The sequence below is a fragment of the Neovison vison genome, chromosome 2 (assembly GCF_020171115.1).
Source record: "Neovison vison isolate M4711 chromosome 2, ASM_NN_V1, whole genome shotgun sequence".
NCBI lineage: Eukaryota > Metazoa > Chordata > Mammalia > Carnivora > Mustelidae > Neogale > Neogale vison.
In genome coordinates, this window is record NC_058092.1 from 94,975,245 (window position 1) to 95,109,884 (window position 134,640).

At 44.8% G+C, this 134,640-nt stretch overlaps 4 protein-coding genes across 9 annotated transcripts; 2 read left to right on the top strand and 2 right to left on the bottom strand.

The window, feature by feature from the left end:
* Positions 1-13,466: 13,466 nt before the first annotated feature.
* Positions 13,467-20,840, top strand: RBM15 (RNA binding motif protein 15). Its single transcript, XM_044238877.1, has 2 exons — positions 13,467-16,391; positions 20,485-20,840. The coding sequence occupies exons 1-2, from the start codon at positions 13,526-13,528 to the stop codon at positions 20,529-20,531; spliced, it is 2,913 nt and encodes a 970-aa protein (XP_044094812.1). The 5' UTR covers positions 13,467-13,525; the 3' UTR covers positions 20,532-20,840.
* A 702-nt stretch (positions 20,841-21,542) lies between these two features.
* Positions 21,543-60,873, bottom strand: SLC16A4 (solute carrier family 16 member 4). Of its 6 annotated transcripts, none has more exons than XM_044238883.1 (9): positions 60,177-60,873; positions 58,884-58,982; positions 51,484-51,616; positions 50,496-50,639; positions 50,166-50,327; positions 48,166-48,651; positions 45,948-46,159; positions 44,862-44,955; positions 21,543-21,632 (listed from the first exon to the last, which is right to left on the bottom strand). In XM_044238883.1, exons 2-9 carry the CDS (start codon positions 58,968-58,970, stop codon positions 21,586-21,588), a joined length of 1,365 nt encoding a protein of 454 aa, XP_044094818.1. In that variant the 5' UTR covers positions 58,971-58,982; positions 60,177-60,873; the 3' UTR covers positions 21,543-21,585. The 6 variants fall into 6 exon arrangements, with proteins under 6 accessions (XP_044094818.1, XP_044094816.1, XP_044094814.1 ...); XM_044238881.1 differs by lacking the exon at positions 21,543-21,632 and adding an exon at positions 23,219-25,032; XM_044238879.1 differs by lacking the exon at positions 21,543-21,632 and adding an exon at positions 32,652-33,452.
* Positions 60,874-69,053: 8,180 nt separating this feature from the next.
* Positions 69,054-73,718, bottom strand: LAMTOR5 (late endosomal/lysosomal adaptor, MAPK and MTOR activator 5). The gene is made up of 4 exons (XM_044238885.1): positions 73,622-73,718; positions 72,720-72,781; positions 70,026-70,143; positions 69,054-69,385 (listed from the first exon to the last, which is right to left on the bottom strand). Exons 1-4 carry the CDS (start codon positions 73,654-73,656, stop codon positions 69,325-69,327), a joined length of 276 nt encoding a protein of 91 aa, XP_044094820.1. The 5' UTR covers positions 73,657-73,718; the 3' UTR covers positions 69,054-69,324.
* Positions 73,719-112,002: 38,284 nt separating this feature from the next.
* On the top strand, positions 112,003-115,951 carry PROK1 (prokineticin 1). The gene is made up of 3 exons (XM_044236468.1): positions 112,003-112,074; positions 114,256-114,381; positions 115,832-115,951. Exons 1-3 carry the CDS (start codon positions 112,003-112,005, stop codon positions 115,949-115,951), a joined length of 318 nt encoding a protein of 105 aa, XP_044092403.1.
* The last annotated feature ends 18,689 nt before the right edge of the window (positions 115,952-134,640 follow it).

The following is a 134,640-nucleotide window of genomic DNA, read 5'->3' on the forward strand; positions in this document are numbered from 1 at the left end:
GAAGATTTTTTTGAGAAAAATCTCAATAGTACCCTCAAGAAGACAGTGACTTTGTTGAGAACCTCTGTATCTTCTGTATTTCTCTACCAGCTTTGCTAGTTTGAGCTTCACCTTTTGTAATTTGTATTATGAAAACAATAATTTTATTCTTGTTGTTGAGCTATAAATGTATAAAATTGAACATGTAAATTAATAATTTACATAATGTGGTTTTAAATATGCATGTGCCTAAAATTTATCAGATAAATAATAACAGTAGGAAAAAAGATCTCTTTCAGATAAGCATTATCCCCTTCCCCACCCGTTCCGTACCCCCAGAGAATCTGATATTCTGCCCCACTGAGTTGAAAATTACTGCTGTAGCCAGTAGGGCTCCCTGAAGACCCCCCCATTCATACTAAGCGCTCCATCTGGAAGGTTTTGTGTTTCTGTGACAATATCTATTAAAGATTTAGCATGTGCCAGACACTGTGTAATGTACCATATTCCCCTTCCACAGTTGATTGTTTCTCTGGGGCCACAGACCCTGAGTTTGTACGTCTGTTGTAGCCTTGTCATTCCCTTATCCTCTAGGCTCTCCATCAGTGCTCTCTGACCGTCCTCAGATCGAGACTTTTTTTTTTCATCTTTGTATCTTAGTCACTGGCATGGTGCCCAGTATCCAGTAGGAACTCAATTAATGTTGATGAATGAGTTAATAAATGAATGATGATAGCCCGATGTCTGGCACATCACAGATGATCAATAAATATTGGTTAAAATGCAATTGAATTGAAAGTGCAGGCCACAGAAACAAGGGCAGAGAGGCTCTCTAGAAGGAGGCTTGGGGAGCACTGTCCGAGAGATACCGAAAGATCAAGGAGGGTGAACACTGGTGAGAAAAATGAAAACACTGGATTTGACAAAAATGAGGTTAATGTTAAATCCTAGAATAAATAGCAGTTGACAAAATGTTTATCACAAAACCAACAAGGGAAGATCAGTATTTATTTACCTTTGGTGTGTTAGTGGTATCTCTTTAAATCTAGTTACTGGGTAATATCCATTGACCCCTGTGGTTTATGATGCCATCGTCCTCGCTAATTAGCTAGTTAAAATGCCCATACATTTTGAATCACTATGCCCCTACACCCAAAACTAATGTAACATTGTGTATCAAATAGACTTCAATAAGCAAATGTAGACTTCCAGTAGCTATCAAAGCTCACAAAGCTTCCGTTCACACCCCAGTTTTAAGTTTCATTTTATGATTATCCTTTCTAATAAAAGATGGGACCACTAGCTGACCTGTGATCACTCCAGAGACTTCCTCTCTCCATTCTTTCTTCGAACAAGTACTTATTGTGGTACAAGTTCTGCTGAGTAGAGTCCATTCTTCCACTAATGATACAGCTTCTATTCATAGAGATTGTTTGTGCTTGTGGCTTTATTTTTAAAATCTTAAATCCTAGACTTGCCAGAGCAGCTTCACTCCTGGGAAATTCCTCTTAGGAACCATTTAGAACTCTTCTTGCCATTTGCTGGCTGCAGAAACAGCAGTTGCGTGGCTATCCAGGAGCTCTCCCTTGAGTAGAAATGCTGCCCAGAGTGTGTTGTAGAGGACCCTGGTTTACATTCTGTGGTCCGAGTTGAACGTTCAAGTTGAGGGCTTGTCTATAGGACCTGCCAGAGTCCTTTATATGCAAAGGCATACGGGGGAGAGGTAGAGCCTTGGGTAATATGGTTTGAAGTGCTTACTAAACTCATTTCACTTTTTTTCCTTAGGACCACTTCATGGGATATTAGGCAATACTTCCGAAGATTATGTTCACTTATTCATTCCACAAAAAACTGTGCGTGTGTGTACTAGTTATGTGCCTTGCGACGTGCTGAGAACTGGACATAAAACGGTAAGTAGCCGGACACACAGGCCTGTCCTTATGAAGCCTTGGAGGAGACAGACATGAATCAAAGACACTAAATTGCAAATCAAATAATCACAACAGATGTAAAATTGTAACTGTGACAGGTGCGATGAAGGAAATGCACATCACATGGCCAGATTGGGAGAGGAAACCAAAGGGACCCTATGAAAGAAAAAGCTGGGAATTTTTGTTTTCCTTTGCTTCTTTCCCTGCTTCTGTTGTTGCTAGAAACTGCACCCCTATCTTACACACTTTAATGAATGTCCACCTTGCAAAGGTCAAGGAGCTAATGATGTCTTTGGAAACTTCCAGCGGGATAGATAGATAGCATCTAAGGAGTGACCAGGTGAGGTCTTCATGAACGTTCTCCAAGACCACTGACTCCAAACACCTTGTTGCTAAGACCCTTGACTCCAAGGCATAAATGACTTATGGAGGACACCTGAGCACTTGTTCTTGTTTGATCGGTTCTTGGATGCCTGAGAGACACATCCACCAGACTATCATCCTCAATAAAAATGTCAGACCCCTGAACAAATACAAGACTCGGGCTTTTCCTTTCAACTCTCCCAAACACTGTCTGTATCTGCTTTCTCTATGTCTTCAATCAATTCTTCTCTCATTTCCTCTTGGCTCTTGTTTGATTTCCACCCCGTATTAAGCCAAAGACCCTCTTGGTTCTCAGACCCATCCTACCTGCATCACCATGACATCCTAGAATAGGGAACAGGTCAAGGAAGGCTTCCCTGAGGAGGTGACCTGGAGCTGGTACTGAAGTATGAGTAGGAGTTCACATAGTGATGAGAATGGAGAGGAGCACATACCCTGGGATGGTAAGCATTCAGTAAGTGTGTGGGACAGAAGAAGGCCAGTAGGAGATGAGTCTAAAATGGTAGAAAAGGCCAAATCAAACAGGGTCTTCTAGGCCATATTAGGAATTTTTGTCTTTATCTGAGGAGCAATGGAAGCTATCAGATTTGTGTTTCAAGGGATGCCTGGGTGGCTCAGCAGGTTAAGCTTCGGCTCAGGTCATGATCCTAGGGTCCTGGGATGAGTCCCACTTCGGGCTCCTTACTCAGCGGAGAGCCTGCTTCTCCCTCTGCCTGCTGCTCCCCCTGCTTGTGTGCACATGCTCTCTCTCTCTCTGACAAATAAATAAATAAATAAAATCTTCAGGGGAAAAAAAAAAAATATTTGTATTTCAAGCTGCTGAGTGGAGAGATGATTGGCCATGGGCCAGAGTAGATCTAGGTGGACAGTTTAGAAGGCCACCTAAGTGGTCTCAGGTGATGGTGGTGGAAGAGATGCTGAAAAGAATTCACTCTCCGGCCTGGATCAAGTCCCCCTTCTCCTACAAAAGCAGCTGAACCCACAGAGCTGGCTTTCCAAAAACACACAGAGAGCCATCACTTCACCAGAAATCTCCTCTCTGAACCTGAGGGACTGGGCTGGTGAAAGGGTGTTCTGCCCTCACCTCCGTTCATTCCCTCAAAGCACTGTATGGAAACATTTGTCTTAGGAATAGAGATGCGCTCTGCAGCCTCTTCCCTGGGATCCAGAGAGAGTCCCAGGGCCCTTTTTCCAGTCTAGAACCCATGTTCTTTGGGGACTGTCCTTTACCCTATGGGACTACAGGTTTGAGTCTAGGTATCTGGGAACTTCAACGCTGGGAGGGATCTTGGAGATCATTTCACCCTGACCTGTTTCAAAGATTCCTCCTACATATCTGAAGATGATTCAAACAAAAGCCAATTCATTCTACCCCCAATTACACTAATGGTTAAGATCCCAGATAGAGCTTTCTCACCCTGCGCCCCCCCCACCCTCTGGGGTCTTTAGAACTTTAAATACCATCTTATGGGGCGCCTGGGTGGCTCAATGGGTTAGCCCAGAATAATTCCTCACATACTCATAATACACATACCACCTCATTTGCTCACAATAGTTTCAACTGACAGAGAGGTTAAGTAAGCGTCCAAAGTTACACAGTAGGGAAATTGAGGGTTGACGCCCTTTAAAAAACAGCGCTTGGAACCTAATCAGAATTTTACACTGTGCTTTCTGTATTCCCTGGAATTTTACAATGAACACATATGACTCTCCCGAGTCCGCACTGAGCACTCCCATCATGAAACTTTTATACTTAACTCTTTAAATTTTATATTTTAACAATTCACAGATTAAGTGTTCCTGATTTTTGTCCCCATCCAAGCAAATTCCGTTGTGTCATCCAATTCTCCCCATATTTTCACTGTGCTAGGCACAAAGAACATGCTTTTATTTTTTATAAAGAATTTATTTATTTATTTGACAGAGAAAGATCACAAGTAGGCAAAGAGGCAGGCAGAGAGAGAGGGGGAAGCAGGCTCCCTGCTGAGCAGAGAGCCCAATGTGGGGCTCGGTCCCAGGACCCTGAGATCATAACCTGAGCCGAAGGCAGCGGCTTAACCCACTGAGCCATCCCGGCGCCCCAAGGAACATGCTTTTAAAACAAAATGGACTGAGTGATAGTTAAAAGACCTCATAATTTTCAAAAAGTCATGGAAAGACTGTTTATGCTCATGCTATGTACACACAAACATTTGCAGAAGCCCATTATTTCCACTAGATGATTTACAGCTGTGTTGAGGGACTGGGTTTCTCCGCAAACTCAATCTCTTCTTGCTAACAGTGGGCTCACAGAGATGGCCTGTGAGGTCTCAGGAGTTAACTGCATTTGTGTGAGAAACATTATGTACTAAACACACCAGGACACATATGCATCTTTTTGTCCAACTGAAACACCATTGGTGACAGAACCATTCATGTTCTATTGGATTTGTAACCACACTTGTCTTTATAGGTAAGTTGAATTCAAGAGATAGAAGACCGTAGGGAACAGACTATCAAGAGTGGAATCTTCACCCAACACCGGCAGGACCAGAGGATTTTGCCCAACATCCAGTAAGGTACAGCAAATCAAGCTTTAACTGCCTCTGACTTTGGAAGCTTTGTACAACAGTCATTGAGAGTAATTGAGAGTCCCCGAATCCCATATTCCTTGCAAGACACATAATTTTGTCTCTATACTGCCTACAATCAAATGAAATGCTCTCTTCCGGTTGCTGTGTACTACAGAGTTTAAAGCACCATTCTTAATGCTGGCAGATAATAAGTTACCATATATTTTCCCATTACAGTACTGACCTATGGAATTGTTTATGCCACTTGTTACAAAATTTTCCCCTTCAAAGTGTTTTTCCTGTTCCTAGCAAAGGAGGGGAGAATGGCTATCAGTCAGGCAACCAGGTGTGTTACTCATAATATGAAGCACGACTTCAGATCAAATGTTTTTCAGAGACTGGGAAAAACACAAACTCTTCCAGTGTACACATGTTATTCTTCTTAAATATTTAAAATATATATTGGGCCTTTAAAACTCAGTTTCCTTACCTGCGAAAGAAGAGCATGAGCCTGTCCATCTCCTGGGGTTATCTTGAGGGTGACAGGAGTTAACATGAGGGAGGTTTTAGCAGAGTGCCTGCTAATGTAGTATGCACTCAACAAACGCTGGCTTTGGTTTTTGTTATCTGTTTGTGAATGGGTTATGTAATAGGACTTATTTGTTCGGATTTCTACTTTTGGGAAGGAGAGGCAGCTGCCGGAGGTCCGTGTCATTTCCAGCAACTTAGTGCCTAAGGGATACAGTGGAAAGCGCCCCACAGTGGCCATCAGTGGACCTGCTTCTGTCCCAATCCCAGCCGTTTATGGGCCAGACTACTAAGAAGGTCACAGAGCAAAGAACTGCAGGATTTTGTGGGATGTAGGTACTGTCTAGAGGAGCTAGAACTCCAGAATGGTGGCCCTGCTCCTTTTGCTTTGATTCTACTGCCTCCTTCTTTAAAACAAATCAGACCCAAACTATCACCAGCAGCAACAACTATAATTAGCCTGAGTCTTAAGTTTCCTAATCTGCAATTACAATCATATTTGTCCTAACTCATATGATTACTATGAGGACCAAATTGGATAATGCAAATGAAATCGTGAAATGACATGTTTTAACTGAATCCTACTCAGCACCACAAGCTGGGCATGCGTCACATCATGTAACTCACCCACAAGGTAGTAGAAGAGACTGCTGGTTGACCCTAATGTCTACTCTCCCCCTTTTCCTTAGCAATAAGAGCCCCGATTTTTAGCCTGGCTAAACTAAATAGAGAATACACTTCCCAGCCTTCTGTGCTGCTAAGTGTGGCTATATGTCTACGTTCTGGCCACTGAGAGAGAAGTGGAGTTTTAGTGAATTATTTCTAAGTAGCGTCTTACAAGAAGGACATGCTGTTGTTCCTCCCTCCTTCTTCCATGCTGCTTGACTGGAATGCTTATGTGGTGGCTGGAACTTGAAAAGCCGTATCAGATCATGAGGCAGCATAAGGGCAATAAAATGGAAGGAAATGATACATTTCTTGAAAGTTTTCTGAAGTACTTATTATGAGCTAGTGTTATTAGCATGCCCTTTCCAACCTTAACTATTTCAGCATGTGCTGCTGAGATCAAAGGGATTATCTTGATAACCATAGCGTAATGATCAAACTCAGGAAATATAACATCGAAACATTATTAGTAGCTAATTCACAATACATATTCAGATTTCATTACTTGTCCTTGTATTCTCCATTATGGCTTCTGCCATTTAAGATATAATGTGGCGTCATGCATTGACTTTATTGTCACCGTTCCTGAACTTCCTTTACTTTGGAAGAAATTTAACATCTACTCATGATTAAAAACTTCTGGCAAACTAGGATAACAAAAAGCAAACAGAAAAAACATGTAATAAACATCATCCTAAATGGACAAACATTGGAAGCATTCCCTTTAAAATCAGGAATAAAATAGGAGTGCTCACTATCATTCTACTTAACATTGTGTCCAAGATTCTAGTTAGCAAAATAAGACCAGAAAAATTTTAAATTATAAGGATTAGAAAGGAGGAAATACTCTTATTATCTGCAAACATGACTGTGTGCCTAGAAAACTCAGTGTTCTATATGCTAAATTAATAAAAACAGGACAGCTTAGCAAGTGGCTGCAATTCAAGTCACTGATGACAAACTGAAAGTGTAACTTTAAAAAAAGACACTATCAACAACAACAACAACCCATAATAAAAAACATGCAAAGGTACTGATAAAACTACAAAAACGTTGTCAATGGAAATTAAATAAGATCTAATTAAATGAGAAGATATCCCTGTTCACCGAAAGGAAGACTTAATTATGTGACAATGTTACCTTTCCCTAAATTAATCCATAGATTTAATGAAACCCCAATCATAGACAGATGTTCATGGAGCTTGATGAATTGGCTCTAAAATGTATAAGACAAACAGAATTTTAATATAGGTGAAAATATTGGCAGCAGGATTAGAGGAAGTGAAGAGGATTTCTTAGGCAAGATACAAAAAGTGCTAACAACAAATTAATGAAAAATAAGCTGTGAACTAGAAAAAGATGTTTGTCATATATCTATTCTACAGAATATTAGATTCACGAATATATGAAAATCCCCTACACATAATAAGAAAGATCTAATTCAGTAGAGGAGCAGAAGACATGAACAGATATTTCATAGATGAAGAAACATATGGCCAGGAAACTTAAAAAGACATTCACAACATCATTGTAATTGGAGAAATAAAACATCAAAACCACAGAGGGATGCTATTTGACACCCATTTGTTTGGGAAAAAAAAAGTTATAGAATGCCAATGACATGGATTAACAAGACCTCTTATACATTGCTGGCAAGGAATTTCTTGTTTTTTCTTTTTCTTATAAAATTAGCCATTAAATATTCCCTTTATTCTCGTAGTTCTCTTCCTACGTATCCTCTACCCACCACCTCCCTATCTTATCCCGAAGAAATTTTTGCATGTGTGCCTCAAGACACATGAATAAGAACCTTCATAGTAGCACTGCTCAAAATAGCAGAAGAACAGAAAATGGTCCACAGGTTCATCAGAGAAGGAATGGACATATAAGTGGTGGTATATTCAATAAAATAGAATATTTTACAGTAATGGAAATAAACATAGCTACATATGATAACATGAAAGAATCATAGTAACATTAGGAATGAAAAATGCAAGTCTCAGAAGATTACAAATATTATATTGTTCAAATATAAATTTGTATAAAGTTAAAAAACAAGCAAAAATACTATAAACACGCATGCCCATGCACGCATGCACACACACGCTTTTAAAAATTCCTTCAAGGGGCGCCTGGGTGGCTCAGTGGTTTAAGCCTCTGCCTTCAGCTCGGGTCATGATCTCAGGTTCCTGGGATCGAGCCCCACATCGGGCTCTCTGCTCAGCCGGGAGCCTACTTCCCCCTCTCTCTCTGCCTGCCTCTCTGCCTACTTGTGATCTCTCTCTGTCTATCAAATAAATAAATAAAAATCTTTAAAAAAAATAATAAAAAAAAATAAAAATAAAAAAATAAAAATTCCTTCAAAAAATTCTTTCAAGTTCTTGGGGCATCTAGGTGGCGCAGTTGGTTAAGCGTCCAACTCTTGGTTTTTGGATCAGGTCTGATCTCAGGGTTGTGAGATTGAGCCCCACACTGGGCTCCACGCTCAGTGGGAAGTCTGCTTGAGATTCTTTCTCTCTGCTCCTCCTGCCTGTGTTCTTTTTCTGTTTCTAGAATAAATAAATAAATCTTAAAATAAAAGAATAAAACATCTTTTAAAGTTCTTAAAACTAATCAAAACAAGAAATTATTAAACACCAGATTCAGGATAGTAGTTACCTATGAGAGTAGGCAGTGGATAAGGAATAAGGATAAGGTATTTAGGTAGATGTAAATTACCAGTAACATTCTATTTCTTGGATTGAGTGGTAGTTTCATGGGTATTCACAGGTTGTTGATAAAGAGATGAAAAGCTCTTTCATCTCTTTGGATGGGCCATTGATGATTATGTATCATAAACTGAGGATTATGATTACTCCAATTTTATGTACCCAAATTCAAAAAGAAAATATATTAGTAACAGCAAACATATTTGTAGTGCTTAGCATGTACCTGGCACTGTTCTAAGATCTTTATGGGTTTTAACCCATTTAGTCCTCCCAGTGAAGATCCTAGGATTTATTCCCATTTTATCGATGAGAAAATGAAGGCCTAGAGAGATTAACAGTAACTCTTCTGCCCACGGCAGAGCTGGGATTTAGTCCACACTGGTTGGTTCCAGCGTCCATGCTCTTGGCCACTGCCCTATAAGACGTCTAAATATATGAAAGAGAAAATCATATAAGGGCATAGTCATGCAGGAGAAGCTATAGTAGAGTGCTTTCTGTAACAGTGTTAAAAGGGTGAACCACATACAGAGCTCTGTGAGTATAATTAAAAACCATGGAGTTCTGGGGCACCTGGGTGGCTCAGTGGGTTAAGCCGCTGCCTTCGGCTCAGGTCATGATCTCAGAGTCCTGGGATCGAGCCCCGCATCGGGCTCTCTGCTCAGCAGGGAGCCTGCTTCTCTCTCTCTCTCTGCCTGCCTCTCTGCCTACTTGTGATTTCTCTCTGTCAAATAAATAAATAAAATCTTTAAAAAAAAAAACAAACAAAAAAAAAACCATGGAGTTCTATACTTAAAATGGGTGAAATTTATGGTATGCAAATTATATCTTAATAAAGCCGTTAAAAATAAAGGCTACAGACCAAAATAAGCAAGTGATTTAATAATGCAAGCTAGAGGGGCACCTGGGTGGCTCAGTGGGTTAAAGCCTCTGCTTTTGGCACAGGTCATGGTCTCAGGGTCCTGGGATGGAGCCCTGCATCGGGCACTCCGTTCGGTGGGGAACCTGCTTCCTCCTCTCTCTCTGCCTGCCTCCCTACTTGTGATCTCTATCAAATAAATAAAATCTTTAAAAAAAATAATGCAAGCTAGGTCCTAAATGTTTATTTGCTATTTTAGGATTTAATATATGCCTATGGGTAAAATGCATGCTTTTTCTGCAGACGAACAAAATGAACCTGTCAAGAGACCACTCACTTTTATGAAAGAAGATGAAATTGAAAATTTTAATCCACTATTGTGGGTGGGAAAGTAATTCCAATTCCCAGCTTCAGGCCTTTTTGCATCTGCCAGGAAATCAACCAGCTTTCAGCTCCCAAGATAAATTTCATATTGCAATCATAATTGTCTGCATACTGAGGATACAGAAACAATAAAATGTAGGAGGGTTGAAAGAAGACATTTGATCGAAAGCATACTGATAACTTTTAATTACGCAGTTTCTTCCATAACTTTCATTTTGCTTTTTCCTTTTAAAACTGATTTTAAAGGATATGGAAAAAAGCACTTCATATAGAAAGCTAGTTGTGGCTGCTTTCCTGCTGGGCTGTGACCTCCAGGGCCTTTGAATTATAGTTTCAGGGAACCAAGTTTGACGCCAGAATGGGCTATGTCAGCTTTTCCTCAACTCTATGTCTTGGTTTTTGACAAGGCATTTTCAAGCCCAGATGAAACCTTGAACTGGACCTCAACAATTCCATCACCAACACCAGAAAAAAAGTTTAAAGTCCCGGTCTTCTAAATCCTAGTTCACTTTTATCCTCTTTCAGCTCTCTCTAAAGCACGTATGTGAACATAAGCTGATACAACCTCACTAAGCACCTTCATGCTTTAAAGAACACTAAGGAAATAAAAACACTCACTGTGATTACAGCATGGGCATATTTTGTCATTATCCAATTCTGTTGTGGACATACACACATACACATACATCAAGGTTCTATTTTGGCTGTTACTAAGAACAGAAGCCAGGGCTTTTCTATCCATTCTACTTACCAATCCTTTCAACAGCAGACAGGCCACCAGTCCCCTTAGGCAAGCTCTCCTGCCATCTTCCTCTCTGCAGTAGCTTCCATCAGGTTCTCTGGTATTTCAAATGCTAAGTCATACTGCTAAGCTTTGCAGAGCCTTGGGCACTGCCCAGTACCTGCTCCTTGAATTCTTTCCCACCATTCTCAATTCCTGTCATGTTTGAGAAACTACACTGATTTGGTCATTACTTTTTCTCTGGTCATTCATTTACCTACGCAGGTCAGTTTAGGCCAAAAATAGTCACTCTGGTTTGTTTGGATTGGCTGTTGCATTAAATAACCAGATAATGGCTTAACTTCAATTTTGTGTTGTGTTTAATATAACCTTGAAACAGATTAAAATTCCCAAACAACTAAAACCTTTTGTTTTGTGCTTTTACAAATACTGTGTTGGTTGTAGTCTTATCTCCTAACATCCATATTTTATCTTTAAATATCTTTTCTCCCTAAAAGGAACCAGATCTCCTTGGAGAAATGGTTGCTTTCACGTCTGGGGCAGGAAATGTACCAGATAAGCCTGGAATAAAATAACAAAGAGTGGGAAGAGAGTGTATAGGAAACAAGACTGACAGGAGTTGGTAATTGTTGAAACTGGGTGTTGGGTACATGGGAGTTCTTTATAGTATTCTAGTTCTGTAATTTTTTTTCTATAAATTTAAGGAAGCTAAAAATAATTGCTATTTTAAAAAAATGGAACAGTAATAGTATGCACATGGTAAAACAAGTTTCCTTTTAATAATGCAGAAAGATATACAGTGGAAGTTGAGTCTCTCTCCCACCCAGATCCTCTACCGGCCTCTCAGGGTGATCTTAGTAACCATTACTGAAGCACTCTCAATGAAGTTTCTATGAATATATGAACAGAAACACTTGCACCTACGCATATATATTGTTTTTTAAAACCACAAACGGTACCAAGTTTTAAAATATCTAAATACAGCAAGTAAGTCAGTCTACATACTACAATCACGCAGATTTTTATGCTTTTACCTATTAGGCTTCTTTCAAGCTTCTTTGTCAAATCAAGAGATAAAATTCATATTCATCTTCCTCAAGATTTCTAGAAAAAAGGATGGCTACGGCAGGACTAAACATGTTGCTGTCCCAATCGTAACACAGCTTTGAAGTTTAGGTTTGTTTTGGCGACATTCATATTACCTTGAAAAACGTGTGTTTAAATATATAATTTTCTCCTACGTATTGGACTTGTAAGACGTGGCAGAAGAGAGGATCGACACAAGAACGCTCATAACCTCATAACCTTCAACACAAGAATCCTCATAACCTCTGGGAGGACGGCAACAAGCCTAACTAACCGCTGTGATGAACTCAGCACTCCCTCCCTTCACCTGACAAGGGCACCTGGCACACGTGCTTTCTGTATCTCAACGCAAGATGGGTTTTCGAGCGGATGATGCCTGAAGAAGGCAAAGAGGTTCCTCCGGAGAGTCGGCAAGGTGGCTGTGCTACTGGCTTCTTACACTAACCGGATGCCGGGAGGTACGAGAAGTGCAGAAAAAACGAGCGACACGTCTGCCCCTGGAGCGTCCATGTGACTATCATTTAACCGGGAGGGGCATTACAGGTACGAAGCGAAGGGACCTAGTTCACCGGATCTTGTACAAAATCCAAAACGCACGCGACTTCGCAATAGAAAACTGGGAACGCAGAGACACGCGCGCCGACCGCGGGGCCCGGGCGCCGGGCACTGCCCCGCCGCCCCCTCCGGTTACTCGGGGTGCTTGGGCTGGAGCGGGGAACGCCAAAGGGCCGGGCCCCGGGCGAAGGCGGCAGCTCCGCAGCGCTGCCTCCCAGCTGCTGGTCCCCGAGAGCCCCAGGCGTTAGTGGGACCGGCACTTGGCGAACTGGGAACCCGCGGCCAGCCCGCCCCCGGGGACCCCAGCTTTTTCAGGCCGTTCTGAGGCCGGAGGGACTAAGATGGTGTCCGCTGAGGTTCCTTCCTGAGGAATTCGCCCCGACAGCCCCTTGTCCCAGACAAGAACTAAGCAGGCGTGGCCAGAAGTTTCGAGTTCCAGGAGCCAAGGTACACCCAAGACCGCGCGGGGTCAGATTAATGCTTGAGAAGAGAACGCAGAAAGCACGAGGAGGCGGGGCTGGCGCTGGGTCACCGTCTCGCGACGTCTTAGTGACGTCGCACAGCAAGCGCGTGTTCTACTCTTTCACCTTCAGTCAGCCTCCCCAGTATACGAGCCTACCCCTTTAAGCGAATGACGGACAGTTATTTCAGCCTATCAACTTCCTGGTCAACATCCAATCAGATTTAAACTTCTTTCAGCCGCCCGAGGAGTTGGAAGAAGGGGTCGAGAAAGGGAGCGCTTTCTCTCTCGCGAGAACGCTGTAAGCGGGCCTCTCAGAAAAAAACGCCAGAACAGATGGCCCGACTTCCCAAATAGTGAGTTAAAGGACGGAGTCCCAAACCAATGAAAGGAATGAGGAGGTGGGATCACTGCTTTTACCGCGCTAGAAGTACCGTTACAGGGCAGACTTTTTGTCCAATCAACGCCTCCAGAGTTTGGGTCAGGTGACCCTAGAGTGCGAGGGGCGGAGCCACGGCCTGGCGCGAGGAACCGTTAAGATGGACAACAAATATAACCAATGAAGTACTCAGACTAAAGCGTTGGGAACCCAATAACAGTGGTTGGGCGGGCGCCTTTCCGGAGCGCGGGGAGATGTAAAGACAGACAAATCGTTTTCCCAATGAGACTGTAGAAGAGAGGAGCTAATTGACCAATGAGGACTGCGGGGCGGGATCCTTTGCCGCGGCGGAGTCCAAGATGGCGGCGTGCGGTTCCGCTGTGTGAAACGAGCGCGGGCCGGCGGATTAATCATCTCCGCGGAGACGACCTCCGACGACCCGCAACAATGAAGGGAAAAGAGCGCTCTCCAGTCAAGACCAAACGCTCCCGTGGAGGTGAGGACTCGACTTCCCGCGGGGAGCGGAGCAAGAAGTTAGGGGGCTCTGGTGGCAGCAATGGGAGTAGCAGCGGAAAGACCGACAGCGGCGGCGGGTCGCGGCGCAGCCTTCATCTGGACAAGTCCAGCAGCCGAGGTGGCAGCCGCGAGTATGACACTGGCGGGGGCAGCTCCAGTAGCCGCTTGCATAGTTACAGCTCTCCAAGCACCAAAAATTCCTCGGGCGGGGGCGAGTCGCGCAGCAGCTCCCGGGGTGGAGGCGGGGAGTCACGTTCCTCTGGGGCCGCCTCCTCAGCTCCTGGCGGCGGGGACGGCGGGGAATACAAGACACTGAAGATCAGTGAGTTGGGGTCCCAGCTGAGTGACGAAGCGGTGGAGGACGGACTGTTTCACGAGTTCAAACGCTTCGGTGATGTAAGTGTCAAAATCAGTCATCTCTCGGGTTCTGGCAGCGGGGATGAGCGAGTAGCTTTTGTGAACTTCCGGCGGCCAGAGGACGCGCGGGCGGCCAAGCATGCCCGAGGCCGCCTAGTGCTCTATGACCGGCCCCTGAAGATAGAAGCTGTGTATGTGAGCCGGCGCCGCAGCCGCTCGCCTTTAGACAAAGATACTTATCCTCCGTCAGCCGGCGTGGTCGGGGCCTCGGTAGGTGGACACCGGCATCCCCCTGGAGGAGGTGGAGGCCAGAGATCACTTTCCCCTGGTGGCGCAGCCTTGGGGTACAGAGACTACCGGTTGCAGCAGTTGGCTCTTGGCCGCCTGCCCCCACCACCCCCGCCACCATTGCCCCGTGAGCTGGAGAGAGAGCGAGACTACCCATTCTATGAGAGAGTGCGCCCAGCATACAGTCTTGAGCCAAGGGTGGGAGCTGGAGCAGGTGCTGCTCCTTTCCGAGAAGTAGATGAGATCTCTCCTGAGGATGATCAGCGAGCTAACCGGACGCTTTTCTTGGGCAACCTAGACATCACTGTGACAGAGAGTGATCTAAGAAGGGCTTTTGACCGCTTTGGAGTCATCACTGAGGTAGACATCAAGAGGCCTTCTCGGGGCCAGACCAGTACCTATGGCTTTCTCAAATTTGAGAACCTAGACATGTCTCACCGGGCCAAACTGGCAATGTCTGGCAAAATTATTATTCGGAATCCTATCAAAATTGGTTATGGTAAAGCTACACCCACCACCCGCCTCTGGGTAGGTGGTCTGGGACCTTGGGTGCCTCTCGCTGCCCTGGCACGAGAGTTTGACCGGTTTGGCACCATTCGCACTATAGACTACCGCAAAGGTGATAGTTGGGCATATATCCAATATGAAAGCCTCGATGCAGCTCATGCTGCCTGGACCCATATGCGTGGCTTCCCACTTGGTGGCCCAGATCGTCGCCTTAGAGTAGACTTTGCAGATACAGAACATCGTTACCAGCAGCAATATCTGCAGCCTCTGCCCTTAACTCATTATGAATTGGTGACAGATGCTTTTGGACATCGAGCACCTGACCCTTTGAGGGGTGCTCGGGATAGGACACCACCCTTACTATACAGAGATCGTGACAGAGATCTTTATCCTGACTCTGACTGGGTGCCACCCCCACCCCCAGTCCGTGAACGCAGCACTCGGACTGCAGCCACTGCTGTGCCTGCTTATGAGCCACTGGATAGCCTGGATCGCAGGCGAGATGGCTGGTCTTTGGACCGGGACAGAGGCGAGCGAGATCTTCCCAGCAGCAGAGACCAGCCTAGGAAGCGAAGGCCGCCTGAGGAGAGTGGGGGCCGGCACCTGGATAGGTCTCCTGAGAGTGACCGTCCCCGAAAACGTCACTGTGCTCTTTCTCCCGACCGCAGCCCAGAAGTGAGCAGTAGCCGGGATCGCTACAACAGTGACAATGATCGATCTTCCCGTCTTCTTATCTTGGAAAGGCCCTCTCCAGTCAGAGACAGACGAGGTAGTTTGGAGAAGAGCCAGGGTGACAAGCGAGACCGTAAAAACTCTGCATCAGCTGAACGGGATAGGAAGCACCGGACAGCGGCTCCCACTGAGGGAAAAAGCCCTCTGAAAAAAGAAGACCGGTCTGATGGGAGTGCACCCAGCACCAGCACTGCTTCCTCAAAGCTAAAGTCCCCCTCCCAGAAACAGGATGGTGGGACAGCCCCAACAGCTGCAGCCTCTCCCAAACTCTGTTTGGCCTGGCAGGGCATGCTTCTGTTGAAGAACAGCAACTTTCCTTCCAACATGCATCTGTTGCAGGGTGACCTCCAAGTGGCTAGTAGTCTTCTTGTGGAGGGTGCAACGGGAGGCAAAGTAGCCCAGCTCAAGATCACACAGCGTCTTCGTTTGGACCAGCCCAAGTTGGATGAAGTAACTCGACGCATCAAAGTGGCAGGGCCCAATGGTTATGCCATTCTTCTGGCTGTGCCTGGAAGTTCTGACAGCAGGTCCTCCTCTTCCTCAGCCACATCAGACACTGCCACCTCTACTCAGAGGCCACTTAGGAACCTTGTGTCCTATTTAAAGCAAAAGCAGGCCGCTGGGGTGATAAGCCTCCCTGTGGGGGGCAACAAAGACAAGGAAAACACCGGGGTCCTACATGCTTTCCCACCCTGTGAGTTCTCCCAGCAGTTCCTGGATTCCCCTGCCAAGGCACTGGCCAAATCTGAAGAAGATTACCTGGTCATGATCATTGTCCGTGGTGCGTCCTAAAGTCCATGTGTAACTTGTATTTACTACTTTGACATGGTTCCTGTTTTGTGATGTGTAATGGGATACAGCATCAGACGAAATTTCCTTTTGAATTAGTTTTAGTTGTAGCTTTTTCTTTTTTATATTTTTATAAACCTTTAAAATAGAAGTCAGGACAGTTTAGCTATTATTTTAAGTGAAAGGGATGCCCTGAAGGTAGCAGGCAGATGAATTTATTTTAATTAGGAGTTCCTACTCTTTTATGAGTAACTTTTTTCCTCTTTTTTTCTTCAGGTTTTTTTTTTTTCCCTTTTGTAACCTTGAGCTTAAAAAAAAAAATCCTCAGAGTTACAAACCCCAAATTTTCTTGAAAAGTCAGGATTTGGAGAAGAGCCCACTGACTTTTAAAGATAATATTACACCTAAAAGTGGGTTGATTGGTATGTAGGTAAATAATTCCTGTACCAGAAATGTTATTTGTGTGGCTGAAATTTGATCAGGAATCTTAAAAGTACAAGCTGGTAAACCGTATAGCAATGTAATTATTTTAATCAGGTATTTGAGTATTTCTCTTAAAGTACATGGTTTATTCCCGGAGTTTGCTTTAACATACACATTTTTATCATTAGTTCTTAAGTTCCGTATCCCGTATATGCACTTTTGGTTTGTAGCTGTAACTGTTCAGAAAAAAATTGAGGAGTAGGTTACAAACCATCTATGTCTTATGCTAGTATGCAAGAAGTGAGTAGGTGTTTTTAAAATCAGAATTCTTTGGTTAGTTATTGGTGTGTGGTGGTGTTTTTACTGACTTTCAGAGAGGTATAGCAGGTACAGGTCTAATTTAATTGTGCATATTTCAAAACTTACGTGTTTTTCATCAAAGATGAGTTTTTTTGTATCCATGCAAATTTCTGATTTCAATAATAGAAAGAAGAGTTGTCTGCAGGCTCATAAGTCAGCTTTTGTTTTAGTGGGCATTAATCAGCCATATCTGGATTGCAGAAATTTTTAAAGTCATCGTGAAATGCCTTTGACATGCTCTTTTTAAATTTTGCCTGTATTTTTATTTTCATATATAAACAGTAGCGATGACATTACATTATTGAAAATGTTGAATATCTTTGAAATTTTGTGTTTAATATTTTCACGGGTGTCCAGCCACAGAGAACTGAAATGTCAGTGTAGGAAAACCACTTTGTATTGTTTTATTTCCCAAACACCTGAAATTAATACAGAATAATTTAACCTACCCTCACAGTTTTTTTCAAAGCTGAAGGTTATATCAATTTCTGGTTCTTAACAAGGGCTTTTGCTGCATAACAGTAATGGATGATTTTCTTTTTTGTCTTGTTTCTTTGATCTGTCCCTTTGTCCTCACCCCTAGTTTCTCAGGTCATTAGTAAGTATATTTCCCCCGCCTTGATACATATATGCTGAGGACTTTAGCTAAGGCCCTTGATATTTAATTATGATTAGAAACTCTAGGACCTTTTGGATCATGGTCATGTTTCTATTCTGTGAAAATGACTTATAGAAAGCCTGGCAGAACTCAACTGTTTTCTTTCTGTTATCAAAGCTGGTAGTTTTGAAATAGCACCAATAATAACCCAGGGAAATGTCATGTAATTGTTTTATTTTCCGTTATGACAGGTGTCTTATGCGTGTCAGCATGAAATCCTCATCACTGCTGTGTCATCCTTTTGGTTTTCACTATGCATTTATAAATTTCTTTTTAAGTTTGGAGGTCTTTGTGGGGTTTTTTTTTGTTTGTTTGTTTGTTTTGTTTTTAAACTGGAAAAACTAGCTATTTTGACAGAAGGAAGGTACTAGGCAATGAGCACAAAGGTCCTTGGTGTCCCTGTAGGAAAAATATCTGAAATCCTACAAGTAAGACTTGCTGCTTTTTGTTTTTAAAAAGCTGTGCTTAGCACACTAATACGGAGGAGACACTTCAAAAACTAACGCAAGTTTGCAGTCTGTGCATACATGGGGTCAAAGTACAGTTTGGCTAGATACATTTTTCCAGTTTAAATAATCTCACTAACCATTAACTTTTGAATATCTTTTGATAAGAAGGCTGGACAGATGATTTTGCTCTTTTAGAGAGTGAAGTTCATAACATTTAATTTTACTCTAATCCAAAATGTGGTTTTTCCCATTTTCCTTTTTATCTCTCTCTCTCTTTTTTTTTTTCTTTTTTAAGTTGATGTGACAACTTACCGAAGAGTACTGTGGTTTTTGCTCCATGTTTGTTTATTTGAATCTTTATCTGACATGGCGGCTTTTGTTAGATCTGGGCAATTTGTGCTTCTATGTTTTTGAAACAATGGCTTGATATCATTTCTAAATGTATGTATGAGAAATAACTAATTATGTTTAGTTTGGTGCTTACCTACAGAGTGCCATCATTCAGATGAATTTCTTATTTGTGTTGCCCATTCTGTTGTGCCGGTTCATAATACTGTTAAACTATTTAAGCCTTCAGGATGGAATGAAAGCAAGAGTCTAAAGCTATCTGGTTCTAATTCTCATTAGCCAGAATTTCATAATCTCAATATTGGATGTTCTTTGCAACAACCACTTGTTTCTTTTACTTAAAAAAACCAAAAAACAAAACTCGTTTAGCTCAATTGATTTTTCTGGAACTCTGTTGAAATGAATGCAAAGAAAATTGCAGTATATCATTTAATGACTTATTAAGTATTACTGGTGAAGAACATCATACTAATTAAGACTTAGATCACAACTTCAAAGTTTATGGAAAATTAAACAATCATTCAGCTCCTAGCCAGTTTTTTAAAGATTATTTTGTTGGTTGTAACTGGGATTCCTGTAAAGCGTTTTCTACACAAAAATTTAAATTTAACATGTATACTTTAACATGTATACTTGGACTCTGTAGATTGAGTTTTCCCTTTAAGAATTACATCTTAAAATGTTCATCCTCTGGCTGGCATAAGCTTTTGTCACATTTTGAAGGTAACATACTCTGGCCCTTAATTCAGTTAGATCATTTGAGATACAGTAGGAAAAGTGAGGTGTGTAAGTGTTGCTTTCAGAGTCAAACACTGTTTCGGTTTATTTAAAAATTTAATGAGCAGGTTTTCACTGACAGTATTTGTCTTGTTTTTTTACAATTTGAAATCCACGTTCTTTAGACCATGAAATTGCTCGTTATGCAGGAATAGCTTGAACTGCAGTTTGGGTCCATATAGGAACCATTCACCAAAAACTCTGGTAACAGAATCAGGAAATCCTCTTGAGAAGAGGGCCTTAATGACCTTTTATGTGAAAAGTTTTGGAGAGAATTTTGGGACTTCTTTTTTTCGGTCTCTGCTATGGTGTTTGGTTTTGAGATGGCGGTTAGGTATGAGAACAAGAGTAGTGGAGCTGACCCTGTTAACATGCTGGTTATAATGATGTCCCTAAAGGGAGAAAATGATTTCAGGTAACCACAGTGAACTGTCTAGCTAAATAAAAAAGGTTTCTTTGTTTGATTTAAATAGTTGAAAAGTAAAAGTCCTAAAATGTTCTTTGGCTGTTTAGCAATTGTTCGTATGAGTTTTCTTAAAAGAACAGCTGCTGTCTTTGGTAACACAGATGAAGGTGGATTTTTAAGTGGCTTCATATCTTGACCCCTTTTTACAACAGAGTAGTTCTGGATTGTTCCATGTAAATTATGGAATGAAAACAGAGGGGTAAAAGTTTGACTAAATTCCACCTTTTTTTAGTTTAAATTTTTAAGTTATATTTAGGATATATTGATCATAAATTGATTATAAATGTCCTTTCTTCTGAATTTTTTTGACATGTTTTACTCAGTTACATGAGTATAAAGGGTATTTTCAATCCCATGATCTTTGCTTAATTGCAGTCCTTAAAAAAGTCCACCCTGTTGTTCTACTTGTTACTTGTCTATTCATACAGTAAATTCATTCAAGGTATGTGCCAGTGGGTATTATTGGTGCTTTTTGAAGTCAAGCTGGACTATCCAGGAAGGTCTTGTTAATGTTACGTTCATCTATAATGGCATAGGGGAAATATATATATTTTTAATATTGTAAACATTTGTACTGAATAACCTTTTTTTCCCCCCCCACAAGCAAAACTGGTGAACTGCGGATCGAAGATATGGAATTCAAAGCTCTAATGGACCTTTTTGAAGAGAAGTTGTGGCTTATGTGGAGTTTACATGGGCCTCTTGATGGAAGAAAGCTAATCTGTTTAGTATTTGTGCATTTTACTAAAATGGCAGCTTAAAGTTGTGTATCTGCTATTGTGATGCCAATGCCGGTGTTTTAAGTGGAAAAAAAATGACCTCTTGCTTTGTGCTGTGTACACAAGATTTCTGGAAAAGTAAAGAAAAACCCTTTTTATGGCTCACACAGCTTAAAAGTAGCTGTCACTCAAACGTGCGCTCACAGTTGAGCTGCTTTTGTTTTATTCTAAATAAATTGTTTCTTTTGAGGAAAATGTTTTTCTGCCTGGAAGTGAATTGACGGCAAACCTTTGACCCCTTTGTTTGCAGCCGAGGGGGTACTTGCTGCTGCTCAGATCTTGTATGTCTTGAGCAAGAAGCAGGGAGACCATCATGTTGACTATCACGGTGTGTCAATTCTGAAGGATCACTAGTGTTACTGTGACCCCCTTTGTTTGCAGCGAAGGGGATCTTTGGCCTCTCAGTCCTCAACTTGATGAGGAAATGGTGCTGTTTGCTGGCACACAAGAAGCCGGGGCAAGCACCGTAAGCCTCAACACAGTGCACGAGTCGGGGGCTTTGCTGGTTTGAAGAGCCGGAGTTGCTGAAATTTAAGTTTTGATTTATTTTGTTCACCCGTCACGTTTGGCCTTAGTTTCATTTTTAATTTGAAGAGAAGTTTGAAATTGCTTTATCTTGCACTTAACATTTGCACCAAATTGCCAAAAGAAGGAGAAATGCTCCGTTTGCTTTTTAAATGTTAATGATGATGTTAATAAAGCCTTTCCTGACACATTTGAGGAGCTCCTCCGTCTCCAGGGGCTTCTTACCAGAGTTATGCAGTGATGGGTTTAGTTCTGAATGGATGAAGAGTTCCTGAGAGCTAGCGTGTGTAATTAGAACCGTTACTGTGGTATCTGTGCCTTATTTGACCTGTGGTTCCACATGCCTCGGATGTGCATGCACCGTGACGGTTTCGTAGGTACGAACGCACACTCAGGCCCGGTCACTTCGGTTGGTAGTACAGAGTGTGAGGAAAAAATGGAGGCGTCCCTAAGGAGGAGAAAGTGTTTGCCTTTAGTTCCTGCGTTATCCTGTACAGGGGCTCCTGAGCTTTGGAAGCTGTTCCCAGTACAGGAGAACAACTCCCCTGTTTGCAGCAGGAGACTTCGGTGCACAGTGACAACGCTGGAGTTCAAGAGGAAGCCAGCAGTGCTGCACCATTGGCTTCAGACACCACTGTTGTTTGCCAGTTTTAAACTTACCTAGTTGCAGACGAAGACCACCTTGAAATGCAGGCTTGTTGGGCTTGTTTTGAATTTTAACCTCGGATGGAAGAGCCCTAGTGCTGTCTGTCTCCATGCGGGATGATGCTTACTTAGGCAACAGGTGATTATCAACAAAGGATGGCACGGTTATACTCTGCAAGGTGGTGTTCCAGTGGCAAACAGCTGTATAAACTCTTGTAAACAGGTAAGAGGGTTTTTAGAGGTCAAAATGCATTTGGTTAACAGGGTGAGGGCTTTTACTGGTGGGAATATTGTTTCTCTGATTGGAAGTCTTGAGGCGCTCTGCTGCTATCACTAGCTTCCTCTCCTTACCAAAGTGTTGTGTTTGTAAAATTCTGGGCCAGAACTTCTGTTGTACTTGGTGTTTATATGTATGTAATTTTTTTTCAGTTTATCGTGTGAGAAAGATTTTGTATCGTGGGAGCCAAAAGTGTTAAAATCCTGGTCATGGATTTGGGACTTAACAGCCTGGTGTCCTGTAAAGTTTGGACATTTTCCATTAACCCTAGCTTTCACCCTCTGTGGTGATTTAATGGTACTGGAAGAACTTACTACTGTAAAATGTTGCCATTACAAACACTGATTCTAAACCTCTGGGTTAGTATATAGCACCAGAAAAAAAAAAAAAAAAGTACCATCATGCTGGGAATGATAGTTTAGCCAAAATGGTTAGTTTTCTTTTTGGCTTGCAAAGAGATTGAATTATGGAAATAGGCAACTACAGTTTTGGGAAGTGAATCGGCAGTGTTAACGAGAAATCTAGCTTTTGTCTGCTCTTACCATTTTTGTTGTGCCTTTAGTCCTACCAGCCTTCTGAGCCCTTCCAATCCACTGCCCACCCCCATCCCGCCCCACCAATTAATACTGGTATGAGGCTTTGGCAACTTGATTTAAGCATGGCTTTTTTAGTGTATGATAAAACTAGGTTTCCTTTATTTTAAGTAGAGTTGAAATGTTGAATGTTTCTTTTTCACAAAACTCTGGTTTTTCATCTCTTTCGAAAGGGGAAAGGTGAAGTGCAGTTGCGTGTTTTTGCCTTTCAGTTTGTCATTGTGTGATTTACAAGTTTTTAAAACCTCTGCGTATGAGTTGGCTGTCATCTAAAACTGCTAGATGATCTCACCTACATTTTCTTCAGATGTTTTATACCTGTTGGAAATGTCAGTTTCCAATGTATTTTCTTTCTCTGGCTAGTCCGCACTGAAAGCCCATTAAGTAGTTTTTCCAGCTAGTAAGCAAGTATTTTAAATCACTATAATGATTTAAGGAAGATTATGTGACACTGCGTGTTTCTACATGTTTGGTATCTTTCTAAGATCTCGGGTTTCATCTCAAGAACAAGAAGAAAAGTTTGTGAATAGAACATTTATTTGTATACGAAAGCATATCATGCAAAATGGTAGGGTACACAGCATGACAATCTTTTGAAACTATTCATGAAATCATTTTATTTATAGCTATACCATGACGGAAAAATTATTAATTGGGCTGAGTGTTAGATCTAGAGTTCTGGTTTTATAAGTTGGGACCTGCCTTTTTGAATTCCTTGTGTGGTTTCTCAGTATCTTTCATATGGTCTAAATATAGGATTCTACTATAAAGGAAATTATTTCAAGAAAATCTCTGAATTGACTTGGGCTTATTTTGAAAAGCCTGGCTGTGGTATTAAAATGAGAATAGGGAGTACCTGGATTTTAGTAATACAACTTAGAGTCTGTGAATTGCCACTTCTGTAGCTTAAGTCACATTCTGGTTTACAAGCTGTTTATCTGAGGCAGTAAATTTAGTGCTTATGGCTGGTTGCAGCATCTGTTTTTCTTTTTACAACAGGTTATCTGATTATGGCTTATCTGACCACCACTTATATCTCCCTCTGGTTCCCTAAGCAATTTATTGAATGACAGAATTCCTTCAAACCTCAGACAAGATTGTTCTTAGCAGCCAAGAAGAGATTTTGACCTTCAGGTCAGATTACTTAACATGCTTCTACTCAAATGCCGTAACATTAAGCTCTCAGGTAGAGTTGCTGTATAATCATTTGTATGCTGACTGTATCTTAAGAAGTAAGGTGCTGAGCATATAGATGGAAAGTATCAAATAGGCCCTACCCATGTCAGCAACTTATACTGTCATTGGGGACACTAGATATAAACAAGTAAATGGTTAAATATCAGGGGGAAAATTCACAGTTTAAGACTGTTGTAAGAGATGTCACAGGCTGGTTTTTGATTAATTGCTAACGAATTTTTACAGGTGATATGGGTCTATGAGTATATGAACTTAAAAGTTTCCTTTAAGCTGGGATAGTCAAGAAAGACTTTACAAATAATTTGTTAGTTGGAGGAGGGTGTGGAATGATGAGGGAGATTGGGATTGAGATGTTGGGCAGATAAGCATGAATAACAAAACAGCTTGTTGATCAATGGAAAAGTTGAGCAGGCTGAAGCCTGGAAAACTTGTGAAATGGTCAGTTCAACAGAACACGGGAGGGAATCCTGAAAGGCAAGGCAGTTTGAGGAAGGTGGAAAGTGAGGATGCATAATGAGTTTGAGGCAGGTTGATGGAAAAGGACAGTACTAATAATAGCAATTGTTTATTAAATACCCACTTGGGCCAAGCATTCTGCCAAGGCTTGTACACACATTGTTTCAGTTAAGTTTCACTACAGACCATAATCTGACAGCTAGAACTGATAGAGCCAGGGTTGTAACCAGGCCTTTGTTTCACCTAGTGTTCTTGGTTGCTGTGCTGTCAGACCTCAGTTTTTTCTGGAGGCTGGGATGGGATAAAGCTGCAAACTTAAGAAAATGTCTGTGCAGTGGGTTTCCAGCTACAGAATGTATCAGCGCTGGTGGTTTTTGGGAAACATTCAGGCCTTTGACTGCTATTCCATGCATTCTGGGATTTGTTAGGGCTGGCATGGCCCAGGAGTCATTGTTGGTCTATGAACGTCCCCGGTAATTCTGATGTAGTTTGTGGTGCTTGGCCACATGTTGAGCATCACTGGCCCAGAGAGAGTAGAGTGCTGAACTATAAACTTTGGGGTAATGTCTATAAGGCATGGGAAGGGGAAATGGTATGGAAAAGATTCCCAAGGAGAAGAGCCAGAGTAGTGTTCTGTCTCTGAGGCGGAGAGGAGGTATTTCCAGAGGATAAATTCAGAGCTGTTAAAGAAACAAACAGAATGAAACTGCAAATGCCAGGGAACTTACCACTTAAATTTGTCACTTAAGTAACCTTTATAGTTGTGTAATTATTTTTCCAAGGAATTCAGTCTAGCTTAGTATGTGATTTTTGCCTTAATAACAGTCTGTAAGAAGGGCCACTCTTTAAAAAGTTTATAAAATGCTAAAGGAGTACCAGGAAAGTTTTGTGAGTTTGGGTAGGGGATGCACAACCAGAAACTGATTGGGGTATCCTTGAGGTTTCAGGTGTTAATCTAAAAATACTATGAATTCAGTGTATTTTAAATTAAAATGAAAGTGATTCTAGGATTATGAGTTTGTGTATGTACACGAGCAACTTGTTTTCCATGAATGCCCCGCACCTATATCTACTACCTCTGAAGCAGGTTACTGATAGGGTTGAGACAGAATGGAATTAGGAAGTTGAGTCTATCTTTGGCTTCTAGATGGTTGAAGGATTTCCTATTTTGGGTTATGTAACCTGGATTTGTCTTCAATTAGTATAGAATTAATTCATTCTTTAAATATTTAGATATCTGTTATGTACCACTAATTATTCTAGATTTTGGGAGAATATTAGTGAAGAAAACAGACAAGTTTCTCTTTTTCTCATGGAGCTGACATTTTGGTAGAAGAAGGAAGATAGTGAAGTGTAAGGGCCAAAGGACAAATGCTGAATGCAATAGAAAGCCAGTGAAAGTTTCCAGGAGGCAGAGTGATGTGATTTGATCAAGATTTGACTACCTGTCTCAGGAAAGTAACACAAATTTCTTCAACTTTTCCCAAGATCTAGAATAATGCCTGGCAGATAATAGCTACCCAAATATTTAAAGAATTAAGTAGCTACATTAATTGAAGACAGATGCAATATAAGTAATTCAAAATAGGAAATCTTTCAGCTGCTGACAAGTCAAAGATATTTCCTCCAAAGATATATTAGCATTTCCTATTCACTGTAAGACTGAAAATGTTCTTGTTCAGAGATCAGTGGTGTTCTTTTATTTAAATAAGCATAGTAGAGATTGTATTTCCTCTTCAGACTCAGAGTTGCCGGCCGCTGTGAGATTTCACATCAAAGCAATCTTCCTCCGAGTACATCTTATTTCCTCAACATGTCGTTTCTTATTCTTTCTGCTTTCAGGCCATTGTCAGAAGAGCTTCTGCTATAGTCATACACGGTTCCAGCTACGTTAGCTTCTACATTAGCATCACCTGAGGAACTTTTTAGTGCCAGTGCCTGCAAATCACTCAGATTCATTTAAATTGATCTAGGTGGAGCGGGACTTTGCCAAGGCCCTGGTATTATTTTTTGCTTGAGGGGCCCCAGATGATTCTAATGTGTAGTCGGGGTTGACAACCATTGCTCCAGAAACAGGTCTTAAACAGCCTCACGAACACACACAATGAGCCTCTTAAGCACTGTTTGAAAATCAAAACTAAAAACTTTCAGAGTACAGTAAAAATATATATATATTTATATATATATATATAAAATATATATATGTTGCTTAGTCTTTCAGTAGCCTTAACCCTTTAACGTGTGGGCCTCAGACCGGTAGCATAACCATCACTTGGAAACTTGTTAAAAGTATAGAATTACAGGCTCTTCCCCGGACCCATTGTGTGAAATGAGATCCCCAGGTAATTTGTATGTACTTGAAAGTTTAAGAAGCATTGCTTAAGCTATAGATACATAAATATTTTCTATGCTAAAAATGGATGATTAGAATCTTACTCCTCATGGGTAAGATTTTCTGATTTGTTCATTAGGATGTGACATTTACTTGAAAGCATTCAGAAAATATCTTCATCAAGAAAAGTAGGAATAGAGTTCTTAGAAGGTAGTGAGCTTCTGGTGACCAGGAAGTTACTAGAGGTCTCTGTCCCCAAGACAGGGGGAGGGGTTGTTGTTGCCTGTCATGGTTAGTTCTTGCTTATTGGTTCTTGCTTCTTTTGTTATGCTTCTTTTTTCTCTCCTTCCTATTCTGCTCTAGTTTACTCTTTTCATTGTGAGATAGAACATGTTATTTTTGAGGATAGTTGAGTGCTATAGTTGCTGATAGCTGCCTCGTACTTTAGAAAATTTGGTAGAGGCAGGTTTAGATCTCTCTATGGGGATGGATATAGACAGGATGGAGGAGTGGGTTTGAATTGCTTTGGTTTTTAATTGTAATATGATAGTAACTTCATAAATGAACTGATTTTCCTCACATAGCAGTAAGAATCAAGAATCTAATTCATATTAATCAGTGATAAAAACATAATAAATATTGAGATCTATATATTAAGGAGAGTGGTCTGGTATGAATGATCAGGGACTACTCTAAATTGCACTGTATCAATTTAGATACAGGAATGATTTTTGCTTTGTAAATTTTCATGATAAATGACTCTAAAAAACCAAGCAATCCTGTTGATATCAAATGAAGAAATGGAGCAAGATTATTCACATTCCACAATGTTTTAGTTTTTAAATTGGCATATTTGCTTTGGAGGCAGTCAGCTTCTCCAGAAAACCTTTCTAGGTTCATTTCTGATTTATAGATTTCTCCTGAGACCTGAGATGTTTGTTTTTAGTGGAGACTTAACCTATATCATCATTTATCGCTCCTGACAAACTTCATTTGTCTGTAGTGTATAATCTTACTGAAAATACATTTCACAGAAAAGAATGAATTCATCCAACTTTTAAGGTTTGGTGGTTGACAGTACTTTATTTCTGTGATACATGAGTGGTTTTTTCCTTCAGTGTGTGGGTGTAAAGGTATTTTGAACCTTCAAAGACACCTTTTCTTAAATTTGCTGAATGCAATAGAAAGCCAGTGAAAGTTTTGCTGCTCCTTAAGTTTAGAGATAATCTGAAGCTCTAATAAAATGTTTTTAACATGTATGGTATTGGATCAACCTCCTCCACCTTTTTTAATAGCCAAGTTTAAAAGAGGGAGAATATTTAAGTACAATAATCGGTTAAACATCTTTTTTTTCCTCCTGGGTTTCTTTTTAGGAACTACTGACAATCAAAAACCTATAGCCGACTTTGGGATATGACTTTATTATTCAGCAACTAAAAGATGAGTTCTAATTGGCAGACTTCTGGCACTGGCACTTGTCCTCCTGTTTCTATAGAAACTGGGTTGGAAGTCAGAGCTGCACAAAGGGAAAGGGTAAGTTTCTTTTAAACTCCATATTTATAAACCCGTATCTTATTAACTGGCATGGTGTCAGTTTTCAGTAAGGAAATACGTCGGTGAACTAGAACTCAAACATCAACTACTAATTTTCACTTGAGTGGAAACTGACATCAAGTCATTAACTATAATAGGAGGGTTTAAATATGGATTTATTTTTCTTGTGACTCTGACTTCACATTTCTTGAAACAATTGAACTCAGTGTGACAATTCTCACTTTCAGTTATTTCTAATTTGGGGGTTATAAAATTGATTTTTATCCTCTTAGATCTTATTCTATTGAACCTTTCTGGTAAGTAAAAATTGGAATATAAAATATGTACAGAGGACATTTTAAAAGTCTGCATGAATTACAAGTCTCTTCTTTTGAGCTAAGTCCTATTCTTTCCATTATAGAACAAGTACTGTACTACTGACCAGTTTTTTAGTTTTTCTCCTCTCTTTGGCAAGCAGGATGAGGTCGTCTGTTGGGCACATACATTTGTTTTCATCCAGGTAGGCATCCATTATTTGTAGACCTTAAGACACCTGCCAGTTGGTGAGTCCTCTTACTGCTATGGCTTCAGAGGGCTATGCTACACAGCTGGGGCATTTAGTCTTGAAATTGTTTAATCAAGTGTGATAGAACTCCAGTCTATAGATTGATGTATGCAAATTATGCTAAACTCTGACTAGCTTTGAGATACTGGAAGAAAAACAATTTGGCCCTTGCTCTTTAACACTTAATTTTCTCATTTCCTTGGTCCTGACAAACTTCTCTTCCCTGCTAAAACATTCCTGTTGGTTGACATGAACCAAAGAGTTGGGACATCTTGGCTTTACTTCAGCTCAAATTGTCACTTCTGTAAAAATAGTAGAAGTGAAAACTGGAAGTTTTCCATTACTTCCAAGTCCCTGGGCAGATAATGCCTGAAAGTGGATTCTCATTAAAAATGTATGCCTCCCTTTCTTAACTACTAATGTGTAGCCTGTTTCTGTTTGCTCGCTGGGGCTTGAATGAGGTAAAAACAGAATTGAATTTGTGATTTTCTTCTTTTTTGGGGGGGGCAGTTGCTAAAAGAAAACTTCAGGTTTTAGCTTTGCACTGTCAAATATCTAGACATTCAGAGTATAAGGGTGGCCAACTCATTTTGGTTTTGAAACTGGAAGTCCTGTGTCCCAGGAACTCTTGTTTCCAGCCAAGCCAGATAGTTGGTTACCCTATCTAAGTTTATTCTCTGTATCCCTAAAGAAAAGCTTCACTAGCCTACCATTGATCATTATTTTGTGTAGAAGGAGATTTCACAATATCCTAGCTTCTGTTGGAATGTTACCAGGGATTAGGTTCTTTTTCTTTTCCCTTTTCTTTCTTTTCTTTTCTAATTTAAATTTTTTTTTAAGATTTTATTTATTTGAGAGAGAGAGGGAGAGGGGGCATGAGCAGAGGCAGGGCAGAGAGAGAAGCCGACTCCCCAATGAGCAAGGAGCCCATTGCTTCTAGGCTATGCTGTGAGGCTCTAATCCCAGACCCCTGGGATCCTGACCTGAGCCAAAGGCAGACACTTAACTGAGCCACCCAGGTGCTCCTCTTTCCTTTTTTTTAAAGAAATGATTGTCATTTGTCTCAGCGACTATAGGTAATACCAGCTTACCTCTCAGAAATAAAACAGGAATTTTAACTGATTTATTTACAAAGTTGATTCCAGTCACTTCTGTTATTTTTTGTTTGTTATATGTTAAGACCTGAGGTATAAATCTGAGACAATTGGGTGATATTTGTGGGAAATGAGTAGGCAAATGAGGTAAATATGTGTACATAAAGCCTCCTACAAGTTGGTTTTGTGTTAAGAGAAACACTTAAGGTTTTTAAAAAGTATTGGGCTTTTTTTGTATTCAAGTCTTCAGAGAAACCACTGTCCATGTTTTGTATTGTCTTGCATAAAAATAACTAAAATCAAATACTAATACATGGTGTGTTTTTTCTCATGGAAAAAGCTGATTTTACAGTAGGACAAGTTTATTATCTAAGCTAACTTTTTGCAAACAAGCATAGCATCACATATATTAATATGCCTAGATTATTTAGAAAATATCACAAAATTACCACCTCAGTCCATTTAAGTGTAGTTGTTGCTTTTATTAAATTTTAATCTTCTAGACAATCATTAAAGAAGGGAAAGCCAGGGGCCGTGATCTAATCAGCACTGGTAATTGGGTTTCAGAATTGGCTCTGTTAAAGACTAGCTTTGTAACTTTCCGCAAATAACTTGGTTTTCATTTGCTTTTGTTCCTTAAGTATAAAATAGGAATAATAATACCTATTCAGCTTCCTTACAGCCTTGACATGATGATGAGATAATGGGTAGGAAGGAACTTTCAAAAGTTAAAGGTACCATAAAGGTAGAGTTTTAGTATCAGAAATAGTACTTCATGATCAACATATGTAGAAAATTCCTTCTGTTTTGGTAATATATATGGCACGTCTTAGAGTAATAGCAAGAAATGGTATCTTTGATAGTTTTATTTTTTAAAATTTTTAAAAAGATTTTATTTATTTGACAGAGCACAAGCAGGGGGAGTGGCAAGCAGAGGGAGGGGAGAAGCCGGGGAACCTAATGTAGGACTTGATCCCTGGACCCCGGGATCATGACCTTAGCCAAAGGTAGTCGCTCAACTAACTAAGCCCCCCAGGCACCCAAGAGTTTCAAATATAAGCCAGTAAGTAGCTGACAAGAAAGTATGCTGAACTTTTATGTTCAAATTATCATAGCTCTACTAAATACAAAAATACATTTATGTATATTTTAAGGCTTAAAATTTACAAACATTACAACTAATATTTTAGTACTGAGGAGCTAATTACAAGTGGCCTATACTCAAGCATTACCTTCTTTGGTAAGATTAGGTGAATACTGGCAGACCTAAAATGTTAATTATCGTTATAGTTACATTGTTACTGCACTGTAGCAGATGTGTTTTGTTGCTTTAGTTTGTTCTGGTTCTTCGGTACTTTGCATTCTCCTTTTCATTTCAATCTAGATATTATAAAATTTTATGCCAGTTTGAGTTAGAACAAATTTATAACGCTTCCAGTTAAATCAGCTTCATAATCTTGTGGTGCTGGTGAGAAGTCAGGGTGATCTAGGGGTGACAGTGTAGGGTTTCTTGTCAGTCTGTATGAATTGTGACTTCACAAATTACTGGATGTTTAATTTCTTTGACTTTATTCATTGTAAGACGGGCATCATGCTATCTGTTTCTAAAGTTGTAAAGATTAAATAATACATAAAATGTGCCTCCCTCAGTGATGGGTATATATTGGATGTTGAAATAAAGTTGTTGGGGTGCCTGGGTGGCTCAGTGGGTTAAGCCTCTGCCTTCAGCTCAGGTCATGATCTCAGGGTCCAATTTTTTAACTTAATTTTAAATGATTTATTTTAATTATTTAATTTTTACAACAGTAGTTTGAAGGAGTCTTGTGAAAGAGATTATAAGGGAGCTTGGTGTTACAGAGAACTCTAGGTATTTTCTTCCTCTTAAAATCACCCAAATAATGAAATGAAGGGCTCTCTAATCACATGTAATTGCTTAGTCTGAGTGACATTATTAACTACTTAACATAATTATTCTATATTTAAAAAACATAGTTTAGGGGTACCTGGGTGGCTTATTCTCTTAGTATCTACCTTCTGCTCAGGTCATGAGCCTGGGGTCCTGGGATCTAGCCCCAGGTTGGGCTCCCTGCTTGGTGGGGAGCCTTCTTCTCCCTCTCCCTCTGTCTGCCTTTCTGCCTGCTTGTGCTCTCTCTGTGCCAAATAAATAAGTAAAATCTTTAAAAAACAGAACAAAACATAGTTTATCTTTCATTAAAAGCAACTTATTCAACCTTCATGTAAAACTTGTAGTGCCTTTTTTCTTTTTTTTAAGTTTTATTATCCATTTGAGAGAGAGCGAGAGCAAGAGCATGAGTGCATAGCTGAGGGGCAGAGGGAGAGGAAGAGAACCCCAAGCAGATTCCCTGCCAAGCGTGGAGCCCAATATGGGGCTTGATCCCACAAGATCCCTTGTGGGGCTCGATCCCACAAGATCATGACCTGAGCCAAAACCATGAGTCAGACACCCAACCACCTGAGCCACCTAGGTGCCCCTGAAACTTTTAAGTCTAAAGACATATCTAGATCATTAAGCTTGAATATTTTAGATTATTAGATATAATTTAGATGTATTTAGATTATTAGATATAATGAAAAGTAATATTGTTTGGATGGGAAGGAATACTATTCAAATGATTCGAAATAAAGGATTTTTTTTTAAAGATCTTATTTATTTGTAAGAGAGAGAGAATGAGAGTACACAAGTAGGAGGAGCCACAGGCAGAGGAAGAAGCAGGCTCCCCACTGAGCAGGGAGCACGTGCAGTCTCACAACCCTGAGATCATGACCTGAGCTGAAACCAAGAGTCAGGCACTTAACCAACCGCACCACCCAGTTGCCCCCCCTTCTCTTTTGGCAATTCTTACTTTTTATTACATAACAATATACATTTTTCATAGAAAATTTAGTAAACAAAATAATGAAAACAGAGGTTACTTCTAATTACTTCTAATAAGGAAGGATAACTTTCTGGAGGATGTTTATCACCATACTAGTCACTCAAAAAGGCTTTGACACTCATTCATATTTCAGAGTTCTAGTCAGCCAGTGGCTACATTTAATACTTCTTTAAGCTAATGAGAATGGTTTTTCATCTTCACATATTTTAGTGGCTGAATTATCAAGGCACCATTGAGAGTTTGGTCATTTTTTAATTAAGTACATTCAGATTTTTGCTTAATACCTAAGGTAGTTGTTTTGACTGATAAATATTTTAGTCTTTTTGATTAAATACTAACAAAGGCTTAGTTTAAGTGGCTATTATTCTTTTCTCACTGTTAATTAGACATTCCTCAGAATGTGAAAGCAAAAAAGAACCTTAAAAATGGTCTTGTTTGCCTTCTCATTTTACAAATGAGGAAACTGGCTTCTTCCAAGCTTTTGTTTCCAGTGACTTCTTAGTTTAGATTGTGTTTTGTTAAGCACTTGCTTGATTGCAGTCCTTTTCCTTTCTGGTCAGGCTGTTTTTCCATCTCTCAGCCAGAGGTACAAAGAACAGGGAAACTGAAGAGAGGAGAAAGCATGTGCCAGAGAAGTAGAAGGACCCGCTGTATGTCTGGGTGTGATCATATAACCAGCCTGGAAGGAAGGAGTGGTCTCTGTTAGTGAAGCAGACATTTCAGGTAGTAGTTCTCAGCCCTCTACTGTGTCGAGGGAAGGAGCCTTTTCTCTTTGCTAGTATGTATTGTGACCCATTAGGAAGTTAGTCTAGCCGCTTGCCTTATTTTCTGTTGATGAAGGTAAATCTGTTCCACCTTGTTAAGGACTTAACCCTGTGGAGGAGAAAGTCATCGTGGACTCAGAACTCATCTGCCGTCTTACAGTGGAAACTGGGGAAAATTAGGGATATATACCATCTGATTTTATGACATATATATATATATATATATATATATATATTTATTTATATTTCTTAAATCTTATTTATTTGACAGAGAGAGACATAACAAGAGAGGGAACACAGGCAGAGGGTGTAGGAGAGGGAGAAGCAAGCTTCCCACCAAGCAGGGAACCCAATGCAGGGCTCGATTCCAGGACCCTGGGATCATGACCTGAGCCAAAGGCAGATGCTTAATGACTGAGCCACGCAAGCACCCCTGTGATGCTTTTTGTTTTGTTTTGTTTTAAGATTTTGTTTATTTGAGAGAGAGCACAGAGAGAGAAGGAGAAGCAGACTCCCTGCTGAGCAGAGAACCTGACGTGGGTCTCAATCCCAGGACCCCAAGATTATGACCTGGGCCGAAGTTAGACACTTACCAAACTGAGCCACCCAGGCGCCCCTGATTTTACGATGAATCTTATTAGAAGGTCACTGTTCTTACAAAGAAAATAATAGCAAATTACTACTACTTTCCAAAGAAAAAAGTGATAGTAGTATCTTTTTTCCCTCACTGAAGCTACATTTTCAACAGTGTGCTAGTTGTTGGAGGAGAGAATGGTAATGAGCCAAAACAGACGTGCTCTCTGCCCTCACAGACTGTACAGTTTCATGTGAGTTGGGTATTAACTACAAGACTTAACGTATGTCATAAGGGCTATGAAGGGAAGGTTCAGGAGGCTTTGAGAACATGTGAAAAGGAAGTGACTGCTTGAGACGCCTGGGTGGCTCATTTGGTTAAGTGTCTGCCTTCGGCTCAGGTCATGATCCTGGGGTCCCAGGATCGATCCCCGTGTTGGGCTTTTTGCTTAGCAGGAAACTTGCTTCTCCCTCTGCCTGTCACTCCCCCTGCTTGCATTCTCTCCCTCTCTCTCTCTGACAAATGAATAAATGAAATCTTTAAAAAAAAAAAAAGGAAATGATTACTTAGGTGGGTTAAATGATGACTATAAGTCCCTCTGAAATCAAATGTTCTTTTAAAGGAAGAATGAGTGGGTACCATTGGCTAATGGCACATACCAGAACTTTTTAAATGAAACCCTTTTCTTAAAGAACTGAGTGTATGGTGGCAAAGAATATTTGTACAAGGAACTGGCTTTTAAACATTGTTGTACAAGTCAGCCCTGTGAAATGGCAAATAACGTCCTAGTATCATTATTGTGATAGTTTGACCTCCAAGGCTTTGTAAAAAGGTCTTAGAACTTCTAGATGTCCACTGACCACACTCAGAACCTCTTTTCTAAAGTAGTATATGCATATTATGTTTGTAGATAAAAATTGGCTTTTAATCCAAAATACCTTAAAAAGTTAAAGCTGTTATTTGATTATTTATTCAAAGAAGTTTTGGTGCTATGTGCCAAACAGTTCTAGGTACTGGGGGTATATCTGTGAATGAAACAGATGGAAATATCTGGCCTCATAGAGTTTTATGTTGTATCTTTTCATTTATATTTGGAACCTGATTTCTCACTGAATGTGTAGCAAGTGAGTGTGTATACCCTCTTCTCTTTTTGGTCTGATTGTGTATGTCTTTATCTCCTTTACTTTTTTTTTTTTTTTTAATTTGGTTCTTATATAAACATTTAGTTTTTTGTTGGTTTCATTAGCTTTATGTTTCCTGTTCTTTTTTTTTTTTTTTTTTTTTTTTTAAGATTTTATCTATTTGTCAGAGAGAGAGAGAGAGGGAGGGAGGGAGCGCAAGCCAGGGGAGTGGGAGAGGGAGAAGCAGGCTTCCTGCAGAGCAGGCAGCCCAACAAGGGGTTTGATCCCAGGACCTTGGAATCATGACCTGAACTGAAGGCAGACGCTTAACAACTGAACCATCCAGGTGCCCCTAAGTTTCCTGTTCTTGACATAGTGAATAAATGGAATGCTTTATAGCCTCTTAAATTTAGCTACCTTTAACCTGCTTTTTACCTGTTAACTTCTTGTTGGATCAGTGACCTCTAACTAGTTAAATGTTTCTCAGTGTTAAGCAAAAAAGTGGAGAGAAACTAACTAGGACAAGTTTTTGTATTAATGTTGATTGTGATTAGCCTTGAGATATCAAAGAGATGGGTAAGTTATAGTCTCAAATTTCTAGAAAGGAGGAAGTACAGAAAGCACCAGCATCCCTTCCTATATCCCTTGTCATTCTTGCTTTACTCCCACCAGTATAGCAGATTTATTGAATTGTAAGGTAAGCATTAGAAGTAATGCTCTGGAAAAGAGTAGTAATTCTTAGTTAAGGAAGTAGATTGTGCTGCTAAAAAGTCAGGAAGGTGTAGGTAAAAATAGTGGAAAATGGGGGGTGGTGATGGTGGTTGTCTTTATAAATCCTAGAAAACTGGTAATATGCTTTTCATAAACGCATTTAAAGTCAAAATGTTTCTGAAAGATGAAAATATATTTAATATATTTTCTTACCAGGGCAGGGAATTATTTAGCATAATTTAGAACTTTCCCTGTATTTCCATGTGAAATTTAATGAAATAATTAGTTTTAATCTGTTTCTCTTCGGGTACCTAGGTGGCTCAGTTGCTTGGGCATCTGCCTTTGGCTTATGATCTCCACATCCTGGGATTGAGCCCTGTGTTAGGCTCCCTGCTCATGATCTCTTTCTCTTAAGTAAATAAAAATTAAAATAATAATAATAATAATTTGTTTCCTCTTACTCTTACTTGATAGCTGAGATAGTAGTAAACTTTAAAAATTCTATTTCTGGGGCGCCTGAGTGGCTCAGTGGGTTAAAGCCTCTGCCTTCAGCCCAGGTCATGATCCCAGGGTCTTGGGATCGAGCCCCACATCGGGCTCTCTGCTCGGCAGGGAGCCTGCTTCCCTTCCTCTCTCTCTGCCTGCCTCTCTTCCTACTTGTGATCTCTGTCTGTCAGATAAATGAATAAAATCTTAAAAAAAAAAAAAATTCTATTTCTAAGATCCAGTTGCCATTCGGTAGGTTAATCCTGTGCTGCTGAGTATTTAGTTTTATATTTATATTTATAAAATTTGCAAAATACGAATGAAATGTAGATTGTAGGGTTATTTCATATTATTGACTGTTTTGTGAATGTATTAGCTGTTATAAGCTAAGATTTACATGGCTACTAAGTAAGTTAAATTCAGAGCTTCGTTGGTATTGAAATATCTATTTGGTTAGAAAAAATCAGCCTTTTCCCACCACCAAAAGTACAAGAAGACTGTATATTTGGTCTGATTTTATTAGATCTCTGTGCTTTTTTGGAAGCAGTATGGAAAAGCTGTGTACAAATGCACTTTTAACCCTAAACAGTTCAAGGTTTCTGTGGGTATATATTTTTTTAATTAACATATAATGTATTATTAGCCCCAGGGGTACAGGTCTGTGAATTGTCAGGCTTACACACTTCACAGCACTCACCATAGCACATAACCCTCCCCAGTGTTCATAACCCCTCCACCTTCTCCCTCCCCCCAACAACCCTCAGTTTGTTTTGTGAGATTAAGAGTCTCCTGTGGTTTGTCTCCCTTCTGATCCCGTCTTCATTTTTCCTTCCCTACCCCCCAAGTCCCCCACTCTGCCTCTCAAATTCCTCATATCAGGGAGATCCTATGATAATTGTCTTTCTCTTATTGACTTATTTTGCTCAGCATAATACCTAGTTCTATCCACATCGTTGCAAATGGCAAGCTTTCTTTTTTTGATGGCTGCATAGTATTCCATTGTATATATACACACCACATCTTCTTTATCCATTCATCTGTTGATGGACATTTAGGTTCTTTTCATAGTTTGGCTCTTGTGGGCATTGCTGCTATAAACATGCGGGTATGTTTTTAAAAGAAAGGATTGTTGGTAGTTAAGAACCTATCATAGTCTAACTACTTTAAATGTAAACACCTAAGTTGACATTTAAAAGACAGGGTTCCTTTGTGGTCCTAGCAAAAGCATTTTGAATGACGGAGAAAGACAAGATAATATACTAGCCATGATCCAAAGGAGTGTTGCATCCATCTAAGTGTCTACTGCATGGAGCCAGCAGTCTGAGGAGTAGTGCACTAGCAGCTGGTACAGACTGCCTAAGCTACAGTGCCGTATAAGCACTTCCTCAGTGTTTACAGACTACCTGCCTCAGACTCATCTGAGATGTGAGTTCATCGTGCAGAGTCCTTGGCTTCCCTTAAGCATAATTCATCATGGGGTGACCCAGTCGATTCTTACGCACAAGAAAATTGTAGTCCAAATTATTTTCCTATGCCTCTGGCTCTAACCCTTATTTTAAGCAGGGATGTCTAATAATGTTTTCTTTTGATAATTGAAAACGATTAAGGATGTAGGGCTCAGCTTCCATAAACAGTTCCGCAAATGAGTTTTTTTAATAGTCTGTCAAACTTGATATTAAAATAGGATTCTAAATTTTTTTAGACGTCAACACTTTTAAACTATTCTGCATCATTTTATGGGCAAAGCTATACATATTTAAAAATAAGGGTAACGTCCTGTCTAAAAGTACCTCTGGGGCACCTGGGTGGTGTGGTTGGTTAAGTATTTGCCATCGGCTCAGGTCATGATGCCAGGGTCCTGGGATCGAGCCCCACATCAAGCTGTCTTCTTAGCAGGGAGCCTGCCCCTCCCTCTCCATGCACCTGCAGCTCCCCCTGCTTGTGCTCTCTGTCTCTCTCTCTCTCTGTGTCAAAATAAATAAAAATCCTTAATAAAAAAATAGTATCCCTGATATCTCAGAACTAGATTGTTGAGCTGAGTTATTAATCCTTTTATTTAATTAATTAATTAATTTTAAGAGAGAGAGGGCACTGGAGCAGGGGGAGAGCCAGAGTGAGAGAAACTCAAGCAGACACAGTGCTGAGCATGAAGCCTGACACAGGGTTTGATCCCATGACCCTGAGATAATGACGGGAGCCAAAATTAAGAGTCGGATGCTTAACAGACTGAGCCACCCAGGTCCCCCATGAATCCTTTTTATTAGGATTACTACTGTAGGTATATTATTGGTTATCTTGTTAAAACTTGAAAAATACCCATAAGGCCCTTAATTCCCAAGTTCCTGGATGCTAGTTCAAATTAGTGGTTGAGAATTCCGTAAGTGACTAGTGGGTGTTGAACCAGAACTTCCAGCTTTGGGCAGACTTCCAAGGTGTAGAGGGACAATGATCTTGTCGTCACTGGAGCCACCAGCTGGCTTACTACGACCTGAGCCAAAACCAGGAGTCAGCTGCTCAACCAACTGAGCCACCCAGACCCCCCAAACCTCACTGCCTTTTAAGACAGGAGCTCTCTAAAGTCCCTATGTAAGGAAGATTTATCAGGAGTACTTTATGCAAGGAATTTCATTAAAAGGATTGTGCCCCTGTGTTAGGATTTTGAAGCTTGATTTTTTTGGCTTTGTGAAGAAAAGACTACTCCACCCTGGCCCTCTTTTTAACCATAGTAGAGAACTATTTGTAGTTTATTTTTGAGATTTTTGTAGGGATTCATTAATCTTAGGCAAATTACAATTCTTTGGGGCCTTATTGTTTATGGGGAAAATAATCACAGAGAATTAATGATCTACATTATTTTCTTTTGGTTCTTCAGGGTATAATATATTCCTCAGGATTTAGAGTATAGAGAACACTGCTCTGCCTTCTTAGTTATCTCTACCTACCCCAGCCTCCAAAGTGGATTTATAGCAAATCAGAAGGTTGAGTTGTTTTATTTGTTTTCCAAATAAAATTTTAGGTCATAGAGAAGTTTTCAGCTGATTGGCCAAGGTGATAAAACTGTAGAGGGCAGAGTTGATAAAAGGTGGAGTGAGGAGCCGGAGGGAGTTAATTGTTTCACATTACATCTGAAATGAGGCTCCAGTAGAGAGAGGGAGTGACCATTTCATGAGGAGATGACCTTATCTGGATTAATGGGACAGAGACAAACTTAGATGGGTGAATTTCCATTTTAGCCATTGTCTGCTCTTACAAAACACAGATGAAAAATTAGTGTAAAATTACCAGTTTGCCCCATGGTATTTCTGATGAGGTGTGAGGTTGACAAATAATAGCAAGATTCTCTTTCCTTTTTAGGAACCGTGTAACTTACTCTGGAGTAGAACTAGCTTATAGTTGTTCAGCTTTAGAAATAGCTCTCCTTGAATTTGTAAAAAAAAATAATTTTTGTGAAATACCTATGACTTGATAGAAGCTTCAATATTTTTTAAGGTCATTTTTATTATACCACAGCTCGGGATACCTTTATTTAAAGGTAAAACTGTGTGTGTGTGTGCGTGTAAAACATGGAATGTTACTCAGCCTTCAAAAAGATGACCCTTTTGCCATGATGTAGATGGAACTAGTGGGTATTAATGCTAAGCGAAATAAGTCAGTCAGAGAAAGACAATCATCGTAGGATTTCACTCATATGTGGGATTTAAGAAACAAAACAGAGGAGCCTAGGGGAAGGGAGGGAAAAATAAAATAAGATGAAATCAGAGAAAGAGACAAACCATAAGAGACTCTTAACCATAGGGAAAAAACTGAGGGTTGCTAGAGGGGACGTGGGGTTTGGGAAGGGATAAATGGGTGATGGGCATTAAGGAGGCCACGTGATGTAATGAGCATTGGGTGTTACATACAACTGATGAATCACTGAACTCTACCTCTGAAACTAATAATATACTATATGTTAATTAATTGAATTCAAATTAAATTTAAAAAAAAGGTAAAACAGAGTCAACCAGTTTTCACAATAACCAGGTTACAGTGACTTAACCAAATTTTCAATTAATGAAGTAGAGAAAAAATGTACATTCTAATAATTCTAAATGTAAAGGTTCAAGACTATTGTCCTCCGTATTAATTTCTGGTAGTGTATGTGACAGTGCTATGCCATGACCCAAGGTGCTGTGGAAGAATTACAAGAATAACTTTTATCTTTTCTATGTTCCCCATAGCAGCTAGGAGAGTGCTGTGCTAGTAAGTTGTTTGATAAATATTGAATGAATTCCAAGTTATAATCAAATAATTATTGATGAAGGTTTAAGGGAGTTTTCAGATTGTATTTGTGATTGGCTTAAATATATTAAAAATATATATTAGCATAATAAAAGGATTTATAAGTTGGCAGTGGGTGGGGTATGTGGAAGAGAGGGGAACTGCATTTAGTTTTATTTTATAAGCAGCTAATATGGGCCCTTGGTAGTTTTATTTTTAAGTGAAACTGAGCCTTTAGCATTTTTGAGTTTACATGTCAGATGCCTTAGAAACACGATTAGAAATTTCACATTCCTGTATATATGTTGGGGAATATGATTATATGCTTTGTTTACTTAAGGCATGACTTTTGTTTTTATATTGCTTTTTGCAGGTTTGTTTTTGTTAACAGGGATTAACTAGAAATATAATAAGGTTTTAAAATATTAATTTTCTACAACCTTCCAAGGCCTCCACCTGGGCCAATTTGTAGCTCTGGACGCCATCCACCTATAAAAAATAGTACTTGGGTTTGAATGAGCAGTGACATTTGGCTTACACTTCGGTCTGTTGACCACCTTTGATCAGGAAACGTAGAACAATCCTAAAAAACTCTCCTAATCTAAATCAGATTCTGATATTAACTAACACTGAATTTGCCATGGAGTGTTAGGAATGGCAGGGACTGTGGGATGGAAGAAGTAGTGTGTGTATGAGGAGTCATTTTTCACTTTTTTCCATTTCAGTCCCTGTCTGTTGTTTTCATTCAAGATCTGATACATGTGTTGCTACTGTGTTTCTTATCATATTCAGAGTTAATGAAGGTCTATAAATAATTTTCTTGCCCATATACTTTGTTTACATTTTTTAAAAGATAAGTGTTTTTTATTTTATTTATTTATTTATTTATTTGACAGAGAAAGAGAGATCACAAGTAGGCAGAGAGGCAGGCAGAGAAAGAGGGGGAAGCAGGCTCCCTGCTGAGAAGAGAGCCCGATGCGGGGCTCAATCCCAGGACCCTGAGATCATGACCTGAGCCAAAGGCAGAGGCTTAACCCACTTAGCCACCCAGGTGCCCTGATAAGTGTTTTTTAAAAACTCAGATGATTCCAATGGGTTTATTACACTTTTTTCTTCTTTCCTCAAATTATTAAAATATGCTGTGTAGGACTAACTTGGCTTTTCTTTTTCATGTTCATAGAAGAAGGAGAAGAATACTATTAATGTAATTGCTAATACAGTTTTAAACTAGTGTTTTAACTGAGGGTTATTGTGAAAAATTTTACTGTTTGCTAGATTCCTAATTTAAAAGTGCCTGTAATCTTTTATAGGAATTTCAGCTTTTGCAATTTGATAATAACAGAACTAGGTAAGTACAAAGTGAGCATCTCCTACATTGGGAAAATCTCAGTTTGGTGAGAATGTAATATTTTATAGCCAATAAGCCTTTTGATTTAGTTAAAGCTGAAGATGATAAAGTGACTGCCCATAACTGTCCAGAGCCAAGTGAATCTGGAAATCAACATCTTTGATTTTTCTTTGGCCCTTGCTGCTGGAGTCAAAAGTTAGGAGCAAGTCTAATGGCCTTTGTAAAATTCTCTTTGTTGTTTTTGATTCACAGAGGAATGGTTTCCTTGAGTAAGGACTTTACTGAAGTTTCTCCCTTTAACAAGGTGCTTAGCATAATGTTGCAGTCCGTGAGAGATCCTGGTATAGAGAAGGAAATGTAACTGAATTTTATATTATTATAATCCTGTTTAAAATACTGTGAGGAACTCCCAGACTAAAAATCTATATATAAGCTATCAGCAATAGCCTATCACTTCCTTTGACTATTTTGTAGAATTTATAAAGTTTATGATCACCTGGATAATATCCTCAGAATTAGTGGGTAAAAATTCTTCCATTAGCTCTCCTTATCCTCACATATAGTGCTAGGATACTGTGGACATCGGGTAATAAAAGGCTTGTAAATTTTTTTTGACTCACTGACCATAAGAAATGTTTTACGTCACATATATTTTATATGACATAGGTCTGGGTGTGATTTTTTAATATGAACTAAGTGTTTAAAATAAAGTGATGCACAGTGTTTTTTAATCTGTTCTGTTGTAGCCTGTTTTTCTTTTCCTAATAAGATTTATTTATTTATTTATTTTTGAGAGAGAGAGAAAGTGAGAGTGCATGCACGTGCGTGCCAGTGGGAGGGACAGAGGTAAAGAAAAACTCAAGCAGACCCCATGCTGAGCATTGAGCCTGACACGTGGCTCAATCCCAGGCTTGAGATCACTACCTAAGCTGAAACCAAGAGCGAATGAGCCGCCTAGGTACCCTTGTCTATTCTTTTTCATTAAAAAAATTAAAAGGATCATGACCCAACAAATTTGATTCAAGACCCACACACACATCTGTTGTTCTTTCCTTTAGAGTAATAGTCCTCACAAAACCTGCCTTGTCTTCTCATGTATTGAACTCTTTCAATATTTTAAGATGTAGGAGGTGCCTGGGTGGCTCCATCGGTTTCAACGTCTGCCTTCTGCTCAGGTCGTGATCCCAGGGTCCTGGTTCAGCCCTGCTTAGTGCCCCACACACATGGGGGAGCCTGTTTCTCCCTCTCGCTCTGCCCTTCCTGCCCGCACTTGTGCATGCTTTCTCTCTCTCTCTCTCTGAAATAAATAAAAATTTTAAAAAATAAATAAGCATTTTAAGATGTATATAAAACATACAAAACTTGAAATCTCTAAACATGTTACATGTTTTTATCATTTGGATAAGATACTCTGTGCCCTGGTATTTGTTACCCCCCTATATTTGGGGCCTAATAGGCTTAGAACATTTCAAGGCATCCCTGGGATGGCTGTAGAAGAAGGATCAAGATTGAGAAGATGCGTCGACAAGCTGTATTTGAGTTCTGTTTTTTCTAGCTCGCTGACCTGGGCCCCAGCTCTAGAATGCTCTGCTAAGCGTGTCTAGTGTTTAGTCTCCTATCACCAGCCCCTACATCACAGTTGTGAGCCTGACTTTAAAATTCGACACTGCTTTCCAGGTGTGAGGTGTAGGCTGAACTAGACCAAATGGGCAGAGGTAGGCTCATAAACAGAAGTAGGAGTTGGCTGTATATTTGCATAAACTTTTTCCTTTAGAAGAGGTACACCTAAATTGAACCTCAGGTAATGGTATGTTTTTTGCCATCCAATAATAATTTTTGTTACTAATTTTATACTTTCCCTTTTGCTGGTTGCCTTTTCTAGGTCTTAAATTTAGGTGCAAACCTAAATAGTATTTAGTTTTTAAACAATGATAGTGAGGCAAGATTGTATCTTTTTTCTGTCTCACTTCAGGACTGAAGGAAGTAAAAGAAAGTTTTAGGCTGAATGCCTTTTTGTGGATGATTGGAAATGCCGTAGTAATTTGGACATTTAAACACTGAGAACCTGTAGTGTGTGAAATACTGAAGTTTAAGTCTGTTCCCTAGAAATATTTCTGTGTAAGTAGTATTTTCAGAGTCTTAGATTAAGTTTAGCAAGCACAAAATGTCCTTTAAGTTAAAAGTGCATACAAAACAATGCTTTAGTCTAAAGCTAGCTTAAATATCAGAACTCCCTCAATTTTTCCTGTACTCATATTTACTAGTCACCAGTTGTTGGCCTCACACATCCTCTCCACAGAGATCCTGGCCTGTAGGTCAGGTATCCTCCCACTTTCGGTCCAGATAGGATATGGAGGGCCTCCATCATCCCTCTTGGGAAATCAGAGAGGTTGGGAAGCCCTGGACAAGCTGTGCGAGTAGCACATCTGAACAGCAGAGGGGTCAGAGAGCCTTCATGGTCTGTAAGGACTCCTGCTCAGATGAAAGATGATAGTGGTTGGTTGGTTGGTTTAAGGCATCATCAGTTTTCGAGAATCTTCTAAAACTCTCAAATGTCTCCCCAGGCAAGGAGATATACATACAATCCCTGCTCTAAGACTCTTCAAGATATTGTAAGAAGCTGCTTAATTAACCCCCTACTATATGTTGAGTGAATCCTCAGATTCTCCTGGATTAGTGATTGAATGTGAGAGTGAGTGTAGGAACAGTAGAGATGTCTTCAGGTTTCTAACCTGATACTGTTATTACATGTCACCATACATAATGGATCAGCATTTTCTTTCATAGCTGTTGAAGTTTGCTCAGAATGTGGTTAAGCTGTTACCTGCTATAGGTGGTCCAGAAAAGACAGCCACCCCAGCAAAGAAACCGGCAATTCCCAAGAACCTGTGTATTCTAGAATTCCCAGACAGATCAACCTGTAGGGATTAGAATCCAGTGTTAGCCATATTGAAGGCAAAACTCTTGTTGAGACCTATGCCTGCAAAGGGATAAATATTATGAACAATTGACTTCTGAGGTGATTTTGGATGGCCTTTTGCCTTGGTATCTTCTAAGAGCTGAGGCAAACAGGGAAGAGTTACTGTGCCAGGCAGGCAGTGTTTTCATTGTATTAATAAGGAACAAAGGGTTTCTTATTTTAAATTTTTAAGGCAACACAGGGGTACCTTTCTTCCTTGATCCTCACGGCTCTTCTCTATTGGGAAATGGTATTTACATTCTGATCTGACAGTGGTATTCTCAAATCCACGTATGGCTAAATGCCAGCCATTGGTTTGTAAGAAGTCAGTTTTCCCAGGTTGATTTCAGCTTTAGAAAGTTTTGATTTTTACATAAGCTTCGTATAATATCCTACAGCCCTTATGAATATTGACTTCAGGTCAGAAGAATCCATGAAATATTTGTATAAGTATTTCCGTTCCTTTTGTGCCCAGGACTTGAAGTCAGTTTGGGGTAAAAGTAGAGGAATTGATCAACATCTCTATTAAAGTACATAGGACTAGTCTCAACAAGAGAGAAGCCACACCGGTCAGGAAGCCCCTTTTTTTCTCATGGAATTCCTCAAGATGGTATCTTAGAAGGAGCCAAAGAAATTTCTGGAGCTGAAGGAAACAAGTAAACACAACTCTACCTAACCTTTTGGGAGACAGAAGCAGAGTGGAATCCTACTGATCCCTTTTTTGCTTTCATTTCTTCTTTTTTGTCTCATGTAGATAGTTCTCTCACCATTCCTCCCCCAAAGGTAAGATGAAAAGTGGGTAGGATACAGCACCAGGGTTTCTTAGGCCTTGCATGTGATTTTTTTTTAATTATAAAATTAATACCAAATATGTAATCTCTTTGGGGAGGTTATTATTAATACTTGCTTTTACTAAATGGTTTAACAGTGTTAATGAGTATGTCTACTCACCAGTACAGGAAGTAGCACTGCCAGGTAACCACCAGTGAAAATGGCAAAGAAGACGGTATAGGTCATCAGTAATGGAAATGTGGTGGCCAGAGGAGCAAGCAGGTTAGTGATGCCGCAGAGGATGAGGTAAGACTTGTGGTAATGATACCTCTTGATCCAGTTTTGATCAGCAACCCATCCAGAGATTATCTGACTGACTGTCTCAGTAATACCTGGAACAAGATTGAGAAGACCTTGTGATATCCGAATTCCATTTCCCTAGCCCCTTTGGAAAGTGTAACTGCCCAAGACCTCTTTTCCTGAGTAATACAACTTCTTCCTGAGGTGAGGCCATCTGAACAAAAAATGGTCTCATTATGTCTGTCAGTAGATTCAGTCATTTATTTACCCACTCCAAATACATCTAATACAGTGGCAGAAAGACTCCTCCAGAGCTGGGTAGGAGACCCCTCGGGTGTTTTGTTTGTTTGTTTGTTTCTATCCTCATCAGGTTTGGAAAGCTTGTACCACCTAACTGGGAATCCCTGGTTACAGAGGCCTGGGCACTTAGGCGGCCTTCCTCAAAGAGGTTGTGCAGGTGAGGGAGTGAGAGTTCTAAAAGACTGGTAGGCCCTCAGGGCGGTGTGCTGGGGAAGCCAGATGGTGGAAGACTCGACATTATAAATAATAAAGTCTTATGTTGAAAAAAAAAATAGATGTTGGGACTTTTTCTTATGGTTGTATATGATGTTTTGGTAATTAAAGTGCCCCTGTCAAGGTTATTATGCTTGGAAATAGGAAATCTGTTTTGTTTGTTGTTTTGTTTTACTTTTTTGGGAAATAAGTAGGAAATCTGGAAACCTGGGATCATTTTGAACATTGGAGCTATGGTGTAAACTTGAATAAAATTTAAGTACCATGTTTTTCATTCAGTTTCACGGTAACAGAATATTCTTATTTTTTTATCAATTATAAACTAGTGTAGCAGTTAAATAATAGAACATGTTCACCAAGAGTGCATGAGCTACAGTTGCTTTATAGTGTAAATTCTTACTAAATTGCTTCACAAAAAAGGGAGGGGGCAGAAAATGCATACTACTATTTCTATTTTTACAGTTACTTCCTAGGATACATATGGAAACTTTTTGTTATGTTCTTTGGTCCCATTGATAGCCTAATCTGATCTCAATTGATGACTATCAGACATTCTACTAAAAAAATTTAACTATGTATATTTTCCTTGTGTACACAGGCTTTAGTTGACCGAAGTGGGGTATCTTTGCAGTTGGAATGGCATATAGTCAGTTTTGTAAGGATTGTGTAAGCAGTCTTTTCAAGAAATTAGGGAGAGAAAAGTTAACATCAAGCTACATAGAATTTCCAGATATTTAGAACAGTCCATGTCATCCCTTTAATTTTTTTAGGCTCCCTATTTTGTCCGTTGAGAGAATCCAGATCTTCTGAATTAAGCATTTTTGTCTCCTTACATTTTTATAAATACTCAACTAAAATGATTGTTTTCATTTTTAACTTAACCTTGTAATTTTTTTTAAGTATCAGCCTGGTCCATTAGTGAGTGGCCTGTAAATAGGCATATTTATCTGTCTTAGTGCGAATGCAAGAGCAAAAATTCTTAGCTACCCATACTATAGAACATTATTGAATGCTTATGATGGGCCAGGCACTATTCTAAACTCTACATGCATTGATCATTCAGTCCTGATAACCTTATTATCCCTATATTACAGATGAAGAAATTGAGGCACAGAAAACATGCGTAACTTGTCCAAGGTCCTACAGCTAGGAAATACAGAGCAAAACCTGAACCCAGGAAGTCTTAAGTTCTAGAACCAACCTTTGAACCTCCTCCCTGTGCTGTCTGCCTATGATTTTTCTGCTTCCTGGAGGTGGCTTTTGCCAGCTTTTTAAAGTCACGTATTTATGCCACAAATACTAAATGTGTACTGTGTCAGACAGACACTGACATGAAAATGAACGAGGCTTGCTTAGGGGCCACTTTCTGATAAAGAGCACCTGTGTGCAAGGTGTGGTGACAGATCTGTGGAGGGACAGGCCTGGTTCTCCCACCAGCCTCAAAAGATTTCCTTTTTTCTGGCCCTCCCATAACTCCTTTTTAAAAAAAATTGTTTTTCTTTAGTTTTTTATAAAATTGAATAAATTTTTGTAAAATAAAGTTCAGTTTTCCTTTTGAGTTTGAGGTCAAAGTATGCTTTCTTACCAGCTACAGAAACAAGGAAGGAGGCATCCATCATGTCAATCCCTAGTGTTCTGGCTCTGGCCACCAGGTGGAAAGTAGGGATGAAGTATGCCAGCTGACTGAAGAGAAAAGACCAGGTAAATATGTAGAAGAAAGGATTTTTTAAAAGGGAGATGTCACAGAGTTTTTGTTTATAGCTGCATGAAGTAGCCTCTTTCTCATAACTGTCCCCATTAGGCTCATTGTTGAACTCTTCGTACTGTGAGACTATTAAATTTGTCCCATGTTGTCTGGCCTTTTGCGTTGCACTCTCCGTGATGGTGGCCTCTTGTGTCTTATCGCAGGATGACATTTCTGTCGTGCCCACTGCCTCTGGATTACTTACAGACAAGCTGCTGCCTTTATTTTTAATATCAGAATTGTTCTCGCTTTTGATATGGATGGATCTTAAGAGCATACTTGAAGGCACCAAATTTAATGTCATCCCTCCAAGTAGTATAAGGGCACCTAAATAGGGGAGAGACAGTGAGAAGTTAGGTTAAAAATTACCCATCTCATTTCATAATACTTTGTTCTTGGGCTTAGAAGGGGCCCCACTATGAATATATTCAGTCATAGTGCAATAATTCCTGAAAACACTACTTTGTCCCCTAAATTTAATTGAAGTATCTAAATCTGTTGACTTTATTTTTAGCCCTACACACCACTGTATTCTTGTGAAAACAGGGCATACTTTGAACATAGAAAACCAGAAAGCTGCACCAGGAGATGACCTGGAGGGAGAAAGTGTTATTTGTGTGAGAGAAAAAAAGAATAGTTTTTTTGGGGGGGGGGTACGGGGGGTGGGTATTTGAAATGTTAGAAAATTACTGTGTGTTTTATTTATTTATTTATTTATTTTTTTTTTAAGATTTTATTTATTTATTTGAGAGAGAGAGAGACAGTGAGAGAGAGCATGAGAGGGGAGAAGGTCAGAGAGCGAAGCAGACTCCCCATGGAGCTGGGAGCCTGATGTGGGACTCGATCCCGGGACTCCAGGATCACGCCCTGAGCCGAAGGCAGTCGTCCAACCAACTGCGCCACCCAGGCGTCCCTACTGTGTGTTTTAAATAGGGATTTAAAGTATCCTGAAGTGGGGATATAGATTTCAGGACAGAAAATACAGAATTCTAGAGTTAGATGATGAGAGTCATTCAGAAACTGCCTTAGAAGAGGGGCCTGCCTTTCATCTCATTCCATTTTTAATTTCCTTGAAAGAAGACGGATGTCAGTCTTGGTTTCAGCATGGTCTGACCAAAGCTGTGGGTTGTGTGCGATGTTTCCAGAGATGGAATTGGCTGTAGGTTCTGCTATCCTATCTTATGGATTTGCCCCCTAGTTCAGTTTGCCATGAGACCACTGGTAGTTTTTCACTTGGGAAAGGAAAGAGGCAGCAAAAAGGCTCTGTAGGTAGAAACAGGCTTATATATATCCCTATAAGTGTACTTGTACAGATACTTTTCCAGTGATTTAAGATTATTAAAATCTGAATATTTTAGGTCAGGCACAAAGAAAATTGTGGAGTGAATGGTTTCATTTGTTTGTGAAAAATTTATATATAGATGATGGTGTAGAAGAGATTAAGGTCTATTTTAGTGAGTCAGGTGGAGGAGGCATTTTTTAAAGAGAATATTTGAAAAGAGAGTGCTTCAGTGGTACAAGAGGAGAAAGGAATCTGTGTGTCCCCAGGAGTATCACTTTCCCTGCAAGGTGTTTCTCCAGCTGCACAGAGTGGCCTCCATCCCCGCAGACGTGAATCCTGTGAACTCTGAGTTGCTTGTGTGGTCTGTGGTGAAGCCTGCAAATAGTTCAGCATGTCTTCTGCTGTGTGTTCTCCGAGGAAGAGGAGGCACATGTTTACTTTACTGTAGAAGTCCTGCTTATTTCTTCCCTGGCTCAAAAAGTCTGCACTTCCCGCTCATTCGAGGGAGAGAGCTGAACGTACCTTGTGGAGTTGATAGTTCAGACACAGAGTGACTTACCTGTCCAGTCATACAGATCTATCAGGATTTTTGTAAAAGGCGCTATCAGAAACGTCAGGCCCATCCCAGAACGGGCAATAGCTGTGGAAAGAGCTAATCGTTTCTTGAAGTATTTGATAGTTACCACGGCAGCTGTTTGGTACAGGAGGGCAGAACCCAAACCTAAAAAGAACAGTAGCTTGGAATCACATGAAGTGGCTTTGTACCAGATGAGCTATTCTCCTGGACCTGAGATAATATAAGTAGGCCTGTTGGGTCCATGGACAAGACAGTAAAAAGGAAGGTTCCTAGTTTCATCTTTCTACAGTCTTATTTTTACAGTGGACTCACCAGGTAAAAGTCCCATAGTCACACAAAGAAAGGGGATGTTAGTAGCCAAGCTGCTGATTAGATATCCACCAGAAACAAGGAAAACCCCGAGAATGGAGGCAGTCTTCTCTCCAGTTATTTCACTAATAATGGCAACCAGGGGACCTCGGAAAAACGAAGAAAGGCAAGTACTAGGTAAATACGCTCTGGCATTTCTTATTTTCTGATGTGCAATTTAAATGAGCAACTGAAGGAAAACAAGAGGACTTGACTTTGGAATATTGTGTATCCTTCAGAAAGGTGTCTGTATTGGGCTTCATAATATTCCCAGTCCCACACTATTGTACTTTTTGGAAAAAGTTGTTTGTTTTAAAGAGGTTTGCAAATAGGTTTGAAAAATGCATTATAAAACCACAAAACGAGGGGTGCCTGGCCAGCTCAGTCAGAAGAACATGTGACTCGATCTCAGCGTCATGCGTTCAAGCCCCACATTGGGTGTACAAGATTACTTAAATAAGTAAAACCTTAAAAAAAAAACAAACCCACAAAATGAGATTGCACCTAGTTACCTATGACTAGAATAAGATTCGATCATTATTCTACTTTGTCATGTTTGAGCCCCAAATAGAAGTAAGGGAAGAGGAATTGGTTTGCTGTGTTTTGAATATGCTTAGATGTTGGGCTTTAAGAACTTCGTGGTCTGATTTCCCAGAGAGACTGGCTCACTGAACCTGTGTTCAGGCACTGTGAAAAGAAACAAGGCATGAAAAATTGAATCATGGACTTTAATAGTTGGATTCTTAAGCTTTTTTTGAACCCCATTTCTTCTGATTTTGTCAAGCCAAGAAGAGGCCAAACACTTCGAGTCTATAACTGTACTCAGCTTTACCTATTAATGAATCTGGGTTTTAGCAGTGCTTCAGCCTTAAATGACTGACAGACAAATCTTCTCAGGATTGCCCTTTGTGGTGCTTTTCCTTGGACAGCGAGCTTATTGCCAGCTTTATACCTGCAGAAAAACGAAGTGATGACATGATGGATCCGATCCAGCCAGTTTGTTCTGAGGAGCTTTCAAATTCTTCTTGGAAGACCACAAAGAAAATGGCGAATGTCTTGGTCATCCCCATCAGAAACACGTTTACCTAAAGCAAAGCAGACCAAAGAGTCCAAGTCAGGTGGTGAGTGAGCCGTCACAGAGAAGGTTACAACTGCTTGTGCTTCTGACCCCATCCCCCTGGCCCCAGGTCACCAGTATTTACCAGTGTGTTTGTTGGTTCGACATTACACATTTTGTATTTTGTGGGGCGGTCCTACTCTTGGAGTATCTAAGTGCTTGACACAAGAGCATCTCCTTCAATCCTCATTACAAGGCTCTGGCAATCAATGTTTTCTTTGGAAAGTGAGGTTTAGAGAGATTAAAAGTCATTTGAACTTGATATGGGGGTGCCAGAGGTGAGATTTGAACCCAGATAGACTGACTGACTCCAGACCAGACACTGTACTGTTCTGTCAGAATCGTATCTGTTAAAGACAGCTAGTTGCATTTAACTCTTGTGAGAGAAGCACATTGGTCCAAAAGATGAATTGTTCCCATCGGTTCTTAAATGAGCTTTGCTAACTTTGCTCTTAAACTGAGTACACTTCCTCACTTGGTATATAAATAGGGTGGCCCTATACGGTCCCAGCGGAAACACTGGAGGGCAGAAGGGAGCACTACTAACTGATGCTAAACTAGCGAGCGAGCGTAAACAGGTTGGAGAGTCAGCTTCTGGTTGGTCACGTGCCCCATCCTTCCTTTTGTCCCAACTAACCCTCCTTGCCAGCACTACCCTTCTCCCTCCCACTAGGAGGAATATCCCTTTTGAGGTCAAGTTTTCTTTCTGTGGCATATTAACATTTGTTGCTTAGAATTCCCATTACCCTGGGGGCAGTACCCTGGGATCAGCAGGAGGAACTGGAAGGGAAGCCACCAGGCCAGAGTCTTGGGGCACGCAGCACAGGAGCCATGGGCACTCACTGTCTCCAGGGGCTTCCAGGCTTCCAGGCTTCCAGGCTTCCCCTTTCTTTTTCAGCGGCTTTAGCTTTTCTCTGCTTTCAGCCTGGCCACGCATCACTTATGAACCACAGACCCTGGGCTTCCTTTCACTAATTCCACTTTCTCTATCTGCCTGGTGAGTATTACCCGCTGTCATTGACTCATCCCATTCTGTACCTAGCCATAGACAGTCATTCACTTGAACCTTAAGATGCCCACATATTCATAGTGTCATGGTGACGAGTACTGTTCTGAGATCAGCGTCCCTTGGCCTGAATCCTGGCAGCACTTCCTCGGAGGGTTGTGACCTTGGGCAAACTACTTCACAGCAGTTAAGCTTTCTCTTTTGTAAAGTGAAGAGAAAGGAGATACTATGCTCACAGAACTGAAGATTGAGAAAATTCAGATAAAGAATAGCACTTAATACTGAAACTGTTAACTGTGGTTTTGTTACCTCCTATAACCGTTTTGCTTTCTTAAGAACTTCAGACTCATTTGTATAACCACCGTATCTAACTCAGGTCAACCCATCCAAAATTAGACTTTTTTCCCCTTTATCCCACACCTGGTTTTCCTTTTCATTTCTCCTTTCATTGGGATCAACCCAGTCTTGCTTACCCGAGTCAGAGATCTGCATCCTCTTGGGCCTCTGTTTCCCTCAGCCCCCATGTGCTACCCAACCAGCAGCTTCCCCCTCCAGCCTCTTCACTTGACTCTTGTTTCAAACTAGTATTTTTTTCTTGTCTGGAGTAAGGGACTAAGAACCAGTGGTGCCCCGAGGTTGCACAAGTCAGGCGTGGTGAGGAGGGGGTCCCTTCATGCATTTTTCCTGTTTTGATTTGATAGTAGCACAAAATTGTCCTTATTCAGAGTGAACAATGCCACGGAAACCCAGGCTATCCATTCACAAGTGAAGAAGACATTTTATCAGGCCCTTATTCGGGCAATTTATAATCCTCCTCCTCCTCAGAGTTGCTTCTATCAGGAACTGAGGCTACAGAGCAGAGCAGACCTCAGGTGGACCCCACTTGTCTTGCCCAGTTCGGAATGCAGAGTGGCGATTGCAGCCTCATGAGCAGGAGACACCATAATGAGGCATCATTCTGTAAAGTACCCTTCCTCTTTCTGTGGACTTGGGTTCTGTGCTGGTATCTAGATGGTGCTGACCTCTCCTTTCTTAGCCACCTGAAATGGGCTAACTCCTTGACCCCACTCCCCCATTCCCAGTTCAGGACCTTTTCTCTCTGGTCTGTCCTTGATGTCTGGGCGGAGCAGCAGTGAGTGGCTGGGGCTTGCTTGTCTCTGACAAGTGGGTCTGTGCTTTCCACAGTGTGTCAAGAAAGCCAAGGACACAGCCTTTGCATCACTCTCTCTCCCTCAACTTATAACCTTCCAACTTTGTTTCTGTTTTGACTCAGATATCAAAACTCTTTCCCAAGATCTGGATTTTCCTTTGGTTATCCAAGCAGACTAGGTACGTCTATACTCTGCTACTGCTATTCTCCACCCTGACTTTTATCTAAGGTAGGTGGGTTTCAGCCCTGTTCCAGAGTCTATCTCACATTGTAAATGGGCTCACCCCAAAATACAAGCCCCTAGAAGTTCTCCCGTGGCTGACCCAACCCCCTCATTTTCTTTGCACCTTTAAGAGAACACCTCCCCCCCCCCCCCGCCGCCAAAACACACTCCTACACAGAGCTCCCTCACCAGATCACTCTCATTAGAAAATTGTCTTGGGAAAGAGGGCTGGATCAGCCAGAGGGGCCCCTTTTGAATAGAGAGCATCAGGCTTTGTCAGAAACGATTGGGTGATTGTTTAACAACAACTTCCTTCTACTCTGGTGCTCTCTCTCTCTTACCCCCCAGCTCTTCCTTCCTGGACTACACAAACTAGAGAACAGTCTGTTAGGTTATCCCTGCTTCCTCACATCCCACCATTGACTGTAGGGATGCTCAGCAAGGCTACCAGAGGCTTCCTTTTTGTGAACTGACAAACCCCGCCATCTGTTCTGTGACATCCCGCCTCGGGCAGCATCTGTTCATCATTCTTTGCTCCTGGACATTTCTGCCTTTGCTTCTGGGATGCTGCCTCCCCACTTCTCCCATTGGTTTCCTCCATGGGACACTCTTCGCCCAACCCCTAACATCAGTTTTCCCCAGGATTCTGCTTAGTTGCCCTTTCCCCCTCCCTGGTGATTTTACCCATCCTGCCTGTTGGTTCAAGCCAACCCATGTATGCCGATGACTCGCAGATTTCGGTACGCAGATCCTGCACTCTTCCTGCCCGTGGGCTGCTGGCATTACTGGTAACGTTGCAGGTCCCACTGTTTCTCCCCAGGATTAAGCCATCCAAGTACCTTCAGATGCTCTGTCCTCCAACTCAGTGAATGACGCACTCTACTCCAAGTGGCCGAAGCCAACATCCCAGGACTTCTGAGTCCCTTTTTCCCTAATACTCTGTTCCTGTCCAAATCTTACAGGCCCGTTTCCTCCATATTGCACTGACCTGTATTTGCTACTGCTTTCATTTAGGGCCTTTTTTGCTCACGTGGATTATCACAACACCCTTCCAGTGGTCTCCCTGCTTCCAGGCCTATCCCCTGCCAGTCTTCATCCACCCTGCAGGCGGAGCTGTTTTCCCGAAATGCAGATCTGATCCCACCATTCCCCTGCTTACTTTTTCTCATTAGCTCCTCAGCCTCGAGATAAAAACCAGTGTCTTAAAAATGTCCCTACAAGGGCCCTGCCCATTTCCAACTTCCTCATTGTCACTTGCTTTATTCATACATGTGTCCAACAGTCAGTTCATCCATCCCTCCATCCAGCGTACCCACCCACCAGCAGGTGTTTACTGAGTGCCTGGCATGTCCCAGGCTGTTTACTATGAGGGGCCAGGCTTACAGTGGTGAGCAGGGTACCTGCTGCCATGGGAGTCAGTGAGTGAGACAGAAAGTCAGTCTAGTGAGACAGAAAGCAGAAAAACAAAACAAAAAACTCATGCAAATATATAGTTACAGAGAAGTTAGAATGATCCTTTTTTAAAACCTTTTACTCTTTTGGGGCACCTGGATAGCTCAGTCAGTTAAGTGTCTTCCTTTGGCTCAGGCCATTATCCCAGGGTTCTGGGATTGAGTCCCACATCAGGCTTCCTGCTCACTGGGGAGCCTGCTTCTCCCTTTCCCTGTGCATGCCACTCCCCCAGCTTGTGTTCTCACTTTCTGTCAAATACAATCTTTTTTTTTTTTTAATAAACTTTTACTCTTTGTAAAGATTTTATTTTTAACTCATCTCTATACCCAACATGGAACGTAAACCCATAACCCCAAATTAAAGAATCACATGCTCCACCAACTGAGCCAGCCAGGATCCCAAGAAATGAGCCCTTTTAAAGTGCAGCACTCCCAAAGAACATTTTGTTACTGGATTTTTCTTTTTCTTTATTTTTTTTCTTCTTTTTAAAATTTAAATATTTAAAATAAATATATTTTATTTATTTATTTGACAGAGATCACAAGTAGGCAGAGAGAAAGAGAGAGGGAAGCAGGCTCCCTGCTGAGCAGAGAGCCCGATGTGGGGACTCGATCCCAGGACCCTGAGATCATGGCTCGAGCTGAAAGCAGAGGCCTAACCCACTGAGCCACCCAGGGGTCCCTTTTTTTTTTTTTTTAAATTCTTAATTGTTGAACGAGGGGCCGTACATTTTTATTTTGCACCGGACCCTGCAAATGATGTAGTCACCCCTGCCTCGAGGTGAGGGCTGTTAGCACCCCTCTTTTCGGAGGGTGAAGCTGCCCTTGAGACGTTAAATCACTTGCCAGGGGCCCACAGCTACATGTCAAAACCAAGATGAGCCCTGGAGTATCTTAAACTCCATCCCTGTTTCCTCAGGTTCTGGCTTCTTGCTCATTCATTTTCCTCTCTCATGCACTTGACTTTTTAATACTAAAGGGACTCCAGGCACCTGGGTGGCTCAGTGGGTTAAGGCCTCTGCCTTTGGCTTAGGTCATGATCCCAGGGTCCTGGGATCGAGCCCTGCATCCCGCTCTCTGCTCAGCGGGGAGCCTGCTTCCCTTCCTCTCTTTCTGCCTGCTTGTGGTCTCTGTCAAATAAATAAAATCTTTAAAAAAAAAAACAACAACAAAACTAAACTCTACTGAAGGGTCTTTCCGTACCTCTCATTTATTAACTGGTTAAAATATAATTATTAGGCTAGTAATCTGAAAATAACATTTTGTAATAGGCCACAGGATAGACTATAGAACTGTTCTGTCCAGTACAGTAACCTGTACATGTGGCTGTACATGTTTGAATTTTAATATTAAATGTACACCTGTACATGTTTGAATTTTAATATTAAATGAATTTCAGTATCATTTTAATTAAGTTGGAGGCTAATTCTCATTTTGTGTAATTTTAATTAAGTTGGATGCTGCATCAAAATATACTGGGGCTCCCTTTTTCAAATAAAGTGTGCATGGTTGTATATGGAGGGATCCTGGGGTCCCAGAGTATGAGGTCAGGACTAGGGAAGGGGGTGTGGAGTTCACACTGGACTTGAACGTCCCCCTGAGGGTGTCTGTATGAATATATTGCACACTCCAGCTCCTTGTTTTATTTAGTTATTTAACCAAATTACAGTGTTTGAGCCCCCTACCCCTATAATGTAGGTTCTCAGTTGCACTAGCCACATGCTCCAGGATTTTTCACTCACCTCTTTCTATTGTAGAAAAATATACTTGTAACTCATGCAGACAGAAAGCCATAGTCCTGTAAGTATCCATGTACCACTGCAGTCACTTAGCCAGAGCCCATTGTTAACGCTTGAGGACTCAGTATATTCCTTGTGCTTCTGTCACCAGCATCGCATCCAGAAAAGTGGAACACTGAACACTGTTTAATAATCTGGTTATTAGGCAGTGTTTCTTACCAGCAACTACATTCATCAAATAACCTCTCCCCAGAGGACCATGTCGGGAAAGTAAGACTCGTTACTGGGGAGAAAGGTGGGAGATCTGGAGACCCTCACCAGCAATGCTAGTTCTGCAAAGTCTGTGATCTGGGGATGTGGCCCAGCTCCTGGGAGGGCTCTTGGGCTTAGGCCATCCTTAGCTTCCTTATTAACTGGGTGGCTCAGTTGGTTGAGCAGCTGCCTTCAGCTCAGGTCGTGATCCCAGCGTCCTGGGATCAAGTCCCGCATCGGGCTCCTTGCTCTGCAGGGAGCCTGCTTCTCCCTCAGCCTCTGCCTGCCATTCTGTCTGCCTGTGCTCGCTCTTTCTCCCTCTCTCTCTGATAAATAAATAAAATCTTTAAAAAAAAAAATAACATGTCTGGGAGAGCCTAAGAAAAAGTGAGTACACATTCTCGTAATGAAGCTAATGTTTAACTAATAGTCCTCTGGTAAGATTTGTATTACATAAATCCTGCCTGAAGACCTGTGCCGCTACTTTCCCCTCTGTCATTAGGGAGGAGGAGGTATGATGTTTTCCCATCGTCCTGTTCATGGGTCACATTGCAGGCTGCAGGATTATTAACTAAGACCCGCAGTCATGTGTTTGTGAGCCTCTTACTGTAGGGCGGAGCAGGGGAGGAGGACAGGAGGGAAAGGATACCTTCGTGAGTCCATCTCAAAGTGAACTGATTTGGGAACATTGATGTGGAATATGGAGCTGGTGCCACTGTTAGAGGCTTGCTTGGGGCACAGTTGGGATGGGACTCTCCAATATTCTAGAATGGCCATGCTGACATTTCAGATCACCATGTCTCACAACCACCTTAAGAGCCTCTGGGAGGATGAGAGAAGTTAATTAGGAAATGGGAGTGCCCAGTCTAGTTGCTTACAGAATGAAGGAGAAAAATCAGGTTCTGGTTTCAGAATCCACACACTTCTCTCCCTTTCCAGACATGTCAGAAAGACACGCTGGGCCGAGTTATAGCACAAGTTAGGGTTGCAAGGATGGGTTGGGAAGTGGACAGCAGGCAGAACAGAGAGACAATGGTCCCATCCCCTGGGGGAGGGGGAGGTTGCTGCCCTGTGTATGCTGGGCTGAGCTGGGAACCCACCCAACAGCACTTTCCAGCACCTCCCACTGCTACTTCTGGGGTGCTTCAATGTATGATTAACTACACATCTTAATTGCTGTGCAGCCAGGGTAGAGCTGCAGGTGGTGGCTGGAACATTCTCTAGGTTTGGTGGTGTTAGCGAAGAGGGGACTGGAGGGGAACAAATTGTCTTTCACTCAGGGAGGACATTTTTCTCCTGAGTTCAGTATGGGCCACTGACTTGGGCAGCTATTGGCAGTTCCTGGCTTTGCTCTGAGCCTTCTTCCAGAGGAGCCTTCTTGGGGGCAGTAGAAAAGGGGAAAGTAAATTCTTACCAGAAAGAAATGAAATACAATCATCCATCCCCAGCCTCCATCCAGGGCTTCAGTGTATGGTTGGGCCTTCCCTGCCCTCTGCGTCATGATGCTCGGTCTCTGTGACAATACCAAAACAGTTGACTCAGTTGACAAGAAACTGATCTAAACTTCTAAACTTTATTTTTCTCTGTGGTGTAAAGCCACTTGTAATTTTTGTGTAGCCCACCCCTTTAAAAATAGATGATTTCCTCATTTCTAAATTGTTGACAGGCTCTGATCTCAACCTCAAAAATGCAAGCAGGGCTTTGTATTGTCTTTGGGGACTTTTCTGGAGGCCTGCTGCCTGACTTCACCTGGCAAGTCCGGAGGCCTTTGACAGTTATCTTGGGTATGGCCTTAGTTACATATAAGTCTGCCTATTTCTCCTATCCCTGTTTTTTCCATAATCACAATCCAGGCAGAACCATGGGAGAGGTAAGAAAAAGCTAATGAAAGGCCATAATTTGAGAGACATCAAAGCCATCGCAGAGATATGAATGGCATCTGAAAGATGACCACTCGGTTTACTATTTCAGGCAGGAATTACGAAGGAGTTAACTACAAGCCCACCTCGCTGTAGGGTGGTCTGTATTAGCACTGGCCTCCCTGGCCTAGGTCTACAAGCCACATCCTAGGGGAAGTCATGCATCACCCTCTGGTCTTCTGGGTGAGCTCTTGACCTTAGAGAAATAAGGAAAGGAGGAAGAGCTTCGGGTTTAGGAATTTCCTTTACAAAGCAATTGCCAAAATGAAAATATTCTAAGGGACTAACTAAATAGATGTGACAACAAAAATGCCGTGACCGTTCCTTGAATGAATCCTGGACCAGAAAACAATTTGTAAAGGACTTCAGGAGGTCACTTGGGGGAAATTCTGGAAGTCCACTTCTGGACTTTCTAGTAGACCTGTGAAATCTCTTAAGAGTGGTGGTGGTCTTGTGGTTCTGCTAGGAGCATGTTCTTGGTCTCAGGAGTGAAGTATCCTAGAACCTGTATTTTCTCCCAAGTGGTTCAGTAAAAATAGATATATAAAGAGAAGTAACAGAAAGAAATGTAAATGTTCTGAGGATGGCATGCGGTATTCTTTATTTCCCACCATCAGACTGGCAGGCAGGCTGCTGCTTCCAGAATGGCCAGGCTGCGGCCAGCGTGTGTGGAATGGTCGGCTGTCTGGTGAGCAGGCCGGGGAAGGAGGACTGGGGGGTGGGCAATGCCTCTCATTCAAAACATTACAGAAAAGTAACCCCAGCACACAGTCCCATTTTTTTCTTACCTTTGATGTGGTCTTCAGCAAAGGAATCCTTCAGCAATGAGGCAGTGAGGCAATCTGGGAAGAAAAGTATAGGATTTTTGACAAAGTGACTCCTGTTTCTAAGGCATTTCATTCGGCTGCACTGTGAACACAAGCAAGCATTCTAAGTCTGTGAGGCCGAGCCAGTGTGGTCACTCCTGCCAGTGGACTTTACTTCCTGAGGGGAGGAGGAAACACTGATCTGACATCATCCCAGGCCCTCCCTCCACCCATCCAGACTCAGAAAGTAGAATTTGTCACCATAGGCTCAGAAGCAAGCATCAGAGTAAACCAAGTAGAAAATCCTTTCGGTAACTATGGTTAAGTTAATTAAACAAGGAGGTCCTTACACAGAGGTGAGTCTAACGCCAGGGGGGTTTCTGGAAACAACCCAAAATCTGAGCCGGTCAGTGCCACAGAGGTATCAAATTAAAATGGTAAAGACAACTCATCACAGTGAACTAGGCTTTCAATCATAGACTATCAACAAGTTCCTTGCTGGAGTGCCTGACTGGTTCCTGTCGGTAGAGCGTGTGACTCTTGATATCAGAGTCCCGAGTTCCAGCCCCATGGCAGGCATATGGCCTGCCTAAAATCAATAAACTATCTTAAAAAAACAAAACAAAAATAAACTACCCAAAACTTCCTTGCTTTGCTTCCACCTTTTCTCTGTAAAAGCCTCCCCCTGAATTGATTTTTCCTCAAATAAACTTTTAAAATATTTATTTAACATGCCTCAGTTTATCTTTTAACAATTCTGGTATCAGAAGAGAGAACCAAGGAAGGAGACCCGGCCACCCACCCTGCTACCGCCCCCCACCCCCCGCCCTAACTCCACGAGCAAGGGGCACGGGCACCTGCCTAGCGCATGGAGCTTAAGGCTTTCTCGCTTCCTCTGCAGGTCATAGACAAGTCCCTTTGGGTCCTAGCTCCACTGCTTTGGTATTCCAAACTGTCAGACTTCATCGAAGCATTTCTTTTTAGGGACTGGGTCCAGAAACTGACTGCTTTCAACTTAAACACCGGCCTGGGCCTGGGGAAGGATTAGGTCCAGTTTAAACTGGGCTGGGTCCAGTGTGAGGCCTCAGCTGAATAAAAAAATGTGTTCAAGCTGAACAAGTATATTAGCCTTACCAAAGGTAATTGTGAATGCCAGTGGCCACAGAGGAGAATTTGTAATTTAGGTGAATGTAAATTACATAAATTACATTTATGCCGTTCTCTTGAGAAAAAAGGGTCTTAGCCAAACACTCACTATAAAAGGTGGGGAAAATAATTTTTCCTCCACTGCAATTTCTGATGACCAGCAGGAGACCTCCTGGGACACCCCACTCACTCCAGAGCCTACTGACAGGATCCTGGGAAAACGCAGAAGCCAGCAAAGGGTGAGAATTCCTACCAGAGTTAGCTCTCCTAGATCTCTGTGGTGCCCGTTTGAGAGAGGATGGTGGACTTCATGCTGTCCTTTCCTGTCCGAATTCAGGTTGATAGGAGGAAAACATTTGTGAGAATTAGATCTTTGAATTGTGGCTCGTGAATGGAGACAGATAATGCTTTTCCCTTTGTCTCATTCTGTATCCTGAGAACTCGGCTTGGCTTTTCTGCCTGTTGTTGGGACACACAGGTTATTAGTTCTTGCAAGTGCAGGTTGGAGAGCCTAAAACTATGGCTGCTAGAAATATGGGTTGCACCCCATATGCGGCTCGTCTCCTGCCAGCCATGCCCAGTTGTCGGGGTTTATCCTTAGTCTTCCTTTGGGTTCTCTTTGGGAGTAACTCAGGGTGTCGGGAGATAACATCTCTTGTCCCCTCCTTGGGAGCACCTCTTCTGTCCATGGTTAAGTCATAAAGGGTTTGTTAGTTTGGGTTTTGAGTCATCTGACAGTGATACCTCTGGCTTAAAAGAAAAAGAAAAATATTTACTGTTCGCCCAGCTAAAAAGTATTAATAAGATACTTGAAAGGATTTTTAGAGAGCTCTGCGGTCAGAAGTTGGCCAGATTGGAAGCTAATATTCAGAGCCTGATAGGAACTTAAGAAGAAAAAAAAAAGCTTTTTCCCTAAAATGAAACTATGTAACCAAAAGGGAAAGAAAAACATTCCCAAGCCACTATGAAAGGATTTGCTAAATCATAAAGGCACACAGCTCTAAATCTAAAGCGTAAGAATCTTTTAATTTCCATTTTAGTTGAAATCCCCCTAATGGGGGTGCTTGGGTGGCTCAGTCAATTAAGTGTCTCCCTTTGGCTTGGTCCTGATCCCGGGGTCCTGGGACTGAGCCCATGTATTGCATAGGGCTCCCCGCTGAGCACCTCCTGTGTCCCCTGCGTCTCCCTCTCCCTCTGCTGCTCCTGCTTGTGTGTGCTCTCTCTCTCTCTCTCTCTCTGTCAAATAAATAAATAATAATATCTTTTTAAAAAATCCTCCTAATAATAAACGAAGCAGCAAATTGAAGATCATGTAGGTGGATGGGAGGGTCAGTCAGCCTCTTGCTCATTCAGGTTGCAACCCAGTTCTTTGAGAAATTAAAAACAACTGTACTGTCCTGAAAAATCTCGTTTTTCAAGACCAGAAATGTGGCTCTACAAACAGTTCAAATTCATTACACCATCACCAAACCTCTTCTGCTCATCTCAAAAAGCTGCTATAAAACATCTGGATTTAGGGAATAAAAGTCCTTTTTGACAGAATTTATATCTTCTCCCTGTGCCTTTGAGATGTAAATGTTCTACTTTTGTTCTCTAGGTATCCAGAGCCATTTCTTTGAAATGGGGACTTCAGGGAAGTAATTCTTATCTGAAGGGACAGAAAAACTGCGGCTAGGGGTGGGGATGCTGCTTGGAAACTAGGAGAAAGTTATTGTAAGTTAAGTTAAATGATGGATATTCATAGAATATTTACATCATTTCCAAATAAGATAAAATACTAGAATATCAGTTATTGAACACAAGTTTAATTACTTTTGGCTTTTTTTTTTTTAAAGATTTTATTTATTTACTTGACAGAGATCACAGTAGGCAGAGAGGCAGGCAGAGAGAGAGGGGAAAGCAGGCTCCCTGCTGAGCAGAGAGCCCAATGCAGGCCTCCATCCCAGGACCCTGGGATCATGACCCCAGCTGAAGGCAGAGGCTTTATCCCACTGAGCCACCTAGGCTCCCCATACTTTCCGCTTTTTATACAGAGGAACTAAGGATGTTTGAGTCTATTGGTAAGTATGTTTTGTGCCACACTGAAAATTTTGCTGTGAGGAGAGATACACTACTAGAAATGATGAAATGTATTTATAAATCTGCCAGTCCCCAGAATGCTAGTCCACTATTACACTATACAGAATAACAGTCTACTATTGCTTACTTCCCTGTTCTCATAAGAAAGTAAGGATTCTATGCAAGCTGGTGCAACCACTCTGGAAACAGTATGGCATTTCCTCAAAAAGTTGAAAATAGAGCTCCCCTATGACCCAGGAATCGTACTGCTGGGTATTTACCCGAAAGATACAAATGTAGTGATCTGAAGGGGAAGGTGCACCTGAATGTTTATAACAGCAATGTCCACAATAGCGAAACCATGGAAAGAACCTAGATGTCCATCAACAGATAAATGGGTAAAGAAGATGTGGTGTGGGACGCCTGGGTGGCTCAGTTGGTTAAGCAGCTGCCTTCGGCTCAGGTCATGATCCCAGCGTCCTGGGATCGAGTCCCACATCGGGCTCCTTCCTTGGCAGGGAGCCTGCTTCTCCCTCTCCCTTTGCCTGCCATTCTGTCTGCCTGTGCTTGCTCTCTCTCCCTCTCTCTCTAATAAATAAAATCTTTTTAAAAAAAAAAAAGAAGATGTGGTGTATATATACAATGTAATACTATGCAGCCATCAAAAGAAATGACATCTTGCGATGACGTGGATGGAACTAGAGGGTATTATGCTGAGTGAAATAAGTCAATCAGAGAAAGACAATTACCATACGATCTCCCTGATACGAGGACTCTGTGAGAAACAAGGCAGAAGATCATAGGGGAAGGGAGAGAAAAATGAAACGAAACCAGAGAGGGAAACAAATCATAAGAGACTCTCAGTCTCAGGAAACAAACTGAGGGCTGCTGGAGGGGAGCGGATGTGAGGGATAGGGTAGGTGGGTGATGGACATTGGGGAAGGTATATGCTATGGTGAGTGCTGTGAATTGTGAATGACTTATGATTCACAGACCTGTACCCAAGAAACAATTCATTATATGTTAAGAAAAAGAAAAAAATAAGGATTCTAAGGGTTAAGAATTCTAATTAATATATGTAATCAGAACTACTTAGAAATAGTAAGGGTGAAAGAAAACAATTGTGTATGAAAAGTAAGTAAGGAAAGTAGAATGTGGTTTTTATTTTTATTTATGTTTAAATTTTTTGTAATTACTTGAATAATCTCTACACCCAACATGGGGGCTCGAACTCACACCCTTAAGATCAAGGGTTGCATGCTCCACTGAGCCAGCCAGCTTCCCCGTATAAATTTTAATATACCTTAGTTTATTGTTTAACAGTATGCTGGAGGCAGGGGGTAGGGCCCCAGAACTTTGATCCTGGTGCTGTTCCTCTGTGGGCTCTTCAGGATATACTTATTTTACAACTCTCCCAGAGTGGGGAGATGTGTTTCCTTGCTACAAGTGGCATTCTGTAGTAGGTTCTGCCTATCTGTGTGACCTTTTGTGTATTGACTAATTTTACTTAGTAATCTGGAGTTGAAGCCCCATTTCAATTCCTTTTTTTAAATTCTCAGTTACCTTAATTCCAAACCCCTCCCGTGGAACATATGTACTTGCAGTTTTAATGAAGCCTTGGAAACAGTTACGTTTCCTCAAAAATGATGGGGATAATTCGCTTTCTTATCCCATTTCCTTCCTCTGTCCCACCCTCCACATCAAAAAATAAAATATAATGAAAAAGGCAACAGGAAATCACCTTTCATCTCCCCAGCACCAGCTTTCTAGGTTTTGAACCAGAGTGTGTTTTTCTTGTTTTATCCGGAAAACCTGCACGTATTTATGCTTCCTCTCTTATAAAAAAAAAAAAACAAAAAAAAACAAAAAAAAAACCAAGGGGTTTCTCAGGCTCTTAAAACCAAACTCTGTAATACTTTCTGATGAAAGTGCTGGCAGGAGCAGAGCTTCGTGGTTTGGGAAGATGCCTTGCGTTTGGGGTGGAAAAGCTTATGTATTTGCGAGGTGCTGGTGCCAAGGATCCAGCTGACCGACTTTCAGGACAGGGAAAAAGCCTAAAGAGGGAAGGTGAAAGCTTTTCAGACAGTTATTTGCGGTTACTAACAATGTTCCTAATTGTTAGTGTGTTGTACTTACATACTAACAAGCATTTTCAAGGAAACATCTGTGGGACTAATTTTGCGGGGAGTGGTCTGGGGAGCACTTGTTGCTCTTTTAAAGCAGGGCACTCTATAGTCCTGATAGTGGGATGAGCTGAGTGTAGGCTTTATATAGATAGAGAGTTCTGACGCTGAGGGCGGGAGGGAGGTCAGGTTCAAATTGTGTGAGAACAGGCAGTCACTCACGGAGGCTGGGAGGGATGCAGGGTCCTCCAATGAACTGCTCAGAGAACCTGGGGCATACAGGGAGTTTTCAAGTGTGGTGGGAAACGCAGACTTGGTTAGAATCTCAGCTTTGCTGATTTTTTAAGCCTGCGGACTCCAGACGGGTTACCCTGAGTCTGTTTTCAGATCTGTGAGATGTAGCTAAAACTACTTTGCAAGTTTTTTGGCGAGGACTAACAATATAGAGAGATGGAACAGAACTGGTAGGAGATCTCTGTATATGCACACACAATCCTACTTTGGTGGCATCAGATCACATACAATCCCACTTTAGTCGCAGCTCTGTACAGACCCGAAAATACGCGGTCTCCAACCCTGAGCTCTTTGCAGCACTCTTTTCATCAATAAATATGGGGGCACTCTGCCCCACCTTGAAGGTTGTTATGAAGAATAAAGGAGGAACTATGTTCGTTTATTAGTTTCATTCAATAAAGTTGCCTTCTGTGTGTCAGGCACTGTGCTGGACAGAGGGGCTATGTGCGGGCAGAGGGTGGTCTGAGATGTGGCATAAGGGCTGCCCAGGGGCCGGATCTTGCAGCGCGTGGGAGACCATGTAAGTTTCAGGTTTTGTTCTACAGGCAATGGGAGGTGTAGCACTGTGTCTGCTACAAAGTGAGCACCTGATACATGCTTCTTTCTGAGCATTCCCACCAGCATGTGCGGTTAGAAATTCAAGTTCAGCATATCTAAAATCAAACCCAGCCCTTTTTGCTCTCTGACCTGTCCCTCAGAGTTGACTGCTTCTTTCCAAGGCACCTAGTTCTTCCTATCTCTAGATTAGACAATGCAGTTATCTTCCTCTGTTCTCTTTTCCTTTCTGCTGATTTTTTTTTTTAAAGATTTTATTTATTTATTTGACAGACAGGGATCACAAGTAGGCAGAGAGGCAGGCAGAGAGAGAGAGGGGAGGAAGCAGGCTCCCTGTGGAGAAGAGAGCCCAATGCGGGGCTCGATCCCAGGACCCTGGGATCATGACCTGAGCCGAAGGCAGAGGCTTTAACCCACTGAGTCACCCAGGCACCCCCCTTTCTGCTGATTTTTAAAAATTTATTTGACAGAGAGATCACAAGTAGACAGGGAGGCAGGCTGAATGAGAGGGGGAAGCAGGCTCCCCGCTGAGCCCGATGCAGGGCTCGATCCCAGGACCTTGAGATCATGACCTGAGCTGAAGGCAGAGACTTAATCCACTGAGCCACCCAGGCACCCCATCTGCCAATTTTTTAAAAATTGTCTCTCATGTTTGATCCGGAGCTAAGGACTTTATCTTGCTGAGCCTATTTCTTCCTCTGAAATGGGGTCCATAGTTTGTAAGAGGATTAAATGAGCTAATTGCATGTAAATTGTTTAGCATGTGTCTAGCGTGTAGCGAATCTAAAGATTGGTTCCTATCACTCAAGGTTATAAACTGGAAATAAATACTAAGAGCAAGTTTTTCTGCTTGCAAAGAAGTGAGTTTGGTCTACCTCATCAGATTCATCTTTAAACTCAGATTAGAAGCTTATTTATTCTGAACTCCATTCGGTTAACAGAGTAAGGCCCAGGATTCTTAAAAAGTAGATATTTAAGTTCCTTCCCTACCTCCCAGCTTTTTCACCTCCTACCTTAGGACCAAACTAAAACATGTAGTATTACATAAATAGTCCTCCTGGTCTATCACTGGTGTTTGCTATTGCCACTCCCTCTGCCTGGGAAGGCCTAGGTCTTTCCATAAATCTCTCTCCTATTAGTTATATATTCTTCTATTTGGCAAGTATTCAGTGCCTACTGTGTCCTGGTACTAAGTACTTGGAATACACTGACTAAGACAATGCCCCTGCCCTCAAAACCTATGCAGAGGCAGGCTAGACAAATAAAATGTAACATATAAACAATTTTTAATATATAAAACAAACATGTTATTTATATATATATATTTAATATATAAAACAAACATGTACTACAAGTCAAGTATTGGTGAAGACAACCTATGTGCACATCCCTTCTATCAAAGTACGAACTCAAAGGCTAGAACCAGGTCTTTTTTTTTTAAAGATTTTTTATTTATTTATTTGACAGAGAGAGATCACAAGTAGGCAGAGAGGCAGGCAGAGAGAGAGGAGGAAGCAGGCTCCCTGCGGAGCAGAGAGCCCAATGTGGGACTCGATCCCAGGACTCTGAGATCACGACCTGAGCCGAAGGCAGCGGCTTAACCCACTGAGCCACCCAGGCGCCCCTAGAACCAGGTCTTAATGCAAAATCTTTGTATCCTCTTATAATATCTTGTATTTGGAGGTGCTTGATATTTTGGAATAAATAATATTCTGGAGATTTTTTTATACTGTCAAATACTACATTGCTAAAGAGTAACAGGACTGCATTTAAATTCAACAAAATGAGGTCATCTGTGCCTACCTGTGCTCCATTCTGCTGTTGAGAACTGTAAAGGTTAAAGAAAAGATAATGTTGGGTGCCTGGGTGGCTCAGTGGGTTGGGCCGCTGCCTTCGGTTCAGGTCATGATCTCAGGGTCCTGGGATCGAGTCCCGCATCGGGCTCTCTGCTCAGCAGGGAGCCTGCTTCCTCCTCTCTCTCTCTGCCTACTTGTGATCTCTCTCTGTCAAATAAATAAATAAAATCTTTTATAAAAATAAAAAAAAATTAAAAAAAAAAAGAAAAGATAATGTTGTCTTCTACGTTCAGGCGTTAAGTTTTTTCTCGCCAAACATGCCTATTTTTATAATGGTCTAGTGTTCAAAGTACAAGCTCAGAGTTGGGAGTCTTTTTTTTTTTAAGATTTTATTTACTTATTTGAGAATGCAAGAGAGAGGGAGAACATGAGCAGGGTGGGGGGTAGAGGAGAGAGGGAGCAGCAGACTCCCCAGTGAGCAGAAAGCCCGATGTGTGATCAGGATCATGGTATGAGCCCAAGGCGGACACTTAACTGTCTGAGCTGCCCAGGCGTCCCCGAGTTACTCAGCAAATCCCTTAGCCTTAGTTAGACAAAGGCAAAATAGGGCAGCTAAGAGTTCATATAGGGTTATCAGTGAGAATTACATGAGTTTGTGGTATCTAATAGGTACTTAATGATAACAGCTGTTATGTTGTTATGGGGTGGGAATTGGCTTAATTAGTTTTCAGTATCCATGGACACTTGTGTGAGACTGTCTGTAGTTCAGGAAGCTTCTGAGAGAGAAGAGATTGACTTGGAGCAAAGATTTTAAAAAAATTATAATTTGGTAATCCAAAAAAATGAACATTTGCTAAGAATTTAAACAATCCAGAAAAGAGCCAAGCTTTCCTCTGACCAGATTTATTGAATGTAAGAAAATTCTATGTACAAAGTGACTGGGACCTGCTGCTTCAAAACATGATCCTTTCTTACTAATATTTGGATAAGTCAGTCCATTGAGTGTCCAAAAGTAGCTTACTCTAAAATTAAGAGAAAAGTGCCCAATGCACACGAAATAAATGGCCTGACTATTGGGACTGGTGTAGTTGTCTAAGATAATTCACACAGGCGGGATCGAGCCCCGACGACAGGCTGCTGGAGAACCGCCATGAGCCATCAGGAGGCCATCTTGTGCACCGCCACCGTGATGCCGTCATGTTTCTGGATCATGATGTTCCTGAAAGGAAAAGATATTCCATAAAATGTTACAAGTGGGAGTCTGCTGAAGATTAAAGACACTGTTTGGTTTAGGATACAACTAAAAAAATATTATTTATCATTTCTTTAAGGTACGAAAGCAATATATGAATATAAGAAAACATTTGGGAAATACAGAAAAGTATAAAATATACAAATGAATCTATAATCCTACAGCTCAGAGACAGGCACTACTGTGTTTTGTTAGCTGCGTGTATACCATCCGTGCATTTGTCTGCTCTTTACAAAACTGATCACACTGTGTAGTTCCATACTCTGCTTTCATCACTTACTATTACTCTGAGGATGCTCACCTGGAACAGCTTTAGTATTTCTATTACTACGGAAGTGGTTTCTGATCCTTGATTGGTCTTTGCCTATGCTATTTATTACTTCCTTTTTCTTGACAGTCAGGACAATTCTTACTCTTCATTTAAATGTCACTGTGGTCTAAAAGCACGTTAAGCTTTGGAGATCAGTCTATTTTGTGGTCCAAAGAGTGAAGAGCCTCCCTCCAAGTTCTTTGAATGCAAATTGCTAATAACACAGGGCAGGCCCTACTCAACCTTCCCAGTGACTTTTCTGATTAAAAAGGAAAGAATCTGTCAAGATGTACTCACCCATTATCTGATTCTAGACACACCACAGGGATATCAGTGGGGTCTGAGGTCAGCTTAGCTGCTTGCTGGGCTAGAACGGATATCACCCCGGCATGCTCATCTGACAGGGTCCCACGGCCTGGAAGACAGAGATGTAATCATGTCAATGAGTACACAGTTATAGTAGAATCTCTCACTGATTTATTCACAAAAAGAAGGCTCAGTTCATGGTCTTTTAGGTTAGGTACTGACAGGAAATGATTTTGTCCTGATATTCAGCTGGTTACATCAACAAGAAAGCCAGACAACACTTCTTAAAATCAATAAAGCACCAGAGACACTCGATTTCCAATCACTCTCATCACCATCTCTGGACACCTTCTCGCACCTATAAGGAAGCTATAATTCAAGTCAGTCTGAAAGCCATAAATGCCTTTTACAGGAAGCTTCGTGAAACCAACAAGACACTCAAAGGTGAAGTTGACAAAAAGCAGTAAGGGCAAGAGACTTGTTGAAACGAATAATTTCTTCATGGGGAATCTGATTTTCTTTTAGCGAGCTCAACCTCAAAGGATACAAAAGTCTTTACTCAGGAGTTCAGTTGCAAGATCACCTTGGTTGACAGTACATGTGAATATTCTGTGCGCAGTTATTTCGACCTGAATAAGCTGGCTGTTTTCAAATACAAACTTAACTGCCTTTTTGTTAAAATTTGTTTTTGCTTGTAGATAATCTTGGGTGCCCGATACAAAAGGTAATTACTAAGTTTACACTTCCACATACAAAGGCAGCACAAGCTCGCCTGCCTGGAACTATAGTGGATAACAGACATACCAGTGTGGCAGAGCTGGCGGATTTTCTATGGTTACAGAAAACGCTAACTAGACAGACAGTGCAGTCTTTTGGATCCTGAAGGTTTCTTGGAGGAACTAATTTCATTTTAGATTTCCACACCTGAATTTCAGGCTTTCCATCAACCAGCACCTCAAGTAAATCTGCCTTTTGTCTCCCAACTAGATTTGTGTAAAATCTGAGTGACACAGATTACCTCTTTCAGTTATCCTCCCAGCAGAAATTCAGAGCTTTAAAAATTCCTGCAGTAAAGTAAGGAATTTAACTGAGTAAGGAGGGAGGAGTCCTTGGTTTACGAGTTGGGACATGAATTAGCTGAACACTTTAGTTACTTACCTTTCAGGATTTATCTCATCTGTAACTCTTACCATTTATTAAGCATCACGTCTGGGTTCTGTGTTGAGTGTTTCACACACATTATATAATCTTACAACACCGTGACTAAGAGATTTTTCAGCGAGACTGAAATCCTAGCTCAAACCTAGCTCTGTGACCTAGGGCGAGTTACTCAACCTCAATTTCTTCATCTGCCTCACAGGGCTGCTACAAGGATTAAATGACTTAGTTTGGAGAAAGCACTTAGAATGGTGCCTGGCACATAGCAGGTGCTCAATAAATGCAATTCTATAATTACTGCCATTATTAAACCACAACCCAGTACAGAGATCCTGGGTTGGCAAAGCCTTGGCAGCTCATGTCCTTTCCACCCATCTCAGCCAACTGCCCTAGACCTTTGCTGCCCAATGCCCCCTCACTGGCCAAGGCCTGCCTGCTCAGCACCATCCTGTGCCCCACAGAGGCCCAGATGAGGGCTGCACCTGTGCAGGCGGCCTCGCTGCGCATGTAGGGTCTGGGCAGTTCTGCAGACCAGCTGCCAATATCCTGATGTGCCTCCTCTGATGTGAGAGGGAATCAAAGACCATGTTCTTTATAAAAACAAACAAACCAAAGTCTTTAAACTCAATGAAAAAATCGACCCAGAAAAGCTCTAGGTAAATTCCCATTTGATGAAAAGAACAAATGATTTAGACCATGTAGACCAAGTGGAGATTATCGTGGCCATGGAGGAGGACTTTGGGTTTCACATTCTTGAGACAGATGTGGAGAAGTTATTGTGCCCACAAGAAATTGTATATTACACTGCAGATAAGAAGTATGTACATGAATAAAATATCAGACCCCTTTCTCCAATTAGAGAAGACAAGGAAGATACTGGTGAGTGTCTGGAAGTGACATTATCACTGACTTTGACAGAGTAATTCTGTTTAGACTTGTATTTAAACGAAGAGTTTTTACCTTTAAAAAGAAATCTATACAGCCAACCAACAAAAACAACCCAGCAGAGAAACTGAGGCTCAGAATTTTTGGTCCAAGGTCACACTATTAGCAATGGAAGAGCAGGGGGCTGAACCCATGCGTTCAATTCTGAAGCTCTCATTTTTACTGCCTACTCTCTTACTCAGGTGTATTTGGACTACAGAACAGCACTGTCCATCTTCCCGGGTTATTGTGAAAATCAGAGATAAAGCACACAAAACCCTAGCAGTCTGCACCCATTCTCAACCAATGGTACCTGATGTCATTATCTGAGGTCCTTGGTAGACCCAATTTAAAATAATTCAAATACTATTTTAGTAGAAATAATTTCTAGTGCAAGAACTGCAAGGACCACTTCTACCTTCATAAATACCAACTGAAAAGTTTCAATTTTCTAATCCCATTTGGAGATAAACTCTACTCTCACCAAAGAACCCAGAAAGTGGCAGGATAACAGGAGGTATAAAAACTAGAGAACAGCACACTAGGCTCCTAGTCAATATCAAATGATATGCAGCCCACCAGAGTAGGTGGTGACATACTTACAGCCCAGATTAAGTCCTTGTGAATCTGTGCACAGGACTCCAACAATGGATGGATTCTTCATTCTAATTCCAGGAGCACCAGAGGAATGAAGCAGATGATGTCAGGAAATGAATTTAAATAATTATAACACACACGTACAGGTTTTTCTATGTACCAGGCACTGTTGCGCTTTAAACCACTGCTTATTTATTACGCTGAGAAAAATTAAACTACAATGAACTAATTTAAATTTAATAGTTAAACCAATGTACGGGTGATGGGAGAAAAGATTATGTCAGGTACTGCTGAGCTTCCGAGAGCCGCAAACACGACAATTTATCAGTATTTTGTCGCCGTTGTTCAAAATGACGAAAAAACACTGGTTGCCTCCAGGAGGGGAAGTGGAGAAACTGAGGGGCGCTGGTGGGAGGGAGCTGTTTCGCGGTGCGCCTTCTTGTACTTTCAATTTTACACCTTACGTGGATATTACTTGTTCGAAAAATTGAGAGGTCTTTCGTTTCCTCAAGCACCAAAGTCACTGGTTACACACGCGAGGAGAGACTTGTGTTTATGTTCACGTTGGGTTCGCTTTGCACACCCGGTACAATCTTCCCCCAAATGAACCCATTTCCTAAAACTACTGAGGAATGACCGTGCCATACAGACAACTGCAACACGACGGGCGGTTTTGGCCTTCGGCTGCGGAGACTAGCTCCCGGAGGGAGGGTGCGGAGCCCCGGCGGGACTGCGGGATTTTAATTCCGGGTCACCCCCTCCACCCCGCGGCCGCGGGACAGGGCTCGCCGCGTCACCCTCTCCCCTACCCCCAGGCCCGAGGGTCGCGCGGCGTCCCCGACACGCCCGCCCAGCTATCTCAGCGCGCGCCTCGTGTCCCGCTCAAGTCCCCCCGCTGTGTTACTCACGTATCCTCCAAGTGCTGCTCCAAGGTGGCCTCCATCCCGCCAGCCCGGCCCGGGATCCCGCAGCTCAACACCTCTTGCTCCGCCCCAGGCCCGGGGCGCGCCTTGCTCACGTGACCCGCGCCGGGCGCAGCGGGGGACGGCGCCTCCGAAGGGACAAACTTCTCCGAGAGACCTCCGCGCTGTCTTTGGGAGAGTTGGTTCCGCCTCCGCCGCCCAGATCCGCAACCGGGTGGCGCGAGTAATTCCTGCACGGGAAGAGGTGTGCGGCCGGGCTGCAGAACCTTGGTTCCGGCCTGGCACTGTGTCTCGGCGATGTCGACCTTTGCATTCCCGTTCAACCGACTCCGAAACCTTCAGGCCAGATCTTGTTTGCGTTTTGCAATAACCGGGCGGGTCAGACAGGGTGAGATCCAGGCGGTGCGGCAGGGGCAGAGAGAGACGCAAGACCCTGGTGCGGGGCTGCACAGGCGTGTTGGGGAGGTGACGTGCGCGTGGGGGCTAGAAGACCACCTGCAGCTCGGTGAAAACCCCAAGCTAGGTATTGGGAAGACATTGGTTCTTCCTTTGGCGAGGGCGCAGGAAAAGTCCAGGAAAGAAGGTGTCACTTGTAAAGAAGACTGGGTAGGACTACTTAAAAATAACTTTTAAAGAGCACTTGTGAAATAAGGAAAGCCACCCATAGTCTGTGCAGAGAGGACTTAAAACCCCGCGGAGAGGGGCGCCTGGGTGGCTCAGTGGGTTGTCAGACTTCTTCTTGGGTCTTACTTGGGGTCCTGGGATGGAGCCTGATCCTAGTGCTGTGCTCCCGCTCACTGGGGAGTCGGCTTGTCTCTGTCTCTGTTCCGCTTCCTCTGCCCGTACCTTGCTTATGCTTTCTCTCAAATAAATAAAATCTTTTTTTAAAAAATCCCTTGGAGAATTTTCAGTGTTTTTATTCACTTTTTTCTTTTTTAGGCAAAATCGACACTAATGGACATGCAGGTCTGTAGCTGGCCTTTTCCACAGAATTTAGCATAAATGTCTTTTCAGGTCATTAAATATTCATTTGCATCCATTGTCGTAGTTACAAAATATTCCATAATACAGTTGTACCATAAATGATTTAACTAATCCCTTATTAATACTTAGTTGGTTGTTGGTTTTAGGGGGGCAGGTATTACAAATGCGGGGTAAATATCTTTGTAGGTAAATATTTGTCCATGATAATTATTTTATTAAATAATGATTTATGATAAGTTCTTAGAATGGAATACTGGGTCCAAAGTTAATAACTTATGATAAGTTATTAGAATGGAATTAATGGGTGTCTGGCTGTGATAGTGAAACTTGCACCTTCCTTAAAATTCTAGTCTTGAATGTCATAATTCAGGAGTTTCGGACTTCTGCCTAGAAAAACTATTCATGTTAACATAGTATCGGCCATTTAAATCTTAGAGGAAGCAGCTTAAAACTACCTTTAAAAGATAGCATTAAGAAAAAAAAAAGATAGCATTAAGAACTAAATAAAATCTTAAAAAAAAAAAAAGAGAGAGAGAGAGAAATAGCATTAAAAAAGGCTAAGAAGCCAGTTGGCTTCCCTCCGAAGTTCAGCACGCGGAGACTTGGCTCTGCGGAGCGCCCCCTATGGCCACATGCGTTTGTAACCTCGGGGCAGTGCCATCCCGTAGAGCCGTAACTTGAGCCACATTTGTGATTGTGAATGGCCTGGCCACACTAAAAGTAAAATAGGTGAATTTAATTTTAATAGTATATTTTATTTATCCAAATACTATGTCCAAAATATTGTCATTTCAACATGTAATGAAGTTGAAAATACTGAGATATATTACATTTTCTCCCTCTGTACAATGTCTTCAAAATCCAGTGTATATTTTTCACAGCACATTTCAGTTCACACTGGCCACGTTTTAAGTGTTCAATAGCCACGTATGGCTACAGGTTACCATATAGGCTAATGCTGCTCCCAGGTATCTCTGATTATCTCAAAGCCAGATTGATGATTACAGTGTTCTCAGAAAAGCTGGTAATTCCTTCTCAGGCTATAGGAAAGGCCTCTCAAGGGCAAATGAGCAAGCAGGAAGAGGGTAGCCCCTGGCGCATGCGTCCTTGCCACACCCCGGGCGGGAGGGCAGACTATACCACACTATCCCTCGTTCTCTGCCCTGTTGGTGTTGGCCCCTGCAAGGTGGGCAGAAGGAGTGGGTAGCTCTTACAGGCTGGAGAGATGCAGGGGGTTGGTGAGAGGGTTGGAGGTGTGCCTGACCCCACACTGTTTTCTACTTTCACCAGTTGGTGGGGATATTTGACGATTCTTTTTTTCAGTTTTGAGTGCTGGTATCCATTCCTGGGGTGACAGACCAAGTCCCATATTCAAGTACTTGCCTTGTTGCATTGTAATTCTTTATATGTTTGCTTTTCAAATACAGGAAAAGTATCTCCTCCATTTCTGGATGCTGAGCATTGTGGAGTACAGTAAGGATTCAATATTTATCAAAGAATTTTGATGGGTCTTTGGGAAAGGAACTCTGTCATGTTAAGTACCTTTAAGCCATGGGGCACTTGGGTGAATCATTTGGAGAAGTGTGTGACTCTTGATCTTGGGATTGTGAGTTTGAGCCCCTCGTTGCATGTAGAGATTACTTAAAAAAAAAAAAGAAAAGAAAAGAAAAAAGAAAAACCTTTAAGTTCTGAACTTCTGCCATATTTATCCTCTTCTTTCTCCTCTCCTCCATAAACAAGCTCTTGGAAAATGGAAGTCCCAGGAGGGTCCAGCAGAGAATGGCCATGACAGCATGTCCTAACTGGGAAGTTGGAGGTGAGAAGCACAGTTGGGGGAACCAGACCTTCTAGGTCCTCTCGTTGCTGTTGGCCACAAAGACCCAAGTCCCTCTTCCTTGACCTCTCAGGAGCAGAGTCTTCCTGGTGGGGGCATTGAAGAAGCACAGCTCGGGTACACAGTCTGGTTATCCCTTGTGTGCACAGGGTCTGGTACCCAGGGCCAGCCCTGTTGGTCACTCTGTGAAGTGTTCAATGTCCCAGGCCTGTCGTAGAATGAGCCTGAAACCTGGCTGGGGAAATGGCTCCGAATCTGCCACTAGGGGGCACCACCTCCATGGAAAACCCTGCTCAGGCTGGAGGAAAGGGATCCACTGAACCGGCACACTTGGTTAGGATGGCATTAGGAATCACACAGAGATAGAATTGAATCCTGCCTTGACCACCACCTACCCGTGTGACCTCTGAGCTTCAGGGGCTCCTCTGTGGTCTGACAGTACCTTTACCTGCCCCATAAGATTACGGGGATGATTATATGAGATGCTTTACATCAGAGGGGCTGGTGCACTGTGGGAGTCAGTAAATCAGCTCTCCTAAATCTGAGAAAGAAGCCCTGTTTGTTTCCTCACACCGTTTCCAGTCTAGGTGAGGACACCCATGAGAAAATTGGAAACAGTTCAGTGAAGGTCAGAGCCAAACGCTGAGGCATACCTCCAGCAGCCTAGTTCCCCGGGGAGGGAGGTCACAGGGCTGGATTTACACAGCTGCTCTACGGAGCCCTGTTAAATACCCTAATCGAATATGGTTTATCACACTTCTGTTTGGTATAAAAATTATAAAACACAGTAAAAGAAAAAAATCACCTGAAATTCTAGTGCTAATCCTAATGATACGAGTGTGAATGAACTAAATAGAATGGGACAGGATTTAGGTAAGGTGGAGCTGGGGAAAAGCATGTCCCTTCAGGTTGCCAGACTGTTGCCGCCAAAGTGTTTCACTCCATGGGAGCCACTGGGTAAGACACTGGGTCCCTGCCTTCCGACAGTGGACGCCACCGGAGAGCAGAGAGCAGAGTCCCAGATCCAAAGCCTAACTGACTGCCTGTACGAAGAGTGGTAATACCATTTAAAGTTCATGTATGTGAGTGACAACCATGTTCTGGGCAATTCGCAGGCCTTATTAGTCCTCATAGCCTTTTTTGGTTTTTGGTTTTGGTTTATTTTTTTTTTGAAGAATATTTATGTTCTGTATTTTTTAAAGTTTTTTTTTTTTTTTAATTCCAGTATAGTTCACATACAGTGTAATATCAGTTTCAGGGGTACAATACAGTGATTCCACACTTCCGTACGGCACCCTGTGCTCATCTCAGATAGTGCCCTCCTCAGTCCCCATCACCTGTTTCACCCACCCACCTCCCCTCTGGGAACCATCAGTTTGTTCTCTAAGTTAAGTCTGTTTCTTGGTTTCTCTCCCTCTCTCATTTTTTTCTCCCTTTGATTGTTATGTTTCTTAAATTCCACATATGAAAGAAATCATATGGTACTTGTCTTTCTCTGACTTACCTTGTTTAGCATAATCCTCTCTGGGTCCATCCACACCCTTGCAAATGGCAAGATTTCTTTCTTTTCTTTGCTGAGCTATATTCCATTGTACAGTCCATGAAGTAGCTCCCATCACTGTCTCCATTTTACAGTTAAAAACCCCCTGAGGCTCAGAAGGTCAGGATCTCCCTAGTTGTAGGTAGTAGAACCTTACCGTGGACTTCCCTACTACGTGGCCTCAACTTCTCTCACTTTCTCAGCAGCACAATCCTGGAGAGGTGAGAGGGATTTAGAGGCCCATCCAGATCTCCTGCTCTCTGGAGAAGAAATCTGAGGCTCAGAGAGGACAAGTGGCTAATTTAGAACTTGAACCTTCCACCAGGGCTCTAACTATATTGTGGCGCTGGAGGCTGTTTTAGACCTTTCCTTGAACCAACTTCAGAGACATTCATTGTTACAGGTTGAATTGTGTCTCCCTAAAATTCATGTATTAAAGTCTTCACTCTGAATGTGACCTTATTGGAAATAATCCTTCGAATCAGGTCATTACAGGGGGCCCAAATCCCATATGACAGGTGTCCTTAGAAAGAGGGGATTTGGACACAAAGACATTCCCAGAGGAGACAGGGATACAGGGCAATACAGGGAGAAGACCACCATCTGTAAGCCAAAGAGAGCGGCCCGGAACAGATCCCTTCCTCACAGCCATCAAAAGGAACCAACGCCACTGACGCTTTGACTTTGGACAGCTGGCCACTAGCACTGTGAGACAGTAACATTCTGTTGTTTAAGCCAGTCCATTGGTGGTACTTTGAGACAGCAGCCCTGGGAAACCACTGTACCCGTTTGTAAGTCAAAGTCAATGTCTGTGATATCAGACATTTGGCAGGACTTAATAGAAAAACTGGTTGAGAAGATCACCTCACCAGAGGCAAAAGGATAGAGCAGATAATCTTTCCAGCTTGCTCCCAGCATTAGTACTTGACTATTTTCCTTATATTGGACACTGGCCAATTGTGGTGGCATGACCCATTTGTCTGTGACCTTCTTGAGTCTGTTTTATATCCCTGAGCTTGGCCTATCGAAGAGCTCAATAAGTGTGTGTAGAGAGAATGAGCGCAAGAACAGGCTCTTGGCCTTTTTGACCCAAGCCTCTCCAAACAACAAGTTGGGTGGGGTGGTTGGGGAGGGGAGGGTATGGACTGTCAGTGGACAGAAGTTGAAATTGGGTACTGTCTCCCAAAGTGTCCAGCCGAGTCCCAATCCTGGAAGACTCAAGCAAAATATATTTTAGATAACTCAGGGTGGCCTAGAGAAGTTCCAGCTTAGGATGCTATCTTCCCAATGCTTTATTAATTTTGCTGTTGAGGATAAATGAGATGCAGACTTCCATATCCAAGCCTTCATTAGATGCCCAGTTAATACAGCCATGACAAATGGGAATGAAGCCTTTATGAATAAAAAAAAGATCAACGCAGTATAAAAAAAATCATCCATCAGAGAAAAGAAAATGTAGAGGAACTGATGAAATATTGTATCCTTAATCCGACCATCTGTACCAGACATCAAATCAGGCTTAATGTCAAGATTTATCGGCCTTGGGATTGTGTAAATGAAATAAGAACTTGAAAATGAAAGGAAAAGAAATTACCTGTATTAAAATGTATTTGCAGTGCAGACCTGTGCTCTGAGGCTTTTAGTCCAACGCCGGCATCTAGCTTCTTCTGCTACATATCACTGTCTACCTGACGTGCATCCCCTTCACCCCAGGTGGGTTTCAGAGAACTTGCTTGTGGGCGAACATGACATCACATGGTCAGTAATCTTGTGAAAAACGCCACCATTGTGGACAAATCCCTTCTTGTACAGTGTCTTTGTGTCTTTACTTCGTCATCTGTGAACCTGGTGAGATGATGCTGGCCCTTACTTCAGAGAAGAGACAGTTGTGAAGAGATGACCCACCTCGTCCTGCCTGCTTGCCCAGCAGAGGGAAAAGCTTTCTCCTGGACCGCTGCCACCAGCTGTGGCATCCACATGTGGCTTCTAGCGCTTAGCTACTGTCACAGCATTTCATTACCCTGAGAAGACCTTGCACAAGTCTTCTCATGCCCTCATGTTCCCACTCTTCCCCACAATCCCTGAAGATAAGAAGAGCACCTGCATCAGCGTGGCGACAGTGTGAGGATGCTGGCGGACGAGAAACGTGGATCCGGGAGCACAGTCCCAGGCACCAGTGAGAGCACTGAACAAAGGGAAGCCGTCGTCGTTGCTGGGACTTCAAGGAATGATAGCTGGGGTGCAGTGGGACTTGACTGTCACTCAGGGTTCATAGTTACCAGCAGTAGGAGCTGACTTATGGAGTAGGAAAGGAAGTTTTATTTTTATTTATTTTTTAAAGATTCATTTATTTATTTGAGAGAGAGAGAGAGAGAGAGAGAGAGAGACTGCACATGGGGGTGTGGGGAGAAGCAGGTGGAAAGGGGGAGGGAAAGAATTTTTTTTAAGGTTTTTTTGGGAAGAACTTATTTATTTATTAGAGACAGAGTGCAGAGTGAAGAGAGGGAGCGAATGAGCGGGAGCAGGGGTGGTAGAGGGAGAGGGAGAAGCAGGCTCCTGAATGAGCAGAGGAGCCTGATGCAGGCTGGATCCCAGGACCCCAAGACCATGACCGGAGCTGCAGGCAGATGCTTAACTGACTGAGCCACCCAGGCAGCCCAGGGGAAAGAATCTTGAGCAGACTCTGCACTGAGCTCGGAACCCATGTGGGGCTTGATCTCACAACATCATGACCTGAGCCAAAACCTAGAGTTGGCCATTAAACTGACTGAGTCACCCAGGCACCTCAGGAAAGGACATTTTAAAATGGCATTGGGAAACTGGTGGGACTGAGAGGGACGGAAAGGTCACTCTCAGCATCCAGCGACAAATCTCCGAACCCCTCGGGAGAAAAACGTCCCCGACAATCCTGCTCCTGGCCTGTCGCAGCACCCCGTGCCTCCTCTGTATCAGAAAACTAACCTTACAACCATGACCCCCCAACCCCAGCCACCTCCCTGCTGCCGCCCTTGCCAGCAGAGTACAGTTTTCCTGGAGCCTCTGAGGTCTCCTGTAGGTGAGCGTAAGCAATGAGGCGAAGATCACATGCCTGGCTTAGAGCAAAGGAGGCTGAGGAGGAAATGTTCCTCTCTCTTCCCCATCTGATATGAAAGTGCCCTGAACATAGTAACGGCACCCACAGGGGGCTGGGCAGCAAGACAGGGTTTCAAGTGTGTCCTTCCTGCTTTGCAGCAGGGGGAACTCACAGGAAAGCCCCCACCCCCTTCTGCAGCTGGGCAACCTTCCACTCCCTGGCAAAGGGGAAGGGAGCACTCTCTGATCTTTCTTCTGCATGAGCCCTGTGTATATAGAATTTGAGAGCATTGGTCATTTTGCTTTGTGCTCCCAGAAATAAGGGCTGCCCGAGCCATCTCAGAGGCTGCGTGACCATCAGCTTCACGCTGGGGCTTCACTTTCAGTCTACGGTTGCATTTCCTTATGGATTTCACAGTCCTGGTTCACTGAATTCTATGTGGGGAGCACTAATACAGAGCTTCCCTATGAAAGGAGCTTGTATTCTATACAGCAAATAAGGTAGATGGTGAAAAAAGCCTTATGTTTTATTTTGAGTAATAGAAACATTTCAGACCAATGATCACCACCACCCCCCCATGACAACCTGCATGTAGGTCCTGCCTGGAGCCTGGGGCCAACACTACCATTTCCAGGCACCAGGTTCTCAGGGGAGGACTCCGCAGTGGTGGGGAAGGGGTGGGGGCATTTATCCCTACCCAAGCCTGTCAGGGACAGAGTTGCTTCTGGGATGGAGAAGATGACAGAGAGGTGGCAGGAAGACCAAGAGAGAAACACCAAACCCTCACAGCCAAGGCCTTTTCAGAACTTGAGTGTGTGGTCCTCACTCTCCATGGTCCCTAGAAAAGCATCTGGGCTATAGCAGGTGTTCAGTGAATGCCTGTTCTGTTAGAGAAGGAATCCCCTCTGCAGATCCCAGGAAACTGACCCTCTCCACCCCTTAGTACATTATCCCAGTTCCCAAGGAACAGTAGAAACGGTGGTGATCTCAGGTGTTAATAACGGTGAAGATGGTGGATGGTCTTCCTAGCTTACTGACTGTTACGGATTTCCTCTTTCTAGGCCTCCGTAATTGGCCATCTGTAAACCTGGTCAGTTTCTCATTCAAAGGCACTGCCTTGACTCTTGCACCTCAAGATGAAAAGCTGAAATCTACAAAGCACATCTGTTCACGCACGTTTCCTCACGTTGATCGCACGGTCATACTGCGATGGGGGATCTGTATCCCCACTCTGTGGATGAAGGAGAGGAGAGGTCAATAATTTTTCAAGGACATAGAACTTGAAAGTGTCCATGGCTTTGGGGACTCCAAGGCTAGGGCCAGCCAGTTGCCAGGATGTAGATCCCAGATATGTCGGTTGCAAATTATTTTCTCTCCCAGTTTGGATAACACAGGTCCCTGAGCCAGTCCCATAAAGTGGCCAACGGCTGCCTTCCCCCGCCTCCCCTCCCTCTGGTGGGAGAGCTTGTCTGCCTGCCTTTAGACAGCACACAGTAAATCAATTGCCGCATTAATTCTGGACCATCAGCATTTTCCCCCAGGAGAAACTCAGGAGTGAGGAGACTAATGTCTCATTGATCTTTTCTATTGCTAAAGGGGAAGCAAGATGAATATAATCCCATCTGTCAAGGCTGAGAAGGGCCGATCTGAAAGCAGTGTGGATTACTTTAAGGGAATAACAGTTTATCACTCTCTGGACAAGCGAATATGAAATTAGGACTAACCTCCTTTACTAGTTGGTGGAAACATCGATCAGCAAGGAGACTGTCTAAGGAAACGAGCAGCAAGTTCTCGGCTCTTTTTCCTTGTCCTTTTCTTAAGACTTTCTATTTCTTATATCCACACAACCACACAAACTGGAGAAAATCCACCCTTGACCCTAAGAAATAGTTAACATTTGCAGGGGACTGATTATTGCCTGGTGCTCTACCAAGTGCTTTATTCTCACTCTCCAGCGGCTTTATGAGATGTTATCATCAGCACCATCTTACAGATTTGGAAACTGATGCTTAGACAGGTGGAGTGACTTGCCCAACGTTACTTAGCTATCGAAGGGGAATCAGGAGCAGCATGGCTGCCGCTGTGCCTGCCCTTAGTCCCCACTCATGCCTGCAGGTTACTGAGCCTGAAAGGAGTCCAGACAACCCTGAACTGCTTCCAGACTGCTGTGCTTCTGTCCACTCCATTCATGCCTTTCTCAGTCAGCCCCTTAGGTAGCCCTGCTGACCCCAAGGGGGAGATGGCCTTTGCTGGTTGTAGTGGCCTAGCCAAGGTCGAGGGGCTGGGACCATCCTGAGGCCTCAGTCAGGGCATCCGGGCAGCTGAGGCTCGGGGATAGGTTGGGGGGGGCAAGCTGGGGCCAAGGGGCTCAGCAGCACACGGGGCTCAGGCTCTGCTGAGGTTCCTCATGGTTCCTGCCGTGCATGGATTTCCATGGAGAAAGAGGTGAGGTCAGTGACAGTGACAGTCTCCTGGCTTGTCAGAAGCTGAGACATCCAGAGGGTCCGCCCAGTGCAGGCCGCCATGACCACTGAGAGTCCAAGAAAACACGATGACCAGGGGTTAGGAGGTTTGCATTAGGAAGGCCTGGGGACCACAGCAATGTGATCTCAGAAACCCAAGAAGAAACATGCATACCTGACATCTTCAGGAAACACAGGTCTCAGCGTTAAATTTGGACCCTTCACTTCAACCAGGAGCAGAAGCCCCTTCCAGAGCAAAGAGCCCCAAGAGAGGTGTTTTGCCAGCAGCCTTCCCTCGAGATGTGTGCTGCCAAAGCAAAGGTCATTTGAGGGCTGCAGGGCTCATGCTCTGTGGCCAGAAGTAAGTTTTCTAATTAATACCACTTTGGCCCCAACAGAGATGGCTGCTCTGTCTCTGGGCTTGTTTGCTGTTTATCCCCGTGATTGATGCTGGTAACATTTAGAGTCCGTCAGGGAGATATTTCACAGATGCGCCATGCGGGAGGACTGAGACAGCCAGGAAATGTAATTCCCCAGGTAAGGCAGCATGGAAGATGAATCTGAATTGTTGAAAGAAAGGCCCAGGACTTTTCTAGCTTCTTGGGGGATAGGGGAAAGGGAAGAGAGGTGGAGGCAGGGGCTTGGGAAGGGCTGTGCGATCCCAGAGCTGGAATAGAGACCCCTTGGGAAGGGCTGTGAGGAGAAACAAGACAGGAGAAAGGCAAGGGGCTTTTTTTTTTCTGGACTTGCTTGTGTGAAAATATCACATCTACATTGGCCCTTAGATTTTGCTGGCTAAGACACACAAGAAAGGAAGTCAACAGGAAGGAAGGCACTCTTCCTGCTGCTCTTGGGGTCTTTGATACCCTCCACAGATCTCCATTTCCATTGGCCAGAAGTCCTCCTATTAATCAGAAGGCTGATCTCAGAAGTGAAAAGGTTTTTGAATCCCCCAACCAGAGGTGATCTTCACCCAGACATGTGTAGCCCTTTGTATGTTACCATCTAAGCCTAATGTTCAAACATTTAAGAACATTGTTCTCATAAAACACGGAATGGGCATATCTCAACATGAGAAACTCGTGAATGAGGGAGCCTGGAAGGTGGGAAAGCTGGTTTGGAGAGCATTTTGAAGAGCTGTGTATTTATAAGCACTTAAAAAGAAATGTTTGAGGGGGACCTGGGTAGCTCAGTGGGTTAAGCCTCTGCCTTCGGCTTGGGTCATGATCTCAGGGTCCTAGGATCGAGTCCCACATCAGGCTCTCTGTTCAGTGGGGAGCCTGCTTCCTCCTCTCTCTCTCTCTGCCTGCCTCTCTGCCTACTTTGATCTCTCTGTCAAATAAATAAATAAAATCTTAAAAAAAAAAAGGAAATGTTTGAGTAAAGTTCCTAGGTTAAAAACAAAACTTACATATGTGGCCAAATTTTATATATATATATATATATATATATATTTATATTTATATATTTTTTCTTTGCCAAATGATTTTTGACAAGAGGACCAAAACCATTCCACAGTCTTTTCTACAAATGGAATTGAGGAAACTGAATATCCACATGCAAAAGAATGAAGTTGGATTCTCATCTGACACAGTATACAAAAAATGAACTCAGGGGCGCCTGGGTGGCTCAGTGGGTTGGGCCGCTGCCTTCGGCTCGGGTCATGATCTCAGGGTCCTGGGATCGAGTCCCGCATCGGGCTCTCTGCTCAGCATGGAGCCTGCTTCCCTCTCTCTCTCTCTCTCTGTCTGCCTCTCCATCTACTTGTGATTTCTCTCTGTCGAATGAATGAATAAAAATCTTTAAAAAAAAAAAAAAATGAACTCAAATGGGTCGAAGACCTGAACATAAAAACTAAAACTGAAGACTCTTAGAAGAAAACATAAAGGAAAAGCTTCATGACATTTCATTTGGCTATGATTTTTTGGATATGACACCAAAAGCACAGGAAACAAAAGAAAAAAAAACAGATAAATTGCATTTTATAAAAGTTGAAAATTTGTGGGGCGCCTGGATGGCTAAATAGGTTGGGCATCCAACTCTTGATTTTGGCTCAGGTCATGATCTCAGGGTCCTGGGATTGAGCCCCGAGTTGGGCTCTATGATCAGCAGGGAGTCTGCTTGAGGATTCTCTCTCTCCTTCTCCCTCCGACCCTCCCCTGGCTTGTACTCTCTAAAATAAATTGATCCATCTAAAAAAAAAAAAAAAAAAAACGAAAACACTTTTGTGCTTTAAAGGACATGATCAACCGAGTGAAAGACAGTCTGTGGGGTGGGAGAAAACATTTGCAAATTGTGTCTGATAAAGGGTTAATGTCCAGAATATACAAAGAATTCCTACAAGTCAACAATAACAACCCAAATAACCTGATTTTTTATAAAAATGGGCTAAGAACTTAAATAGACATTTCTCCAAAAGAGCATGTTCCAATGGCCAACAAGCATATGAAAAGATGCTTAACATGACTAATCATTAGGGAAATGCAGATTAAAACCACAGTGAGATACTACCTCACACCCATTAGGACCAAAAAACCCCCCAAAACAAAACGAAGAAATGACAAGTATGGGCAAGGATCTGGAGAAATTGGAACCTGTGTGCACTGTTGGAGGGATTGTAAAATGGTACAGCCACTGTGGAAAACCATACAGTGGCTCCTCAAAGATTAAACATAGAATTATTACATGATCCAGCAATTCCACTTCTAGGTATATGTTCACAAGCACTGGAAGCAGGATCTTGAAGAGGTATTTGCTCACACGTATTCAGCATTAGTCATGCTAAGCGAAAATGTGGAAGCAACCCCAGCATCCAGGAACAGGTGGGTAGATAAGCAAATTGTGGGTTGTACATACAATGGAATATTATCCAGCTTTAAAAAAGAAAGACATTTTAATACAGCTACAACATGGAGGAAACTTGAAGACAAATCCATATGATTCCACTTATAGGAAGGCCTAGAGTAGTCAAATTCAGGGAGACAGAAAGTGGGATGTGGTTGCCAGGTCCCGGGGTGGGGTGGGAAGGAATGGGGAGGTATTGTTTAATGGGCACTGAGTTTTGCAGGATGAAGAGTTCTGGAGACAGATGGTAGCAACGGTTGTACTACAACATGAATGTATTTCATAGAGCTGCATACTTTAGCGTGGTTAAGATGGTAACGTATTGGGGCGCCTGGGTGGCTCAGTGGGTTAAGCCTCTGCCTTCGGCTCAGGTCATGATCTCAGGGTCTCTGCTCAGCAGTGAGCCTGCTTCCCCTTCTCTCTGCCTGCCTCTCTGCCTACTTGTGATCTCTCTCTCTCTCTCTCTCTCAAAAAAAAAAAAAAAAAAGATGGTAACGTATTATGTTAGGTGTAGTTTACCACAGTTAAAAAATAAAACCAGCTGATGTTCTATAAGGCAATTATAATAGCAATCTTTAAAATAGAAAATTATCTTTTCCATTTGCTAGAAATTATTTATATATCTATTTTGAAGTTTACTTATTTTTTTAAAGATTTTTATTTGTTTATTTGAGAGAGAGGGAGATTGAGAGGAGGAGTGGGAAGGGAGACAGAGGGAGAAGCAGGCTTCCCCCTGAGCAGGGAGCCCGATGTGGGACTCGATCCCAGGACCCTGGGATCATGACCTGAGTCGAAGGCAGATGCTTAATGGCTGAGCCACGCACATGCCCCAATTTATTTATTTATTTATTTAGTAATTTCTACACCCAACATGGGGCTTGAACTTATAACCCCAAGATCAAGCCTTTTTTGATTTCCTGACTCAGTCAGCCAGGCGCCCTGAAATTATTTACATCTTTGCTGGACACGATCTACAAGTTAATATGTAACCTGACAGAGTCTGAGCCCTTAATGGTAAATAGCCAAGTCAAACAGAAAACCATCCCCTCGGTAATTAAGTAATCCTTGGGTGGGCTGGTGTAACAATGACCAAATGATGTTCTGAGGGCATAGTGTCCTCTCGTGGCCTTATTTATAGATAGGCTTTATTATTATTTTTTTTAACATCACAGTCATTTATATCCTTGTCTTTCTCACCAATCCCTTGAGGGCAGGGGCTCTGTCTTACTCCTTGTTGCCTTCTCACTTAGCTCTGGTTTGTTGAGCAGAACTGTGGAAAGCAACGTGGTAGAACGAGATGGGAGCAGTGGATCTGAGTTTTCATTGTGCCGTGACTGTGACTGGTCCTGTGATTTTCGCCGGGGCCTTGATGTTCTCACCCACCATATGACTGCACGAAGTGCTGGGTGTTGTGCGGGGCACTGGGGATGCTGTCTCCTCTCTGGCTTTCCTCCCAGCCCTAAGACGGTTGGATTCTAGTTTGGTCTGTCATCCACCCAAGAAAGGAGTTACTGATGCAAACATGCAAACGAAATATATAACCAATACGTGAGCGATGTATCTGGGTGCCGGCGACACACAGAGGCACTTTCTTCTTGTTTCTCTTGGAAGAGCCACCCACGATGCACGTGAGGTCTCTGGCCCAGGTTCCGCACTGGAAGCCGACGAGGATGTGCTCTTTCATAGTTTCGCTAGAGAGAGAACAGCTGTTGTTTGCTGGTGGCAGGAACGCCTCCTCCCCGAAGCCGGGGCCCCTGGGTGAGCAGGCCCCAAAGGGAAAGTACCCAGTCTCCAAGTCTGCCTTTGAGAAAGGAGCAAATTACTGTCTTATTATGTATTCATGAAACTCTTAATGCTATTTTCTTTTTTTTTTTTTAAGGTTTGATTTATTCATTTAACAGAGAGGGAGAGTACAAGCAGGGGAGAGCAGTAGGCAGAGTGGGAGGCAGAAGCAGGCTCTCTGCTGAGCCAGGATCCGGATGTGGGACTCCATGCCAGGACTCTGGGATCACGACCTGAGCCGAGGGCAGCCGCTTCATGAACTGAGACACCCAGGCGTCCCCTTAATGATGTTTTCAATTAATCTCTTGAGAAACTCTGGCAGTTCCTCTTCTTGTTTTTCTTAGGACAGGAGGAAGATGCCGGGTGATTCATTAAGAAGGTGAAATTATGTGCCAGGTTGGGAGCTCTGGGGACCCCTTGCTGAAACTGACTTGAGGGCTTTGGCATAAGATTTACGTGTCAGAAGGGAACCAGGATCGCTCCTTTTGGCAAACGCTGCTGGGTCATGCTGCTGGGTGTTGCTGCTATCATTCCCATGGTGGGCAATGTCCCCAAAGGCCTTTGGAGCCATGCTCAGCCCTGTCCTGGGATCCCCATGTCCTATGTGACCCTGCCGTGGTGGCTCAGCCAATTTCTTGGCTGTGGGTCTCACCAACTTGCAGGCACATTCACCCATCTGCCCCTCTCAGTCCAGCTTGGCCCCCTGTTTGCAAACACACACACACACACACACACACACACGCAGACACACACACACAGACACTGTTTCAGAAAGAATGTTCTGTCTGGAGACTGTGTCCTGGACTCTTCATTGTCAGTCACATGGCCATAGTCAGAGCTGGAGTGTCACTCATGGGAATACTGAAGGTTTCTGCTGTTCTGCACCCCTGTGTCTGGGCTGGAGGAGCTGCTGGGCACTTGATGGCAGGTGGGGGCACATCCCTGCAGACCTCTTCTAGGGTTTCCCCAGGCTGCCTTCAGTCTGCCATCTCTGGATCTCAGTCTCAGTAGAGGAGACTCAAAATCCCTTCCTAGCACCATGACCGTCTTCCACTGGCTGCTAAGCCCCCTTGCTCTGCGAATAACGACCGAGCACCATGGAAACAACAGCTGTGCCTTCTTGAAGCTTGTACTGGACAGGCGAGTTAGGGAGAGGAAATGGGGGCCCAGGGAAGAGAAATCATTTCTCTGAGGACATCGGCTAAACAGGGGCTGAATGAAGATCTGAGCAAAGTTCCAAATTATCCCAATACTCCTCTTCTTTTATATTTCCCCCTTTCCACCCTTTATAATTATTTTAAAGAAACATTTACTTCATTTTCTATTACAAAAGGAACACATGCTCTGAGAACTTAGAAAGCATGGAAATGTATTAAGACAGAACCACCAAGACCCACAAATGAATAAAACCGAACTCAATGTCCTTAGCAATTCTTCTTTGCTGGGATGAAATGCTCGCATTTTAATTCCTTTCTTTCCGAACTTCTTTTTCTTTGTGTCTATGTGCATGCACACACAGCACCCCCTTCCAACATGCACAAAATGGAATGACATCAAACATTCTTGTTTCCAGCTTTTTTCGCTCAGCGCTATAATATTAACATTTCCCATGATCTTTGCTCATTAACTTCTATCCAAGGCACAATCCTCCCAACTTTATTTTCTGTGTCCAGTCACACTTCTCCTTTCTGGGCTGTACCCTAGGGGGACTCTGAACCTTTTTTCAGAGTGAGCTGGTTTGTACCCAAGGGACTTGCTTTGCAAATGATCCATACCTGCTTTGTGAACCTACCAAACAGGGTGGGCCTGTTAACTTACTCAAAGTTCACCTGAGAAAGAAAGAGAGAAAAAGAGAGATAAAGAGAAAGAGTGAGAGAGATGCCACCCATCTGTGCTATAGTGCCCTTCCGAAGGACATTCTCAGAGGCAGGGTGGTCTCTTCCTCCTCTGCAGTTGACTTAGAATCAGAGGGCTGTATGGGGAAGATGAGGCGCAACCCTATTAGGATGACTGACCCTTTGCAGCCACTCTAGTCCCTGCTTCCGAAAGGGGATTACTGACCATTGGAAAACAATTCTCAAAGTGAACTTGCATACCCTTGGCAGGAACCACTGACCTTGAGACCTGAACCCCTGACCTTAAGACTTTAAGGCCTGAAAGTACTAGGTCTTCTTTTGCTTGGAGCTGAAAAGAACCATTTTGAGAGGCTAAACATTAACTGAGGAAAAGTGAAGAGCATCTCATCGTTTGGGGGAGATCTGAGCCCATAGGAATCATCTTGACCCCTGTGTATGCATCATATAGCCTCTGGCCAGGATGGCCAGGGCGGTGGCCTCCCTAGAAAGGACTCGCCTCCCAGAAGGTAGAGTTTCTAGGGCTTAGCCCAGGTCTCTTTACCAAAAGGGTAAGAAAAAATTAATAATAAAAATAAAAATAAAAATAAAATAAAATAAAAAAATATAAAAAAAAATAAAAAATAAATAAATAAAAATAAAAAAAGAATAAAGCAGTTTACTCCTTGAACCCCTAGAAAAGGGGAATGCACTGAGGATACGTAACACTATTCCCAGCACCAACAACCCGTAGCTTTCAATAGAAGGACTCCGGTTCCAATGGGATGACTTGAGCCAGAGGCTGAAGGCATTGCTGGAATTCATTTCTGTCATCAGAGGCAAAAGCATAACTGGGAGTCGAAACCCTCTTGACCCAGAGCCCCGGGGTTGTTTTCTTGTTGGTATTTTCTAGTATAAAATGATTCTTTCTGCATAGGGCCTCCTGGTTAAAAAATATATGACACTAGTGTCAGTATTTTCCCAATCTGTACCCATGGCAGACATCACCAATCAATGTTGGCACCCTTTCCCATGGCGCCCTGAGGTGGCTTCAGGCTCAGGCTTGGTACGATTCTCTCGGCAGCCATTCCCACCAACCAGCACTGGCCTCTGCCTTTCCTGAACAAGTTTCTCATCATAGGCAGGAATCATAGGCCAAGCTCCCATTGGATAGAATACTTAGAAGGGCCTCCAGTTTGTCTGGTTTCCCTGCAAGAGCAAGGGCAGGAGGTGGCTGGGAGGGGTGGGTATGAATAGAGGATATGGAGCCAAAGATGGCCCAGGAGTCTCTTCCGGGCCTTGGCATTTTCTGACAGAAGACGAGGTGAGTCTCTGCTCCCATGGCCACAAGCAGCCCCACTCCTGCCTGTTCCTCATCCATTCTTGGGACGCTTTCCACCTCTAGGCAGGGTATCTGGAAGTGGTGGCCAAGGAGCCCTTCTTTTTAAAGGCAGACGAGGGGCAGAGCCCTGTCCCTATGCCATGTAGTGGTCTCATCATACGCAGTGACCCTGGGCTGGCTCTGTTTCCCGAGATCCTCCTCCCGTGAGGACCCAAGCTGTGCCTCTCCACACCCTGCTATTCCTGCTCCTCAAGAAAAGGCTCATTCAGTTGCTAAATCTTATGTGGGGGGAGAAAAAAAAGGGAAGTCGTAAATGTACCTTCGCTGACAAAGGTTCCCCCGTCTGCCACCAAGAGAACTGTTTTTAATTTAATTGTCTTTATTTGTTTTAATGAAATGTTTCAAATGCATAAAAGAGCCTGGGTTAAGGAATGATATTAAAACAATCACCCACATACTCTCTCTGAAGCTTCAGAAATTGAAGGATTATTTTTTAATGAGAAGAGAGTGCTCTAGGCCGTCCACTGGGCCAGAGGCTCCCGAGGGCTCTCCAGGAGGATGTGGCTGACTTACTTTAGTGGGGAATTGGCCAGCTCAGATCGATGACCCCATATGAGTCTTAGGCTGTCTGTTCCCAGAGAGCTTCTGTTGATGGCCGTGTTCGGTTATTACGCCACCCTCCTGTCAGTGAGGCCCTGGGTGTGGGTCCTGACCATCGGAGTCCCCCCCCAACCCCCCCAACCCGCCCCAGGCATTTACAAAGCTCATCCTGTTTAGGGATTCTGGAACTTTCTGGCTTTGCTCTTCTTTTCCAGGCACTGGCCAATAACCATTGGCCTCTTCATGGCGACTCACAGACCACAGTCCCTTCCCCCCCACCCCTCAGTTAATCCTTTGGGTTTGTAGTAGCCAAACACGGAGGGAGCCACAGGGTTCTTCTATGAACTTGCCAGGTGGACCAATTCCTAGCCAGAGAAGAGAAGAGGAACTGGTTTCGTGTTTCCTGGAGATGAAGGCAGCTGGTGGGTTTTCAGAGGTCAGCAGGAGCAGGGACCTCGCCCTCACCAAGGACCTGGGCTGTGCTCCACAGCTTGGTGGGCTGGGACCTTGCTCCCATTTGCATTACGAAAGCTGTACTCAAAGATGCTTTTCACAGAATAATCATAATTATTATTCTAATCATACTAATGATAAGCATAATTACGACTCTAATGTCCATCCTGAGGCCGCACACTAACTATCCCTCAGTGACAGGTCACTGAAAAGCACACTCGACTATGCTTTTCTCCTGCTCTAAACCCTTCAGGTGTCCCCATGGCCTTGGATTTGGCTAATAGTAGAAACTTGGGCACTCAGGTCCTCGACGATCTCCTGCCTGCTTACCTACCCTCTCACTCCTTTTTGCATTTAATGTTTCCTCTAAAGCCAGAGCTGGCTTCTTCTCTGCACACCCCACCTCCCGCCTGCCAAAAATCGGGCTCTGCCCTTTCTCAGGATGCTTTTCAAATCCCCCAGTCTCTGAGCCTCCTGAACCCCTCAGCCATTAGCATGGGACTGTGCTCACGGAGGCCACGTGGACAACTCCCTATGGAGGAACTGGGAACTGTCCCACTTGTCCTGTGGCTGACCCCCAGCACAGAGACTGAGCCTCTCGTCTTTGTCTTTGGCACAATGCTCATCACATGATATCTAGTAAATATCCATCAAGTGGACACAAGGCCCCCCTCCCAGCTGACGTATGGCAGAGCACCAGTTGAACGGAAGAGCTGATTTCTAAAGCTTATGACCTTTCCACTACACTGTATCCTTGGAAGGGGCCCCCCAAACCACCCCCTATTTTATGGAAGGGGGCAGCTGAGGCCCAGGGAAGAGAAGTAACTTACTCCAGATCACACAGAGAGATGGGGACAGAGCTGGGAGGGAAACGTGAGCCCTACAGGGGCTGGGAGACTAACACAAATGTATGATGTAAGTCAGTAGCAAGTTAGCCCTAGTGCTCATATGTTCTGCCCGAAGAGACAGCCACCATTCGGCGCCAGCCAGCTGTGGCCACGTGAGGCGTAGGCCAGTGAAGCCAGACTGTCTGACTTTCCAAAGAAACCAGGAACAGGATTTCGCAGTAAAATCTCTTGAGTTTTAAATGTTGGCTAAGAATCCAAATTACATTGACGATCTCCAGGCCATTGAGACTGGTCTTGGGATTTAAGCTTGGTCTAGTTACTGACCTTGGGCACATAATGTTATCCCTTAGGCCTCAGTTTCCTCATCTCTAAAATGGGCCTGATGGGGGTGCCTGCCTAGTTCAGTCAATGGAGCATGCTACTCTTGAACTCAGGGTCACAAGTTCGGGCCCCATGTTGGGTGTAGAGATTACGGGGGAAGAAAAACACTCTATAAAAAAAAGGAGGGGCCGGCCTCATGGCTCCTGCCCACTTACTGGGCTGCTAATGGAGTTGGAAGAACAAGTTACAGATGGCCCAGGGGCTGTTCCATAGCCTCAGCTCTCTGTGGAGGTGCCCCTTACCATGTAATGAGTTAACATCCCATTGTCAAAATTAGAACATTATTTTGGCCATTATGACAGAGATTGCATTTTTTTTTTTTTATGCCAGGTTTAAAAGTTCCAGAATCTTCCCACTTGCATTATCTTGGGATGTTGGTGGAGTCAGTTCCACTCCCACAGCGACCAACTCCAGTTGGTCTGGACACCCTCGCCAGAGCCAAGCCCTTCTTTTGAGTTCGGTGGCACATTCCAACAGTGGCTGGAGAGGCCGTGAAGAACAAGAGCTCCAAAGTCACCCAGACCCAGATTTGAATCCCTGACTCCCACTTCTTAATCTTGCATTCTTGGGCTTCAGTTTGCTCCTCTGTGAAATGGGCATAACACTAAACCCACCTAGTGGAGCTAGTGGGACAGTTGCATGAGATGATGTCATACAATGTCCTTTGGCTCAAGGACCAGCTACACCCAGAAAGAAGCTTGTGTAGATTGGACTAGATGGGAACTAGCTGGGAATACTGACCCGTGGGTTCTCCTCTCCTGAGAACCCTGCTCTGACAAGTACAGAGGCAAAGAAGTCTCTCCCAGTGGCTCAGAGAAGAGGGTCCTGCTGACCACGAGCTTCCTGGGTTCTGGACCTCTGGCTTTTACAATTGCCCTCTCTGCTCTCCCACTCTGAGACACCCTTCCTTTGAGCTGGGAGTAATTAGTGTGCAGGGAGGTTGATGCTGTCCGACAGTCTCTGAGCCCTCCCAGCCCTGCCATGAACAAGGCAACAGTGGGCTGGTTCCCACTGCCACTTCAAAGACATCTCTGCGCTCCCACAGACAGGGTGACTCTGACATTTACAGGGGAACCAAGGAGCTAATGAGCCAGAGAGTTTTCTGGTGCCTGAGGGTTCTTCTTACGGGAAGAAGAAATCCATCCCAGATAGTAATGTCCAGAAGTTTATTGGAAATGTCCAGCCAAGGGGAAAGCCTACCCTGAGCTTTATTTCGGGTGACCCCCTGATGAGACAGGCAACAGGCTTTGTGTGTGTCCTTGGAGAGGACGCCTGGTAATGCCTCCTCAGACCAGGGGGTGTCCCCTCAGTAGAAGAGGCTGAGGGGTGGGACTCTCTTTTCTGGAGCTGCCTCTGGGGTCGGGAGGGAATGTTCAAGACCAGTGGTCTTCTAACTAGTCAAAGCACAAGTCCTTTGAAAAAGTAAACTCACATGGAACCCCAATAGATGAGACAGCTGAGGGAGAGCTACTCTGTTAGACAGAGTGGGGGGCTCTTTCTGGACCTCACTGTCCGAGGGAGGTCCTCTTCCTCCCAGGACAGTCCCTGAGGCTCAACATCTTCTAGAAACTTCTTACTTTGTAGAGGATGGAAGTGGGAAGTCCTAAGATAATGAATAAAAACTTGGTTTGAGCTCCCCAGGAAGCAGAGGCCAAGGCAAAGGCTTGGTTGCTGGTGTTTTCTTTGGGAAGTGATCAGGAAATAGGAGGGAGAAACGGGGAGAGGAAGGTGGGAGAGAGGGAATGTTACTAAGGAATGTGTTTTTGAAGTAGAGGGCTAGGTTCCTCCAGGGTTTTCCAGGTTGGAGCATCTTTCCAGGGGCTTCTGGTCCCCCTGGTTGACAGGGCCCCCAGTTGGGTGGAGTGGGGATCAACTCCCTGTTTTTGCAGGCTGAGCTCCTGCCAGGCAGAGAAGACCCTGGGTGCTCAGGCGAGAAGAAGTGGCCTTCGGTAAGTAGACCTTGTCAGCACAGGTAAATCTGAGTTCCTATGGGGCTTTCCACATCCTCTGTCCCTGAAATCAGTGATAGGTCCAAGGGATGTGTCATCACAGCACCCCAGTGGTGCCCTCTACAAAGGACTTATCCAAGGCCCAGGAAGAGAATGAGCTGGGGCCTAGGAGGCCCACTCTATAAGTGGAAATAACATAGGACGGGGCATGCCTGGGTGGCTTGGTCGGTTGGGTGCCCGACTCTTGGTTTGCCTCAGTTCATGATCTCAGGGTCATGGGATGGAGCCTTGTGTTGGGCTCTGAGCTCAGGGAAGAGTCTGCTCGAGGTTCTCTCTCCCTCCTCCTCTTCCTCTCCCCCCACTTCTGTGCACATGCACTCTCTCTCTCTCAGATAAATAAATGAATAAAATCTTTAAAAAAAACCCCATAACATAGGAGGTTATACCCATTTGTGTGGACATACACAATCTGACACAGACATAAAATCACAGACATATTCTCTCTCTCCTTCTCTCTCTCTCTCACACACACACATTCATTTTACTCAGCACTTGAAAGGATTGTGGAAATAAACACCCAACGAGAGAAGCAAAAGCTATTTTCAGAGTTTGCTGCAGCAGGAGAGTTGGCCGCCAGCAGTTTTGGCAGATACCCAAAGGCAGGCTGAGGAGTGGGCCAGCTCTCCAGTGGGGAGAACGGAGGCTTTGCTGGGCCTGGCTGGGGGCTGCTGTGTGGGGGGACTGTCTGGGGGCTGATTACAAGTGGGTGTCCCCTGTGACGGGCTAGGGGTGCGTCCTGAACTACTTCTGGTTGGTCTTAGCTTTCTGGAGAGACAAAAAATGAGGGGTGCTGCCAGGTATTAGGCAAGTCCTGGCTCTGTGTGCCTGGTGGATTGAGGAGCTTGCTGGGTTGTTGCTGGAGGCAGCAATCTGACTTCCCACGGCTCTGACTTCAAGCAGGCTGGCTTCCCCAGCTGCTCACCTAAGATAATGGGCTGGCTTCCTGGTCTGGCTGCTGCAGATCGTGGGTCAGAATTGAATTCTTATATATGGTATGTTCATGGTCCATTTGTCTACTTGGTGTGATAGGGTCCCAAGAGTCGCCTGAGACAAGGATTTCCTCTGTGGCCTTGCAGCCTGAACGGCAAGCCTCGCAGCATCTAGCAACAAGCTCGTGGCTTCCCTGGCTGTCCCTTCCCTTCCCTGTTGGGGTAGTCTTTCCTGCCCTGGACTAGGGCAAAAGTCTCATTTCCTGTAACTTCCACACTTTAACCCTGCTTTTGTCTCTGAAGCAGCCCCAGAGCAACCTTGTCCCACCTTCTTTCCAGCTCTCTTTTTCCTACGTAAGTGGCAGTGCAGTGTGGTGGCTCGGAGAGGGTGCCAAAATCAGATTTGGGGTCAGATTCTAGCCGCGCCCTTACCATCTGTTTGGACTTGGCAGCTTATGGAGCCTCAGTAAGCTGGGGTGATGCTCTCTCGGGGGGACTGTTGTAAGAATGAAGCCAGAGGACGCACGAGGGCTGCTCAGTAATGAGTCATTACAACCAAAGATTGTCACCGTGACTGCTTCTCCAGGCTGAGTCCCTCCAGCTCTCCTTCACGTGCTAGGGGGCCATTTCAAGACCTGCTCTAAGACAGCCCACCTGCTCTCTGTTGCAAATGGGCCTGTGCTGAGGCAGGGGGACAGTGAGGGTTCTGGGACTCTACCACTGGGGACTTGAGGGTCTGGAAGCTGATGGGTGACAACGTGATGGGAGAGAGGATAGTTGGGGACTATCTGGGGAAGAAGGTAGTCAGATTAGCTGGCTGGCCCTCAGAGTGGGACCTGAGGAGGGGAAAGTCGAGGGGATTTTCCAAACTGACCCCCAAACTCAACCTTGACCCTCCCCTTCCTTCCACCCCTCCCAGCCCAGGTTGGTAACACAGATCAAGAGGGAAGGAAGCCCAGGCTTTTCTCCAGGGCTGGGCGGTATTCAAAAAGCTCCACCAGGTCTGGACTGTGGAGTATGCCTCTGGGCTCAAGGCCCTGTTTGCCCTTTCCCTCCTGTGTCCCAGATTCTGTCTGTGGAGTTCCCCACCCAGGAGCAGGGGGCTGGACTGGAGAGCAACAACAGTTTGGCTTTGGGGAGGGATGGGATATGCCCTGGAGTTGCGGAGGGTGGGGTGGGGAGAATGATGTAGGGAGGAGGCAGTGGAGTTTATTAACATCCTCTTTTTTTCTTTTTTTAAAAGTTTTATTTATTTATTTGTCAGAGAGAGAGCACACAAGCAGGGGGAGCAACAGACAAAGGGAGAAGCAGGCTCCCCACTGACCAAGGAGCCCAATGCAGGACCTGATCCCAGGACCCTGGGATCATGACCTGAGCTGAAGGCAGATGCTTAACCAACTGAGCCACCCATATGTTCCTACTAACATCCTCTTGGGGCCCCTCTTCTATCCTTATTGCCTGCTGAGCCAGCCTGGTGGGTCTTGAGTGAGCCCCATCCTGTGATTGTTGCCTGCCAGACCCTGAGGACGTACCAGCACGGCCCATGATGTGATCTTGCCTGGCCGTATCTTCTTCCAGCGCTCTGCCAGATCACCACAAATTAGCTTCGGCAAGAGTCCCACTCCCAAGACCTGGACAGATGATTCTGCTTTAGAGCTAAAGCATGAGGGCTTCCACAGGGCTGAGGATCCGTGTCCCACTTCTGTGAAAGACACCCCAGCTCAGAGTATGTTCGTACTTGCCTCTCTGTGGGTCTTCCCCAGAACATGGGAGGGGAGGGGTACGGGAAGCCAGCTGAGCCAGGATTAAAAGTCAGCCTTCTTCCTTCTATGCCTCATTCTCTGCTTTCTCTACTACAGTTGGGTAGACTGTGGGCTCCCCCACTGTCAAGCTGTGTGACTCCAGGCAATTCCATAACCTTTCTGGGCTCAGCAACTTATCTGAGGAGTGGGTGGATAGGGAGGGACTAACACTGGAGAGTGAAGATGGACAGTGGTCTCCTGGCAGTGGGCGCCTGGGGCAAGAAAGCCTGGTCCCACCGATGACCAGCTTCCTGTAGACTCCCCTCGGCCAGCTCAGGCTCATCTCCCTGGGCAGTGACACAAATGTCCTTACAATGCCTGGGACTTTAAGTTCCCTAACGAGACCCTTAGGAAGCAGGATGGAGAAGCTCAGTCAAAATAACCAGATGTCGCGGCGTCTACAATGTCCACAGGGACAAGACTGTCCAAGCATTTCTTAGAAGAGGATCAGAAACAAACAAACAGGAGTGCCTGGTTGGCTCAGTCAGAAGAGCATGCCACTCTTGGTCTTGGGGCATGAGTTCGAACCCCACCTTGGATGTAGAGAATTACTAACAACAACAACAAAATAAATGAACTTAAAAAAAAAAGAGAAAGAAACAAAAGAACATAAGTTGTAAATTTCCAGGGAGTTTCCAGGAAGCAAAGATAAATAGGAGCTCATTCCCCTGCATTGCCCTTGAGCAGTGAAGCTGGTCCCCTGGGCTGACTAGCCCTGTACCCGCTGGGGAGACTATTCCCTTCCTGGAGTGTGGGCAGTACAATGTCCCCAGTCCATCCTCACTCTTCACAGAGGTGTTCTCTGTGGGGATTGTTTTTAAAGATTTTATTTATTTTTTAGAGAGAGAAAGAGAGCACGCACGCACGAGTGAGGGGAGGGGCAGGGGGGAGAGGAAGAGAGAGAATCCCAGGCAGACTCTCCACCGAACACAGAGCCCAACACGGGGCTCGATCCCACAACCTGAGATCGTGACCTGAGCTGAAACCAAGAGTCAGATGCTTAACAGACTGTGACACTCAGGTGCCCTGGTAGTGCTTGTTTTTAAAGGGGTTTGGATGTGCTGCTGACTGGCCAGAGGCCTGGCCTCCTTGGTCCCCAGGCCAGTAGCATCCCCAGTGCGGCCCCCGCTGGAAAGGATGAGGAGGGGGAGGAGGAGGAGGAGGAGAGATGGCCTCGGTATGTCTGTGCTCACTCCCGCGGCTGCCTGTAAGCTGCCCCAAATTCAGTGGCTTGAAATAACAGAAATATATTCTCACAGTTCTGAGGCTGGAAGTCGGACATCAAGGTATTGGCAGGGCTGTGCTCCCTCAAAGGCTCCAGGGAGATCTTTCCTTGCCTCTCTCAGCTCCTGGCAGCTCCTGGCATTCTGGTGGCCTCACTCCCATCTTGGTCTCCATCTTCCCACAGCCCTCCCCTGATCTCTTCCTTTTAAGGCCATTTGCCACTGCGCATCCAGGCTGAGCTCGGGCCAAGACCCTTCCCTCTGTCACGTCTGCAAAGGTGATGTTCACAGGTTGGGATGGGAGGGAGACATATCTTTCGAGGGGTCACCTTTGAACCCACTGTGATGTTGAAACACTCTGTGGAGTTGTTATGCTGTGTACCTTTCACAAAGCACCCAGGAGGAGGATTATTCTCTTCTTCCAGAAGAGAACACCAAGGTTCAGAGAGATGCAGTAGCTTTCTAAGTTCATACCAACAGTAGTAAATGGCTGGACGAGGACGGAGACCTGGGGCTTTAGCACTGGGGCTGGAGGGAAGAGGAGTGACACGTGGAAGCTGTGGGGGGATGACACAGATCGGCCCCGGGGAGGAGCCATGAGGGGTTCTGCGTGGCTGGGCAGGTGAGGGTGTGCGGCTGGGGGATGATGGCTGATGAAGTTGAAAAGAGAGCAGGACGGGCCATTCCAGCCTTGGACAACAGGCTGATGGTTTGGGCTTACTCTTGGTCAGTGAGAAGTCCTTGGGGAACTTTTGATCTCCAACAGGTACAGAGCCGAGGTCTGGGTTGTGCGGAAGCTGGGTTGGACAGGGGTGAGCCTGGAGGGAGCCAGCAGGGAAGATGTTCATGGACGGTGGTGGAAGGTGGTGGTGGAGATGGAAGGGGGGGTGCATGTGAGTTCCAGGGAGGCACAAGTGACAGGAGGGGATGACTTTTGAAAGCTGAGACTTTCCGGAAACCAGGACACTCCCGGGTGGGACTGCTGACTGTGTTGTGGTGCCATTATGAGAAGGGCGCACAGGAAGAAGAAGAATGGAACAACAGGAGACTGTGCTTTGTAGCTGCCTGAGGGCTTTGAACACTTTCCGTGTCTTCAGGGACAAGTCAGTCACGTCCCTGTCCCCGCTCCCATGGGGGGTGCAGGGGGAGACCGGGACTCTGCAGTCGAACTCAGGAACAAAGTAACATGAAGAAAGAAGCTCCACATGAGGCCTGGAGGTCACCACAGATCTGACTTCGGGAGGCAGGCTCCCTTGTTAGGTAGCTCTGCCCTGTGGCTCTGCGAATTGTTCTTGGACGCTCGCTTCTCAGCACACCTGCGGACAGAGCTCGGTGAGTGTGGGGGGCCAGTGGGCATCACTGTGACAGCCTTGGGGCTATTGGCTGTATGGGCCTGGAGGTGGGGGGGCCCAGGGTGGGGACACAGGCTGGGATCCTATGTGGAGGGATAGAAGACTATTGAGTGTGACCCCAGGGAACAGTTTCAGGGTTGGAAAGGGCAGGGGAAGCTCTGAAGGTGGAGGGTGGCGATGACAGAGAAAATGATGTCAAGAAAAGTAAGAGAAGAATTTTTTTTTTTTTAAGAGAAGAATTTTTTTAAAAGATTTTATTTATTTATTTGACAGAGAGAGAGAAAGAGATAGCATGAGTAGGGAGGAGGGGGAGAGGGAGAAGCAGGCTTCCCACTGAGCAGGGAGCCCGATGCAGGGCTCACTCCTAGGACCCCAGGATCATGACCTGAGCTGAAGGCAGACGATTAACCAACCGAGCCACCCAGGCACCCCCATGGTGTCTTCTTTTTAATGACGCCTTCAACTTGTAGAACAGAGAAGTCTTGCCCTCTTTGGAAACACAGCTGGACAGTAGGGATCAAAGGAACTTGAAAGTAGACTGAAGTTTGAAAGACTGATGGGAACATGGTCTTTGTTTTCCTTTGTTTTTTGTTTTGTTTGGTTTGGTTTTTTGTTTGTTTAAATCCAAAGTGTTCTGAAGCTGAGGTAGGTGGGGATATGTTGTATATGGGTTGGGGAGACAGGGGAACCAGGGCTGGGATCCACCTGGATCCCAATTAGGAGCCAGCTCAGCTCTTCTGGTGAGCCCTCAGTGTGGAGGCGGCCCCACTGTCTTGGTCCTGCTGCTCTGCCCTGCCCGGAGACTGCACAGTCAGGCCAGTTTACACTCGCTGCTGTTTCTCCCCCACCCCCCCACCCCGTGCCTCTCCTCCTCCTCAACAGCTTTTTTCTCAAAGGCATCCAGTTTAAGGTTCTCTCTTTGGGCTATGACCTTCTACCTTGCTCAACCAGGTCTCCTCTCCTGTCCTCCCTTCCCTTCCCCTCCCCTCTCCTTCCTTCCTTCCTTATTTATTAATTTATTTGAGAGAGAAAGACACAGCGAGAGAAGGAACACAAGCAGGGGGCGTGGGAGAAGGAGAAACAGGCTTCCCGCTGAGGAGGGAGCCTGATCCCAGGACCCTGGGATCATGACCTGAGCCGAAGGCAGAGGCTCAACGACTGAACCACGCAGGCGCCCCATCTTCTCTCTTTTCTCTGTCTCCTCACTTGCCTCAGAGGTTCTTAACTATGTTTCTACCATGGACCCCTTTGAAGTCCATAAATCCTGCTCAGAATGAAGTTTTATATTTTTTTCTCAAATTTTTATTTGAATTCTAGTTAGTTAACGCATAGTGTAGAGTTGGTTTCAGGGGTAGAATTCAGAGATTCATCCCTCACACAGAACACCCAGGGCTCATCATAACAAGTGCTTCCTTAATGCCCATCACCCACTTAGCCCATCCCCACCCACCTCCCTCCATCAACCCTCAGTTTGCTTTTTTCCCTTCCCCTATGTTCGTATGTTTTGTTACTTAATTTCCACATATGAGTGAAATCCTGAGGTATTTCTATCTCGGACTTACTTTGTTCAGCATAATATGCTCTAGCTCACACACGTCGTCACAAACAGCAAGATTTCATTCATTTTTTCATAGATTCTTTCTAGATTTTTGGATACTAACCCTTGACCAGATATGTCATTTGCAAATATCTTCTCCCATTTCATAGGCTGCCCTTTAGTTCTGTTGATTGGTTCTTTCACTGTACAGAAGTTTGTTTGTTTGTTTTAATCTTGCGGAAGTCCCAATAGTTCATTTTGGCTTTTTTTTTTTAAAGTTTTTTTTTTTTAAGATTTTATTCATTTATTTGACAGAGAGAGATCACAAGTAGGCAGAGAGGCAGGCAGAGAGAGAGAGAGGAGGAAGCAGGCTCCCTGCTGAGCAGAGAACCCAATGCGGGACTCGATCCCAGGACCCTGAGATCATGACCCGAGCCGAAGGCAGCGGCTCAACCCACTGAGCCACCCAGGCACCCCTCATTTTGGCTTTTGTTTCCCTTGACTCTGATGACAGACACATCTAGTAAGAATTTGCTACCATCGAGGTCAAAGAGGTTGCTACCTGTGTTCTCCGCTAGGATTTTGATGGTTTCCTGTCTCACATTTATTATCTTTCATCTATTTTGAATTTATTTGTGTGTGTGATGTAAGAAAGGGGTCCAGTTTCATTCTGCATGTGGCTGTCCAGTTTTCTCAACACGGTTTGTAGAAGAGACTGTTTCCCGTCCCCCACTGGCTATTCTTCCATGCTTTGTTGAAGATTAGTCAACCATATGGCTGTGGGTTTTTCTGGGTTTTCTATTCTATTCCATTGATCTATGTGTCTGCTTTTGTGCCAGTACCATACTGTCTGGATTACTGCAGCTTTGTAATAGAGCTTGAAGTCCAGAATTGTGATACCTCCAGCTTTGTTTTTCTTTTTCAGGATTGCTTTGGTTATTTAAGGATTGCTTTTGTGGTTCCATACAAATTTTAAGACTTCTTGTTCTAGCTCTGTGAAAAATGCTGGTGGTATTTTGATAGGGATTGCATTAAATGTGTAGATTGCTTTGGGTAGTGTAAACATCTTAACAATGTTTGTTCTCCCAATCCATGAACATGGAATGTCTTCCCATTTCTTTGTGTCCCCTTGGATTTCTTTAAAAAGTGTTCTATGGTTTTCAGAGTACAGACCTGTTACCTCTTTGGTTACGTTTGTTCTTGGTGCAATTGTAAGTGGGATTTATTCTTTGATTTCTTTTTCTGCTGCTTCATTATTGGTGTATGGAAATGTAGTAACCATTTTCTCTATGTTGACTTTATATCTTGCGGGTTTGATGACTTCATGTATTACTTCTAGCAATTTTTTTGGTGGAGTCTTTCATCTGCAAATAGTGAAAGTTTGACTTCTTCCTTGCTGATGTGGAGGCCTTTTATTTCTTTTTGTTGTCTGATTGCTGAGGTTCAGGCTTCCGGTACTACGTTAAATGGTAATGGTGAGAGTGGACATCTCTGTTTTGTTCCTGACAAAAGGAACCTGTAGAAGAACCTAGTCCTGTAGAGGAAAAGTTCTCAGCTTTCCCCCATTGAGGATGCTATTAACTGTGGGTCTTTCATATATGGCCTTTATGATTTTGAGGTATGTTTCATCCATACCTAATTTGTTGACAGTTTTTATCAAGAATGGATGCTGTTTTTTGTCAAATACTTTTAATGCATCTATTGAGAGGATCATATGGTTCTTATCCTTTCTTTTATTAATGTGGTGTATCATGTTGATTGATTTGCAAATATTGAACCACCCCTGAAGCTGAGGAGTAAATTCCACTCGATCATGGTGAATAATTCTTTGGATGTGCTGTTGGTTTTGATTTGCTGGTATCTTGCTGAGAATTTTAATCCGTGTTCATCAGGGATATTGGCCTGTAATTCTCCTTTTTAGTGGAATCTCTGTCTGGCTTTGGAATCAAGGTAATGCTGGCCTTGCACAATGAGTCTGGAAGTTTTCCTTCTATCTCTATGTTTTGTAACAGTGTGAAAAGAATAAGTATTAATTCTTCTTTAAACATCTGGTAAAATTCCCCTGGGAAGCCATCTGGCTCTGGACTTTTGTTTGTGTGGAGATTTTTTAAATTACTGATTCAATTTATTTGCTGGTTCAAATTTTCTATTGTTTCCTGTTTTGGTTTTGGTAGTTTGTATGTTTCTAGGAATTTGTCCATTTCTTCTAGATTGGCGCATTTGTTGACGTATAATTTTTCATAATATTCTCTTTGTTCGTATTTCTGTGGTGTTGGTTGTGATCTCTCTCCTTTCATCATGATTTTATTTAATTGGGTCCTTTCTCTCTCTCTTTTTTTTTTTTTTGATAAGTCTGGTTAGGTGTTTATCAGTTTTATTAATTCTTTCAAAAAACCAACTCTCAGTTTTGTTGATCTCTTCTACTGAGGCTTTTTTGGGTTTGTTTCTATATCATTTATTTCTGCTTAATCTATTATTTCCTTTCTGCTGGTTTTATGCTTTATTTGGTGTTCCTTTTCTCGCTCCTTTAGGTGCAAGGTTAGGTTCTGTATTTGAGACTTTCCATGTTTCTTGAGGTAGACCTGTATTGCTATGTACTTCCTTCTTAGGACTATGTTTGCTGCATCCCAAAGGTTTTGGGTTTTTCCATGTACTTTTTTTGTTTGTTCTTTAAATTTCTGGTTAACCCATTTATTCTTTAGTAGGATGTTCTCTAACTTCCAAGTATTTGTGGTCTTTCCAAATTTTTTGTTGTGGTTGACTTCAAGTTTCATAACATTGTAGTCTGAAAATATTCATGGTATGATCTCAATTTTTTGTACTTGTGGAGGGCTGATTTGTGACCCAGTAAATAATCTATTCCAGAAAATGTTCCATGTGCCCTGGAGAAGAATGTGTATTCTGGTGCTTCAGGATGAAATGTTCTGAGTATATCTGTTTAGTCCGTTTGGTCCAATGTGTCATTCAAAACCATTGTTTCCTTGATGATTTTCTGCTTAGATGTAATGGGGTGTTAAAGTCCCTTACTATTCTTGTATAATTATCAGTGAGTTTCTTTGTTTGTTATTAATTGATTTAAATTATGGGTGCTCCCAAGTTGGGGGCATCAATATTTATAATTGTTAGATATTCTTGACGGATACAGGCCTTAATTATGACAGAATGCCCTTCTTCATTTCTTGTTACAGGCTTTGGTTTAGAATCTAGTTAGTCTGATGTAAGTATGGCTACTCCAGCTATTTTTTGCTGCCCGTTAGTGTGACAGCTGGTTCTCCATCCCCTCACTTTCGGTCTAAACTGAGTCTCTTGTAGGCAGCATACGGATGGGTTTGTTTTCTTTATCCATTCTGATACTCTATGTCTTGATTGGAGCATTTACATTCAGAAAGGTTATTGTTAGATATGAATTTAATGCCATTCCTGTCTAGTTTCAGTCGCTTTTGATCTTTCTTTCCTACTCAAAGAGTGCCCTTTGACATTTCTTACAGGGTTGGTTTAGTAGTCACCAACTCTTAGTTGTTTATCTGGGAAACTCTTTGTCTCTCCTTCTATTCTGAATGACAGAATTGCTGGAGAAGGTATTCTTGGCTGCATTATTTTCCCCATTCAACATATTGAATATATCATGCCATTTTCTTCTGACCTGCCAAGTTTCTGTGGACAGATCTGCTGCAAAACTGATTTGTCTTACCTTGTAAGTTAAGGACTTTTTCCCCCTTGCTGCTTTCAGGAGTCTTTCTTTGTGCATTTTGTGAATTTGACTATGATAAGTCTTGCTGTTGGTTTGTTGAGAGTTCTTTGTGCCTCCTGGATTTTGATGTCTGTTTCCTTCTCCCATATTAGGGAAGTTTTCAGCTATAATATGCTGAAATAAACCTTCTGCTCCCTTTTCTGTCTCTTCTTCTGAGACTCCTATGATATTATCTGTTATGCTTTAAGGAGTTGCTGAGTTCACTAAGCCTACATTCATGATCCAATGCCTTTATTTTCCTCTTCTTTTTTTTTTTTTAAAGATTTTATTTTTTTTTAAAGATTTCATTTATTTATTTGTCAGAGAGAGAGAGAGAGAGAGCACAAGCAGAGGCAGAGGGGAGAGGCAGGCTCCCTGCCGAGCAAGCAGCCTGATGTGGGACTTGATCCCAGGCCAAAGTCAGCCGTTTAACCGACTGAGCCACCCAGGCGTCCCTCCTCTTCTTTTTAAGTTCATTATTTTCAATAATTTTATCTTCTATGTCATTGATTCATTCCTCTGCTTCATCCATCCTCATTGTCATCACATTCTGTCAGTTTTGCATTCAGTTATAACATTTTTGTTTTGGCAGGACTGGTTTTTAGTTCTTCTATCTCTGCAGTAAGGAATTCTCTAATGTCTTCTATGCTTTTCTTGAGCCCAGCTAGTATCTTAATGATTGCTGTTTTAAATCTGGTTTAGGCATCTTACTTATATCTGTTTTGATTAAATCCCTGACTGTGACTTCTTCCTATTGTTTCTCTTGGGGTGAATTCCAACATTTTGTCATTTTGTCCAGGTTACTGTTTCTGTGTGTGTGTGTAAAGCCTGTTATATTAAGAAGTTCCATGCTGTCTTGGGCTTAGTGCTTTGGGAAATGTTTCAGAGTGTACACTCTGCTGCTGTGTTTTGGCTGTTCTTTCCCTTAGGTCAGTCCTCTGCCAAGTTTCTCCTTGCCCATCAGTGGGGAGTGTCTGGACCTTGTCTACTATGTGACAAGTTTTGACAAGGTGTGTTCTGATCTGCTTGTTGAAAGATTCTAGATCCTGTTTCCCCTAGAGCTGAAGTTCTGCAGTGCTCTTTCACTCTGTCTTTGCCCCCCCCTTTCTCTTTCTGTCTCACTCCTCTCTCCGTTATGAGAGCTCCCTCCCCTCTGCAGCACCCACGATTCTTTTCTCCCCCAAACCACCTCTCCACAGCTCCTACTTGCCATGGTGTGGCCGTTTTTCTAACTCTAGATGTGCGGTTGGTTCCTTAAGTACTCAGATGGATTTCCTGGGTGTTCACAATGATTTGTTATGTATTTAGTTGTGTTCGAGGGAGGAGGCAAGCCTGGGCCCCCTCCTCCTCCATCATCTTAACTCTTCTCCCAGAATAATGTTTTGAAATGTATAAAATAAAGTACGCAAGATTGCAAAGGAAATCGATTAAGTTAAAATATAGTTATCAAACATATTAAAAACACATTTGTGATATGGTAATAGGTATGCTTTTTGTTTTGTTTAAAGACTTTATTTATTCATTTGTCTGAGAGATAGAGAGAGAGGAGCACAAGCAAGGAGAGTGGCTGGCAGAGGGAGAAGCAGGATCCTTGCTAAGCAAGGAGCCCAATGCAGGATTCGATCCCAGGACCCAGGGATCATGACCTGAGCTGAAGGCAGATGCTTAACCGACTGAGCCACCCAGGCATCCCTAGGTGTGCTTCTTTATTCACCCCTCAAGTAGTACAGTCTAGCAGTGTCCCAGTAACTCTCATGACTTCAATATCGAATGAGCAGAAATCTTTTGAGCTGTTTGCAACAAAAGAAATCTTTTGACCTGTTTTCATAGGATATGAAAACACCTGCAACTTCTCTTGGTGATCATGAGCTAGTTTTCACTGATACTGTTCTGTTTGTGGCTATAGCTAGAATCGAAGAAAATGTTCAAACCTTGTTAGACCTTAGTGAGGATGAAGACACAATTCTTTTCTCTAGCCACGCTCATGGGTCCTCCGAATTCTGTTCAAGAACTTTTTGGGAGGCTGTGACCCCAGGTTCAGAATCCCTGGTCCCTGTGCTTTGTTTTCCATTGTTTGTCGATTTCTTTCTTCATTGGTCTTTTTTTTTTTTTTAAGAATTTATTTATTTACTTAGAGAGCATGAGCAGGAGGAGGGGCAGAGGGAGAGAGAGAGAGAGAGAGAACCTCAAGCAGAATTCAAGCTGAGTGTGGAGCCCTACGAAGGGCTTGATACCATGACCCCAAGATCATGACCTGAGCCCAAATCGAGTCAAATACCCAACCGACTGAGTCACCCAGGCACCCCCTTCATATTGTTCCTAAAAGAGCCAGAGTAATTCATGTTTAATCATTGGCAAGGAACCAATGGTAGTGACCCCATTCTGTCACACTCAGACAGGGCCAGTGAGACCCCCCGATGTGCACTGTTTTGTAGCTTGTAGAACAAGGACCTCATGGTAGAGCTGGAAGGGAGCGCCAATGCCCTTACAGTCAAATTTATTCTGTGGATGAAGGTAAACCCTCTTGGGAGAGGATGCCAGGCCAGTGCTGACCTGGGCCCAGAGAATGGCTCTTGTTTGCCACATGTGTGTGCATGAACACACACACACACACACACACACACACACACAGAGAGGGAGCGAGAGAGAGAGCTGTACAGTCTGGAGAATGGTGACACCAAAATTAGCTAGAGGGAGAAGTAGGGCCAGGTCTCAGTCACAAGGTGTGTGGCACAGAGCCCTCTTGTACGATCACTCAGCAGTAGGCCATCTCTGTCCACATGCCTCATCCCCTCTGGTCCTGCACATCTCACCGGCTTTCGTGTCCTTAGGGGACGAAGTTCACTGTTAGTACTTGTCATTGTGTTTTTCTTCTCACCACTCACTTCTCCTTTGTCTCCTGGGGCTCCTACCTAGGTCTAGTTCGGGGCCTCCCCACTCCTGCTTTCTCTTCTGTGCTATATCTGTCAGCCCAAAGGAACCCCGATTTGGTTAAAGTGTACCAAAAATATTGTTGAAATTCACGTATTCACAGGAACAGGAGAGCTCCAAGTTCCAGAGAGAAATCAGACCCGTAACCATGAACTCTCAGGCCTGACACGTAGAAGGCACCCAGCAAATATTTGCTTAGTCGAGTTATCGGGTAAAGAACCCCCAAAGCTCCCAAAAAACCTCTTTCGGGATTCCCACCAAAGTCACCAGCTATCCCTTACCTTCCTCTAATGAAGCTGGCTTTTGCTCAAATGCCAGCATTCCAGATGAATGCAATGCTTTCAATCAATGTTATTGGCTTTGTTTGCAACAGTATTTCTCGCTACCATTCTTCACCAGTTGCGTGGGATAATTAGTTTTGTGTTGAAGGGATGGGGGGAGAATGGGAGGCAGAGGGAGTACGGGAGTGGGGGGTGATCAGCCATCATTTACCACTGTCTCAGGGAAGGCAGCCTTTGTGAGGAGGCATCTGTGGGGACACTCAGAGCCCAGGACTGCTTCGGGAGTTCCTCTAGCACCCAGCATGGCCTTGCTTTCTTCCAGCAGGTAAGTGTTTGACAGGCTGGATGGTCTCTAGTTTCTCTGGTTGTGTGCCTGACTCAGTGCACAGTGAAAAGTAGGTCATACAGGGTTATTATTTCCATGCTCACCTCATAGGAGAATTTTATATTAAGGCAGATAGGTCCATCTTTGTGTGTGTGTGTGTGTGTGTGTGTGTGTGTGTGTTACAAATTGCTAATTATTAGCAAATCTCTGCCCTGTACCAGGCCTGGTGAAAAGCACGTCACACACATCATCTCATTTAATTCTCTGTATGCAGCCAGAGAGATCCTCTTAAAGTATAAATGACATCTCCCCCACCTTTCCCCTGCCCCAAACCATCCAAGAACTCTGGTACATTTGCCACCAGGTCCAATACAGTGTCTTGCAATGCTAGTGGGGCATGGGTCCTGGCTCCTGCTCCAACTGTATCCACTCCCTTCCCCTGCTCACCAGCCTCCTTGCTGCTCCGGAACTGGCCAAGAAGGCCCTGCCCCAGGGCCTTTGCACTGGTTCTTCCCCCCGGCACTGCCCACATCATTCCTTCACTTTATCAGGCCTTCTCTAGTGTCTCTTCACAGAGAGCCTCACCCTAATCAAAGTATCACCTGTTACTGGGCTCTATTTCTTCTGTCCCTGATAGAACTCAGCACACCTGGCTATTTTATTATAAATCTATTTGGTTGTCTATTACCTATATCCTCCCTAGAACCAAAGCTACCTGAGTGCAGGAACCTTGTTTTGTTCACTGCTTGATTTCCAGCACCGAGAATGGTGCCTCCAATGGAGTGGTCATAAATAAATAAATAAATAAATAAATATGTGGCCAATGAAAACGTAAATGGATGAATCCTCACAACCCCCATAATGTAAGAGATACTCTCTCCCCCATGTTACAGATGAGAAGACTGAGGTTTAGGGAGTTTGACAGTATTCTTGGGGTCATAAAATGAATGAGCCACCTAGGACCAGAAGTTAAGATGTCTCGCCTCTGGAGTCTGGCTCTTAGCTACTGTGCCAGTTCACTTCTCTCTGCACTCGTAAACACCTGCCAGTGTTTCTGTGTAGGAACCCTATTTCCCTGAGACACTCTAAGGAAAAAGATTCTGATGGATGGCTTGGTTTGGGAGAGCTACAAATTGCCTTCCCTGCTTGGTAGCCTAGGAAAGGCTCTGAAAAGTTCTGCAGTAAAAAACCTGGTTGAACTTGTATAAGTTCAAAGCATACCTTGGAAATAATAGCTTTTATTCTTGTGAAGGGAAGCAGATGTCTGGTACAGGATTCCGAGAGCTATCTCTGGGTTGGCTGGTGTGGGAGGTCTGGGACCGGGGCCTTCCTAGCCCAACGAGAGGACCCATGCCCAAATTCAAGTTCCTACCAAACTGGCACCGGGTTCACCGTGTTTGTTCACCCCCTCTCATGCTCACCCCAAACCCAGGAAGGCAGCGGGGAGGCTCCTGGCTCCCTGTTTATCTATACCCAGACCGAAGAATGCTTCTCTGAAGAGACCTGGGCTCATCTTCTGCCCTCTGGTTCCTGTACCAAGTGACACTTGGTGTTCCTCTTGAGCCTCTTACAGAGCTATTGCTCATGTGGGCCTCTCAGAGATGTCAACCCTTTTCCCCCAAGCATCGCCTTATTTTCTCACTGTCTTATGTCTCCCTATCAAACATTTAACCTTTTAGAGGACCAGGGACACTGCCTTCCCCATGCATATCTTCTGGGCCACCAACTCTGGGCTGGACCAATGGTAAATGCCCAGTAATTCTTGTTGGCTTGATAGTGAGGGGGTGGGTGATCCTACGTGTATGCTGCATGGTTTGGAGCAGAAAGGATAAACGGTGATGTTGTAAATCCCTTAATTCATTGTCAGAGCTGCCTGCCCCCCACCCCCTGCCCCAATCAGAATAGAAGGATGCCCTAGAGGCGCCAAAGACTATAGAGTGAAACGTATGTCACTGACTGCATCTCTGGGCTCCTCAGAGAGCTCGAGCCACTGTCAGCGCCCCCGATGTGTTCATTTTTATTGGTTTTGATGATGATCTGATGTCATCAGAGATTCAGGTCTCATGTGTCCCTGAGATCATCTAAATAGCACTGGTGACAGGGAAGGGAAGAGCAGAGAGAGGTGCCCACGGGCAGCCGGGACCGGACTGCATAAATCTGGGAGGAGGGAAAGGGCTGGACAGCCTGGCCTTCCCAGCTGGCGCAGGAGGCTGAGTGGGACCAAGCGAGAGGCCGTGGAGCAGGCAGCGTTGTGCCTTCACCCCAAGTGACCATGAGAGGTGCCATGCGAGTTTCATTCATGTTCCTTCTGCTGACTATGTCGGACTGTGCCGTGATCACTGGGGTAAGGCATCCAACTCTCTCCATGCCTTGGGTTTGGGCGGGTGTCAGGGTTTGCATGGGATGGGAGCCAGCAACCATGCAGGAGGCAAACCAAACCAAACCAAAACAAAACAAAAATTAGGGAGTCGTGGTCAGCCAGCGTTTCAGAGGGGCATTCCACATGATTTTCAGATTAGTCATACCTTACCCCCCTCCTAGATGGGGTCTACTTTGGAGAGGCTATGTGTAAATCGAGTCTTATTTCCAAATTCATTAGAAGAACATCGAACATTTTGAAGTTTAGACCTTGGGGAAGAATAAGATTCCTAATTGTGTAGTAAGGAATTCTTTCATAAAGCTGATTAGCACCCCGTAATTTATCTTTTGTGTAAATTTGGGATTTCATATACAATCTGGTCCACATGTCAGTGTCATTTACACAGCATGTTGACTTAATTAAAGTCAGGGACCTTATTAGCTTTAATTGGGGATGTTTAACTTCTGCTTTTTTTACTCTTAAGGAAGATTGTCTTGAAATTCTTTCCTTTCTTTATTGTTTATGTATTTTAACTGTGCTCAGTTCTGATCAGAGCATTTGGCTGGGTGTACCCAAAAGTAAGCATCTGATAACAAGTAGAAATCTTGCCTCCCAGTGGAGGTTTCGCACACACGGGTGCTGCCTGTCTTAGAATTCGAAACCCTCAGACTGGGGCTTTCCCTGGGACCACCCTCAAATGCATTACACTGGTGGGACGACTCTTACTAAAAGGGAAAGTAATACCTAACAGTTTTCCAGATCAAAGCTGCTAAAAAAAAAAAAAAAAAAAGAGAGAGAGAAATTAATTTTTCCCCAATGTCCTTTAACTTTTTACATAAAGAATGGAAATGTAGAAAAATGCCAAACCATTCCTGAAATCTCATTAGTTTTCATGGTCACAGAAAGGAAAGGTCTTTCTTTTCGTTTTTAAAGGAAAAAGACTAAGTTTCAAAGACGAACACATATTAAAGTCAAGTCAATGCTTTTAAGACCCAGAGCATGAATAACATTGTTAGGGCAAAATTATACCTAATGAATCAGTCTCTGAATCTCCAATTGTGTAGCCTGAGACCGGGGAGGCCAAGAACAAAGGAGAGAAACCACCAAGAGGGATGGGAGTTGCGGGTTGACCTTGACGCCCCGTTGACCTCACTGGGCCTGCTCCAACATCTGGAGAGGGTGGGACCCAGTGCTGGGGAGGGGGTGTCAGGATCTCCCTCCCCTCTCCATGCCCTGCTGCCGCCCTGAGGCTGGCTCCCAGGAAGAGGCTGGGTGGACATGGCCCCACGCCCTTGCTCCCTGGACTGTGACCTTCCTGGATTCAGGATGGGATATTCCCTCCTGCCAGACTGAAACCATGATGTTCCAGCTCTGTGGCAGAACAGTAAGGGAGGGTCTGCTCGACCCTGACCCGGGCTTTGAGGGGCTGTGGGTGTGTGAGATGTGCCCTCACTGGGCTGGAGACATGCATGGCCAGGTGACTGTCACTTGCACCTCCTCTGGGGGGCGGGAGCAGACCCCACACCCCCACTTTCCCTCCCTGGGTCTGAGCAAGTTCACAGCTTCCAGAAACCAGGCAAAGCCGCCCAGCTCCTGTTCTGGAGCCTAGCCCAGAGGGGTCCACCCGTCTCTGGGGATTGAGGATGCCAGCAGAGAAGCACTGGGGAGACCCCTGTTCTCTGGGGTGCTGGCATCTCAGTGAGGCTTCTGGTGAAGGCCAAGGGGAGGGCCGAGGTGGGGGCCAGGGAAAGGAAGACACCAACCCTGGGTGTGGGGTCAAGGTTGGATTGTTAGTCCAAGGACTGACCCCCTCGGGACTTGGACCATCAATGTCCCCACCCCCCCACCTCTAGGAATTCAGATTAGTTCCATTTCCCCAGCATCCTTGGAGCATTTACTAGAGCCGAAGAGCCGTGCTCCTGACTCTGGCTTGGTCCGAGGAGGAGCGTTGCCTCCCTACTGGATGGGCTCCAAGGAGCTTGGAGGGGTCCTCGGACACAGTTGGACGCCTCGCTGAGCCCCGGCATCCTGTTGTGAGTGGAGCAGAAGCATGGATGTGCTGTCTGGGGTGCCAGGCAGCCGTGAGGGATTTGGATGTACCTTTCCCTTCTGGTTTCTCTTGGGTAGCACTAACGGGCTCCGAATGGCTGCTTTGTCTCCCTGCAGGCCTGTGAGAGGGATGTCCAGTGTGGGGCGGGCTCCTGCTGTGCAATCAGCCTGTGGCTGCGTGGGCTTCGGATGTGCACCCCGCTGGGGCGGGAAGGAGAAGAGTGTCACCCCAGCAGCCATAAGGTACAGCACAGACCTGCTCAGGGCCCTGAGCCAGACAGCTGGGACTAGACCCTGATTTTCTGACTCTGACCTCAGAAGCAGCTCACCCGGGTTGAGCCCGGCTCCTTGCTTCTTGGGGGCAGCCTGGGGTGGAGCGGGGGCTACTGATCACACAGCCTGTTAGATCTGCGGGCCGGAACCCCAGCTGCTCCTCAGCTGGGTGGTCTTGGGCAATTAGCATGACTGCCTTGGGCCTCAATCACCTCATGAATATGAGGGGAAGAGACTGGTTACCCCAGAAGTTTCTTTCAGATCTGATGAACTCAGATCCTCAAGGGGACCTGAATGTCTTCTGCCCCTAGGAACTGTCCCTCAAGAACCTGAAATAAGACTCACAAAATGGCCTCCCACCCAAGGGATGAGTCTGTTAGGGCACCGCAAGCTCCAGGCCCAGGGAATATGCTTTAAGGAGGCACTTGTACCCTTTTGGGCCCTTCATGCCTAGTTCCCCTCCCCTGGTAGGCTGCTCCCAGCCCCAGCGGCATAGAAGGGCCACTAGGCCTTTGCTTCTGAACAGCCGGGTACAGGAGCAACCCCAGGTGTGCACGGGGACCCCGTGGGCCAGCCCCTCCCCTGGGTTCCCTGCGGTTCTGGAGTACCCCCTGCTGCTCAGGGGAACACGTCTGCACCTAGGAGCCCTGGGTTCTTCTGGGCGTCCTCCTGTGGTCATCCTCCAGATCGGAACAGCGAGGGGCCTGGGGAGGCGGGGCCGAGTCAAGATGGGACATTGGGACAGTCCTCGCTGTCTTGGGGTGTGTGATAGTTTGGCTGCAGATCTGCATTCCCTCAAGGGGACACCGGGGGCAGTAAAAGCTAAAGCGGAGTGCTTACTATGGGCCACTTTTCAGACTAAGAGCTTTTGCAATTATATAGCTTAAACCTCTGCCATACATGGGAGGTGCTATTTTTGACCCATTTTGCAGATAAGCAGGTTGAGACCCACAGACTAAAGAACCTGCCAGTTGTCACGCAGCTGGGAAGGGGCAGACCTGGGAACTGAACCCGGGCAGTCTGACCCTACCTATGATCATAACTGTTCCTGTTCACCCTCCCTGGAGGAAACATCAATAGTTTAGTCTCCGGGTAGAGTCACAGGGCAGAGACAGTGTCTGTCCGGTCCACGGCTGCATCGTCAGCACCCCCTAGCGTTGAGTTAGGTTAGGCTGGTTACCTTGTCCTGGGAGACAGATTGCCTGGGTCTGTCTACATCCCGGCTCCTCCACAAACCAGCTGCGTGAGCTTGGCAAGTCGCTCAGCCATCATGCCTCAGTTTCCCCCCTCTGTGATAACTGTTACTGTTGTGCTGGCTGGAGAGGAGACACCGGCCAGGGCTGGGCCGGCCAGAAGCTCCTGCCAGAAGGCCCACCTCCCTCATGGTGAAGCTGTCCTCCTTCTTTTCCTCTTTCCCCAGGTCCCCTTCTTCAGGAAACGCCAGCACCACACCTGCCCCTGCCTGCCCAACCTGCTGTGCTCCAGGTGCCCGGACGGCAGGTACCGCTGTTCCACGGACCTGAAGAACATCAGCTTCTAGGAGCCCATCTGTTGTCGGGACACACACGGGGCCTCTGCCTGAGTCCTGCCTGGGCTCGCCTCAGAGGGTGTTTCATTTCTGCTACATGGCCCAGCCCATCGCTGCCCGGTCCCCCCTCCCCAGACAGTCCTCCTCAGTCCCTCTTCCCTACACACCTACGTGCATGCAGCACACGGGGTCCCAGCTCTGGGCTGTGGTCTGAGAGGCGCCCCGACTGGTTCTCTTCCCCTTCTGGCTGCCTGAGGGGTTGTAAGTACCAGGAAGGGGGATTCTTTCCCCTGATCCCCTGCCTCACTCACGGACGTGACTTGTCTTCCTCCCTGGGTCCGTCTCTTCCCCTTCCTGCATGTGCTCTTCTGCCCAAATCCTACATTCCCCAGCCCCTGCCCCCACTGGCCCCGTCTACTGGGTGTATGTATTGGGTGTACTGCTCCGAGGGACAGGTCCTGGGCTGAGCCTTTCCATGAAGTCCGTGAGGGGCAACCGGGGAGTTGCTCGTCTTCCTTTGATTGACTAAGTCCTCAGTTTTAGGCCATGGGCCCCAGGTCAGCCCTTCGGGATGGGGTGCGGAGGTGCAGAAGGCAGTGACTTCATGGCAGGTGGGGGGAGCCCACCCACTAGGCCAGAACTGCATTGCCTCCGAGGCCCCTCCCCGTACACTTTACTCATTCACCAATGAACCCCCAGTTCCCACGACCTCCCTGTAGAATGCAAGTGAGGGCAGCTTAATCTAATCGGCCATGACAGTTTAGGGAGCAGTTAAGGAGTGACCTCAAACAGCTCCTTTCTGAGGATCAGCCCCTGGGAGCAAGTCTCTGACCTTGAGGACACAGGGCTTCTGCCCAGCTGGGGGAGGGTGGGAGGTGGGAGGGGAGGCAGCAGGCAGGCACATTGACTTGGGAGGCAACTGTCCCCTAAGGACCAGACTGCACAGGCCTCACACCCAGAGAAGTCAGCTTCTCTAGACATCAAGGGCTTTCCCAAGTTCAGAGCCATCTGTCTGGGAGCTGTGTCACGGGCCTCCACTGTCTGCTAAAACATCAGCCCCATCAAGCTCCTCCCATTTGGACTCTGCCCTACATTCACCCAGGACAGCAGGGGACACCCGAAGCTGAGCTTGCTGACCTGACCCTGCAGAATAAAGGCATGAACAAGGGCGAGTGGCCTTGCTGTTCCTGCTCCGCCTGTGTGGGGACTCGGGGGCTGCGAGTCGGAGGGCAGAACAGGGCCTTTTCCAGGTGGAGGAGGGATGTCATCCCGTTGCTCTTCCTGTTTTGGGCAGTTTTTTTGCAAAAGTGGATTCAGGGTTTCTTTGAATGGAGTGTGACAGGCCTTGGGCTCTGGGCCCAGCAGGTGCTGCTCAGGTATGTGGCTCAGGTGTGTTGGCGGGTTGGAGACAGGAAGGGAGCCCTGAACTGGCTGCCGAGTGGGGACTCCAATGGCAAGATCTGGATGGGTTGCAACTCCCATTTCTGCAACTCAGTCCTTTCTGCTTAGTGTCCAGGACCTGAGACCCCCAGACCACCATGTGTGGGGTGAGGAAGTTCTCTATCAGGACGGCCGTGAGCCTATGTCCGAACCCAGGGGCTGGGAGCATTCCCTGTCAGGTTACTGTCCCCACAGCCCCTCCTCACCCCAATTCCTGGCCTAGAAAAATGCAAAATGTAAGAAAAAAAGACATTGTATCCTGTGTTTCTCAGAAGCCTCCAAACTCATCTTGGTTAAGGAGGCCTGGGGGCTCCTGCCTCCCCTGTTTGCCCTGGATCTGCTGGAGCCTTGCTTGGGGGTATTCAGGACAGGCTTTACTGTAGGACCCACTTGAGTCAGACCTGAGCCCCACTCAGGGCTCCTTCTCTGTGTTTTTGGCTCCTCTGATGGACCTCCTTGCCTGCTCTGCTGGCTCTTGCCCCTTCTTGCAGCCCTTGGATCTCTCCCCCCTGCACTCAGGCTCAGGTGCCAGACATAGAGCTATTGTCCATGTCCAGGGTTCCAATCTTCCCACTCTTATCCTTTGGGTCTCCAGGTACCAACGATCACTACCACAAGTCATGCTGGTGTGTGGGGCCCTCCCCAGTTAGGCTGTGGCCTCTGCAGGCAGAGCCCTCCTGGATGAGACATGGCCATGTGCCTCAGCACAGCAGAGACACAGGGTGATGGCTGGAGGCACAGGAGTGCCCCTGATGAGGCACACACTGACTCGCCACCTGCAGCCCCCATCTCCATCCCCATCTGGAGCTGGCCAGTCTGTAGACCCCTTTCAGTCTAACTGGAACAGCTCTCATATTTTATACCAGAATGCCAAGGAATGTATAACTGACCTCTGCCCCAGTTTCTCACTGCCTTTTCCCCCTGAAGCCCTAAGAGCAGAGATGGGGAGGTTGGAGGGGCAGGGAGGTAAGAAAAGTGTATTTGTGAGAAGTTTTTATACTCAGGAATATATTCTTCATCAATATAATTATGAAAAGAATCTACTTATAGGAATAACATATATTAAGATAAGAATGTATTCCCAAAGAGTTCAATTAAATCGGGGTTAGAAAAAATGGACATCCTTCCCAGATGCTGCCCTTTCAGTGACAGCCCTACCTCCCCTTGGACCTAACCCCTTCCTGTTCGACAGGTGGAGTCTGGTGCCATCTAGTGACCAATCTGGGGATGGCATGGAGGAGTCAAAGATGTGCCCTTCTCAAAGGAGATGGGGACCATTCCCCAGATGTCCCCAAAGGATAGATTCAACCAGAGGGTTAGAGGGACAGTGCTTCCACCTGTGGAAAGAAATCTGTCATCCTAAGAAGTACAGGAGAAATACTTAGTTGTGGAGTCTTTGGGTCCGGTCCCACCTACACACCTCTTTCCTAGAAGCTGCTGTCATTTTCTGGCGAGACATCGTCCAGCTTCTCCAGGAGTGGGACGATAGAGGTGGGTGAGCTAGGTGATGATGATGGGATGCCCCTCCTCCCACCTGTGCCCCCGAGTCCCCATCTTCTTGGCTAGTCATCTGGGTCAGGGCTACCATCACCCCCAGGATCCAAGGCGGAAGCTCAAGAGCAGTCTAGATGTCTTCTCTCTTCTACTGTCTTTTCCCACGGCAGCCCTGGCCAGATTTAAGCAGTCATCCTGCCGAGCATGGCCTGTGGCAACTGCTTCTGACCTATTCTCTCTGTCTCCAGTTTTCCCCTTAAAAATCCACCCTGGCATGTCTACCAGCATCTTTCTAGGAAGCACATTTACCTGGTTTGTGGCCTCTGACGGCCCTTCTCAGCTCCAAAGGAGAAAACCCAGCCCGTAGCGGGGCGTGGCAAGCCCCTGCCCACCCTCTCTCTGCCTCTCCCATGCTCCCCACCAGGCTTCTCGGCCTCAAGACTGCCTACGGTCCTTGGGAGATGCCATGTGTGTCTGTGCCAGGGCTGTTCCTCCGTGGAGAATGTTCTGTGTCTCCTCTGTGGTCTGGTGACCTCAGTGCCTCCTTCAAGAGCCCCTCAAATGTGTCCCCCTGCCCCATCCGCATCCATCCACATGGAAACACCTGGGATAGGCCTCAGGCACGAGTTGGCACCTGCTCTTAGAGAACATCCGTGCCCATGTCGGCCTTCACCCATGAGAGAAGGAAGGGTAGTGTCTGCATCCTGCCTGTGTCCCCAGGTTGAATAATGGGGGCTGGGAGGAACAGCTGCACAGCCAGAGGACGGAGGCCTCCCTGGGGAACAGCCCCACCCCCAGCTTCTCCTCTCGGTGGCCTCTCTTCCCAGGAACTGGGCGCCCCTCGCAGGCCCAGTACACAGCAGAGTGCATCCCTAGGGGCAAGCTGCCGAGGGACTGAGGACACCCAGGCCTGTGGTAAAGGTGGGGGATGGGGAGGGTAGCAGGAGGGGCTTCTGGACCCAGTTCCCTGCCAAGTGCCTGCACCACCCTGTCGGCCTCAGATCCCTTCATTTACTGAGGCCAGAGTCTGCCCTCTGCCGGGGCTGGCTTCAGGGCCTGGGGTCATCACAGACCAAGCCCAGCAATAGCCATACCAAGCCCAAGAACCAGGTGTACTGAGTACTTGACAGAGGGTGTTGGTGGGCAGCCCCTCTCCAGACCCCAAGCTACGCAGGGTCGTGCCCTCCTGCTCTCTGCACTGTGGTCAGTCACTGCTGGCAGAAAGGAGGTGGGGGGAGGAGGCAGGGGGTCCTGGGCTGGCCTGCCTGGCCCAGACCCCTCCCTCCAGTGTTTGGGGTAGAGACGCGGGACTTGGTGGGGTGCTGGCTTTCAGCACCTGGGTCACACCATGGATGGGGAGGGTGATGGGACACTTTGGCAGATCTGAAGGGAGGGCCCACAGAAGACTGAGAAGTTTCTGGTCATCTGAAGTCGAACCCAGTGAATTCATGTATTAACTAATTAGTTTATTACTCGTTTATGAGCTAAGGGGTCCCTTTCTTGCACAGTAAGCAGAGGAGACCATGGTTTTCTCCCGTGTCTGGTGCCTTGCATGGAGCTGTGCTCAGGACATTTACAGAATGAACAAACGAATGAATGAAACAGCAGTAGCCTTTCCTAAGAGGAGACAGACTGGCAAGGGTCTCTGGGGTCTCTGGGATGTGGGGTTCAGAGCTGCCGCCCGTCACAGACCTTCTGCTCCCAGAGTCCCCACATCTCCGTGCTCACCTCCTGGCCCCCTTGCAGTTTCTCACTCACCAGAGGGAGGCCCTCTGAGATCCTGGCGATTGAGAGAGCCGTACACAAAGCCTACAGTAGCCCTGAGAGACCAGGATGGGTCCTGGGGGGCAGGTCGGGAGTGGGAAAGTACAGGATTGCTGTCTGTGAGAGAGAACATCTTAAATTATAAAAGTTCCATTTACTTTTGTTGGATGGACTTAGTCATCTCGGAAACAAAGACAAAAAAAGGACCCTACCCTCCAAGAGAATGGTAGCAGAAGGTAGGGCAGAAGCCGCTGGCACCAGGGAGGGGAGATGTCACCAGTAGGGTGCCGAGGAAGGGTAGGGCCTGAGGGAAGCTGGGTGTTGGGGGTGCTCCTCATGGAGGACTAAGGGCTAGACACAGGCAGAGCGGAGGGCAGAGGCCAGAGCTGAGCGTCTGCCTGAAGCTCTCCCGAGGGCTTAAAATTCTAGAGCATTCAGTGGAAGTCTGCCGCTAAGCCCTGCTCCCCCTGAATATTTCAGGACGAACTCGAGGTGGGGTAGGGGAAAGGATTCCAACTGGCCGGCACCAAGCAGGCACGTGAGTGCTTTTTGGTCAGTGTTTCTCCTTGGCCCTTCTCCCATCTCACAGACTCTGGCTGCAAGGCTCCAGAGGGGCAAGGAGCAGAGGGAAGACCCAAGGAGGAAGCAGGAAGACTCCCTCAGCCAAAGAAAAGTTTGGGCTTTTGAAAGAGGCCCCCGGGTGTGGGGGCTTGCCTCAGAGCTGAGTCTGCACAGCAAACATACTGTTTTACTTTGACTGCGTGTTTACCCAGGTTGGCTTTGGTTGGGGGTGGGTTGAGGTGGGGCCAAGGCCTCAGACCCCCAAGGGCAACACTTGGCATTCTTACTTTTTCAGAGCTTTGACAGCTGTAAGCGCAGGGATTGAGGAATTGCTATTTGAAAATTTGGCCGGTGTCTGATCTGAGACCAGCCCAAGAGTCCACCTGGAGAATTCTCCTGGAGTGTACCAAAAACTCAGATCCCACCGGATGGGGAGGGAAGGATAAGGCAGTCCGGGGCCTGCTTTCCATCGGGACACTTTTCCAGGGGGGAGTCAGAAAGAAAAGCGAAGGGCCCTCTAGACTCAAACAGCTTGCTTCCATCAACGGCACAATGAACAAAGGAGGTTGTGCCCTACCATAGAATGTCACTGAGTCCTAAACTGGAACAAAATGCTGCTCATGCCACAGCAGGGGCGGACCTCGAGAATGCTGTGTGGAACCAAAGAAGCCAGGGATGCCCAGCGAAAGAAGCCAGGGGCACCTGCGCGGCGCAATCGGGCTCAGCCTGGGATCTCAGGGTCGTGAGATGGAGCCCCGTGTCGGGCTCTGAGCTCAGTGCTTGGGGTTCCCCTCTTCTCCCCCACCCCCGCCAACTCTTGCGCTCTCTCTAAAATAAATAAATAAATCTTTAAAAAAAAAAAAAAGAAAGAAAGAAAAAGAAACTTGAAAGAAAGAAGCCAGACCCAAAAGACCACGTTTCATATGATTCTCGTTATGCGAAATGCCCACAGTAGGTAGATCTCCAGAGACAGACAGCAGCTCGGTCATTGCCTGGAGCCGAGTGTAGGAAAATAGAGAGTGACTGTTGGTGGGTACAGGGTTTCCTTTCCGGGTGGCGAGAATGTTCTAAAATTAGGTTGTACCTACCCATGGTTGCCTAACTCTGTGAATATCTGAGGAATATGGAATTAAATGTGTTAAATGGATGAATTCTCATGGGGTGTGAATTATGTCAAAATGAAGCTGTTTAAAAAAAATCATAATTAAAATCCATAAAGTAAAAAAAAAAAGCTTTCCAGCTTTCGTCGGCAGGAGGTTGGTCTGGCCCATGTGTCCAGGCTGAAGAGAACGAGGCCAGGGCCTGTCTCAGCGCCGCTCACGGCTGCAGGAAATGGCCCATGTTTCGTGGAACCAGGCTTCACCTTCTGAGGTTTGAGGCCTGTGGGCACCTGGGAGGTCCTCAGGGTCTCCAGCACAGGAGGACTGGAACATTCCAGACTGGTGAGCGATTTGGCATCCCTTAATGTTCATTTGACATTTATCTTGTGGGTGGGGGCGAGATGCCCCCAGTAAGGGTTTCGTCATGAGTGGTTTTCGGTACCAGACGGCTCCTCAAATGCTATTCTCAACTGTTTGCAATGTGGGTAACACGGCGCCTGGGTGGCTCAGTGGGTTGAGCCTCTGCCTTCGGCTCAGGTCATGATCTCAGGGTCCTAGGATCAGCCCCACATGGGCTCTCTGCTGGGTGGGAAGCCTGCTCCCTCCCGCCCCCTGCGGCCACCTACTTGTGATCTCTCTCTCTCTGTCAAATAAATAAATAAGATTAAAAAAAAAAAAAACCCAGTTTGGATAATAAAGGAAATCCCTCATTAGCAGGACAAAAGCGCTATATGGTGCAAGGTGCAAGTTTTGGGCTCTCAGTTCCTCCTCATGCCTGCATCTTAAAATGAATGGCAGTGACCACACCTGGAGCTTGCGGAGCCCAGAGTGACACTGGCCTAGAGCTGCCCTTCTGGCCTCCACATGCCTGCTGCAAAGATGTTCCCTGGAGGCAGGATGTCTCCTGCAAAGGATTTTTGTTGTTGTTGTTGTTGTTGTTGTAGTTTTTGTTTTACCACCCCTGGGCACTGCCCACCTTGGCTGGAGCGGACAAGTCCCTATGTAGCCACTGAGTTAACTGGCACCGAGTCCTTCTTGCAGGGATGTTTGTGCCTCTTTAAGAACAGTATCCTGGGGTGCCTGGGTGGCGTCTGCCTTTGGCTCAGGTCAGGATCTCAGGGTCTTGGGATCGAGCCCCGCATCAGGCTCTCTGCTCAGCAGGGAGTCAGCTTCTCCCTCTCACACTCTCCCTCTGTGCGCTCTCTCTCCACCAAATAAATAAATAAAATCTTTTTTTTTTTTTTAAAGATTTTATTTATTTATTTGACAGAGAGAGATTACAAGTAGGCAGAGAGGCAGGCAGAGAGAGAGAGGAGGAAGCAGGCTCCCCGCTGAGCAGAGAGCCTGATGCGGGACTCGATCCCAGGACCCTGAGATCATGACCTGAGCCGAAGGCAGCGGCTTAACCCACTGAGCCACCCAGGCGCCCCCGAATTCATTTTGAATGAGCTTTCTTTTATTCATTTTCATGGTTTCTCCCTCAGCTCTCCTGAGGCCCCTTTTGACTGCCACAGAGGCTTTCCTCTCAAAGTTTATGAAGGGCCTCGTGGAGCCTGCAGCCGGCTACAGGCCTGAGAGCCCAGTGTCTGGGCCTCAAGGAGATCACGGGGCCCAGGCCACGGGAGGGGCCGTTTATGGCCTTCTATCCAGAACATTCTTTCTTATCTTCGCCTCTGCCCTATTGGAAGTCCCTACCCATGGGTTTTAGGGACATTTGTTTCGTTTGAATATGGGTGTGCCTTGGAAGAAAAACCTGGGTGTTGCCCTCAGAAGGGATCAGAGCCACCCCCCAGCCCCTCTCCCTGGCCTACTGAGGACAGGGGAACCTTTACTTGGGGGCCGAAGATTCACGAAAGGATGAAGTGGGTCTACACAGAAAGAAACGCTGACGAGTAAGAAGCCGTGGGCACAGCTCTGACAGAGACAGGCGGAGAGGATCCTGTGAAATCCTGTCACAAAACTAAGCTCCGAACACTAAGTAAACAAATATGTCGAATGACAGCTTGACGTTTTCTCGTCATTTTGCATTTCACTTTGTTGGCATTGCTTGGCAAATGTGCAGCAAATTATTCTAATTCTGCTTCCCAACAGGGGGTGCGGTACGATGGTGGATGACGCAGACTGCGCCGCAGACTGCGCGGGTCTAAGCCCTGGTCAAGTCACTTCCTGACTGGGGACTTTGTGCCATTTTACAGATGGGGACACTGAGGGAGAGAAGTTCGGCAACTTGCCCAAACGATAGTAGTACCCGCCTCTTAGGGCTGCCGGGCAAGGGTGTGCAAAGTGCTTAGGAGAGGCTGTGCATGAGGAAGCACATTAGGCATGCTTTATGCTTTTTTGTTTCTTTATGAACACATCTTGGAAAGTCCCTGCTGGGAGCCTTCTGCCCAGGGCCTGGTCCTCCAGAAACTGCCTTACCAAGCCCATGTTACCTGGAAGCGTCTCCTAAACATGCTTCTGCTCCCCAGGGCTGGAGTGTGGTAGGAAGAAATTACAGTTTGTCCAGACCTGGTTCTGTTGATATTATGATGTTTAGAAGCACAGGTTTATATAGGCAAAGCTCAATAGCAACCCGTTAAGGAACATAGATACGCAAATCTTATCTAAGTGACTCTTAATCCCTTGCTTAAACATATGAGTCATATTTTAAAGTAATGTTTGCTCAATATGGGGCGTGATCTTAACACTGCGCTATGCATTTTTTTTTTTTCTAGAAAAAGCATAAGGAGAGTGGGCTCTGAATCTTATCCTGAATCTTCTCAAACTGGGTTAAATTAAACCAGCTGAAACATGTATGACCCCTGAAACAGGTGTCTCTTCTGGTGGCTGCCCCCCAGCAGCCAGTGGTCCTAGGAAATGTCATTTGCCCCATAAACCCGCAGCTCCCAATCTTCAGGGTTCATAGCCCACCAAAGGGAAATGTCAAAATGCTGAGTCCTGGAGACTCGGATTCGAGGGGCCTCTAACAAGCTCTTCTCCAGTGGGGGGGGCTGCGGGTCCTCCCCAGGCCTCCGCCCCCAGGGAGACACTGTCCTACCTGGGCACCCTAACCTTAGGAGGAAATCAGTTAGGCCTATCATGAAAATTCTAATTATCTTTCCAAGGGGGCAGAGAGGCTAGTTTCCATTAGGAAAACTCCATTCAGCTAGAACTGATCTTCATGTTAAAACAAGGACTCAGAAGACAGGAAGTGGGGAGGGAATTGGGTGTGTGTGGGGGACTATGCCTGGGTCTACAACCGTCCAGAATTAGGTTTCAAAGGGGGCATAATTGTCTCCGAGGACACCTCCATCATCAGAGTGGTGAGGCAGGAAGAGGAGTACAGAGAGGGGTGACACTGGGGCCGAGAGAGGAGGCCCCTCTAAGGGGCTGTAATTTCCATTCGCTTCAAGGCCAGCAGCTGGGCCCACACCTGGATGCTGCAAAGCGCAGGTGAGGAGGCATGCTGGGTGGCCCGAGGCCCCAACCAGGAGGCAACCACGTGTCCTGCATACGTCCTGCATGTGCTCCCCAGTCTCCAGCTGGGAGTCAGCTGGGAGCGGGAACTACAGGGATTTGACCTGCTCAATGGGATACTCCATGTCTGGAGGGAGCGTTAGGGAGTCAGGCAACAGAAAAATGGGTCCAAGACCTCAGGTAGGGGTCCCCTGCTCTGGAGCCTGCTGGGGGCAGGTATCGCAGTAAGAAGCCCCATGGGCGGGCAGCCACACTTGGTCCCAGGTGAGGGGAAGGGATCACAGACTTCCTTTGCCAGGTGTGCATACCTGGTCGCATCAGCCTCGGAGGAGGGTCACTGAGAAGAGGCCCAGGGGCAGGCCCAGTGAGGTGGGGTCGGAGGGAAGACCTGACCTGGGTGGGAGTGATCTCACGGGGACTAAGCACTGGAGAGGATGGGGTGGCGGCTGGAGAAAGATGGGAGAGAAGGTTCTTGCTTCCTGCTGCAGCTTTGTTGGTGAAGATGGTCCCCCAGGGCCCAAACTGGCAAGGGACAGCTGTGAAATGACTAAGTGGTGTAGTATAAGGGGTCTGCTTTCAGGATAGCTATTTCCTCCCTCCCCTTAGGCTCTGTGGGTGCCTGGGATCATGGAAAAGCCAGCCAATGGCCACCATGTCCCTGGACAGCATGCACCCTCCCAGGGCTCTGGCCTGGGACGGCAGAGCCCTGTGGAGGCAGCCTCATCGCAAAGCTTGTGGGCCAGGAGGGGCTTTGCTGCCTTGCCCCAGAGATGTCCTGAGCCACTGGGGAGCTGGAGACAATCAGAAATGGGGCCCCCAGCATCTCTTGCCCTCCTTCCCAGACACTGCCCTCCCCATCTCTCACCTGTGTTCTCCCCTCCATGAGGTGCTCTGTCCCTCCCTGTCCTCTGTCTGGTGGTCCCATTCTTCCTGGTGGCACTGGAACCAAAGCTTCAGATTCTCCGCTCAGTTGTCTGAGGGGTCAGGCAGCTCCCAGTGTCCGTTGCCACATCTGATGCATGGGGAGAGTAATTCCTACTGCTCCCAGAGTTGTCATGAAGAGATGTGAATTGCTGGAGAGGGGGCCTGGGAAGAGGGAGCTTTTGCAGCTCAGGAGACCCTGGAAAGGGAGAGTAAGCAAGGAGACCCCGTGGGACCTACCTTTCCTCATTTGAATCCTGACTCTGCCCACCACTTGCTAGCTGGATGACCTCAGGAAAGCAACTTCTCCAGCCTCAATCTTCTCCTGGGTGAAGCCGCATTCCCACTAAGACTTAATTCACAGGCTTGCTGCAGGGACCGGGTGAGATGGAGCCAGCCCGGGCCTGGCACATAGTGAAGGCACGGGAACTGTGAACTTTGGCTACTATACCAGCCTGCCGATGGAGAGTGCTCTGTTTGCACCAAGTGGGTGCTGCCCCCTTCAGTAGAAGATGGTGTCTGCACCGATCAATCCCCACAGGGCGAGTGTGGAAACTGAATGGAGAGTGGAAAGAAACAGCTGTCCCCATGCCTGCCCCCATGCCTGCCTCTGACCATCATGAAATGGGCTGGTGGGGAGTAGGAGGGGTCGGGGAGTGAAGCCAGCCCTACCCACGGGCAAGGAAGCAGCCCAGAGCCCCACCTTGTCCATGCCCCTCCATCACCCTGCCTCCTACTTCATGACTGCAGGCTTTAAAAAACAATTTTAAACACCACCCCAAACAGACCCACCCAGGACTTCGCAGCGCCCTGCAGCCGGCTTCATTCTGTAAACCACCCCATGGAGCCCGTCTGTTCGGTTCAAGGTGAAGATTTTAACTCAGGCTATTTATAATTCCTGCGATGGAGCAGGTGTCAGTTTCAAAGCAGTCAGGCCAGATGTCGCCGTGGAAGTTGAGAGGGAGACAAGCATTATTATAAATTAATGTTGCCAGTGATTAACATTTGATATTTTTAACACGCATTCACCTCAGAGGAAAGAAATCCTCTTTAATTAATGTGGCCGGATGGTGTGCACCTTCCCATCTGGAGCAGGGGTTGCAGAAAATCTCTGGGTGTAGCTTTAGGCAAAGATCTGATGGAAGAAAATTAGTGAACCCTGAAAATAAGTGAACCTTACAAAGATTAGTTTGTGGTCCTGCCTCGGTAGGCTGAGACTGTCAGGTTTGGGCATCCTGCTCTTCCTTGTCTCTGTCCATCCTCTCTCTGCTTCCTGCTCCAGCTCCCAGTCTCGACTAGAAAAACCATTGGAGGGCTTTATGGGAAGCTGCGAGTCCCAGGCTTCTCTTTTTGTCAGAGCTCTGCTTATAAAACACGCGACTTCCTATCGGAGCCCGCCGCTGAAGGACTTGTCTGAACACTTGACTTATTTTGTCTGCATGGTATCAGAATAAAGGGTCACCTTTATTTGAAAGTCGGTACATTTCCCCCAGAGGTAGCATTTTCTGCATCTCTCGGAAGATGGAAAGTTCTGGCATCCCTGCATTGGGTTCCCACAGTGGCATGGATGAACTGGTGGTTAGGGTAGGCAGTCGTTGGCAGGAGTGCAGACATTCCCTGAACCCGCCACTCGTGGGGGCCTATGCTACACCTGCCCCTGGGTTTGCCTCGGATCTGCAAATAATGTGTTGGGTTTACAGAGTGTTGGCATGCATTGTACTGAACAGTTTTTTTTTTTTTGGAAGAGAATGAAATTAATGGAAAATTTCTATTTTTTGAAGTTTATTTTAAAAATTAGAATCTGAAACACAATCATCAGAATCATGGAGGCTCCTATTATGTTATGTCCTTTTCCCTCATTTGTAGAATATGGGTAATAATACCGACTCTGAATACTTTTGGTGATGATTGGAGAAGAGCATAATAAAAGGAGCTGGTGATTTTTGAGTGCCTGCTGTCTACCAGGCCCTTTATAGGGCCTCATTGATCATCACAAAAACCCCACGAGGTGGAAGATGCTTGTGGTTGAGCATCATGAGGCTGGCCGATCCCCTAACAAAGGGCCAAGCTGGGGTGTCTGTCACACAGTAGGGCACAGGGTCTGAAGGCCATGGAGTAGACATGGCCAAGTTCTCCAGTTCTGAAAACTCTGTGACTCAGGCCCGGGTCCTTCCCTTTCTACAGTGATGCAGGTCCTTGGGGGAAGCATGCTAGGAAGGGGCAAGTTTTCCCGATGTTCAAAGAGAGGCTGTGACATGCGAAGTCATCCATCTCTCAGAGGGTGAGTTGCAAAGAGATGCGTATTGCATTTTCTATTTGGTTCACCTGAGGGCATTTCTTTTTGTTTGTAAGTAAACTTTAATGTTTTCATGGTCAAACAGACGCAACAGAAGAGTTACCTTTTGAAGCCATTTCTCCCCCTGTTAAACAGGAAGTCTCCATTTCCCACTCCTTGCCAGCCCCTGGCGACCATCACTCTGCTTTGGGTCTCTTTGAGTGTGATGACTCTGAGGACTCCATAGAATGGGAAATCATATAGGATTTGTGCTTTTGAGATGGGCCTCTTTCACTTGGTATAATGTTCTTTAAAAAAAGAAAAATAATAATTATTTATTTTAGAGAGTGCATGCACGAGCTGGGAGAGGGGCGGAGGGAGCCAGAGAATCTCCAGCAGACTCCCAGCTGAGCGACCGGGGAAGGGGGTGGTGCCAGGTCCCACGATCCTGAGAGCATGACCTGAGCCAAAGTCAAGAGCTGGACACTCAACTGACTGAGCCACCCAGGCACCCCTCACTTGGTATAATTCTTAAGGTTCATCCGGATCGTAGCATGTGTCAGAATCTCTTTTCTTTTTCTGGCTGAATGATACTCCATTGCGTGTGTATGCCGCAGACTCTTTATCCAGCCGTTCAATTGTGGGCGGAGGCTCAGGGTGCTTGCACCTTTTGGCTAGTGTAGAATGATGTCATCAACATGGGTGTATGAGTATCTTTTTTGAGATTTTGCTTTCAGTGCTTCTGGGTATACATCCAGAAGGAGAACTGCTGGATCATATGGTAATTCCGTTTAATTTTTTTGAGGAACTGCCACACTGTTTTCCATCATGGCTGCAAGCAGCAATGTATAATATTGTATATATGTATATACAATATACATTGTATTATATACTATATATGTGTGTATATGTATATAAAATGTATATACAATATTCGTTCTCAGCAACAATGTACAATAGTTGCAATTTCTCCACATTGTTGCCAACATTTGTTATTTTCTGGATTTTTTGATAGCAGCCATCCTAATGAGTGTGAGCTGATAACTCCTCATGGTTTGAACCTCATTTCCCTAGTGATGAGCGACGTTAAGCATCTTCTCACGTGCTTGTTGGCCATTGGTACATCTCTTGGAAGAAATGTCTATTGAAGTCCTTTGCCCTTTTTGTGATTGAGTTACTTGTTTTTTGTGTCTGTTGTTCAGTTGTAGGAACTCTTGATATATTCTGGCTACTAACCCCTTATCAGATATTTGATTTGCAAATATTTTCTCCCATTCCATAAGTTGCATTATCACTGCCAGGAGTGTCCTTTGATGCACAAGTCTTTAGTTTTGGTGTAGTCTAATACATCTATTTTCTTTATTTTGTTGCCTATGCCTTTGGTGTCATATATAAGCAATCACAGCCGAATCCCATGTCATGAAACTTTTGAAGCTGAAATTTTGGATCAGGTCCTCTTCTCCAAATGTTTAATGATTCATTAAAACCGTATTTATAAAGCAAAACATTCATGATCTCAAGATGCGTGACACTGGTTTCGTTTCATTGTCCTGCAGGGACGCTAGTTCCCCAAGTCCACCTTTAGCGTCCCATTTGGACACTGCCTTGCTTGGTCATGAAGTGTAGGCATGACGGGGGGGAGGGGGACAGTGTGCAGGCTCCATCGGGAGAGGACCGATTTCTACCAGAGCACCTTCCCACCCCATTCTTCCTCCCCCTCATTCTACTTTCTTTTTTTTTTTTTTTTAAAGATTTTATTAATTTATTTGACAGAGATCACAAGTAGGCAGAGAGGCAGGCAGAGAGAGAGGAGGAAGCAGGCTCCCTGCTGAGCAGAGAGCCTGATGCGGGGCTCGATCCCAGGACCCTGAGATCATGACCTAAGCCGAAGGCAGAGGCTTTAACCCATTGAGCCACCTAGGCGCCCCTCATTCTACTTTCTTCCTCTTTTCATGCCCCCACCTGAAAAACTGTCCGGAATGGGATTTAGGGCCGGCTGCCTGCCCCCTTCCCTGCGGCCTCTGCTGAAGGTCTTTCCCTGGAGCAGGGCCCTGGGCTGCTCTGATGTGGTTGGGTTTGTATCTCCCTCCTTCTGGAAGTGCCGGACCCCAAGTGTCAGACTGATAAACATGGAATTTCTCTGGAGATGTGTTTGAGCTATCTCAGTTTAAAAAATTTTTCTATTTAACAATAGTTCCCAATACAGAAGCAGTACAAAGGATTCCTGCATACCTTCCCCAGACACCATGAATGTTGGCACCTTACCACATTGGCTTTATTCTCTTTTCTCTTCCTGTCCATTTTCTGATCTATGAGAAATGCTGCTAGAACTTACAGACATGATATTCCTTTACTTCGGTATGTCCCCCAAATCAAGGACATTTTCTTATAATTATTAAAATAAGAACCAGTACAAATATCAAAGCTGGGAAATTGACCTCAATATAATACTATTACTTACAATTTTGGCCAATTACTTACAATTTCCCCAACTATCTAGTGATTCCTTAAAACTGTGTTTATAAAGCAAAATGTAGTCTCAAGATGTGTGACACTGTGATCTAGAGACCTGATCTGGCCGAGGGCCCACAGTCCTGCATCCACGCTGTGGGGACTGCCTTGACTCTTTTCCTCCTTCTTCCCATTCCTTTCGGGAAGCTGGATGGGCTTCTCCACTGATGTTTCCCATAACTAATAATGTGATTTCCTGTGTGTAGGGTGGGATCCCCACCTTACCCAGCTCCCAAGAGGTCTGGGCAGTTCCATGATGCATTGGACTGAGGTTTCCAGGGCTCAGGGTACTTACTGTTGAACAAATAGAAGTGCATTTTTGGAGGCTGGGAGCTATCCTCTCCCCAAAGTTCTGCTGACCACGGATGGCGGACAGACCAGTATATCACTCAGAGATCACTGGGGTGCAGGAAGGGAGAAGGGTGGTGTGCAGGTCAGACCTCTGATTCATTTTCCAGGTCTCTACCCTCCCCAGGTCTTTCCCAGTTGAGCCTCTGTTGTTCCTGGGTCCTGCATTAAAGACCCCAGATCCCCTTCACCTTCAACCTGAGACTCGTCAAGTGTGGACACAGTGTGGCCCTCTTTGCCAACATGTAGGACTTGGATGCTGTGAGCGTCCCATGGTTTAACTGAGAGGATGTGCGGTCAAGGATCAGACAGACCCAACTTTGCATCCAGATCCATTTGCCATTAGCTGAGTGACTCGGAAGATCCGTCAAGCTGTCCAAGCTCCTGCTCGCTCGTCTGCGGCATGGTATTTCAAAGGGCCGGTGCACGGGCACTAGGTAAGCACAGGAGACATGTTATAGTTGTACAACTGGGCAATATTTAGAGATACTGATTTATGCTTTTTATGTATTTTATTTTATTTATTTGTCAGAGAGAGAGAGAGAGAGCACAGACAGGCAGAGTGGTAGGCAGAGGCAGAGGGAGGAGCGGCTCCCTGCTGAACAAGAAGCTAAATGTGGGACTTAATCCCAGGATGCTGGGATCATGACCCGAGCGGAAGGCAGATGCTTAACCAACTGAGCCACCCAGGTGTCCCTGATTTATGCTTTAAAAACAAAACAAAACAAAATACCCTCTCATTTTCTCCTTTCTTTTTTCCTCAGGAAAGGAAAAGACAATGCTGCCAGATGATGTCAGCAGGGCAGAAAGCAGAGGTGATGGACGTGCAGGACTTCTGACTGGGATGTTGTGGTCTGGCCCTAGGGGAACTCAGGGCTCCTCAGAGTGTGTAGAAGGAAGAGGTGGGGGGAGGGCAGGGACACAGGCGTGTCCTAAGTGGCAGGGATCTGGAGTCTGCTTCCTGGTAGTGGCCCAGAGGGGTGGCAAGACCAGAGAGGAGGGAATATGTGGCCTGTCCCCGGGAGTATGACCAAGGCATCTTCCAGAAGGCTGGGTTGGTCTGGGTGAGGTATGGAGGCAACAGGGGCCGAGGCAAGGGTGAAGAAAAACTACTGAGGACACCCTTCCCCTGCAACCAAAATTTGGCACGTGGGAGAGTCACGGGTGCCAAAGCTCATCTGTGGGGCACTGTGCAAAAATGGCTAAGATTAATTTGCGTCCAACCTGCAGGGACAATACAGAAATTCAGTTGATTTCTAGAACAGGAAAAGAACCGATGCTTTGTACATACCTGAGGTTTAGACTAGCTCCATGCGCTTGGGAATCCCACATTTCGAGGCTGGGAACTGACATGGAACATTCAAGGTCACACAAGGACAGTCATTTATGACTCAGATTTGTAGAAGTCCTAACCCAGAGCAGCACTGGACTGTCATTTCTTTGATCATCCCGTGAGCATGTCAGGGTCAGAAAAGGAAATTGAGACTCCAGTATGTAAAGGGACTTGCTCAAGGCCACATCCCATGGGGCAGACCCAGGATTAAAACCCAAGACAGTCACACGTGTACATTCCAGAAACCGTGCTCCCCTGTCACCTGGCTCCTTGCCATGGAAGATGTTTGTTCCTTTGGATTTCCCCCCATAATGCTTGTCACAGCAAGGTCACACATATGGGATTGGAGCTGTTCCTCCCCCGACCGCAGCCTTCCCAGGCATGGAGTGGTGAGCACATAGAAGATGCTTGAGGAGCTGCATTGAAGCGGCTTTGCGGCTGTTTATGCCTGAGTGGAGATCATGGGCACTGGGGGGCGCAAGGAGGGGGGGAATGTGCCCAGGATAGGTCATCCCCAGGCCCTGATTGTTCTTTAGCCACTTTTGTGGGCCATCCCCCAGGCACAAAGAATCTAGACCAAGAGAAGTCATCCCCACCTGGTGCTGGGTAGCTGGTGATGAAATCTTATCGTGGTTTTCCTAAAAGCTTTTTGCAGTTCTTGCCCTGCCCCTGTGGATAAGCAGTTCTGACCTTCTGTGCAGTCTGGGCAGCATTCCTGATAGGGCACACTTGAATGCTATTAGAATGATCTCAATCTCGTGAGCAAACACAGAACAACCAGTGCTACGGGATCTTTAGTTTTTGGCTTCAAGACTCCCCTTCCAATGGGAGGGATGGCCAAGCCTGGCTTACCAGGCTCACTGTCAGGAGTGTTTGCCACTGGGTCAGGCTGGGCCCCGGGGGAAGTGAAGCAGAGTGCTCCCACGTGGTAGTGTTGACCCCGGAGGGGCCCGGCCCCAGGTGCTGCATGCAGGCAAGCCTGTCCCAAGGGGTACCTGGAGCTCAGCAGGGGGGAGCTAGAAGCCCCTCGGGGCCCAGCCGGCTATAGGAATCTCATGAGTTTGCAATTTCAAGTCAGCTAGAAGCAAAACTGCCCCAAACATGAAATTGCAAACTCATGAGATTCCTATAGCCGGCTGGGCCCCGAGGGGCAGTGTGGGGTATCAGACCAGCGCCCTGTGACAGTTCAAGGTCTTTTTCCTCAAGGGCAAGTCCCTCAACCTCTCTGAGTCTCTGTTTCCTCACCCGCAGCTCGTCATAAAGACAGGGCCCTGCTGGGCCTCCAGAGCAAGACCGTTCATTCACTCATTTGCTTAACCAAACGTTTAGTGAGCGTCTACTAGGTGGCGTGCTCCATGCTGGCAAGAAAGACATTTCGATTCCAGCCACTCCGATGCAGGGTTGCTGGGATGGGACACATAGGCCTTCTGAGGAGGGACGAGGATGGCTGGGTAGGGCGTTGCCAAGGGAGGGAAACCCGTCTGGTGGTCTTCCCAGC

What these genes read in the sequence shown, in the direction of transcription:
- RBM15 (XM_044238877.1), top strand. Translation starts at nt 13,526, where the DNA reads ATGAGGACTGCGGGGCGGGATCCTTTGCCGCGGCGGAGTCCAAGATGG. An exon ending in GGTCATGATCATTGTCCGTG is followed by an intron (nt 16,392 to 20,484) that starts GTGCGTCCTAAA and finishes CCCCCCCACAAG; the next exon opens with CAAAACTGGTGAACTGCGGA.
- SLC16A4 (XM_044238878.1), bottom strand. Translation starts at nt 58,970, where the DNA reads ATGACGCAGAGGGCAGGGAAGGCCCAACCATACACTGAAGCCCTGGAT. An exon ending in ATCACTTCGTTTTTCTGCAG is followed by an intron (nt 50,640 to 51,483) that starts GTATAAAGCTGG and finishes CGTTTTTCCGAG; the next exon opens with GTCCCCTGGTTGCCATTATT. An exon ending in AGATCTGTATGACTGGACAG is followed by an intron (nt 48,652 to 50,165) that starts GTAAGTCACTCT and finishes TCCCCTATTTAG; the next exon opens with GTGCCCTTATACTACTTGGA.
- LAMTOR5 (XM_044238885.1), bottom strand. Translation starts at nt 73,656, where the DNA reads ATGGAGGCCACCTTGGAGCAGCACTTGGAGGATAC. An exon ending in GAGCAGCACTTGGAGGATAC is followed by an intron (nt 72,782 to 73,621) that starts GTGAGTAACACA and finishes TCCTGGAATTAG; the next exon opens with AATGAAGAATCCATCCATTG. An exon ending in ACAAGGACTTAATCTGGGCT is followed by an intron (nt 70,144 to 72,719) that starts GTAAGTATGTCA and finishes TCTGTCTTCCAG; the next exon opens with GCCGTGGGACCCTGTCAGAT.
- PROK1 (XM_044236468.1), top strand. Translation starts at nt 112,003, where the DNA reads ATGAGAGGTGCCATGCGAGTTTCATTCATGTTCCTTCTGCTGACTATG. An exon ending in ACTGTGCCGTGATCACTGGG is followed by an intron (nt 112,075 to 114,255) that starts GTAAGGCATCCA and finishes GTCTCCCTGCAG; the next exon opens with GCCTGTGAGAGGGATGTCCA. An exon ending in GTCACCCCAGCAGCCATAAG is followed by an intron (nt 114,382 to 115,831) that starts GTACAGCACAGA and finishes CTCTTTCCCCAG; the next exon opens with GTCCCCTTCTTCAGGAAACG.